This window comes from Haliotis cracherodii, unplaced genomic scaffold, assembly GCF_022045235.1.
Source record: "Haliotis cracherodii isolate W230 unplaced genomic scaffold, xgHalCrac1.p SCAF_4, whole genome shotgun sequence".
Taxonomy (NCBI): domain Eukaryota; kingdom Metazoa; phylum Mollusca; class Gastropoda; order Lepetellida; family Haliotidae; genus Haliotis; species Haliotis cracherodii.
Window position 1 is genome coordinate 65,560,555 of NW_027266297.1, and position 133,261 is coordinate 65,693,815.

Genomic DNA, 133,261 nt, shown 5'->3' on the forward strand with positions numbered 1-133,261 from the left:
CAAAAAGTAAAGGCTAGATATAAATAAATTATTAGTATCGTGAGTGAATAGGCTTTGATTTCAGTGGATACATTGGTCAAAGGTTCAAATCCAAGATTTGATATGATCATTGGTTTGTCAGCACCAATATACATACTGTTCTAAGTGGTGTCAGCTCACAAGATACATAAGGGGTTGTTACACAAGATACATAAGGGGTTGTTACACAAGATACATAAGGGGTTGTTACACAAGATACATAAGGGGTTGTTACGGAGGATACGTAAGGGGTTGTTACACAAGATACATAATGGGTTGTTTCACAAGATACATAAGGAGTTGTTACACAAGATACATAAGGGGTTGTTACACAAGATACATAAGGGTGTTGTTACACAAGATATGTAAGGGGTTGTTACACAAGATACGTAAGGGGTTGTTACACAAGATATGTAAGGGGATGTTACACAACATACATAAGGGGTTGTTACACAGGATGCATAAGGGGTTGTTACACAAGATACATAAGGGGTTGTTACACAAGATATGTAAGGGGTTGTTACACATGATACGTAAGGGGTTGTTACACAAGATACGTAAGGGGTTGTTACACAAGATACGTAAGGGGTTGTTACACAAGATACGTAAGGGGATGTTACACAAGATACATAAGGGGTTGTTACACAGGATGCATAAGGAGTTGTTACACAAGATACGTAAGGGGTTGTTACACTAGATATGTAAGGGGTTGTTACACAAGATACGTAAGGGGTTGTTACACAAGATATGTAAGGGGTTGTTACACAAGATACGTAAGGGGTTACACAAGATACGTAAGGGGTTGTTACACAAGATACATAAGGGGTTGTTACACAAGATACGTAAGGGGATGTTACACAAGATACATAAGGGGTTGTTACACAGGATGCATAAGGAGTTGTTACACAAGATACGTAAGGGGTTGTTACACAAGATATGTAAGGGGTTGTTACACAAGATACATACATTGTTACACAAGATACGCAAGGAGTTGTCAACAAGATACATAAGGAGTTGTTTCACAAGATACATAAGGAGTTGTTTCACAAGATACATAAGTTGTTACACAAGATACGTAAGGAGTTGTTACACAAGATACGTAAGGGTTTGTTACACAAGATACGTAAGGGGATGTTACACAAGATACATAAGGTGTTGTTACACAAGATACGTAAGGTGTTGTTACACAAGATATGTAAGGGGTTGTTACACAAGATATGTAAGGGGTTGTTACACAAGATATGTAAGGGGTTGTTACACAAGATACGCCAGGTGTTGTTACACAAGATACGTAAGGTGTTGTTACACAAGATACGTAAGGTGTTGTTACACAAAATACGTAAGGCGTTTTACACAGGATATGTAAGGGGTTGTTACAGATAATACATAAAAGAATGAGTGAGTGAGTTTGATTTAACGCTGCTTTTAACAGTATTCCAGTTAGATAACGGCGTGTCAGCTTAATGTGGGAGGAAAGCTCGAAGTGATGCTGGTTTTAGCAATACCACTCCGCAATATTCCAGCTCTGTGATGGCTTTGTAAATAATCGAGTCTGCACCAGACAATCCAGTGATTGATATTATGAGCATTGATCTACACAATTGGGGTACTATGACATGCACCAACCAAATCAGTGAGCCAGACCACCTTGTCCTGTTAGTTGCCTCTTGTGGCAAACGTGGGTTGCCGAAGATCTATTCTAACCCGGATCTTCACAGGTCTCATGCACATCGTACCAAAAGATGTTAAGATATGTACTACAGTAAACTACGGTTATAACGAACACGGTTATAACGAACTAACGGATATAACGAACTAACTTTTTAGCCCCGACTATATGCTGTAGTTCTGCTGTATATATGCTTATAACGAATTACGGTTATAACGAACTAAAATTAGTAGTCCCTTTGAGTTCGTTATAACCGTAGTTTACTGTACTTGTTGTTACCCTACCAGGTGCTCGGCATTAAGGGGATAAAACAGGAGTTAGTCGGCCTGGAGTATACTGTGTCTGAGTTGGGTATTCATGTTAAACAGTGGCATGGTGATGTATCTCAGCAGGCAAGCACTGTAAAACCAGCAGAAGTTCAGACTACACATACACACGCATGCATGCATGTTGCAATATACCGTATTCAACGTAATAAGCGCCCCGCTCTTATAAGCGCCCACTAGTGAAGAATCCCAATTGCACCCCTTCCGATTGATCATTGTACACAAGATGTATTTATTTGTGTATAATACGCACTCGTGTGTTATATGCACCCTTAATTATTGGCAATTATTTCTGGAAAATTATATCTGTCATATATAAACATTTCAGGCTGTCAGCAGAAACCACAAAATTTACGATATTTCAACTTTTTTTCACCAAAATAATATTTTAATAAGAGCCGCATATTTCTAATTTTGAGAGCGCCCTGGGCGCTTATTACGTCGAATACGGTAAGTGCAATAATCTTGAATGTGATGTTAAACCCCAACTCACCAGCAAGCTATATTGTGTAATAGTGTGAGTGAGTAATTATCTCTTTGAGCTTGTAATAGTAGCTGACCCGTGAAGATCCGGGGTGGAATAGGTCTTCAGCAACCCATTCTTGCCGTAAAAAGCGACTATGCTTGTCGTAAGAGGCGACTAACGGAATCGGGTGGTCAGGCTCGCTAACTTAGTTGATGCATATCATCAATCCCAATTGCGTGGATCGATGCTCATTACATCAATCACTGGATTGTCTGGTCCAGACTCGATTACTTACAGACCGCCGCCATATAGCTGGAATATTGCTGAGTGCGGCATTAAACAACAAACAAACAAAAAACAAAAGCAAACATGTAATGGTAGCTGAGTTATGTTGAAGCATGTGTAACTCAGATGTTGTCTTGGTAAGGACTGCTTCTCAAACTAGTTGCTCTTAGAGATGTGCAAGTCTTGTTATATACCGGCTAATGGTCCAAACCATATGTTACTGTTTAAGTTACCGTATTTTCTTGATTATGGTGCACACGCAAGTATAATGCGCACCCCACTCTAGCGAATTCAGTATTTTGGAAAAAAAAATTTTTTTAATATTTTGTGCAGAAAAAAATTACAACACACCCCTTCAGCGAACTCCGGTAAACAGGTGATAAGAAACTTGGTCAATACAAATTTGAAATTTGAGATACAAAATCACCAGACATTGTGATTTTCGATTTAAATTATATATTTTTGTTCTGCTTGGCATTGTTTTACATCCAGGGATTAAGATTTTTCTCCTAAACTAAGCCGGAAACAGCAATCAGCTGTACACAAGTTTTCTTGGAATCTACCGGTGATTCGGTTAAAACTTACCCAATGATCTAACTTTAAAGGATTTTAATTCAAGGATCGGGAAAAATGGTATCTGGAACTATTTTTTTATCAGAAATATTATATTCCAATATCATGTTATTTTTTCTGCAGCTTTAATTAAATATATTTAGAATAACAAGCATAGCACTTCGGTGCAGCTGATTGCGACTGTTGATTATATTTATCGCATGGAACAATTTAACCAGTAGCCGTTGAGGCTCCCGCGCACGTGATCGCGAGAACTATATGTTGATTTAGTACAATCCCAAATCTGGCATCACGCCAAATCACAGCCTCAATCAGTGCCCAGCAATGTCTAAGGTGAGGTGAGGTGAAATTGGGTTTAACGTCGCATCCAAGATTATTGCACTTATATAGCGATGTGCATGCAGGTGTGTGTGTGTGTGGCTGCTTGTACTAGTCCAGACTGATGACAATTTATGGTGCTAGCCCACTGAGATACCATGCCACAGTTTAACATGAATACCCCACTCGCACACAGTATACTGCAACGAGCCGACCAGTCCTTGTTTTAGCCCCTTAAGGCCGAGTGCCAGACAGGGTAACAACAAGTACCATCTTTTAACGTCTTTTGGTATGACACAGCCGGGGATCGAACCCCGGACCTTCTGCTCTCCGGTCGGACGCTCTACCACTAGACCACGGAGGCGGTCCAATGTCTAAAGTATAAGGCCAAAACTAAATAAGCAATACACACAAGCACCTGACCTACTCTATATATGCTGTACTATACCATTTCAATCAATCATGACTGACTCACATAACAGTACCGAGGAGTGAGTTCAGTTAAAAGCTACTTTGAACAGTATTCCATTTATATCACGGCATGTCAATGTATTGTGGGAGGAAAGCCCAAAGTGATGCAGTTCTCACTCATTTTGTGGTGAAACTCACAAGCACGATCATAGGTTTCTGGCGTGGCCAAGGGACACAACTCTGTACAGCGAATTGTGGCACCTTAGTCACCTGTGCCCCCTCCATTGTTTATAGTATTGCTACAGTGAAGGACAATCCTGGTTCATTTTCACACCAGCTTCAAAAGAAGTCCTCTCTAAGTTTGCAAGTGAATGTCTTTTATCAAGTCGTATATGAAATTGTATGTAAAAATGTGTGAATACTGTAGGATTTAATGTTGTGACTAATTGTTGTTTGTAATACTGTATGTAATGATGTGTTACAAAGTGTTGTTGTTGTTGTTCATGGTAATATAACGTAGTAAGATTGTTGTTTGTTGCAGGGAATGGCGTTCACCAACACCTCAACGCTGTCAGTACCTACGAGAGCCAGGAAGGTAGAGTTTGGGACTGGAGAAATAAAGCCAGGCTTGCAGTGATTGTCAATACTTTGTGAGGTTTATGTACCCATTGCTCCTCCTTCACCACATCTTCCTGACTTACGGGATCGGGTGGTCAGGCTCGCTGACTTGGTTGCTGCATGTCATCGATCCCAATTGCGTGGATTGATGCTCATGATATGAATCACTGGATTGTCTGGTCCAGACTCGATTATTTATAGACCGCCATCATATAGCTGGAAAGGCAAGGGAGTTTACTGACACAGCCTATGCTCTACACATTGCTTCAATATCAGGAAACCTGAGGGTTCAGACATCTGGTCTACACATTGCTTCAATATCAGGAAACCTGAGGGTTCAGACATCTGGTCTACACATTGCTTCAATATCAGGAAACCTGAGGGTTCAGACATCTGGTCTACACATTGCTTCAATATCAGGAAACCTGAGGGTTCAGACATCTGATCTACACATTGCTTCAATATCAGGAAACCTGAGGGTTCAGACATCTGGTCTACACATTGCTTCAATATCAGGAAACCTGAGGGTTCAGACATCTGGTCTACACATTGCTTCAATATCAGGAAACCTGAGGGTTCAGACATCTGGTCTACACATTGCTTCAATATCAGGAAACCTGAGGGTTCAGACATCTGGTCTACACATTGCTTCAATATCAGGAAACCTGAGGGTTCAGACATCTGATCTACACATTGCTTCAATATCAGGAAACCTGAGGGTTCAGACATCTGATCTACACATTGCTTCAATATCAGACAAAGTTCATGCAAGTTTCATTTGACACCCATGAGTCGCACCTGGCTTAATTTAATTGTTTGACCTCGCTGACAAATGAGCTACTTCACCGCGTTTCGGACACATGTTGTCATGGGTGATGGAAGAAGTTTGTTTGTATAAATCAATGAAGTGCTGAAGCCAGTTACATATGAAATATGGACAATATATTACGTCTGAAATACTTACGTGATGTTTAGTATGAAGTACTGATATGTTAAGTACAAAGAACTGATGATATCTTTAGTATGAAGTACAGACGAAACAAGTTCTAGTTTTTGTCATCCCAGAGAACCAGCTATCATTCCCTCAGGGGAAGAGCAGGGATCACGGGAAGGGCAAGGATCTGGGGAAGGGCAGGGTTCTGGGGAAGGGCAGGGATCACGGGAAGGGCAAGGATCTGGGGAAGGGCAGGGTTCTGGGGAAGAGCAGGGATCTGGGGAAGGGCAGGGTTCTGGGGAAGGGCAGGGTTCTGGGGAAGGGCAGGGATCACGGGAAGGACAAGGATCTGGGGAAGGGCAGGGTTCAGGGGAAGGATAGGCTTCGGGGGAAGGACAGGGATCTGGGGAAGGGCAAGGATCTGGGGAAGGGCAGGGTTCTGGGGAAGGGCAGGGATCTGGGGAAGGGCAGGGTTCTGGGGAAGGACAAGGATCTGGGGAAGGGCAGGGTTCTGGGGAAGGACAAGGATCTGGGGAAGGGCAGGGTTCTGGGGAAGGACAAGGATCTGGGGAAGGGCAGGGTTCTGCGGAAGGGAAAGGATCTGGGGAAGGGCAGGGTTCTGGGGAAGGGCAGGGATCTGGGGAAGGGCAGGGTTCTGGGGAAGGGCAGGGATCTGGGGAAGGGCAGGGTTCTGGGGAAGGACAAGGATCTGGGGAAGGGCAGGGTTCTGCGGAAGGGAAAGGATCTGGGGAAGGGCAGGGTTCTGGGGAAGGGCAGGGATCACGGGAATGGCAAGGATCTGGGGAAGGGCAGGGTTCTGGGGAAGGGCAGGGATCTGGGGAAGGGCGGGGTTCTGGGGAAGGACAAGGATCTGGGGAAGGGCAGGGTTCTGCGGAAGGGAAAGGATCTGGGGAAGGGCAGGGTTCTGGGGAAGGGCAGGGATCTGGGGAAGGGCAGGGTTCTGGGGAAGGGCAGGGATCACGGGAAGGGCAAGGATCTGGGGAAGGGCAGGGTTCTGGGGAAGGACAAGGATCTGGGGAAGGGCAGGGTTCTGGGGAAGGACAGGTTTCAGGGGAAGGACAGGCTTCGGGGGAAGAGCAGGGATCACGGGAAGGGCAAGGATCTGGGGAAGGGCAGGCTTCGGGGGAAGAGCAGGGATCACGGGAAGGGCAAGGATCTGGGGAAGGGCAGGCTTTGGGGGAAGAGCAGGGATCACGGGAAGGGCAAGGATCTGGGGAAGGGCAGGGTTCTGGGGAAGGGCAGGCTTCGGGGGAAGGACAGGGATCACGGGAAGGGCAAGGATCTGAGGAAGGGCAGGGTTCTGGGGAAGGGCACGCTTCAGGGGAAGGACAGGGTTCGGGGGAAGAGCAGGGTTTTGGGGAAGGACAGGGATCACGGAAAGGGCAAGGATCTGGGGAAGGGCAGGGTTCTGGGGAAGGGCAGGGATCTGGGGAAGGACATGGATCACAGGAAGAGCAGGTTTCAGGGGAAGGGCAGGGATCTGGGAGAGGGCAGGGATCTGGGTAAGGGCAGGGATCTGGGAAAGGAAAAGCAGGATTTAGGGAAACAGCTGACTTGGATACATAGTCAATTTCTGGATACAAATAAGTGTCCTCTCAGCCAGATTTTTATTGTCTTGCTGCAAATATTGGAAAACTTCAAGAATACCTAACAAACATGAACAAGGAATATTAGATGTCACACAGACACACGTGCAAACCCCATTTCAACCCACCTCCGTCTTTAACAAACATTTGCAGGCCGAGGGAGAGGAGGAGGTCCTGGTGGCTGGGGACCCCGAGAGGAAGCACATTCAGCTGTGTACTCACAGGGGAGGATTACCGTACCACCCTAATCAGATCCAGTTCGGGGTATGTGGACAATTTTTAATCCTTGAAATGTCTACCTAAAAGCCCTTGTTTTGAATATGTTCACCACACATACTGGCGATGTATCAAATCCAAGCTGCACTACCACTGGAATCTTCACCAAATACCAGATGTGCAAACAGGCTGTTTTCTTCCCCTAGCCTTTTGTTCTTTAAACATTAGCTGTAGTGAACAGTTAGTGAGTGAATATTGTTTTATGCCACAGTGAACACTATTCCAGCTGTTATGTCAGCCTCCTCACCATCACACCACATCTCGAGGAGACGTTCTCCCTCACCATCACGTCACATCTCTAGGAGACGTTCTCCCTCACCATCACGCCACATCTCGAGGAGACGTTCTCCCTCACCATCACGCCACATCACGCCACATCTCGAGGAGACTGTCCATCTCTCACGTTTCATTTCCGGAGCAGAACTCAAAAACCATGTGAGATATCTTAACCAAACTTGGCACATAGATAGGTCAAGTGGTGAACTGGTGCCTTTTGATAGTTTGGGATTTTCAAAAAAACATTTTTTTTACTTTCCATAGCAACAACTTTGACAGACTGAAAATGGCGGTAGTGGTCAGATGGGTACTCAGTAGGATCCATGTACCCACAGGACTACCCGAACCCGTGGTTAGTCATGTGATTATATTGTTTAATGGCAAACATTATCTAGAACTCAATGGTTGCACTATTTCTTTGTGACTATGCACCAATTCCTTCTGACTGCATAAAGATAAAACTTCAGTCAACTTTAGTGTATGCATGACCAGATCGGATTATACGTGTATCTAAATACATTTGGACAGGAATGCTGTCAAACGTTTCCCCATCGGACATTTTGTACCTATCTCTTGAGACCTACAGCGGGTATCCGGGAAGGGGCGGGTAATAGGGGGGTGGGTACCCGGGTAGGAAATTTGGACTCGTCCCAGCCCTAATAACTACGTTTATGGATACGGTTGAGATTACCCAGAGCAGATTAACGTGTGGATGTGGACGTGAAGAGGAAACATAAGACATCCATAAGATTTATACTCAAATGTTCTTACCTCAAATGTGCTCAGCTGGTTTAAAATAACAATTCCCATATTTTTTCATTGATGAGGTTAATGTAAAGAATAGTGTGGAAACAGCGAGAAATGAATAGTGGCAACATGTGTTGTGTGGTAACTTCACTACAGTCCACTACAGTCCCGATGTGTACATCTGGATTCCTGCCATTGTGAGTTGCTACTGCCAGCCCAGCAGGCATTACAACGTTGAAACAACGTTGAAACAACGTCACTCTTCAACGTTGAAACAACGTTGCAAATTGGTTTCATATGAAAATTGAACTGACGTTGACACTTCAACGTTGTTTCAACGTCAGATGTCAACGTTGTTTTAACGTCAGATGTCAACGTTATTTCAACGTTGTTTCAACGTTGATGTATCAGAGGACCCCTTGTGAACCTTGAAAAAGTGGGTTTTTTTCAGTACAGCATCAGCTCAAGAAGTGGTGGCCTCCCTGATATTTGAGATCAGTGAAATATTCTAGACGGTCATAATACACACCAAAAAACGAACCATTATGTTACTTAATTAGGGTGTTAACCAATTTCACTAACCTCAAAGTAGTGTGGAAAAAAACTAATACTGTAAATCTGGAAATTGATGTGTCTCCAAATTAATACGACTGCTGACCCCTAACCAGAAATGCCACTCAATATCAATGCCAAGGTCACTGATTGGTATGAGATGGCCTCAGCGGTGATAACTCACCAGCTGCCCATTGTGTAATTCCCTTCCTTTGAATGGTTTGGGGTTCCAGCTTTATGATGTCCGTTTGTAAATAATCGAATCTGGAAAAGACAATCCAGTGATTGACAACATAAGCATCGATCCACGCAGTTCGGACCGATGACATGCATCAACTTAGTCAGCGAGCTGACCACCCGATCCCGTAAGTCGCCTTTTACAAGCGCAGTCGCCTTTTATGACAAGCATGGGTTGCTGAAGACCTATTCTACCCCCGATCTTCACGTGCCTATTCTTTGAATGACATTGTTAAATACTTATATCTGATGCAGATGATGAATGAACAACAAAGATACATTGTTTTCAAAAATTGTATTCAAAGATAATTAAAAAAACAACTTAATTTCAAATATATACAACATAAGCTCTTCTTTTTTCTGGGTGGCAACGAGGTCCTAGTGCTTAGGCCTTCCATCTCCCCACTGTTCTACCAGGGGCATATTTAAGAAATCGACTGATCATATCCTGAAGTTCCATTTCCATTGTCTTTGGAAAGGTCAGGAGGACTGAATCTGAAATAATATTAACATGCAATTAAATACTATTATAAAGTTATTCAAAACTTGTGTGTATAACATTAAAACTAAAACGACAGATATTGTGTTATTATATATAAAAGAATCTTAATTATGAATATCCCCTAAGCTTACTCACTGAATGAAATAGTATCACAGATACATTTCCTTTTAGATTTCATTTCATGTGTACACAGTATCCTCAGATCTTTTATATACATATATATATATATATATATATATATATATATATATATGTGTGTGTAGTGGTAGCAAACACAAAGATATGATTTTAGTTTGAACAAAAGGTGTTATGTATACAGATCGCTTTATATGAGTGCTGGTCTAATTTCTCTCATATCTCTATATAAAAAATATTACTTTAATTACTTTTAACCTTTAATCAACACACACAAAGTAGTACATGAAACGCAGTCTTGGTTTTCTTCCCCTTCATGTTCATTTTGGACATGGGCGAGTTTGTCATCATTCTGAAAAATAACCAGTAACATATCTGAGGATGCAAATTCAAAGTATGGATCGATGTTCTTGATGTACATATATAATCATTGACCAACTGATTAATGATTTGTGTATGGATTAACACCACTTCCTTATTATAAACATTCCACTTATCTTACAATGAGGCAATAAAAGTATATACCTTACCACATTTTCAAAACTCAAAAAACTTGATCCCTACCACTACTTGTACCAGTCTATACGGATCCATGGACCTGAGTTCTACCTACTGAGCTACTGTAACCTTTCACCAATTTCATTCTATTTTACCTTAGCATAGCCTTTTCCACGTGGTCATCGGCATTCGCCCCACCAATCCTTCTTAAGTAATTTTCTGTAAAAAGAACATTTGAACTTTATATGTGGTATGAAAATCATTATATAAGTATATTAATTCAACCAAAACTTATGGCATGTTACTGTTTACTTTTGTTTCCAAGCAATTCATAACAAACAACATTCTAATCTTATAATGTAGTAACAGTACCGTAACTTCAACTTGACTTACCAAGCTGGCCTGATATTCATCCTCTCTCAGTCTCCCCTCGAGAGTATCCAACTCATCCAGTGTATTGAGTTGCTCAATAGAGCTTACTGATACTGTGTATGCCACTGAGTCTTGATTCTGTTTCATTAGGTTCCTAATTTCCATCAAAAGATAGAGAACCCTTCTCTGGAATCCTGTGAAAAAGAAATAAATACATAACAATAAAAGATAGTTTGTTGTAGACATAGAATGTAACAGGTATAGATTCCTTTAGTGTAACTCAGAAAGTAGCACAATATTTAAAGCAAATTGCACAGCCATAAATACCCTAATTATTATAAGTTAATCTGAGCAAGTATGTCTGTAGGCGCATGGTTTTAACATCAAAGTTGCTTCGACAACATTTCTGAAAAGGTATAATTAAACAATCAAGCAACTTAATTAAAACAAAAACAAATCACATTTAAGGTGCTAACAGAACAAACTGGAAATGATAATACCTATTGGGAAATTATATCTTTACTTCTGTTGGAATGTAAACAATTTATCTTTTTTGCCAACAAACTGAAACACCATTTACAACAGTCGCTATTTCATGTCTTAAGACCTGCATGCCAATGAAATGAACAGCTGATGGTGGTAGACATGCATCCTAAACGATCTACAATTGACCCTGCAATTAATTGTCCTAAAGTCAACAATGAACATATATATAAATAGAAATCTACTAATGCATTAATTTTGGACACTATTGCTAATATTTTAAAATATTCATCGGAATAATAATGTTCAAAACTATCGGAAGATATATCTGTATAATCTAGTAACATTAATTGCAACATAATTTGAGTCAAATACCGAATATCAAATAGTTTCCACATTGACAGCCAATCAACCAAATCTGACAACCCACCCAATTTATTAAGACGGTAGACCTAAGTATTGGCACTGTTATAATTCATAACGTCTAATGGAACAGTTTCATAATTTCTTCTTGTAGAGATGGCAAGTTAAGTTGACGTTACATGATGTGCATTACACCCCGGACACCTATCCGCCATGTTTGTTCGATGCTACTAACGAAGCGGCACGTGACAGCATCAATACTTGAAAAAAATAGGGCGATAAAGGTCAAAATAAGCAGAAATATTACCCCGCTTGCATTTCTATGGTTTAATATGATTTAACTTTGAAATTGAACATCAAAGCGATTCATGAAGTCGAAATTTGGACAACACAGAAAAAGTACTCAAAAATAGAAGGTAAATGATGGCGTGCACCGACCTCATTAGTGACATCCGTCGGAGTGACATTTCAACAGACACGTTGTATTTTGTATGTACATTGGTAATACTATTTAAACATTTACTTTAAATATTTACTTACGAAAGAAGTTAATTCAAGCCATTGTGTGTTGGGGCCCCCTGTTAATTTAGCAAGGCGAAATAAATGGCGTCTAACGAACTTAGGAACCGTCACTGAGGAATGAGCTCGTGCACAAGTGGCGCGAAACCCATGTCATTTTAGCGAGGCCACAAAAAATGGCGGCTGAAAAATTGGAAACCATTAGTAAGGAATGAGCTCGTGCACATACCTTACCGAAAAATGGTAGGTGTCCGGTATATTGCATTCAAAGCAAGGCATTTAACATTGAAAATCTACTTCATGCAACATACTGATTGAAGATTTACACTGAAATACCGTAACACAGAAATTCGATAATGGCGCGCGGCAACCTCGATCAACATGGCTACACCCGCTCCGTGCATCAGGTCAACATTTCAACAACTAGGCCCATGTAGATCTGGTATTTTTCAGTAACTTAACTCAAACATATACGGATAAAAAAAAAATTAACTATACATCAGTAAAAGTCAATTCATATATTCGCGCGTGCCGACTGAGCCATGTTGTAGCCCACTTACACAGCCTGCCCAGCCTATCAATGGACCGATTGGATGGGCTATTTATAATCTGTTCGTCAAAGGTGTGTGCGAAAATGCAACTTTACAGATCTACGTGTCATAACTAAATGACCATTGAACTACAACTCATTTTCAACATAAGATTGGAAACAAACATGCAAAGAATGTCAAATGTTACTTGAACTTACCTTCTCAATCGTGTATCCGCCAAGTTTTGAATTTTTTGCGCAGTCGCAAATCCACTTCCTGTCCTCGCTGATTCTAAATATCCAAATATCATCAGCTGCAAGTACCGAGTTCAAGTCCACGCGTCAAGATATTTATTTTTCAGGTTAAACCCTTTTCAACTTTATTTTTTCAACTTCTCCCTGAAGATAACACTGAAACACGTCGGGGAATCATCCGTGTTGTGTAATTATTTTGTGAATTTCTTTACATATGTGCACGTATATATATATACAAATATACATATATAATATGATATACCTGGCTTATTCAAATTTGAATAGGCAGCCTAACTGCAGTGTTTAAACTGGTGAAACGGAGTGGAAAAGTATGGTGATTTGTCGATTTTCGAATAGGCGTACGTCAAATTGAAATGATGTACGTACGTCTTAAATTCAACGTTGTTGTGACGTCAGTATCACAACCATGGCTCAACGTTTAAGATTTAACGTTGATACAACGTTGCGTTTTGGTTGATCAACGTCACAACCTAAACGCAACCAATTTTAAACGTTGATCCAACGTTGCGTGCCTGCTGGGAGAGTTTTCAGCATCCTGGTGCAAGAAAGTAACCTTGTTGTGTACACCACTGCAGTAGCAGGACCATGTGAAATATCGTCCTCCCGAGGCAAGAGCGTCCACTTGCCTTTTTATCAAATATCAAAGCTTGGTTTCGACCCTTGCCACATCAAGCCCACTTTCCTGGGCTAAATATGATTGAACTATCGCACATATCGATAGTCCAATCAGAGAAGTTTCACAAAATCAACATCCACGACTGGGACACCTTCGCATGAAAGAGGGGCGGTCGGGTAGCCTAATGGTTAAAGCGTTCGCTCGTCACGCCGAAGACCCGGGTTCGATTCCCGACATGGGTACAATGTGTGAAGCCCATTTCTGGTGTCCCCCGCCGTGATATTGCTGGAATATTGCTAAAAGTGGCGTGAAACCAAACTCACTCATACACTCGCATGAAAGTGATTTTAATTACAACTGCCTGTCTTTGTTGACACGTCTAGATAGACAGGGAGGGCTGGCTTAGCTCCTAAATTATATACTCCACAAGTGTTTTGAATATTTTGAATACCAATTCTACAAGTGTTTTCTGACTTGTTTTTATGTAGATATAGTAAACTGTTGATTCACCATCTTATGACATAAAATGGCTGATATCCTGAAGCAAAGCTCCTTCAGGAACCCACTGCAGTTAACTGTGTGTTCAGAGATGTTCCTTCGCCATGGCTGGAAATATTGTGGACATCTCTTGTGATGTTTGATGTCTGTCACACATGTGCTTTCAACTAATTAAGTTTAAGTGCCATGCAGGCTGGTTAGAATTGATCTTCAGCAACCCATGCTTGCAGTAAAAGGTGACTATGCTTGTCGTAAGAGGCCACTAACAAGATCAGGTGGTCAGGCTTGTTGACTTGGTTGATGCATGTCATCGTATCCCAATTACGTAGATAGATGTTCATGATGTCAATCACTGGATTGTGTGATCGAGACTCGATTATTTACAGACCGTTGGCATATAGCTGGAATTTTGCTGAGTATGTACAGTGTTAAACATCAAACAAACAAACAAAAAAGGGAAAGTGTTACACCCTATCAGCCCAAAGGTTAAGTTCGAAATGGTGATTTCCTACTTGTCCAGCAGCATTAGTCAACACTCGCCCCTTTCCATGACCTACAAGAAGACTCGTCCCCCTGTCGATGATTGTTATGTGAGAAAATACGACAAACCAATCAGAATGCGCGGATGATTTCAAGTTCTTCGTCAAAGAATCCCTCAGAAATAATTTTTGATTTTACATATGTCTTGCATCTAAAAATATACCAAAGACACAGTTAAATGTGTTCAATCATACTGTACAATTCCCCACGTCCTGATGTGCTTTAAATTGTATCTGAAATATATATAATATATTGGGAAAATGTGTGAACCATTACGCAACGAGTTGACAATTGTTATAGGTATGCCCGTTTACGCTAAGACGGAACCCGGTCGCAAACATGGCCACGAGAGGGGCATGAGTCGCTATGCGGCTTGTCAAGGCATAACACAAGTTGGTCACGAATGGTCCAGCAGCTGGCCAAGGGATAATCCCCATCATGTTTATTTAAGCTGAGGGGTGTGTGCGCCATCCGTAGGTTGAATTTGTATCTATAACAATAGGTGGTGGACAGATTTTGTTTGTTTATTTGTTGTGTAACGCTGCACTCAGTAATATTCCGGTTATCTCAGTATCTGATGTCGGTCTGTAAATAATCGAGTCTGGACCAGACAATCCACTTATTGACATCATGAGCATCGATCCACGTAATTGGGATACGATGACATGCTTCAACCAAGTCAGCAAGCCTGACCACCCATTCCCGTTAGTCGCCTCTTACGACAAGCATAGTTGCTGAAGACCTATTCTACCCTGGATCTTCACAGATCTGGTGGACACATAGAAATGTCATATTATGTTTGATGGTTTGCCAGGTTGTTATCATTATTTGTTGGGTTTTTTTGCAAGATATTAGTCATATTTTCTGTCACCATTCCAAAATAGTGGAGCTAAAGCTTAAGATAGTATTTTATTACAAAGGTAAATCCATGTGACCTATTCAAAAAATATGATATGATCAACAAAAAATACACAAACATATCAATAAAACATGTCAGATCATTAAAGTCCAGAATAAATTTCAAATATGACCTGCTAAAAAACAGTTCCTGGAAAACAACATGTCATATCTGTGTTGGTTCTCTTCACCAAGTTCTTGATGATTATCGCTCGTGTATTTTTCTGCTTTTGGCTCTACTGCTGTGACTGAGCGCTAGGACTGCATGGAGAATGGCAAATGTTGACAAGACCACGGTGGTCACACCTTCATACAACAACTTGGGGGAGAAGACAGTCCACACAAACAGGTGGTACCTCTCCACGGTCACCAGCACGCAATACACAGACAGGGGAAGAGCTCGGGACATCAACACCGTCACTGCCGCCTCCTGGTGGCCAACTCTCAGTCTGAAAACAGACAACAGAGAACACTCAAACACGTCTCCTTGTGAATATACTGTATGTGCCTTGGAAACATTCCATTTGCTAATGTTGGGGACCCCCTCCGTGGTCTAGGGGTATCGTTTGCCCAGAGAGTGGAAGGCATGGGGTTCCATCCCCGGCCTCGTCATACCAAAAGACGTTAGAAGATGGTACTTGTTGTTACCCTATCTGGCGCTTGGCATTAAGGGGCAAACACAAGGACTGGTCGGCTCAGTCAGTATACTGTGTCTGAGTGGGGCATTCATGTTAAACCCTCAGTGGGCTACCACTACAAAATCAGTGACAGTCCGGACTAGTACAAGCAGACACACACTCACACACACACACACACACACACACACACACACACACACACACACACACACAAAAATTACAATAATCTTGAACGCGATGTAAAACCCCATTTCACCCAATGTTGAGAAGGTTTGGAGATATAAGGCCCATGGAAAGAAACAAAAAATACTTTGGTATATAAATTTCAAGTTAATGAAGGTTCCTCTTATATTGTTTTAAATTCTACACTTAAAACTTTATTTGCAGTTTTCTAATGGGGTGTTGGGGTAGCATAGATGTTTGATTTCCCACATGGGTATAATGTTAAGCCCATTTTTGGTGTCCCTCCCCCCATGACATTGCTGGAATATTCCTAAAAGCAGGGGAAAAAACTATACTTGCTCTTTGTTCCAATTCAACTCATAGTACACCATGTATACAAATATCTGACCTGCAGGATCCGGTAGGTATCAAAACTACATTTCTCCAAGAGGACAATTCTTTCAATACATAGATACGCAGAGTGAAAGGACATGTTCAGTATTGCAGTGACATTATTTTCACTTACACTCCTGCATGTTCACAAGATGATAAAGGATAGTTACTTATTAGTCCTGGAAACGTCATCTAAGTTGACGTCCATCGTGCTGATGTATTTGAGGAGTGAGACCATCCAGAAGATTGGTCCAGCGTAGGTAGAGAGGCACATCAACAGACCAATGAGGAGAGGGTGGTAGTCATGGAGACCCACGTAGCCGGCCGCCACGTCCACTGTGGTCAGGCTGTTGGAGTTGCCCTGCGGAAACAGACAGATTTTACTGATGTGAGGGTTTCATTCCACAAAGCGATCTTAGCACTACGACAATCATAACACCCTTACTTTAACATACCGGTAAACTTAGGACAGTCGCAGTGCTAAGATCGCTTTGTGGAATGGGACACTGGTCAGGTATGCATGTCAGTAGTGTAGCATTGGTTTTAATTTCAAGGTTGATCATTGCTATGAAAAATGAATGAGAATAGCACAAGGGTATGATTAAAGCATCCTTTCACAGTATCCATGATGTGAACATAGGCAAGCTTTCGAGGTTCATTTCCTTTATCATAATGGGAAGATGTTTCGAGGGGAAAAAGCAGACAGATAAAACTGTTTCTGTTGGTGTTATTTACAAATATTTGAATATAAAAGGTCAGACAGGTACTGCTTTCAGTTATGTGGTAATATAAACAAATATGGCATCAGCGATCACGTCCGAATTGATGAAAATCGGTCTTGAAAAGGGGTGTAGCTAGGCCTTTCACAAGTGGAAGTGTAAGCTACTTTAGCTATATAAATTGCGAAGAAATTCAGCGAGATGGTGAGTGAGTGAGTTGGGTTTAACGCCGCTTTTAACATTATTCCTGTTATATCACGGCGTGTCAGCTTACGCGCGAGGAAAGCCCGAAGTGATACAGGTCTCAGACATTTAGCGAGATGGTAAGGATATCAGTTCCCACACCTGTGCAGACCTCTGCACCTAAGGGTTTTTTCCTGAAAAATATGTCTGAAATTTTATCTTCTTTCATTTTGTCGCTGTGGGGAAAAATTGTTTGTAGGCAATTGTCTTCTTGTCTTCATGGTACTTGCATCACTGTCTAAAAGACAAGTTTCATTTGGAACTAACGTGACTGTCGTGACTGTCTCACTGACTTAGCACTGACATTGTGATGTTACATATATTGATGTACATATTCCAGGAAAACTTGAGATACCTATTATGAGAGATGAAAATACTTATAATTCATGTTAAATGTTATGAATGACGATAAAGAGGTTATCACACGAATGTTTTTTGGAGGGTAAATATCCCAAAACACAGCCGCTGGATAACCTCTATATGCTAACACACAGCTGGTAGGAAATATTGCCATGAGCCTCAAAACTCCACAGTATGACAATTCTGATGCTTTCTATTCAGCTTTGTTTTATTACTATACCAAAAACATAAATATGGAGTGTTTTTTCATGATAAAGGAATACAAGTGATCACATATATTTAATGATTAGTACCTTGTTTGAAACCTAGAACCAAACAATTACTGATGCATCAATGTTTTCGGATATCATATGTTTTTGGACGGCCATCACAAGTATCGCGAGTACTCCTACTATATCGATGGTTGTGGCGTCACACAGACATTGTAAATATGCAGACGGTGGCTTGTTTTTAAAATAAAGTTGTCTTTTAAAAGTAAGTGCGATGTTTTATGGTTCTTCTTGTGATTAGACAGAAACTACGAATGCGTCAGAAAACCCATAACAAGCAGATAATTAAATGCAAGACATTTGACGAACCTGGAAGAAGAACGTCGCCTGCCCCATCCACAGACAGTACAGTGTCAGGAAGGCAGGACGCAGTTTGGTGATGGAGATCATGTGACCGGACACCAGGCTCTCTATTGCAGCTACCATGGCAACCAGTGCTGAATTGTGTGGCCGTAGCAACAGCATCATAACCAGCAGCCATATTGTCTGTAGGCTTGACCACAGGTCAGTTGCCTGGTACCCTGGCTCCCCCTGCTGGCTCCTCCATTGCCATAGCAACATGATGAGGGACAGGAAGAGGATCAAGTAGGTCAGCTGGGCTTCTAGGACTCCTCTGGGAACAGCCAATGTGTGAAGGTGTATTCTTTTGTTAAATGTTGGTACATTCCTATATTAAATGTTGGTACATCCCTTTCTTAAATGTTCTTACATGTTTTATGCTCCTAAAAATGTTGGTACTTTCCTATATTAAAAGTTGGTACTTCCCTATATCAAATGTTGGTAAGTTCCCGTGTTAAATGTTGGTACTTCCTATATCAAATGTTGGTACATTCCTGTGTTAAATGTTGGTACATTCCTATTTTAAATATTGGTATATTCCTGTGTTAAATTTTGGTACATTCCTAAAACAATTGGTATGTCCCTATATTAAATGTTACATTCCTAAAAAATGTTGGCACATTCTTATGTTAAATATTGGTACATTCCTGTGAAAAATTCGGGTTCGATTCCCGACATGGGTACAATATGGAAGCCCATTTCTGGTGTCCCCCGCCGTGGTATTGCTGGAATATTGCTAAATGTGGCGTAAAATCAAACTCACTCACTCACTCCAGCTATATGACAGTGGTCTGTAAATAATCAAGTCTGGACCAGACAATCTAGTGATTGATATCATGAACATCGATCCACCCAATTGGGATACGATGATATGCATCAACCAAGTCAGCAACCCTGACCACCCGATCCCATTGGTCGCCTCTTCCGACAAGCATAGTCACCTGTTATGACAAGCAACAAAAGATCTGAAGTAACATGTGACTAAAAAGGTCAAAGCACGGTCATGTAAGACTTGTTTGGGGATTGAAATGAGCTCACGGTGCATCACTGACCTTCAAGTGGTAGTTTACTGAAAATTCTAAAAAATGATCCAGTGGTATAATATGTCCAAGAAATACACAAAATTCTCAGAAACAATTTAAACATTCTGGTGTCTGATTTCATAATGATTTATGTAAACAAACAGATCGTGGATGAATGCTCGTGACATCAATCACTAGATTAACTGGTCCAGACTCAATTATTTATAGACCGCCGTCATAAAGCTGGAATATTGCGGCATTGAAAACAACAAACAAAAAAAACACTCTTACTTTGTCATCCCTGAGTACACACCCGGGAACACAATGACACCTGTGGCAGCTTTAGAGCAGTAGGTCGATATCGCAGCCAAAATACTGCAAGATGATTGGATGAGAGATGATGATCGCCATCTGGTGGTGACAAGGCACAACATGGAGATGGCCACGACAGCTGATAAAGCCGACTTGTTCTCTGGTCTGAAACAACAGACAGACATTAATAGTGGGAGTGATGAAAGAAAATACTTGCTTTCTCAATAGGTTCATTTCACTATTGAGTTGATATGCTGATAAATATTCTTCATTTTGATTACGTACACTACCTCAAGCAAATCACATTCACAAACAGGGATTACTGGGGTAGTTTTGTGGTAAGGTACTTCAAGCAAAGTGACAGGTCAGATACAAATTTTAAATATTTATTTGAGTTTATTTAAAATGTCAGAATATAGAAGTGTCTGTCCCCTATTTTCTGATGTCATCAGGATACATACAAGTACATACTTGTAAGCCAGGATAAGTTGAGTTGTGACCTGACAATGTTTGACTATGTATAAGGTCCGCCCACTGGCATGTACCATTGTGAAGAGAGGGGTAGCGGGGTAGCGGGTAGGGGTGAAACGATACTACAGGGTCACAATACGATATAGATCACAATACGATACATAGGTCACGATATGATACGTAACACGATATGATACATAAACCGATATGCATATTTACATAAAATCACATGAAAACCCTGTGACTAAATATTACAGAACATGTTCCAAAGGAAAAGCTAGCTGTAAATTCATGTTCATAGCGTCTATTTTAGTAGTGAACTTGAAAAGTTAATTACAACACATTTTGTAACATTTGACTCACAAAAAACACTGTGGTGGGGTTCAGTAAATGAGGAGTAAGTAATTTATTTTAGCAAATGTTTCATCTTGTATTGATACAGAGACAAAACCTATCATGTATCATAAAACTCACAATGCACTGGTTCACCGATGTATCGTTTCACCCCTAGTAGTGTGTCCTGTCTCGGCTAACAACGACTACTCGTGGCAAGTTCAATACCACATAAAAGTACTCTGTATTCTCAATTTATACCTTTGGGTTTTCATGTGCTTTTGATTAAAACCAACCAGTTTGTATTAATATTGTATTGGAAAAAATAATTGCAACTGACATATTGTTTCATCCCTATTGACAGTTGCATTGATTGTCATATACCTACTGATGTGTGATTGTGTGAGTGAGTGTGCGTGTTTAGGTATTGGTGCGAGATCCGAGTTGCAATAGCTATTTTGCATTCTATTTTATTCAAATCCAATTAACGTAATCACAAAGCAACCTCAAAATCTGAAATGTTGAAATTCTTGCATTTATATCATCACAGTCCAGGGGCCACTTGCACAAAGCAATCTTAGCACTATGACTATTTTAAGCCTATGTGAAAGTGTGGGAGTTATGATCATCTTAGCGCTAAGATAACTTTGTGCAAGTGGGTCCTGGTCTGATGTGTCAGGTTGATATCTCACCTGACAAGCCAATCACCCATGTCAGGAACAGTCAGCCATTTGTCTCCTGTCTGATTCCACCTCCTCAACACGCTGCATAGCATCAGCACAACAAACATGGCTGCCACTGACGTGACAGACGTCCACACCGTAATGCTTGATGAACCACAGTCTAACTTCTCCCTCTGTTTGATTATCTCATGATAAGATGTGTCCCTGCGAGTCTTATGGCTGTTCTGATTATCTGTCGTCTGTTCATGCCTATCAAAATCACCAATGCTCCCTGCTCTTTGACTTGCTGCTTGAGAGCAGACGGCACCAATGAGATTGCAGATGATGACAGCATGCAGGGTGGTGATATAGAAGTACCACGTCTGATGTTCTTCCTCCACAAAACTGCTGGACAACAGACTGAGAGTGTGCAGCAGTGACCCTCCAATAAACACCCACTCCACACACGACATCCTTACATACTGAAATGAGTGAGAAAACCACAGGGGGCATTGAACTACAGTAAACTATGGTTATAATGAACTCAATGGTACCACTAAAGTTTCGTTATAACCGTAGTCGTTATAAGCATATATACAGCAGACGGACAGGACCAAAACATAAGTTTGTTATAAGCATGTTCATAAACATAGTGTACTGTACTGCAGTAGTATCAGTAAAATCATAAATTATCGTTCCACAAAGTAAATTTTCTGGTTTATTTTACATCACAGAGAGATAGGAAGAGAGAGTGAGTCTGTCTTGACACTGCAATCAGCAATATGTCAGCCAATGTACACGTCTGCTCAGACAAACCAGTGGTCGATGGCATGAACATTGAGTCACACAGCCTGGGTACGATGGAACACAATCAGCCAGTCCTACAAGTGTTACGGCATCTCGTGGGCTCTTAGGATGAGTGTGAGGAACTGAGGACCTGCTCTCCTCTCGTACTCCCGACAGAGTTCAACATCTCCAATCCAAACACAACCTCCTTATCCTAGATTCGGGTGGTCGGGTAGCCTGGTGGTTAAAGCGTTCGCTCGTCACACCGAAGACCTGGGTTCGATTCCCGACATGGGTTCAATGTGTGAAGCCCATTTCTGGTGTCCCCCGCCATGATATTGCTGGAATATTGCTAAAGGCGGCGTAAAACCGTACTCACTCACTCGCTTTTCCTAGATTCAGTATGTTACTTGAGAAGTGCCTGGAGATCTGAGGTAAGATAAGTAATCTCATGATTTTTATAGTATGATAAAACGCTGTGATATAACTGGATCACAGTTCAAAGCGGCATTAAACCAAACTCGCTCAGTCACTTTTATGATGAACAGTATTGGTATAAAAGTAACATGAATGTATACGGCAGTCCATGGTAAAAACACTCATAGATGTTCTGCTTACCATAATTCTGCCTCTGTATTTGACCAAGGACATAACCAGGAACAGTGTCGCCATGACAACAGCTATCATCACCATCAGCTGAATTGGAAGGATGAGGATGTGGGTCATACACAGGAAGTCGCTGCGGAGCTGACTCGTACACATGGTCATGTGACCCAGCACAACGGGGATGCAGCAGATAAGACAAACAGCGATTCTATTGGTTGAAAGTCTGAATGTTGACATGTCCGACACTGACAACAAGAGCAGCAACAATAGTATCTGGAAGGAGAAATCATTCACCAGCAATCAGAGCTCTTAGTTCTGAATGAGCTTGTATTTTACATTTAAGTCTTTAATACCACTGCTTTGCCAATTACTACATAATAACTCCTGACTTAGCAACGTATACATGTTACCCGCGAAGATCGAGGTTAGAAAAGGTCACTGTGAAAGGCAACTATGCTTGTTGTAAGAGGCAACTAACGGAATCGAGTGGTCAGACTCGCTGACTTGGTTGATTCATGTCATTGTATCCCAATTGCATGGATCGATGTTCATGATGTCAATCACTGGATTGTCGGGTCCAGACTCAATTATTTACAGACCTCCGTCATATAGCTGACATATTGCTGAGTGCTGCGTTAAACAACAAACACATACATGTTATATATTATGTCAAATATGTCATCTTTCAATTTGCAATTACTTCCAAGTCACATTCCTCAAGACTTATTTGGTCACCAGAATGAATGTGTTCCAAGATCCATTTATAGACTGATCTGCCCATTGACAATAATCTGCAGATTTAAACAAATTTAGTTGCAATTACCACCAAATTTCTTCATAAGTTTAACACAGAAGTTTATCAGATTTACATGCTAGAACTATAGATGAAACTACACGGAAACCATTCTCCCACTTACCAGACAGATCAATACAATGCCAACCCCCATCCCGTGCAGGTCATAGTTGGTGGATGTTTCACTGACCCTTGACCTCATCTCCTGCACAGCCTTCCCATAATCCTTCACCAGACGATTACCAATCATCTCCCAAGATTCTCTTGACATGTTTGTGCTTTTCGTCTTCAGCCAATCAGAATGTCTGTTCATCACTTGCTCATAACGACGATATCCATTTTCTAGATTATATCATAAAGAAAAATCAGAAGTTCAGGAGGATTATTTCTAAATGTTCGTTGTGCAGCATCTATAAACTAAATTACATCTTGAATTATTTATTAGACCGCTGTATTTTGTGTAGGATTTAGCTTTGTTTTGAAATAAATTTTTCTTTTGTTGTTTCTTTGATTTCATTCTGCTAGCTGCAGTAGCTTAACTGTTAACTTGAACTGTTTTAATATCAGTTTTTTGTACCTTGTGTGGTATGCAATGTTGGTGAATTCCCCAAAGTCAATTGTTAAATATATATAAATCACTACTACCACACCATGATTTTATCAATAGATTATTCATACAGCAGCAAATGGAAGTCAGATCCATTCTTATTATCATGAGGTGGAAGGGGGATATACGAATGGGTGCTGTCCATCCGTCCATCCTTCCAACCACCTTCCATCTGACCGTCCGTCATGTTTCGTTTCTAGAGCAGAACTCAAAAAGCATAAGAGATATCCTAATCAAACTTGGCACATAGAGAGGTCAATTGGTGAACTAGTGCCTTTTGATAGTTTGGAATTTTTAAAAAAAAATTTTTTTTTAATTTCCATAGCAACGACTTTGACTTAGACAGAAAATGGCGGTAGTGCTCGTTTCCGGAGCAGATCTTGAAAACCGTACAATACTGCCTTGCAGACAAATGTACATGTCACATTGGTAGGGTATGTGAGTGAGTGAGTTGGGTTTAAAGCCGCTTTTAACAGTATTCCAGTCATATCACGGCGTGTCAGCTTAATGTGGGAGGGTGCGCACCCCCCCTTTTTATTTTGAAAAAAATCTTTATTTCTGTATAAATTACCACCAAAGAAAATAATTAGATCTTAATTGTGCACCCCCCCCCCCCCCCCCCCTTTTTCAAAAAAGCTGTATCCGCCCATGTTGAGTGTTACCTTTCTCAACGTTGGCTACGTTCTGCTCCAGTAACAGTGACACCTGGTGGCCATTGACCTGCATTAGCCGCACCTTGTCCTCAAGGCTGTAACCAACCAGAGTTGAAGCAACAATCTCCCCCAGGTTATTTTTAGGTATGGGTATTCCCATGAGGGCAGCCAGAGTGGGTGCAACATCAATCTGCATAATGCTTCCAGGACTAGCCATGTTCAGGGCTGGTACTGTAACAGTGAGTATTTGGAGTAAGAGTTTTACTTCACTTTTAGCAGTATTCCAGCAATATCATTGTGGAGGGGGAAGGCAACAGAAATGAGCTTCACACATTGTACCCATGTAGGAAATTGGCCTTGGGCGTCACCAGCGAATGCCTAAACCACTAGACTACCCCACTGCCCACAAAATATTAAGAACGCAAAACATGTGTTTCTGATAAGATGTATTAAATGTTCCAGCAGTCCAAAATCATGATGCTTTTGTGATAACTTTTTAATGTAACTTGCAATCATGAAAAAAACATAAATATCCCCGAAACTACAAACTCTGGGTCAAAACTATTTTCATTTAAATTAAATTTTCTGAAATTCATCTTTCATAAACAGCGTGTTTAATTCTTTGTTTATCACAATAATATGTATATTGTAGTAACATCACTATCGTTATAAAATGATGCCATAGTGCTAGTTACCAGTTATCCGCAGTTCAAATGACAAAATATAACTACCCCTACCTGGTACAGTGTCATGGAGGCTGGGACTGAAGAAGATGACGGGAACAGTTGTCTCCCCTGGTGATGCCCCACCATGGCCGCCCTGATCACTCATGCCATGATCTCCACACACCATCATCAGACTTGTCAAGTCCCTCTCGTCCAACTGGAATCAATCTGGTTATTACAGCTACTTGCAAACTGATGCAAATTCTTAAGTCTCGGCAGTGTACAATTTAGGCTTAAAAAAATAAAAGAATTGGTTCTAAGGCAATGTTTTTTTAAATATAGTGAGGGCGGGCGGTGTCTTTTTTTTGGTGGGGGGGGGTGTTCAAACTAGTATGTAATCAACAATCAACCCGAGAAAGGGCCTCCCTACATAAATGTATTCCTTGATGAGTAAAATACTGGAATACAGTATTTGACTACAGTTAGACCTGGAATATTTAAGGATTTTGGGGTTGTTTTTTATAAAATGGAAATAAAAACGAAACATGCAGCAAACTTTATGATGATGCGGACGGTGCCTGAGAACCAAGACTATTATTTTTTTTAGCCTTACAAATGAAATTCTTTTCTCATTCACTAGAATGCCAGACAGGGTAACAAGTACCATCATTTAACGTCTTTTGGTATGACGCACCCAGGGATCGAACCCCCAGAAGGTCTCCGGGCAGAGGTTCTACCGCTAGACGAGGGAGGCGGTCAACCCAGGTTACTGTCCTCATGCCCGTTTCACAAAGAACTCACAGCGCTAAGACGGTTGTAAGTCTATGTTAAAGTATAGGCATTACGGTAGTCGTAGTGCTACAATCGCTTTGTGAAACGGGCCCCTGGTACATAACAGTGATTTTAGGGAGAAGGCGGTAATAAGTGCTGCACTTGTGCCCAATCCCTTTGTCTTTTTGGACAATAAAATATGTGTAATGATAATAACAGTGAGTTAGAAAGTTGGGTTCAACAGCACTTTGAAAAGTTATATCACAGCTTATCGACTTCATGTTTGTAAGAAAGCCAGAAGTGATGCTGACGTTTACCATTTGGTGAAACCCATGAGCACGGGAAAGGTGCTATCACCATAGAAACATAATCAGGGTGAACCGGTATTCAAACCAACAATCCTACGTTTCTGACACAGCTATGGGATGCAACTCTGCACATCAAATTGCAGCGCTTTAGCCAACTCGAGGTACATACTAATTACTGCAATATCATGATGGGTCAAATATAGACAGCCTGACCTACCCACTGCCTCATTGCTTGATACAACTTCTGCAGGACGTTGTCCATCTCAAACAGTTTGGGACTGATGAGGGGACTCCTTGGGCCATCGAGGTGACCGATGTGGTCAAGTCCGAGGTAATGGAGGACCATGACATCCCAGTCATCCAGCGTCATCTCCTCAGGGAGGTGGCGGGTCACATTCATGTCCACCTGAACACAATACACGCCACGTGAAACAACAATTTCTAAATGATGGAGATTGTTTGTCCAAAACATAAATACTCACCGACAAAAGAGTGAGTGAGAGAGTGAGTGAGTGAGTGAGTGAGTGAGTGAGTGAGTGAGTGAGTGAGTGAGTTGGGTTTAACGCCGCTTTTAACAGTATTCCAGTTATATCACGGCGTGTCAGCTTGATGTGGGAGGAAAGCCTGAAATGATGCAGGTCTCAGACGTTTACCACTTCGGTGAAACTCACAAGCACGGGTATGGTGCTGACAAACCTAGAAACATAATCGGGGCGAACCGGGATTCAAACCCACAATCATAGGTTTCTGGCGTCCCCAAGGGCGCAACTCTGCACAGTGAATCGCGACGCCTTAGACGACTAGGCCACCCGTGCACCCTACCCCTTGTGACAAGCCAGTGAGTCTGGGACGAGGCTGCTAGGTGATGTTGAACGCTGCACTCAGTATTATTCCAGCTACCAGTATATAACAGCAGCCTATAAATAACTTAGTCAGGACCACACATTAGGTATGATGACACGCCATCAACAAAGTCACCAAGGCTGACCACCTGATCCATTTGATTAACTCTTACAACCAGCAAAGGTAACAGAGAAGTGACACCACACGCTCAGGCACATGGATGACTCAGCATTACAAGTCACCAAGGCTGACCACCTGATCCATTTGATTAACTCTTACAACCAGCAAAGGTTGATGAGGACCACTTCTAACCTAAAGTTACCATGGGGAAGTCTGTGAGATAACGATGAGATCGATAATAACTTACATTAACTGTTGTGATATAATAAAGTTTAGACTTACCGATACAAACTTGTTATTGTCAATAATGTCAATTGTCAAAGATGGAAAGCAACTGTTTTTGTTATATCTCAAACATCCACCAAGTAATCTTTGCATAATTGTGTAACTGCTCACCATTGGTGTCAAATATATCGATTTCTGTCAGGATTTTCTTGCATACTTGCAAAAAGTTACTTCTCCAATATTTATCAATAATTGATTGACAGTTAGTTAGTGATTATAGACCGCTAAAATCTATATCGATAGCCAGCCCTAATGTATAGGGTTCTGCCACACCATGATCAATAACTAATACAGATGATGAATAGTCTACCTCAGTATAGTCAGTAACAAAGAAGGAAGTCGTGCCATCAGTCCTGGAGAAGTGATCTGGGAACAGCTTCATCCATGTATCATCACCAAAAAACACAAGCTCCTTCCCTGCTCGCTTCAGTTGTGAGATGATGTTGTCCTCCTCCAGGGAACTGGAACCGAAGTTTAGAACAACATCTACAAATCCCGGGATGCCACCAGTTGTTAGCGCCTACAAAGAAATTGATTATTAGCGATTTGAAACTTGGTTCCCAGTTCATGATAAAAAAGAGTAATCTCCACTGAATCCTTATGACATTCATTACATTATTCACAGTTCCTATTGGTAGTTTACTCACATAAGACTCCCTATCTCAAAAGATGACTGTTAGATCGCCTTGGTAGGGATAATGTCTCAATTTCACACAAAAATTTCATCTTCAATGAAATGGAGAGGACTGTCCTTTTTCTCTTTTTGTTTCTAAAGTTTTTATTTATGCTCATTTATTGAAGCTGAAAGATACAGTGTTAACTATTCTTTTGTCACACACATGTAGACAGTGATGAAGGGAAAACATCAGATTTCTTTGGGACAGGATGGTTAACTTAATACATAATTATTTGAATTAAATTTTTATTTGGTATGCTTCTTACTGTTCTTGAAAGGATCCTAATGTGTAGCCAGCCATAACCTGATTAAAGGGACACTAGGCTCGGCTTTTTTTGCATTTTTAGCAAGTTTGATTCAAGTAGCACAAACTGACTACTGATTGTGGAGTAAAAGCGGCACCTCAAAGCTTTATGATAAAGACAAGAATAATTTATGTCATAGTATACATGGTATATGTGCTTTATTCATTTATATTAATTTTGTGGATGTTTTATTTATTCATATTGCTTTGTGTAGTGGTATATATACTTTATTCATGGTTTATTAATCACCATCATTGTCACCACATGTCTCTATTTACAACAATTCATTGGAAGCTGACAACAAAGTTCATATCGCCACGTCAGGAAAAACAGGACTTGTGCATTTCACACAGTGGAAGGGGAAGACTCTTCTCTATATCTTGCTACAGATAGTCCAGAGCCACAAGCTTTGACCGAGGTTAAATATTCGCCAATCAGTGCTGTTTTCGCTCAATGACGTTTTGCTGAAGTGCCGTTTTAGCGGTAACTCATTTTAAAGTTATAGATAATGTTGCCTTTTGGTAATCTCTGACTAAATCTCTGAGCTAGTCTTTGAGCTAACCAACAGATGGCATATCTCACAATGAAGTCCATTAAGTGTTGACTGATCCACATGACCATGAATGACTGGCATATTTCTGTACCTATTTGGGATCTCCACATTTCGGTAAAGACCTTAGCAAAAGTTGTTGTCATTTTTGGTAAAAATGGGCTGCCATTTTTCATTGTTGCCATTCCAAAGTGTTGGCTAATTAACAAATCGGCCGAGCTTCAATTTGTCAATTTAACTCATTAACCAACAACACTGCAGTTTACAGGGCACAACTATTTTGCTCTAATTGACTCCAGTGATCTTGTATGTCTTTTCAATCAAAAATAAGGATTAATTGTTTTGGGGTTAGGATAAGTTACATCACCTCTATCCTTAGCAAATGGATCCCTTGTCCCAGCTCGAAAACAGGCAACGACATGATCATTTTAAATTTACAGTAGGTACCACGGATTTGAAAAAGGTAAACAGAGTATACTGCATTGTTGCTGATTGGAATTTGAAAAGTGCATGCTGTGAAGTACAGTATTTTCTCATTTTGAGTTGTGAACGTTGAGTACCTTTATTCGGGGTAGTGTAACTGTTGGAGGGTGGGCCTTTGCAGTGAATGGCAGCACATGACCATCTCTTATCATTTCCTTCAAGAATGGCATATACGTTTGAGAAGCAAGAACAAAGTCAGCCCTCAGTGCATCAATGACAACTATGATAAGTCTGTCGTAGTGTCCCCTCGGTACTGAATTATCAGTATGTCCGGGCACGGCTGGGGAGTCCTCCAGTCTGGCAAAACCTTTTAGACCTTGCTTCAGAGGGAAAAATCCCTTCAGAAATACCGAGAAAGACAAAATCTGTATTAATGCCAAACCAATAACAATGTACTCTTTCTTCATCATTGCGAATAAGTCTGACAAAAAATTGTGATAACGTCATTAAAAGGGAAATGGGATCACTGTATAAGTTGGCTCATTATAAGTTGTGGGGGCGGCCATTTTTATTGTAAACATCCGGTTGATTACAAAAGTGTCATTGATATTTAAGGCGGTAACAATAGTAAATGTAAATATGGTTGTATTTGAACAATATTTGCATATTTTGTATAATGTTATATCGAAAACAATAGAAAGAAAACCAATCATATGTGCACATAATCAATTAAAGGAATTTGATGTGTATTGCAGTGGAAATTCGCATTTCGTATAAGTTTCATTCCAAATGTTTCTTCACTGGTCGTCAACTTCCGGATTTGTAAAACAAGCATGTTCGACGGATCGAGTAGTGACGATGACGGCGAATTTCGCATCAATAAAGATTATGCAGATCGATACAATAAGTGGAGACAAGCAGAGGAGCTACAAAGATGTAACTAAACCATATTGTCTTTTATCCTTATGAGATGTCATCATTTTCGATGAATCCGAGAGGCTCAGATCAAATGATTTCGTCCAAAAATAGTTGTCGTTGTGGCTGTGGCTGTGGCAGTGCCTACGCTACAATCTACATTGTCATATGAAACAAGAAATCGGGAGTATAATCGCGATAACGTCCCGACCTTTAGAATCCAATACCACAACCTCTCGTGAAGATCTCTGCCATAGATCACGTCACAAAACAAGCAAACAGTTTTTGTGAGAATCCGAATCAAATATGTAAATACTTGGCACTTTTCACTGTCAGAATTCATTATGACCATCAGCATGTTGAGTCTAACTCAGAAATATCAACATTCATAACAGCATATGAATGATGCCTATGGTCATATATTGTAATAATCTCTCTGACATGTTCTGTTTGTCTTTCAGTGAAGGACAAATATGGTGATGTGGAAGGATCAGGCTCCGACTCCGACTCAGAAAGTGAAGATGAAGAAGGGGAGGTAATCACAAGTAACAGAATTGTCCTCAGCTTCTCGGATGTCTGCATGACTTTGGGCTTTCCTCCCACATTAGACTGACATATAGCTTGTTCAGCAGGTGATTGTAATGTAAATGATAGGATATTTAGTAATCCTGCTGATCCCACTAGTCATTAAACCTCAGCAATTCATTTTTGTTTTCAGGCACTCACTTCACATCTGGAGAAGGGTTGGCTGAAGACCCTTTCAGCACTGAAAAACAAGGATCCAAAGATCTACCAGAAAGATGTCAAGTTTTATTCAAGTAGGTGGAAGCATATTGTTTTAGCACATATCAGTACATATTGAACTTTCATGTTGTGTTATCATTACTTGTTTGAAAAACCACCATACTCAACAATATTCCAACTATAGATAAACTCGAGTCTGTACCAGGCCATCCAGAGATTGTCATATTATGGGTAATGATCCACCCCTTTTGGGTACGATAACATGCTATCAACTTGGTCACTGAGCTTGACCATCTGATCCATTATATGCCCCATCACAACCAGACCGCCTCCGTGGTCTAGTGGTAGAGCGTCCGCCCAGGGAGCGGAAGGTCCGGGGTTCGATCCCCGACCGCGTCATGTTTAAAGATGGTTCTTGTTGTTACCCTGTCTGGCGCTCGGCATTAAGGGGATAAAACAAGGACTGGTCGGCTCGAAGTCAGTATACTGTGTCTGAGTGGGAAATGCATGTTAAACTGCGGCATGGTATTGGTATCTCAGTGAGTGAGCACTATAAATCGGAATTAGTTCGGACTAGTACAAGCAGCCACACACACATGCATGCACGTCGCTATTTAAGTACAATAATCTTGGACGCGCCATTAAACCCAATTTCACCTCACCTGAGGTTAATGCTGAAAATCAATATTTAGAAAAGCTGAGGGTGGCACTGAGGATGAAGACAAAAGGTAGTTTATACATCGTAAATATCCAAAGTTGCTTATGTCCAGGTGATGAAGAAGAGAGCAGCAGCAGCAGCGGAGAGGAAAAGAAAAAGAAGGACAAACCACTGTATCTGAAGGACTATGAGAGAAAGCTGATCCTGGAGAAACAAGGGTAGGCAGCTCATAAATGGAATAATCAAAATCATTTATTTAAGAACTAAATAGTTGTATTTATTAGGGTATTCTTAGTCAAAGAGACCCATGATATTAGTATTAAGAAATTTATGAATGTGGGTTGGCTTCATGTTTTAATGTGAACAAAATATGCTGTTCGCATGGTTCATATGTGTGAATAATCATTCAATTATTTTATTGTGTGTGTGTCTTGTGATTCATATGAACAGTATATAAAGCAACATCTTGTTATCATGTAAGAATTGTTTGATAGGCATTACTTAGAAGTTAATGGTTGTCAAGCAAGACCTGCTGGACAATAGTATAAGGATCTATATGGAAACGTAACCTTCACAGTAATTAAAGAAGTTGTTATCCATATATTGTGTCTACTTTATCATGTAAGAGTTGTTAATCTTTTAATTGGCCTGATCTGGTGAGTGACACTTGCTGTGTTCAGGGACTCCAGCAGTGAGGACAGTGACTCAGGGGAGCGGGAGCCAGACCAGACTCCTGGCTACTACAAGCAGCAGGAGCAACTCCGGAAAAGGTCAGTTACACATCTGCTTTTTGACTCAGTTACACGTCTGCACATTGACTCAGTTACACATCTGTTTATTGACGCAGTTACACGTCTGTTTATTGACGCAGTTACACGTCTGTTTATTGACGCAGTTACACGTCTGTTTATTGACTCAGTTACACGTCTGTTTATTGACTCAGTTACACGTCTGTTTATTGACTCAGTTACACGTCTGTTTATTGACTCAGTTACACGTCTGTTTATTGACTCAGTTACACATCTGATTATTGACTCAGTTACACGTCTGTTTATTGACGCAGTTACACGTCTGTTTATTGACTCAGTTACACGTCTGTTTATTGACTCAGTTACACGTCTGTTTATTGACTCAGTTACACGTCTGTTTATTGACTCAGTTACATGTCTGTTTATTGACTCAGTTACACATCTGATTATTGACTCAGTTACACGTCTGTTTATTGACTCAGTTACACGTCTATTTATTGACTCAGTTACATGTCTGTTTATTGACTCAGTTACACGTCTGTTTATTGACTCAGTTACACGTCTGCTTATTGACTCAGTTACACGTCTGTTTGACTCCGTTACACGTCTGCTTATTGACTCAGTTACACGTCTGCTTATTGACTCAGTTACACGTCTGCTTATTGACTCAGTTACACGTCTGTTTATTGACTCAGTTACACGTCTGCTTATTGACTCAGTTACACGTCTGTTTGACTCAGTTACACGTCTGCTTATTGACTCAGTTACACGTCTGCTTATTGACTCAGTTACAAGTCTGTTTGACTCAGTTACACGTCTGCTTATTGACTCAGTTACATGTCTGTTTATTGACTCAGTTACACGTCTGTTGATTGACTCAGTTGCACGTCTGTTTGACTCAGTTACATGTCTGCTTATTGACTCAGTTACACGTCTGCTTATTGACTCAGTTACATGTCTGTTTATTGGCTCAGTTACACGTCTGCTTATTGACTCAGTTGCCCCGTCTGTTGGACTCAGTTACATGTCTGCTTATTGACTCAGTTACACGTCTGTTTGACTCAGTTACACGTCTGTTTATTGACTCAGTTACATGTCTGTTTATTGACTCAGTTACACGTCTGCTTATTGACTCAGTTACACGTCTGTTTGACTCAGTTACATGTCTGCTTATTGACTCAGTTACACGTCTGTTTATTGACTCAGTTACACGTCTGCTTATTGACTCAGTTACATGTCTGTTTATTGACTCAGTTACATGTCTGTTTATTGACTCAGTTACACGTCTGTTTGACTCAGTTACATGTCTGCTTATTGACTCAGTTACACGTCTGCTTATTGACTCAGTTACACGTCTGTTTATTGACTCAGTTACATGTCTGCTTATTGACTCAGTTACATGTCTGCTTATTGACTCAGTTACATGTCTGCTTATTGACTCAGTTACATGTCTGCTTATTGACTCAGTTACATGTCTGCCTATTGACTCAGTTACACGTCTGCTTATTGACTCAGTTACATGTCTGCTTATTGACTCAGTTGCACGTCAGCTTATTGACTCAGTTACATGTCTGCTTATTGACTCAGTTGCACGTCTGCTTATTGACTCAGTTACATGTCTGCTTATTGACTCAGTTACACGTCTGTTTACTGACTCAGTTACACGTCTGCTTATTGACTCAGTTACACGTCTGCTTATTGACTCAGTTACACGTCTGTTTTTTGACTCAGTTACATGTCTGTTTATTGATTCAGTTACACGTCTGTTTATTGACTCAGTTACACGTCTGCTTATTGACTCAGTTACATGTCTGTTTGACTCCGTTACACGTCTGCTTATTGACTCAGTTACACGTCTGCTTATTGACTCAGTTACACGTCTGCTTATTGACTCAGTTACACGTCTGTTTATTGACTCAGTTACACGTCTGCTTATTGACTCAGTTACACGTCTGTTTGACTCAGTTACACGTCTGCTTATTGACTCAGTTACACGTCTGCTTATTGACTCAGTTACATGTCTGCTTATTGACTCAGTTACACGTCTGCTTATTGACTCAGTTACATGTCTGTTTATTGACTCAGTTACACGTCTGTTTATTGACTCAGTTACACGTCTGCTTATTGACTCAGTTACATGTCTGTTTATTGACTCAGTTACATGTCTGCTTATTGACTCAGTTACACGTCTGCTTATTGACTCAGTTACATGTCTGTTTATTGGCTCAGTTACACGTCTGCTTATTGACTCAGTTGCCCCGTCTGTTGGACTCAGTTACATGTCTGCTTATTGACTCAGTTACACGTCTGTTTGACTCAGTTACACGTCTGTTTATTGACTCAGTTACATGTCTGTTTATTGACTCAGTTACACGTCTGCTTATTGACTCAGTTACACGTCTGTTTGACTCAGTTACATGTCTGCTTATTGACTCAGTTACACGTCTGTTTATTGACTCAGTTACACGTCTGCTTATTGACTCAGTTACATGTCTGTTTATTGGCTCAGTTACACGTCTGCTTATTGACTCAGTTGCCCCGTCTGTTGGACTCAGTTACATGTCTGCTTATTGACTCAGTTACACGTCTGTTTGACTCAGTTACACGTCTGTTTATTGACTCAGTTACATGTCTGTTTATTGACTCAGTTACACGTCTGCTTATTGACTCAGTTACACGTCTGTTTGACTCAGTTACATGTCTGCTTATTGACTCAGTTACACGTCTGTTTATTGACTCAGTTACACGTCTGCTTATTGACTCAGTTACATGTCTGTTTATTGACTCAGTTACATGTCTGTTTATTGACTCAGTTACACGTCTGTTTGACTCAGTTACATGTCTGCTTATTGACTCAGTTGCACGTCTGCTTATTGACTCAGTTACATGTCTGCTTATTGACTCAGTTACACGTCTGTTTATTGACTCAGTTACACGTCTGTTTATTGACTCAGTTACACGTCTGCTTATTGACTCAGTTACACGTCTGCTTATTGACTCAGTTACACGTCTGTTTTTTGACTCAGTTACACGTCTGTTTATTGACTCAGTTACATGTCTGCTCATTGACTCAGTTACACGTCTGTTTATTGACTCAGTTACACGTCTGCTTATTGACTCAGTTGCACGTCTGTTTATTGACTCAGTTACACGTCTGTTTATTGACTCAGTTACACATCTGCTTATTGACTCAGTTACATGTCTGCTTATTGACTCAGTTACACGTCTGCTTATTGACTCAGTTACATGTCTGCTTATTGACTCAGTTGCACGTCTGCTTATTGACTCAGTTACATGTCTGCTTATTGACTCAGTTACACGTCTGTTTATTGACTCAGTTACACGTCTGTTTATTGACTCAGTTACACGTCTGCTTATTGACTCAGTTACACGTCTGCTTATTGACTCAGTTACACGTCTGTTTATTGCCTTCTTGTGTTCCCCATTATTTTTCCCTTGAGTTGATGACTTGGTCAAGTTTGGTCTGATATGTTAACAGTGTTATTGTAGTTATTCTAAACACTGCCGTCATTCAGTTGCAGAATTTCATTGCACCACTGTTGCAGTGCTTTTATTTGTGATAGAATGACCTCTACCTCCCCCCATAAATTCCTGACATTGTGTGTCATGGTGCCAGAACCGATCATGTCCTCCATTTCATTGGTTATTTGAGTAGCTCTGATTGTAGTTCCATGGATGAACTTGTTCTCAATAGACACCCACACGTCTCTTGGAATCAGGTGGATAATGAATTCAGAGTCTGTATACAGTAGTACTGTCAAGGCAACGTCCATGCAGTACAGCGGGGAATCAATGTGCCAGATTTTTTATTGAATATAAAAAAGTAATCTACTTGCTATTGTGATGACTATCAGTGGTTTTCTTTTGTCATGTATATTTCATCGCATCTATCGAAAGTCACATCTCTCGAGTGTGTTTCAGCATTGCTGAAGCAGTGGATGGGTCAAGTGACAGTGATGAGGATCTACTGACACACAGGGTCAAGACACAGGAAGAGGAGGTGTGTACAGGAATGACATCACAATTCTTTGTGCATAGTTATGTCCCTTAGTCATACCAGGATGCGCTGTTATGGTTATGGAAATGTATATTGTCACTTTTATTGTCACAAGAGTTGAATGAAATAAGGACCAGGGTGCCAGGGTACCAAACGATCTTAGCGCTAAGATGATCGTAACTCCCATACTTTAACATAGGCTTACAATAGTCTACAATAGGCACAATGGAGGAAAATATTTACATTGTCACTACTCTGTTTCACTGGTAATTAGTGTTTGGTGTAACATTTATTAAAGAATACATTTAAGATAAGAATCGATACTTGTATCGAGAAGTACAAAATCGCGATCAACCGATGCATCGGTGTATCGTTCCACTACTAGTACAGTGTGGGACCTGGCTGATTGTGTGTCATTGTTTACAATAACAATCACTTGCTCACTAATGTTCATCCACTGTGTCCAGGAAGATGAGGATACGGAATACCTTGCATGGCTCAAAGGTCAGAAGAAGACATTGAAGACACACCAAGCCGTGAAGGAGGACCTGGTGAGAAATTGATCTGACCACTAGTTTCAAGAACACAAAGTCCCAGACGAATTCTGCAATTCCATGAGTGCAGAAAGATTTGCAGAAAATGTAACCTACAGCAGAATTCCTGAAAAATTGCAGAATTTGCCTTTTGTTATCAGTACACTAACTTTCATTATTTTCAAGCTTTTCTGTTGAATTTTTTGCACTCGAATGATGACCAAACATTTAACTTGTGAATGAAACATACGTACGAATCCTACAATAACACAAAGTTTCAAGTGAATAATTCTCACTTTTAAACGTTCTTGTGGTATTATGACTACATTAACTATGTATATATCTAATATACAAAACGTAAGTAAATATCAGTGACACTATGCGTATTGACTTGCATAATTGTGTGTCTTATCTAATGATAGTTGTTTGTGATGAACTATTATTTTGTTTCGGATTTGGATTCTAGTTTTCACAGAATCAGTGTGAGTTTATTTTTGGAGGGGGAAATGGGTATGTTAAGACTGCAGAATTTTGTAATTTTAGCATCAGAATTCGTCGAGGACTGAACATGTGTGTGCTTCAGATGAAATACTTGCCTCATCGATAAGTTTAATGAGGGATGCATGTGTTCTAAAAATAATGAAAATAGGATTCTTGCCAATGTCAACCATCTTATTCAGTTTTGTGATGGGGCCAACTGACACAGGCAGGTGTGTGATCACTATGGTTGTGATGGCACATTTGGGTGTTATCTTGTGGAGTATTCCAACCTGGTTCAGAATTGTGTGAGTTTTATTATCTGCTGTTATATAACCAATGTGATTCACACGCTGGCTGGTTGTTCAGGAGCCTCTGAGGAAGTACTGGAATGATCCGGAACTGGACGAGGGCGAGAAGTTCCTGAAGGACTTCATTCTGAACAAGAGATACGTCGACAAGGATGCAGAAAGGTAGGACAGAGTAGAGTTGAGGGATGTAGATGCAGAAAGGTAGGGCAGAGTAGAGTTGAGGGATGTAGATGCAGAAAGGTAGAGTAGAGTAGAGTTGGTGGATGTAGATGCAGTAAGGTAGAACAGAGTAGAGTTGGTGGATGTAGATGCAGTAAGGTAGAACAGAGTAGAGTTGAGGGATGTAGATGCAGAAAGGTAGGGTAGAGTTGAGGGATGTAGATGCAGAAAGGTAGGGTAGAGTAGAGTTGAGGGATGTAGATGCAGAAAGGTAGAACAGAGTAGAGTTGAGGGATGTAGATGCAGAAAGGTAGAGTAGAGTAGAGTTGAAGGATGTAGATGCAGAAAGGTAGAACAGAGTAGAGTTGAGGGATGTAGATGCAGAAAGGTAGGGTAGAGTAGAGTTGAGGGATGTAGATGCAGAAAGGTAGGACAGAGTAGAGTTGGTGGATGTAGATGCAGAAAGGTAGGACAGAGTAGAGTTGAGGGATGTAGATGCAGAAAGGTAGGACAGAGTAGAGTTGAGGGATGTAGATGCAGAAAGGTAGGACAGAGTAGAGTTGGTGGATGTAGATGCAGAAAGGTAGGACAGAGTAGAGTTGAGGGATGTAGATGCAGAAAGGTAGGACAGAGTAGTGTTGAGGGATGTAGATGCAGAAAGGTAGGGTCGAGTTGAGGGATGTAGATGCAGAAAGGTAGGGCATGCTAGAATAGTCCTATGAATCTGTTGACAAATATTGAGGAATTGAAAAGTACATAGTTACCGTATTCGACGTAATAAGCACCCGCTCTAATAAGCGCCCACGGCGATATTAGCTAATATATTGGCCAGTGAACAATCCCAATTAACATTCAGATTGATCAATGTACACAAGACTTATTTATTCGTGTATAATACGTGTGTTATATGCATCCTTAATTATGGGAAATTAAATGCTGGAATAATATATCTGTGGTATATAAACATTTCAGGTTGTCAGCATAAACCACAAAATTTACATTCTTTCAACTCTGATGTTTTTCACCGAAATAATATTCAAATACGAGGCCCCTATTTCTAATTTTGTGAGCGCCCTGGTCGCTTATTATGTCGAATACGGTAAATGATTTCCTTTCTTTCTACTTGCCAAGGATTCCTACCTATGATGAGATAGTGGATGACAGTGATGATGTCTCAGACGAGGAACAAATAGAAATGCAGGAGAAGTTTGAGAGGAAGTACAACTTCCGTTTTGAGGAACCGGGAGCTGAGGATGTGAGTGTTTAGGGGGATCATGCTTTGTCACGGCTTCAACACTGAGAATCAAGCAATAATCCCAGTAGGCAACATGTATTGTCCGGCCGCTTTACAACCCTAAGCAGCCATGTTACAATTTTGGAGGGGCACGGGTGGCCCAGTAGTCTAAGGCGCCACCAATCTCTGTGCAGAGTTGCATCCCTTAGGCACGCCAGAAACCCATGATTGTGGGTTCGAATCCCGGTTCGCCCGATTATGTTTCTAGGTTTGTCAGCACCATACCCGTGCTCGTGGGTTTCACCGAAGTGGTAAATGTCTGAGACCTGCATCACTTCGGGCTTTCCTCCCACATTAAGCTGACTCGCCGAGATATAACTGGAATACTGTTAAAAGCGGCGTTAAACCCAACTCACTCACTCACTACAATTTTGGTTAAATAAAAGGAAGAAAATGTAGGAATGTCAATGTTTTAGTTTTGGGAAAATGGCTTTTTTGGATAACAAATATAGAGATGCTGTGTTGGGTTGAACAGGGCCAGGTCCAAGTACTGCAGGGCTTAGGTGCCAGAGATTATGTTTGTTGACAGTTTTACATTAGAGGCCCTTTTTTATTTTTTGTTGTTTTATCATTGTATCAGTTTTGTATAATATGACACAACTTTTCTAACCATCTCAGATCAAAAGTTTTCCGCGGAGAATTGATGACTCTGTGAGAAGAAAAGACAACAAGAGAGCTGATCAGAGAGTAGCTAAGCAAAGCAGGAAAAAGCAGGTATGAGAACAACTTCCTGTGTGCAAGGTTAACTAAAAAACTGACATCTTCAAACACTCATGGACTGTTCTCGGAATTATAGTTGGTATACTTGGTTGAGGCATGTCATCCTATCCCAATTGTGTGGATTGATGCTCATGTTGTCAATCACTGGATTGTCTGGTCCAGACTTGATTATTTACAGACCGCTGTCATATAGCAAGAATATTTCTGAGTGCTGCGTTAAACAACAAACAGAACAGACTTTTTTGTATTTGTATGAATACACTTAGAAATGTGATATAAGTTGACATATAGCATCAATTCCTAGGTATGAAGCAATAATCTGAGGTCGAAACAAGCAAAAAGTACAGTTTAATGATTATTTATGGAGTCTGTAGATGGTTCCTCTTGTATAGGAATTAATTAATTAAGGTTTCAACAAGCAATCAGACACTCCTTGGTTGAATGAAAACTGACAGTAAGATTGCTAAAGGACCAGAGGAATGTTGTTGATTGCAAGAGTTACCACCCTTGCAGGAAAAGGATCATCGACTTGAGGAGCTGAAACAGCTGAAGAAGATGAAGCGTCAGGAGATTGAACAGAAGATTGAACATCTGCGTGACATCACCGGGAACAAGGACATTGGCTTCAGCTCTGCTGACCTGGAGGGAGACTTCGACCCCCAGGAACACGATCGCATGATGCAGGTCAGTGAGATGAGGTGTGTTCATGGTAATAGGGATGGATACTTCTATGTGGACGTTTAGACACTCATGCTAAATCAGTATGAAATGCAAGGGTTGGTGACAGGTATAAGACAGTAGCAGGCATCAATCAGTTAGTTAGCGTCAGACTACTGTAGGGGGACATACCCATACTCTCAGCCAGTTAGAATTACCATTAGCATAAGATATTTAGTTTCTTTCATTGAAGTTTATTTGTATTTTCTTCATTAATTAAGAGAATCACGTTTAGGTCCTTGTAGATACTTCATAGTTTAACAGCAGGTTATCACGTTTAGTTTCTTGGTCATTTACAGGTAAGTCATTCAAATTTAGGCTTAAAAAAATTGGTTTTTCAGGCAATGTTTTTTTTTTAATATAGTGCGGGCGGGTGGTGTGATTTTTTCTTCTTTTTTGGGGTGTGGGGTGTGTTCAAACAAGTATGTAAGCAAACAAACAGTTGTGTAACCAGATAAACATTCAACCTAGCAAAGGGCCTCCCTACATAAATGTATTCCTTGATGAGTAAAATACTGGAATACAGTATTTGACTACCGTTGGACTCGGAATATTTAAGGATTTTTTTATATTATTTTCCTAACTACTACTTATGAAACTTTACAAGTTTGTTTAAATTTGTGTAAATAATGTTCGAAATACAGATGCCTGAATATTGTGTTCATACAGATGCCTGAATATTGCGTTCCATACAGATGCCTGAATTTTGTGTTCCATACAGACGCCTGAATATTGTGTTCCATACAGATGCCTGAATATTGTGTTCCATACAGATGCCTGAATATTGTGTTCATACAGATGCCTGAATATTGCGTTCCATACAGATGCCTGAATTTTGTGTTCCATACAGACGCCTGAATATTGTGTTCCATACAGATGCCTGAATATTGTGTTCAATACACATTGAACAAAAGGGAAATGCCAACATGGTTGTTTGCAGAAAATATTTACTTTTTGTTGACTGAAAAGTACTGAGGTTGTGCATGTGTTGCAGCAATACTTCGCTGATGAGTACTATGGGGAGGAGGAAGGGGACGCCAAGCCGATGTGCCCCCCGGAGGACGAGGACCTGAAGACAGGTGATGCACGCACTGTTAGCCCCAGTGGGGGAGTCTGGATCATGTTAAGTTCCTAGAGCCTTTATGGCTCTGCAAACTAGTTGATCCAATGTTATTGTAGCCTGATGATGGGGATAATTGCACCATGTTTTTGGTTGTTTAACGCCGCACTCAGCAATATTCCAGCTTTATGACGTCGGTCGGTAAATAATTGAGTCTGGACCAGACAATCCAGTGATTGACATCATGAGCATCAATCTATGCAATTGGGATACAATGACATGCATCAACCAAGTCAGCGAGCCTGACCACCTGATCCCTTAGTTGCCTCTTACGACAAGCATAGTAGCCTTGTAAGACACGCATGGGTTGCTGAAGACCTATTCTACCCCGCACCATGCTTTCAGAAAGGAAGAGGTGGGATGAGAACCCTTTCCGGCCCACAGTCTCCCAAGTTGATCTGTTATGATACAAAAAAGGAGGCTATTGCAGTAATTGATATTGGAAGAGATAAGGTGATGAGAGTAGCAGCAGCAGCATTGTTGGAAAGGTGATGAAGAATGTGGAAATGACAAATCTTGCAGAGATAACTGATGCTCTTGTCCATCAGGGGGCACGGGTGGCCCAGTCATCTAAGGCGCTGCGCTTCGCTGGGCAGAGTTGCGTCCCTTGGGCACACCAGAAACCTATGATCGTGGGTTTGAATCCTGGTTTGCCCCGATTATGTGTCTAGGTTTGTCAGCACCATACCCGTGCTCGTGGGTTTCACCGAAGTGGTAAACGTCTGAGACCTGCATCACTTCGGGCTTTCCTCCCACATTAACCTGCACTCCGTGATATAACTGGAATAATGTTAAAAGCGGTGTTAAACCCAACTCACTCACTCACTCTTGTCCATCATGAGAGATCAAAGTATATACCTAGATTTCTGACACAATTTCAGATTGGAATAGATTCTGGTCAACTGTAAGACTGTTCATGGAACATATCTGTCACCTCACTGGTAGAGCATTAACAATTATTTTTGTCATTCAACTTTAAACAGGATCTTGTCCTTCATATATGATCAGACAGCAACCATACTGAGGGGAGCCTCTTCCTACATGTACATAACATGTTTTGTGTTGTAGACAACTGGGATTACTGGGCAGGGGACGATGAGGTCAAGGACGAGGAGGTCAAGGATGAGGAGCTGTACGCCGACGACCCAGACTTTGTGGTACGATTGTTGGAGCGGGGTGTAGTTGTCTGTGTCGCAACCAACATGTCTGGTCACGTGTGGCCAAGTCGTCTTAGGCTTAGCAAATCCTTATGCAGAGTTGTCTCCCTTGGGTATGATTGTGGCTACTACTTCCCAGCGCGTGACACCTTCGTTACACTCTCGGTAACATCGCTGTCACCAGTGTGGGCACGGCCATTACAAGAATCTTGAAATTTGCCCTCTAACCCCATATGTAGTAACGTTTATACTTTTGTTTATGTCTTTGACTATTGTGTCATATCTTGTCATCGTCTGTTGTGTCATCATCTGTTGTCATATCTTGTCATCGTCTATTGTGTCATATCGTGTCATTGTCTATTGTGTCATATCTTGTCATCATCTGTTGTCAGATGGATGCAGATTATGATCCAAGTCAAGGGAAAGAAAAGAAGAAGAAAAAGAAAAAAAGCAAATTAGCACAAGCTCTTTCTAAGGAGAAGCCCGTCTTCAACCCAGGTAGATATGCAACATGATTCAGCATCCACCTCTGGAAACAAGACAAATAAAAATCTCCACATATCAGAGAAAATGTTAATACCGCTTGAGATTATTGTCACTTGCAAATGTTTGATGTTGCCTGCCGCCGTTGTCAGGACTTTCAGTGGTTCCCATTGGTGTAGGTTAATAGAGGATGAACAAGTCTTACTGTCATGTGTTTTTTTTTCTTTTGCAGATGACAAGTCATTTGAGCAATACGTTGATGAATACTACAAGCTGGACTATGAGGATATGATCGGAGACATACCATGTAGATTCAAGTATCGGAAAGTCATGGCCAATGACTTTGGTCTCACTGTCAATGAGGTAGATTCTTGATGTCTGGGTGTTGCGTCTTTGGAAATTTAGGGACCTTTCATTTATGATAGGGGTGGTGGGTCAGGGGGAATCAGGAGGGTCACCCCAAAAATATCACAAAAATAATACACATTATTATTTAGGGAGGGTCATGGAAAAAAATTGTCAGAAAATATGACATGCTTTTGCATTTTGTCTTCATAAAGAAATGTACAAGGACATTGGGAGGGTCATCCAAAAATATGACAAGCCTAAGGGAGGGTCATTATTTTCAGTACATAAGAGCATTAAAAACTTCTGCTGCCCGCTGCAATAAATGGCCGGTCCTTTGAATACAACACAGATATAGGATTGGCGGGTTGTAGATAAGGAAGGATTTGAGGTTATCAAAACTTTATTGGACAGCTTGACATGGTTTGACTTTGTGATGCTATCTGTATTCTGTTTCAAATCCAGGTTCTGACGTGTCGAGACAAGGAGCTCAACTCATGGGTGTCGGTGAAGAAGATGAGTCAGTACAGGTGCGTAAACATTAACAGGCAGACAGGTACAGGTAGGGCAGACATGTACAGGTAGGGTAGACATGTACAGGTAGGGCAGACATGTACAGGTAGGGGAGACATGTACAGGTAGGGGAGACACGTACAGGTAAGGTAGACATGTACAGGTAGGGTAGACATGTACAGGTAGGGCAGACATGTACAGGTAGGGCAGACATGTACAGGTAGGGGAGACACGTACAGGTAAGGTAGACATGTACAGGTAGGGTAGACATGTACAGGTAGGGCAGACATGTACAGGTAGGGCAGACACGACAGGGAGGGCAGACATGTACAGGTAGGGCAGACATGTACAGGTAGGGCAGATACGTACAGGTAAGGCAGACATGTACAGGTAAGGCAGACATGTACAGGTAAGGTAGACATGTACAGGTAGGGCAGACACGTACAGGGAGGGCAGACATGTACAGGTAGGGCAGGCATGTACAGGGAGGGCAGACACGCACAGGTAGGGCAGACACGTACAGGTAAGGTAGACACGTACAGGTAAGGTAGACACGTACAGGGAGGGCAGACATGTACAGGTAAGGTAGCCATGTACAGGTAGGGTAGCCATGTACAGGGAGGGCAGACATGTACAGGTAAGGTAGCCATGTACAGGTAGGGTAGCCATGTACAGGTAGGGCAGACATGTACAGGTAAGGTAGCCATGTGCAGGTAGGGTAGCCATGTACAGGTAAGGTAGACATGTACAGGTAGGGGAGACATGTACAGGGAGGGCAGACATGTACAGGTAAAGTAGACATGTACAGGTAAGGCAGACATGTACAGGTAGGGCAGACATGTACAGGTAGGGCAGACATGTACAGGGAGGGCAGACATGTACAGGTAGGGCAGACATGTACAGGTAGGGCAGACATGTACAGGTAGGGCAGACACGTAAAGGTAGGGCAGACACGTACAGGTAGGGCAGACATGTACAGGGAGGGCAGACATGTACAGGTAAAGTAGACATGTACAGGTAAGGCAGACATGTACAGGTAGGGCAGACATGTACAGGTAGGGCAGACATGTACAGGGAGGGCAGACATGTACAGGTAGGGCAGACATGTACAGGTAGGGCAGACATGTACAGGTAGGGCAGACACGTAAAGGTAGGGCAGACACGTACAGGTAGGGCAGACATGTACAGGTAGGGCAGACATGTACAGGGAGGGCAGACATGTACAGGTAAAGTAGACATGTACAGGTAGGGGAGACATGTACAGGTAGGGCAGACATGTACAGGTAAAGTAGACATGTACAGGTAAGGCAGACATGTACAGGTAGGGCAGACATGTACAGGTAGGGCAGACATGTACAGGGAGGGCAGACATGTACAGGTAAAGTAGACATGTACAGGTAAGGCAGACATGTACAGGTAGGGCAGACATGTACAGGTAGGGCAGACATGTACAGGGAGGGCAGACATGTACAGGTAGGGTAGACACGTACAGGTAGGGCAGACGTACAGGTAGGGCAGACATGTACAGGTAAGGTAGACATGTACAGGTAGGGCAGACATGTACAGGGAGGGCAGACACGTACAGGTAGAGCAGACACGTACAGGTAAGGTAGACACGTACAGGTAAGGTAGACACGTACAGGGAGGGCAGACATGTACAGGTAAGGTAGCCATGTACAGGTAGGGTAGCCATGTACAGGCAGGGTAGACATGTACAGGTAGGGTAGACATGTACAGGTAGGGCAGACATGTACAGGTAGGGGAGACATGTACAGGTAGGTTAGACATGTACAGGTAGGGTAGACATGTACAGGTAGGGTAGACATGTACAGGTAGGGCAGACATGTACAGGTAGGGCAGACATGTACAGGTAGGGCAGACATGTACAGATAGGGTAGACACATACAGGTAGGGCAGACATGTACAGGGAGGGCAGACATGTACAGGTAGGGTAGACACGTACAGGGAGGGCAGACACATACAGGTAGGGCAGACACGTACAGGTAGGGCAGACAGTTTACAGACTGTTTGATGATGTGATTTGATTTTCCAGGAGTGAAGAGGAAGAAAGGAAAGACCTGTCATCCTACAGACATCGGGCGACCACCAAGAAGAAATACAACTTACTGACTTCATTACAAGACAGGTAACTCAGTGCAGTGGATCTGCATAATTCTTTCCCACATTTTCAGCTAAAAATATATTTTGAACAGTTATGATCAAATGATTAAGATAAGCAGCATGCTGTAGAAATACACCATACGTAACACATCTGTTTAATACAGTGCAATACTATGGTTTCTGTGGGGAAGGCCATAACTCCATACCCATGATTCATTTATAAATCTGTTAATCCACACGATCTGATGTGGAATGCAGCTTCCCTGATGACAGAGTTGCACAGTGAAGATTCCAGGTTGGAATTGGTCTTTATCAACCCATGCTTGACGTAAGAGACGACAAACGGGATTAGGTGGTCAGTATCGCTGACCTGGTTGATACATGTTACCGTACCCCAATTCAATAGATGATAATAATGTCAATCAATAACAAGCAGCTGTATAAGGTTGTATGTTTGTTCTGCTTTGTGCTTCATTGAAACAACTGTTCAATCTATATTACAGTGAGAAGAAGGACATTAACAGTCCCAAACCAAGCACTAGTTCTACATCAGAAAGCCTCCTAGCAACCAGTCAGTCAAAGAAGAATAAGAAGAGGAAGAAGAAAGGTAGTGGCAGCCAGGTGGTTGTCAAAAGTGAAGCAGACTCTATGAGTGACACTGCCACAGTCAAAATGGAAGACTGTGCAGATGTTCCTTCTGAAGGGAAGACAAAGAAGAAAGATGGTGACAGCCAGGTGGTTGTCAAGAGTGAAGCAGATGCTATCGATAGCATTACCACAGTCAAAGTGGAGGATGGTGCAGATGTTCCTTCTGATAGGAAGAAGAAAAAGAAGAAGAAAAAGAGGAAGAGAACTGAGGAAGTGACCGACTCACACCATGGACAAGACGGAGCAGAGACACTGAGTCCGAAGAAGGCCAAGTTGGACAGTGTGGGACATACAAATGGCGTGTCCAATGAAGGTGGTAAGGAGGAACAGTCACCGAAGAAACCCAAGAATAAGAAAGGAAAGAAAAAGAACTTTGGAATGTCAGATGACAGGTTAAAGGCTTATGGCATCAATCCAAAAAAGATGCGATTTATGAAGACAGACAACTTTAAGAAGGAAAAAAAGAAATGAGATATTCACAATTTGTACATATGAATAAACTATAAATACATTACCATTTATTGTCTGTCATATTGATACTTGGTACATACTCAGTTGCTGATCTTACGATATGGAAAATCATCTTTATAATTAATGCAAGTCACCTTAATTTACACTACAAGTTCACTGTGACCTACTTCAACATTGGACCTGTGTAGATCTGGGTTAGAATTAGTTTTCAGGACCCATCCCTGTGAGTGAGTGAGTTTGGTTTTACGCCGCTTTTAGCAATATTCCAGCAATATCACAGCAGGGGACACCAGAAATGGGCTTCTCACATTGTACCCATGTCGGGATTCGAACCCGGGTCTTCGGCGTGACGCCATCCCTGTAAACGGTGACTTACGGGATCAGGTGGTAAGGCTCGCAGTGAGTTCAAGGATGTCATGGCTGTGTGTGTGGCACATACAGGTAGGGGAGATTACATGTGGGACGTACTGTAGCTCAGGCCCGTCACTTTCTTGTGATGTATAATGCCAATAATTACACAAGAAGAGGATGAGTTTCATGAAGTTTATTATCAGATTATCACATAGGAAAAACATTCTTTAACTAACATTAAAATCTGGAAATTTCCTAAGTCAATCCAAACACAGTCTGGTTCAGTCAGTCCAACACTGGCACATGGATGCAGACAGGGTGCATCATGTATAGTGTCTGCAATCACGTTCTGTCTACACAACCATGAGTCATCCTCCCCGGAACAGGGGGCCAGCATAATACACAGACAAGAAATATAACGAATGTAAGTGTCGATGATAGGCCTGTGTTTCCTGCAATATACCATTGGTTTTATTCTGATGCTACATATTTATTGTTTTAAAGGGTAAGTAATTCTGTAAGTCAAGAACTAAATATAAGTAATGTGGACACATTTATAACATATTAGAAGGAAAAGGTTTGCCAAAAAGCTATCATCCAAACATACCGATTCTGTAGAGGGACCTGGAAACTATTTAAGTCAGTTGCTTCATTGTCAACATTTCCCTCTGGTGCAAATTTGTTTAATAATTGTACATTACAACAATTCTGGAATGAATTGAATTAATTCACTTCTGCACATTAATAGTTTTCACACTTTGCAATACTGTTGGGATTTAACTTGGAGCATGACTTTATTAACCATGTGGTTCTAGCAGTAGTGAGGTATATTTATGTCTTGAGCATCCAAGGATAAACTTGCCTTCGAAAATATTTCTGAAAATTATCAAGGATATAATGAGTTGAAAGGTTTATTGCAAATAAAAAGGCTAGTATTGCAATGAAAATGGTCCACAGTCACAACCAATGGAAAGACACAGAGCTTCTTCTTGTTACTTTGAATGCCTGTGGACACATTGTTCATATGCCTATAGCCATGACTGAAAAACAAGCATGTAAATAACTTGTGTATCTAACAAGAACATAATCATTACATCTTCACGAGAATATCAGGGGATATCTGAAATTTAACATGCCATTTTTTTAATATACCCAACATCAACAATACACAGTACAGCTTCAGTTGAAGGGAAAGATTCACTATCAACAGAGATAACAGCTCTTACAAAACCCCTACAAACATTTCAAATTGATCAACATCTAAAATTAATTGTAACAATATTTTCATCATTTAAAAAGATAAAACTTTAACAAGAATGTGAAAAACATGATTCAATTGATTACAAATATAAACATCAACAGCTTCAGTTAACACATATTGAGTTGTGTATAAGTTACTCCATAAAAATCAGTCATCAAAGAGTGAGTGAGAGAGTGAATATTGCTTTCTGCTTATCAGCAACATTGGAGAAGAAACTTGGTGAAATAATTATGACAATATTTTCATACTAATTATGCTTGTCATGATCAACATTTGACACATAAAACTGAAAAAGAAGACCTCCCTCCCCTACAAAACACATTAGTCTTTGACCAAATTAAATTGACTTGAAATTGTTTCTATGTTAGTTTGGGTGAGGTGTCTCCTGCTGGATCTGGCATGGTGCCAAGTTCACGTAGAATGGTGGGTGGATAAGATATACATCATAAAAGCAATATAACTGGATGAATTGATCATGGTGCATAAATACTTAATAAATACTGCGTTGGATAAAACGCCGCTTTTAACAGTATTCCAGTTACATCACGGCGTGTCAGCTTAATGTGGGAGGAAAGCCCGAAGTGATGCAGGTCTCAGATGTTTACCATTTCGGTGAAACCCACGAGCACAGGTATGGTGCTGACAAACCTAGAAACATAATTGGGGCGAACCGGGATTCGAACCCACAATCATAGGTTTCTGGCGTGCCCAAGGGACGCAACTCTGCACAGCAAATCGCGGCGCCTTAGACGACTGGGCCACCCGTGCCCCCGAAAAAATACTGATCATTGCATGTTGCATTAGCTCCATATGGAGAGCTAGAATACTCTGATAACTCCTCACACTCATACATATAAGGGTGTAAGCTTTGTCCTGATATACATGCTAAAGTTATTATAAACAGTCTACATGATGATTATACTAATACTAACTGCATCTAGTGAGCGAGTTGGGTTTACCCCCAATTGTAACAGTATTCCAGTTACATCACAGTGTGTCAGCTCGATGTGGGAGGAAAGCCCGAAGTGATGCAGGTCTTAGACGTTTACCACTTCGGTGAAAACCATGATCACAGGGATGGTGCTGACAAACCTAGGAATATAATCAGGAAAAACTGGGAATCAAACCCACGATCATACGTTTATGGCATACCCAAGGAACGCAACTCTGCACAGCAAATTGAGGTGCCTTAAACTGCATCTAGTTGGATTCAAGCTGTACGATTCTAGATGCCAACAGCTATACAACAGAGGTTAAAATCATTGAAGTTATACATCGGGGTTTGAAATATATACCCAGACCAGCAAACTACTGAATGTATTTTATGGGTACATATCATAACCAGGACAAGAACATACAAATTCAAACTGCAATCAGTTTACTGGACATAACTACTGTATGAAGAAAATATATGATTTCCCCATATCCTGGTCCCTGCATATATAGACAATATCCTCAAGTCCTTTCAATGTTGTGATGAGTGAGTGAGTGAGATTGGTTTTACGCCGCTTTTAGCAATATTCCAGCAATATCAGGGCGGGGGACACCAGAAATGGGCTTCACACATTGTACCCATGTCAGGCGAACCCGGGTCTTCGGCGTGACGAGCAAACGCTTTAACCACTAGGCTACCCGACCCCCCCAATGTTGTGATGATCAGAATGGGCTTTATATTTAATATTTGTTATTATCAATAGAACTTGTAAATTTGAGCAATGTTGACAACATGCCTAAAATACTGTGACCGACAATGACCATGTGAAGACAATGGCTAATAGGCTGTGTTAGCTATACAGAGGTGAGATCATCTGGGTTATTGAATCCAACTCTACTGAATAACCCAGGCACAGCAGAAATATGGTTGTATATACATTTTTGATTAAAAAGAAATGCCATATCTAAAGATATTAATGGAAAGAGGCTTTGTAAAAAGTAATTAAAAGTAGGAATTATTCATTTGCTGCCAAATTACCAAAGTATCAAACATAACTGTTTGGGAGCCTGGATATTAAAAGCAAGAGTGAGTGAGTGAGTGAGTATGGTTTTACGCCGCTTTTAGCAATATTCCAGCAATATCATGGCGGGGGACACCAGAAATTGTACCCATGTCGGGAATCGAACCCAGGTCTTCTGCCGGGTTTTTTTCAGTCGCACATTCACCCTATTTATAATTCAGATTCCAGTGATGACATGTATGTGTGCCAAAATACTGCGACCTTATCCCTGAGTATGTATGTTTTGGCTCAGTGATGTCAATAGATTCTGCTGTAGTTCCTCCTTCAAAGCAATTTAAATCATGAATATCAACATGGTATTTCTAGACAGCTATGACTACTATCTACATTCTTCAGTTTGTTTCGAGATACCGTCTGTAACATGCCATGTATCCCTCAAACAGTAACATTCCATCATTAAGGTGAGACGTACAGGGCACAGAACTCGATCAAGAGGAAAAATATACCTGAGATACTAAACACAACAGCTGATACGAGATGTAGTCGCTGTACCATACTATCAGCTACCTTGCCACTAGTGTATTCACTTCTCGTAACTATGTAAATTAACAATAACATTATTAAGAGAAATGACTCCTGTTTAACAATGAATCACCACACAACATGGAGATATGCTCCACCGTATAGAAGTAATCACAGATGATATAAAATCTTGTCGAGGACCAAAGTACAATACACATTCAGATGCTTGCATATATGCTCTCTGCTACCAGTCAATGTCCTAAATAACTGCCTGCCCATAGCTGGTCACGTTTCTGCCCATCTTCCCGAGGCAAGAGAGTTAACTGGCTATAAAAGTCCAGTTTCCACCCTTGCCGAACTAGGCTGGAATTACTGGGCTCGATCGTAGTGACACCAGTGGCTATTGCCAGATATGTCCCTTCCAAGCCTCTCCTATGGACCAATCAGATTCCACCTCTCGTATCATTTGCGTTTGTTTCACACAAAATGGTGGCGCCCTGTCAGGACGATCAGATCGATAATCAAGATCTATATTGTGATAAAACGGGTCTTACATCAAATCACGTGAGCACCTTGATCAAAAACATGAAAAGATTTTGAAAATATCTTCTAACAACAAGTTGGCGGTGGACATGCTTTGCAAATCCTGCAATCGATCCAAATCTGCACGACAGTTTACGAACCGGATTTCGATGCGCGATTTTGATTGGACTATGCATAGACTCGTTAGCCCAGCCAAAAACTCCATAATACCAGCCTAGTTCGGCAAGGGTGGAAACTGGACTTTTATAGCCAGTTAACGCTCTTGCCTCGGGAAGATGGTTTCTGCCGGGCTGCATGAAATTTGCCTCCACCTGCCGGAGTTTCCCACAGATAATCTTAAGAATACAGTAGAACACGGATATAAAGAACTACAAGGGACCCGAGAAATCAGTTCGTAATATCCGTTGTTCGTTTTACACGTTTTCACTCGGAAACATCCGCCATCTTGGATAATATGCAAGTGAACTGACACTTGGACACAATCTCGTAAAATTTATGTTTCATGTTTGTTTTACAGACAGGTAAGATTAACACAATGCAAAATTAACAAGGTTGATCCATCACACTGAGTGAGATTTCTCAGTTCGCTATACATGTCACTAGTTAGCGATAGATAGGCTTGTTGGTGATCAGATATCAGTTCGCTGTATCTGTTAGTTCGCTGTAGAGAGTTTGTTATATACATAAATTTTATATGATATTATATAGGAGATAAATCGGGAGATTTTTTTTACAGTTTGTTGTATCCGTTTGTTCGCTATATCCGTGTTCGTTATATCCGTGTTCTACAGTACTTATGTCATCAGTTTTATTGTTAATCCTTGTAGATTCTCAAGGAATTGGTTGCATTATTTCAACAAATCAAGATGTGATTTGTCTCTTAGTTTTTGCAATTTTTCAATATGCATAAAGCTTGAATGTGGGCAGGTAACTATGAAGATGGGCAGGCAACACTTATGGGTCACCTGCCATCTGTCTTGATGGGTTTTAAAATTATTTCAAACACTGTTACCAGTAACCTCTAGTGACAGTATGACTGATGACAATCAGTTCAAATAAAAAACACATAGATTTTGATGCATCTTTCTGAGATTTATCCATACATGTGCTTCATATGTATGGAAGGAGGATGGACAAATGTGTCCAGAAACATCTTAAACCACTAGTTGACAGTTCAAGGTACAAAATTTTAGCCAGGCGAAAGATTCTACCAATAATAATCTGTTTCCTCTATTGGATGAAATGTTGAGAGATACAGGTGCAAGAAAGTGAAATGTATTGTTTGGTCCTAGATATATAAAAAGGCTGCCTAGTGTGGATCTTCATCAGACTTTGTTGTCGCGGACCCGGATGCCCCAGATGCTGGTGCGCCTGATGCCGGTGGTGGGCCTGGCGATGCTGGAAAAGGGGAACTTGTTGATCTCTATGTGGCGCATGCTGCGACGCACAACCTGCAGCGCATCCTCTCGGAACATCCCGAACAGATCCAGTGCCAGCAAGTTGCTGATCTTGTCAAGAACACTGGTGGAAGAAATGTCATAATGAAATAGTCATTCGAAACTGTACTTTAGAAAAGGCAAATACGCACTAGCATGTTCTCTATGCTGCTAAACAGGCTTATGGTTCAAAATCAAAACAACTCCAACAGATTGTTTACTATTTACAGCATAGTGGTTCCAGTGAAGCATCAAAGCCTGGGGGTCCTTGTCATTATCCCAATGTCCCAAAGTCCCTAGTGAGTGAGTACATTTTTACGCTGCTTTTAGCAATATTCCAGCAATATCACGGTGGGGAACACCAGAAATGGGCTTCACACATTGTGCCCATGTCGGGAATCGAACCCAGGTCTTCGGTGTGATGAGCGAACGCTTTAACCAGTAGGCTACCCGACTGCCCCTGGGAAAGTCCCTAGAATCAAACACAAAACCAGTAAACCTCAAGGATCCAAGGACCCCAGTAGTTTCTAATACGTCCCCTTTCTTGTGACTGGGAAAGAGTGAGTGAATGTTGTTTTATGCAGAAGCCAGCAATATTCCAGCTGTAACATGGCAGTCTGTAAATATTCTTGGCAGGCAATACAGTTGACAGTACAAGGAATTAGCCTATCGCCAGATCCCAGTTAACCTCACCCCCAATCAATAGGGACAAATTAGACATCAACATGTATGGGTATTGTTTTTTTCAATCTGTGCACATTCAAGTTACATTTCCGAAAATACTGTTGTTTCTGACTCACGTTGTCTATAAACATCTATCAGACAAAATGGTGGATCACAACACACCACCAGCTAGGTCATACATTGTAACCAACAGGGCATGACAACACACCACAAGTTGGTCATACACTGTAACCATCAGGGCATCACCACACACCACAAGTTGGTCATACACTGTAACCATCAGGGCATCACAACACACCACCAGTTGGTCATACACTGTAACCATCAGGGCATGACAACAAACCACCAACTAGGTCATACACTGTAACCATCAGGGCATCACAACACACCACCAGTTGGTCATACATTGTAACCATCAGGGCATGACAACACACTACCAGTTGGTCATACATTGTAACCATCAGGGCATGACAACACACTACCAGTTGGTCATACATTCACATTGTAACCATCAGGGCTTCACAACACACCACCAACTAGGTCATACATTCACATTGTAACCATCAGGGCATGACAACACACCACCAGTTGGTCATACATTGTAACCATCAGGGCATGACAACACACCACCAACTAGGTCATACATTCACATTGTAACCATCAGGGCATCACAACACACCACCAGTTGGTCATACATTGTAACCATCAGGGCATGACAACACACCACCAACTAGGTCATACATTCACATTGTAACCATCAGGGCATGACAACACACCACCAGTTGGTCATACATTGTAACCATCAGGGCATGACAACACACCACCAACTAGGTCATACATTCACATTGTAACCATCAGGGCATCACAACACACCACCAGTTGGTCATACATTGTAACCATCAGGGCATGACAACAAACCACCAACTAGGTCATACATTGTAACCATCAGGGCATCACAACAAACCACCAACTAGGTCATACATTGTAACCATCAGGGCATCACAACACACTACCAGTTGGTCATACATTGTAACCATCAGGGCATCACAACACACCACCAGTTGGTCATACATTGTAACCATCAGGGCATCACAACACACCACCAGTTGGTCATACATTGTAACCATCAGGGCATCACAACACACTACCAGTTGGTCATACATTGTAACCATCAGGGCATCACAACACACCACCAGTTGGTCATACATTGTAACCATCAGGGCATGACAACACACCACCAGTTGGTCATACATTGTAACCAGTCTTCATTAGTCAGCTCTTAAACAAGCATGGGGTACTGGGGAGTCCACGGTATGGGACTTGGGTTGGAAGTAGAGGAGGTGTACTGACGGGAATGTGGTGGAAGCGATGTGGTAGCATCTGCTGAGGGCCAGGTGTTCCAACTCTGTCAGGTGGTCGGCGATGTGGTGCACGGAGGAGCAGGTGATGCTGGTGGAGTCACTCAAGTCCAGCTCGTTCAGATAGGGACATGCACGACACAGCTGCAACACATCTGCAGAGGGAATACAGCATTAGGTACATTCACATGTATGGTTTACGTGGATGTCTGATAAGAACCTTCTCAGTGTTTAACGTAGTATTAGTGGCCCATTTGACAGTTTTAATCAAAACCAGACGTGGTGTCCGCTGGTTTGTGTATGCATTTCTTTGTTCTTTTGACAACTAAAACTGCATGCTCTCAAAGTCTAACATGTCCAACAATATACTCAAATACTGAAGACTATTGATGTTGACAATGGATGAATTGAATTTGATGTTGACAGTCATAATGAAAATTTCCAAGTCATATCATCCAATATTTCAGTCTTAGCCTCGATGTGATGATTTTTCCACTGAATTCTGTAGTAAATCACATTTCAGTATGTTAACAGATGGATCATTTGCTATTTCAGTAAAATGAACAAGTGGGCTCAGGTTTTGGGGATTGTTTGTTTGTTGTTTGTTTGACGCACTCAGCAATATTCCAGGTATATATAATTGTGTCTGGACCAGACAATCCAGAGACTGATATCATTTACATCGATCATCACAACTCGACAGTGATAGAAATTGGCACTAGTCCTTTAGTCCTTGCCAAACTGCTCAATAGTTAAGGTATCATAAGGACTAGCAGAAAATTGCCATTATTAAGGGTTTTGCTCTATGTTACCATTATAATGACATGTGGACTAAAACAGTTAGTTCTTATCGCTTCTGGGTATGATGACATTTATCAACCAAGTCAGCCAACCTGACCACCCGATCATGTGTCGCCTCTTACAAGCAAAGTTGCTGAAGACCTATTCTAGTCTGGATCTTCATGAGTGAGTGAGTGAGTGAGTGAGTGAGTGAGTGAGTGAGTGAGTGAGTGAGTGTGGATAGGGTAAGTAGGTGGGTGGGTGAGTGCGTTAGGTTTTATGCCACTTTTAGCAATATTCCAGCAATATCAGGGAAAGGGAACCAGAATGGGCTTCACTTCTTAGAGGAAATGAACCCGGGTCTTTGGAGCGACGAGCGAACACTAGGTACTAGATGAAGACAAGTACCATCTCAAGTTAACATCTCCGAGCCACAACACCAGAGAGACTGTATTACATGTACATGAGACCCGTGAAGATTCCAGGGTAGAATAGGTCTTCAGCAACCCATGCTTGCCGTAAAAGGCGACTATGCTTGTCGTAAAAGGCGACTAACGTGATCGGGTGGTCAAGCTCAATGACTGGGTTGATGCATGTCATCGATCCCAATTGCGTGGATCGATGCACATGATGTCAATAACTGGATTGTCTGGTCCAGACTCGATTATTTACAGACCGCCGTCATATAGCTGGAATATTGCTGAGTGCGACGTTAAACGACAAACCAACCAACATGTACCTGATCACAACTAAAAGAATCCCTTACCTTCATCAGTGATGTTGTCCCTGCAGCCACTGATGTTGAGTTTGCGTACACTGTCCGGCAGGCAGAGCGTCACGTACATAACATTGTTACGATCTAGGGATGTCCAGGCCAGATTGATGGAGTCAAGTCTCCGACAGTTTGACATGATGGGTACCAGACCATTAGCGGTGATTCCTCGACACATACACAAGTTCAGGGCCTCCAGATCCTTGTTCTCTCCTATGTAGCTGAAAGCACATGTCTCCATCAAAACTTGTGCACAGTTGTCAAGGGTACACATCACAGGCCATAATCAATAAATGTGATAAACAAATTGACATTTCTTCAACATGTAATTTGTCAGAAAAGCTTGCAGGTTGCAAAAGAGGAGTGTTACTCAGTTAGCACTACTAGCTTAATCCAATAAAGGTAAGTATCAAGTCTGTTTTGAAGTTCTTAACATAGATAGCTGACAGTGTCAACAATGGTCAAAGTCTGACTTCTTTGAGAGGCATTTAGAAGTTGGAGTACTAAGTAAGTATAAGATATATGGATGAACAACTTCTGGGTGTTAGAACCTACACCGAAATGTCGCTCCTAATTGTAATAAATGGGTTTTTCAGATTAAAAACGATTAAAGCGATAAGTACTAGTAGAATACAAACTAGCAGTCTACCGCGAAAGACTTTCTTGAGCGACCAACTCAGAGGCGTGCTGAGAGATTTGTGACATGTCATAGGGAGGTCCGTGCACAACCGGACTGAAATAAGTTTAATGTTTACATTCCAGCTTCTGGCTTCCTTTTAAACGTGCGACTAGACGTGAGGGTATGAGAGATACCCATTCGTACGACTGAAAACAGACTAAAACAAAGGTTGTTCATCCATATATCTTATCCTAACTTGGTCAAAGACTGGTTATTTCTACTTAAACAATCTGCGTTGTCAAGAGCCTAATCAGATTTTTTTCAAAAGATGAGATGTCTGAGTTTCTGAAAGTTTTTGACAGATTATTGTTCAAAGATAACAATCAACTGTATTTTGTTTTTCTCCGAAAATGAGCATTTCTGATTAAATGCAATGTTTTTATACTTACCTGACGCAACTAAGTCAGATAGGTAAGGTAAAACATGAGCATTCCTGATTAAAGGCAATGTTTTTATACTGACCTGACACTACACCTATGACTGTTTAGCGCCAGGGAAGGTAAAACTTAATTTTCAAACAATCCACAGTACAAACCTGCATATATTATCACTGAGCTCAGCATTCTCCAAGCTGATTTTCTTGAGATCTGAACACACGGAAAACAACTGTTCCAGGGTGTCGACACAGATGGCTGCCATGCTCAGGTCTAAATACTGGACTCGGTACATACTGGAACACATACATCACACACACTGCAGACAAAGAAACACAATAGGTGAGGTGAGATGAAATGGGGTTTAGCGCCGCGTCCAAGATTATTGCACTTATATAGCGACGTGCATGCACGTGTATGTGGCTGCTTGTACTAGTCTGGACTGATGCCGATTTATAGTGCTAACCCACTGAGATACCATGCCGCAGTTTTACATGAATATCCCACTCAGACACAGTATACTGACTCCAAGCCGACCAGTCCTTGTTTTAGCCCCTTAATGCCGAGCGCCAGACGGGGAACAACAAGTACCATCTTTTAACGTCTTTTGGTATGACGCGGCTGGGGAATGAACCCTGGACCTTCCGCTTTTCAGGCGAAACACAATACCTCAAACATGTGGCTTCATATGTATGTGTGAGTGTTTTTATTGAATTTTAAACAGTTTACAGGGAAAGGCTTCTTGGCAAAGTCACACATGACTGTTATACTTCATGTCACAAAAGGATAAAGGCTGCTGGTACACAATTGTATACAGGAAAGTGGTGTTACCAATGTAGCTTGCATTCAATACATTCCTTACATGTGCAGCGTAATATCAACTGTGTATTGTTTATTGTGGGGTCAGTCTATGTGTATGGCATATTAATTATGTACCAGGATTTATCTCGGACAGCTCAGGGGCTGATATTTAGCCCCAAGTGTGCAGCAAATGACAGTAAAAATTTCCAATTTGAATTTTAAATTTCCAAATTCCTCAAAATTTAAAAAAATACAATCTCATTAAAGTCAGATCTCAGTTCTCACTACAGCTAAACAAAGATCTGAGGACATCCCATTAGGGGTCACGTCAGAACGACCTTTCATCCGACCAATCAGAGCATCGCTCACCAGATTATGAAAGTGACAGTCGGAAAGTGATTTCTAATCATGCAACCTCGAAAACTTTTAACTCCGAACGATAGTTACGGGTTTAATGACTGAATCCATACAATCTAGACCATATATTAGCCATTTCAGAATGTTCTTTTGTTCAGGTTTCAAATTTGTAAACGAGAAATTGTTAAAATATGTTTCGAGGCGTAGTCGGCAATTTGAAATTAGTGCCGTAAAGCTCGAGAAAACTGCCTTCTGATTGGTCATTCCATTCGTCGGTCAAAGTTTGCACAAGGTCAGTCTGACGTGACCCATAATTGGATGTCCTCGGATTTTTGTTTAGCTGTAGCGAGAACTAAGATCTTACTTTAATGAGATTGACAAAAATATGAACGTCATAAAAATTCAAATTTTGAACCAGATCACAATTTGTTCCCAATTTGACAGCCAAGGGCACTTAGTTTGGAATCCTAGATAGGGACTTAAATGGTCAATTTTATTGTTGGCTTATACCCTACATGCCCAAGACAATAATAAAACCATAACATATATACACGCTAACAGATTGGTAATTAATAAAACATGTTGAGAAGAAAAAGAAGACCTGGTATTGATTTCCCACATGGACAGTGTGTGAGGCCCATTTCTAATATCACCCGCCATGTTATTGATGGAAGATTGCTGAAGCAGTGTAAAATCCAACTCACTATTTATCATCTGCTTGTGTCATCATTGTACAAGCAATGGTGAGAAACTTGAGATGTTTTAACTGCAAACCTTACCTTGAAGCTTTGATTTCTTTGGTAGGACCTGTAAATAATGGATTCTCAATCTGAAAAAAAAAAAAAAATCACTTAAGGTGAAGACTAATCAAGTTAGTTCATAATATTCTATGTAGTTCAATGTAACAGGTCAAGAAAATTTTGCAAGTTTGGTATAATATGAACGTCCAGATCTAGACCTGTATAAATAAAATTTTTCTTGCACATAAAGGTTAAATATATAAGAGGTTAGGGGTGAAACGATACAATACGCATATTTACATCAAATCGCATGCAAACTTCTTGACAATAAATACTTCAGAGCAAGTTCAAAAGGAAAAGCTACCTGTAGACATGTTCGTAGCGACTAATTTAACAAATGAACTTGAAACGCTAATTACAACACATTTTGAGATTTCTGACTGACAAATACGTTAACTGAGTAGTAAGTAATTTATTTTAGCAAGTGTATCGTCTTGTATCGGTACAGAAAATAATTACCATGTGTCTTATCGTCACATGAACACTCACAATGCACCAGTGCACCAACGTATCATTTCATCCCTAATAGATGTATAGTTGTAATTTGATTGATTCAAGTATAGACAAGACTCCAGGGTGTTTTAGTCTTATGTGAGAATACATAAGCTGAGAGGTGAGGTGAAATGGGGTTTAACGTCACGTCCAAGATTATTGCACATTCATAGCGACGTGCATGCACGTGTATGTGTGGCTGCTTGTACTAGTCCGGACTAATGCCGATTTATAGTGCTAGCCCACTAAGATACCATGCCGCAGTTTTACATGAATAACCCACTCACACACAGTATACTGACTCCGAGCCGACCAGTCCTTGTTTTAGCCCCTTAATGCCGAGTGCCAGACAGGGTAACAACAAGTACCATCTTTTAACGTCTTTTGGTATGACGCGGCTGGGGATCGAACCCCGGACCTTCCGCTCTCCGGGCGGACGCTCTTCCATTAGACCACGGAGGCGGTTACATAAGCTGAGACATGTTTACGTGAACAAAAGCTACTCACCTCTGCTTTAGCCAAGCGAAGGATGCGTACTCCTCTATTGATGACATTGCCCAGCGTTCCGGGCCCCAGTGCTTTGTTGGACAGATCTATACGTTTCCACAGAGACTCGTCCATACTGAGAAAACAACAGGAAACATGCATATTCATAGTAATTAAAAAAGACAACTACTTTGTTTGATTTTGATACTGAAGCATTGTACAAAACTGAAAGTAAACAGCTTGTGAAAACTGACACAGACTAGTTTAGTGACAAAGGGATGGTCTGGCAGCAGCCTTTGCATGTCGAGAGGTGTAAGAAGAGGCATTGTCATGAAATGGTAGAACTCCAGCAGTCAGAATTTTCCATTTCGGGGTCCATTTGGACCACTATCATGTTCAAATGGCTGTCACTAATATACAAACGGCCTCAACAGACCAAATACACTTGCATTGAACTACTCAAACAATGTACTACATTGAATAGTTCACTTTTTTTATGGCCCATAGTTGAAAGTTAGTCAGGCTTAGAACATTTTGACCAGCCCTCATAACACGAGTATCAATGTTAGATCTGAAGCTTGCCGGAGACTGTTGAACCTTGTTTTCTGGCTACTTTGTGATGACTCAGCAGTGACAGTGTCTATCCCCCATGGAGCATGACAAAGGACTCTCAAAGTTCAGGTAAGACTAACAGAATAGGTATTCCACTCCAGTCTGCTTGAATGTAATACTACAGAGAGTAATTCTGGCAAAACACAGCATAACTGGTTATCAATCTGATAAAAACTACCAACCAGACTCCTACTTGAAACCAAAGAAAGAAATCAATGAAATTGGGTGATACTCACACAAGCCTGTTCCAGCGTGAGCACACTCGAGCACATGATGCCAACACAAACTTGGGCAACCACTGGAATACCTTCAAGATGGCTTCATCATACATGCTGTTGAAATGATCTGCAAACACAACATGTTCTTACATTGACTATTTCCAAACAGACCAAAATAGGTTAGAATCAAACCTTTTGGATATAACTCAACCAGGACTTAAGTGTGCCAACATGAAGAAATACATTTGATTTATCTAGATTAGCATTTATAATTTAGAAACACTGTCTCATTTCTTTTCACCATGACTGATTCCTTTTCAACTTCTGATCCCCATGTTGATTTTGTGAATCATACTGTGCATTAAGCATGTTCTTATGGCCTCTTATTCCCATATGCTTTTCCAAGTTTGTTTCAAAACTTCACTCAGAGCTCGAGATAAGCTGCGTATCTGCGTAAAATATGCATCAGAAATACGCAGTAAAATAAAATACAAGCATATCAAATACGCAACGAACAATACAGATATGCTATAAAAATAAAACTTGTGCATATCATCAAAATATTGTGAATTAACCCTGCGTATTAGATTATCAAATCAGCAACTTATTTTGAAATTATAAACAGGCATTCTGTCAACCTTGCCAAACTCCACGATGACAGTTACATCATGATCATCATGATCATTTGCCATCACACTTTCTTGTGGAAGTATCGTGGTATTTTTGAGTCCTATAAACCTCTCGAACCCACACGACATCAGTTTGCAGGGACTAGATGAATAGTGTTTTTAAATATTTAACTTAAAATACCCACATGTGTAAAAACTAGTGGGTAACAGAAATTTGAATACCCAGATAGAATTATTGATACCCAAGGATTTTAAAAAGCATGGTTAAAATACCCACAACACCAAAAGCTTATCTGGAGCTCTGTTCACTTATCAAAGTTTTCATAAAATAAACAGAAATTAATCATGTTTTCCTTTGTGGAGTCAGTCAATATCCATGGCATATCATCGAGAAAGTGATTTAACGGTTGATTTTTGTTGTTAGCTTATAACCATGATAACCGCGCTATTGCGATTTCAAGCATGCAATGAGCACATGAATACAATCAATTCCAAACCTTGAATAAGGTGTTTAGTACTTACCTAGTCCATCTATGTCATTGTGGTATTTAGGCCCCAGGAATCTTCGGACACTTCGTTTAGGTGTCAACATACTATCACAGTCATCACTACTTGGGGAGAAATTGCCCCTCTGACTAGGCAGCAGTACTCGTGGAGCCTGGGAGAACATACCAACATACTATAAGTCATATATATATATACAGAAAGGCAAACAAAGTTGCCATGTGGAATATTTTGCTAAAACTTCAATTAGGTTTGAAATATATTATAATGAACGAAGAAGGGTGAAAATGGCAGTATGACCTTTGACATACATGCATTGTGAAGTTCCAGCAAAACATGAGTGAGTGAGTGAGTATGGTTTTACGCCGCTTTTAGCAATATTCCAGCAATATCACGGCGGGGGACACCAGAAATGGGCTTCACACACTGTACCCATGTCGGGAATCGAACCCGGGTCTTCGGCGTGACGAGCAAACGCTTTAACCACTAGGCTACCCAACCGCCCCCCAGCAAAATATGAAAACTGGACCTGCAAAATATTCCTTAGATGACAAGTGGATGCTACATCCAATTACGGGTCATGTCAGTCCATCCTTTGGCAAACCTTGACCGTCCAATGGAATCACTGACAAGACGTCAGCATTGGCCAATCAGAAGGCAGCTTTCTCGTGCTTTTCAGCACTTGTTTTAAACTGTTGACATATTTTGACAAATTCTTGATAAAAAATTTGAAAATGATCAAAAGAACATTCTGGAATGGCTTATCATACTAATAAATGGCCTAGATGGCCATGGTATGGATTCAGTCATAAAGCCTGTGCCTGTGCCTGTCGTTGGGACTACCAATGTAAAGATTTTCAATGTTGCATGATCAGAGAGCACATTCCGGCTGTCACTTCCCTGATCTGGTAAGCAACGCTCTGATTGGTTGGGTGAAAGGTCACCCTGACGTGCCCACAATGGGATTTCCTCAGATCTTTGCTTAGCAGTAGCGAGAACTAAACTGATCTGAATGAGATTGTAACAGTACTCTTCATTGCCCCAGATCTGGATGGCCACGAGTTACTACCCCTGCTCAGGACCATAACATCGCCGAAAACTACAATCAGTGGGTATCACAGATGGCAAGGTCTCTCCAAGAATAATAGGGTCCAGTTACAGTCAGTGCAATAATCTTGGATGCAGATAGGTGAGGTTAAATGGCATGTAATGTCACATCCAAGATTATGGCACTAAAATAGCGAAGTACATGCAAATGTGTGTGTGGCTGCTTGTACTAGTCCGAACTCATGCTGATTTTGTAGTACTGCCCACTGAGGTACCATGCAACAGTCTGACATGAATACCCCACTCAGACACAGTATACTCTGAGCCAACTTGTTTGAGCCCCTTTATGTCGAGCATCAGGCAGGGTACCATATTTTGTACATATTTTGGTATGCCACGGTCAGGGCCAAACCCTGGACCTCCTGATCACCGGACGGACGCTCTTCCACTAGACCACTGAGACAGTCAGTTACAGATCGGAGTGCATGGCATCACCATCATCACTTACAGACTGCTCAATGCTGGATATATCAGCACTCTGAGCAGACTTTTGTGTGGTACCTTTCCTAGGAAGACCACTTTAAAAAATTTCAATGACTTGTCTCTTTGTGCTGTTCCTTACCATATTCAACATATGAAATGTAACAAAGCTTTCATTTCTGATGTTAATAAATGGATTTACTGCCCATTACACAGTGTCAATCAAGGTAACAACTTTCTTTTGCCTTTCAGTGTACAGCCACACCATCAGTCTTCACAACATGCTTTTTAGCTTTTGAAAAATGACCAGTACTTCACTGATAACAAGACCAACACAGAGAAAAGGTTTGATTACTTAGTTCACATTACCATGATTACTGTATTCATTAAGATGTTAAAATATGTTTGTATTTATGGAAATAGTGACTCAAATATGTTTGATTCCCTGCAACTACATATATGTTAAAATCAAATAAAAATAACTGGTGTAACCATGGAAACAAGAACCAAAGCTCCATATAAGCTGCGTATCTGCGTAAAATACGCATCAGAAATGCAGAAATACGCAGTAAAATAAAATACAAGCGTATTAAATACGCAACAAACATTACAGATACGCTACAAAAATAAAACTTGTGCATATCATCAAAATATTGTGAATTAACCCTGCGTATTCGATTAGCAAATCAGCAACTTATTTTGAAATTATAAACGGGCATTTCGTCAACCTTGCCAAACTCCACGATGAGGGTTACATCATGATCATTTGCCATCACACTTACTTGTGGAAGTATCGTGGTATTGTTTAGTCCTATAAAGCTCTAGAACCCACACGACATCAGTTTGCAGGGACTAGATGAATAGTGTTTTTTAATATTTAACTTAAATACCCACATGTGTAAAAACTAGTGGGTAACAGAAATTTGAATACCCAGATAGAATTACTGATACCCAATGATTTTAAAACGCATGGGTAAAATACCCACAACACCAAAAGCTTATCTGGAGCTCTGAAGAACTAAACTGATTATTTTCTGACATAATACCACATGTATAGCTTAAGTCTTTGAATGGCATTTAGAAGTGATACACATACGGAAGAGAATTTATGGATGTCAGCTTCTTTATTATGAGGAACACATAATAAAGAAGTTGACATCCATAAATTCTCTTCCCAATGTATAGTTTATGTGTACATACTTGTGGTACTTGGAGTGGTGTGTTTCCAGGAGAACAGCCACACACTGTTGGTGTATTTTCAGTGATACTTGAAGTACTTTCATGGCTGCTGTCAGACAGCAGCTCCACCCCCATCTCCTGATAGATCTGCTCTGTGTTGCAGCTGTCCACTGCCCAGGTAGTACGCTTCCGACAGTGGATTCCACATTCCACTCGACGCTTTTTGCTGGAAAAGAATACATGGCATCAATAAGGAAAATATTCACCTTTGAATTGAAAATAACTGGTTTCTAAAAAGAAGTGAAATTATTGTAATTACCAGCATACATGGTATGATCTTCACTATCACAGAGCCCCAAATTATTTCAAATCTTACAAGGCTCATGGGCTAAAAGTAACGTATCAGTGATACCTGACCATGAAATCATTGGTATGAAAAAACAACTGACCACTAAAATTCAGGAAGGACTTTGACATGGACTTACAATACTCAAAACTTCAGTTTGAATACTGATAAACATTTTCCCAGGGTTTCACATTATTTTTTCTGGGACAGGGATTGATTGTCATCTAAACTGTCTTAAAGGCGTTTTTCAAATTTAGTAAAGATATAAAAGAATGTCATTTCAAACAATGATAAAATCAGGAACATGTCATAATGTCATTCCCCTGCAAAATCACTGAAACTCTCTTACGATCCACTAGAAATATAAGTTTACATATTTGTAACCTGTAAACATGATAGCCGACTGTGCTGTTGTGAGATTGTTGACAAAGAGACTTGTTTGTCTTAAATCGAGATTATAATTGTTAAAGTTAAATGAGAGTGCTGATATCATACCTGACTTCCCCATCTAAGACTATATGTAGTCAGAAAAGTATTAACATAATAATTGAATGTTATAGGTTTTATCGATGGCCCTGTGCAAAGACTCGCTGAACGCGTCCATGTCCAGCCAATGCAACAAAACGAACTTTTAATTTCCAATACCACAAAACCAAACGATTTTATATGCTGTGTTTGCACTTAAACGTTTGTTCTGCTATGAAATATTGTATGTACCTTGGATTTGTAAATAGATTTTCCTTAGATGACTCCAGTGTAGATTTTTTTCCAGCCTTGTTTTTACCCATCTTTGATTTTAGCGCCAAGGATCTCCAGCATATTTTCGCGTAAATTTTTCCTTGCCACGCATGCGTAATTTAACAGGAAGTAAACTATTTTTGCATATATAGTATATTCCTAACAATACAACACATCTCAAATCATTTTCTACAAACTTCTGATGGCATCTACAACGTTAATGTCGCAGGGCAAAGCAAACCACTAAATGTCAAACCTGGAAAAAGAGTTAAGTCCGAAATTACGTCTCGACTCAGGTGTAAGCAGTTCTACTAGGTATGATAACTTATTTACTCATCCATTTTGTGTCGTAATAACGCCACATTGACACATTTAGAAATGCTATTAAATGTTATTCGTGTTTTGTATGGATCGATCAATTAAAAGTATATAAATCACAACCATAGTTACAATACTACATCAATGGTTTGCATATTATTCACATTTCCATTTGAAATTCACTGTAAAAGTCATAGCAGTGTAAACCGTTCTTCCGAAAGTATTTCCCAAATACGCATGCGCAGTTTTTAAAGGAAGTTGAAGGTAGACCAAGAAGCAGACGGAACATGTGCGTGTGCTTCACTTGACATTGACAAGACTTTAACCGTTAAGGTAAAGATTAACTGTTAAGTTAGTTAGCAAGCGCTACATAAATTGAATGGCATTTACATTATTTCCTTTGTCGTGTAAATTTTGAGGCATTGTGGCTGTTAGATTTGAAAGCATGGTTGTATGACTTTGTTGACATCGAATTAGAACACAACCTCTCTAGACAAATGGCAACATTGACAGGAATAATATTTCAAGTAGACCTTTTAGCAATAACGACATGGTCTACAAATACAACAAAGTCCAAAACGCATTTTAGTTGACGTGTTTATCTTGGACATATATGTCTCTGATGCAATGAAAATGTTTGTCACTTGGAGATCCCGATGTAAACAAATATGATGCTCGATCCATAATTTCATGCCGTTGCATCATTACATCAAAATGTACCGATCCAGTGTAACATGGATCCAAAAGCATTCACCCAAATGTTCGGGAATACTACACGTTATGGTACTCACTCTTTCTAGTTTCAATTAGCGTTGCATAAGAACAGGAGGTTCAAAGTCGTGTCGAGAGCTTGAAGCAATGCCAGGCTAATGAGTTAATGAGGTAACACTTTACAGGGCAAGTTTAGAATTCAGCACCACAAGTTCTTGTTAGGACAACCTCTGCTGCAGGTTGCATGTCACAAAGACAAGAGGCCAGTTTTTGTGAGAATCCCTACACTCGAACCCATGACCTTCGGACTGTTAGCCCAGAGCTCCAGATAAGCTTTTGGTGTTGTGGGTATTTTACCCATGCATTTTAAATTCATTGGGTATCAGTAATTCTACCTGCGTATTCAAATTTCTGTTACCCACTAGTTTTTACACATGTGGGTATTTAAGTTAAATATTTAAAAACACTATTCATTTAGTTCCTGCAAACTTGTGTCGTGCGGGTTCAAGAGCATTATAGGACTAAAAAATACCACGATACTTCCACAAGAAAGAATGATGGCAAATGATTATGATGTAACTGTCATCGTGGAGTTTGGCAAGGTTGACGGAATGTCCGTTTATAATTTCAAAATAAGTTGCTGATTTGCTAATCGAATACGCAGGGTTACTTCATAATATTCTGATGATACGCACAAGTTTTATTTTTGTAGCGTTTCTGTAATGTTCGTTGCGTATTTGATAGGTTTGGAATATATTTTACTGCGTATTTCTGCATTTCTGATGCGTATTTCACGCAGATACGCAGCTTATCTGGAACTCTGTAGCCTGACAAGCTAACCAACTGAGCTACATTCACACTGTTACAATTTATGTAATGTGCAGTTTACATTGACATGCCCCGAAACACCTGAAGAAACGAATGATTGGTGATGGATACTTAAAAGGGTAAAGCGTAGCATCTCGAGACTTCTGACCTTCTGTCTACGGACTCTTGTGAGTGGTCACAATGCCATTTGGCACACTCATTCCGTTCTATAATCAGCAGGATTCTGAGTGGTAAAGAATGAGGTGATTTGGCATGAACTCAAAACAGCTCAGGCTTCGGATGTTGAGCTCATAAGTATGCATGAAAATCACAGAGTATTTCGTGGAATGATTTTCTGAGAAAAATGTGTGAGAGGGAAGACTGGAAGGATAGTCCTTCATAGTATAGCATGCTATGAGCATGAGTCAGCTTATTAATCTTATCTTAGCGAGTGAAAGTGGCTTGGATGGAAGTTCAATGACAGTTTCCTTCAGCCAGTAGCATATCCAGCATCAAACCACTTCATCCTGTTTTTTCAATGGTTTTTCTGAAGAATAAACACAACTGAAAATGTTGAAATCAAAAAAAGAAAAAGAATACCCTGACACATCATTTATTTGTACACTTCAAAGCTTCAATGTTTGAAAACCACTGTTCCTGTTTACCGGTGGTTACCAGTTTTTTACTGGAAAAATTAAGCTTGGACCGATAATTCCTGTGTCTGCCTGTCCCATTGGACCAGCAAATATGGTGACTTGTAAATCTTCGTTGTTGAACAAAACATGATCGGTAGGCATAAAAAGTATATTGAACGAAGTCAGCTTGTCTGTTGTCATCAGGGTTTCCCATTGTGTATTTTTAGGACAGGGAAATAATATTTTGCTTTGTTTCGAGGTTAAGTATCTATTTGTTGTGACTTAACTTAGTCTTTAATCAAAGTGAAATATTCAGAAATAAAAGAGAAAATTGTTATTGAACTTTGTATGAATAAGTTACTTCGGAAATGACATCACTGAATTTGTCAGCAGCATGAAAGTACACTGAATTGAAAATGATGTTGAAAGAATTAATACCATCTATCGTTTCATTACAACAGCATTTATGTGCATAATAACTACCAAATAAAAAAAATAAAATGTATGTTAGTTTCCAAATATTTAATATTTTATTTGTCATTATTAAAACAAGAAAGACAATGACAGGAGGACTTGTTTAAATATTATATTTTCTGTAAGTGTCGCACTGACAGTGTATGAACACAAATCAGTAATTCAGGGATAAGAATGCATTATATATCATCATGATAAACACTGACACAGTAAAACTGTTTGAGGCATTCATGGATCAATGATTGTTCTTTTGGTCATTGCTTGGTCATTTGGACCCTCAAATCAATCTTTGATTACTTCAATTTATCGGAACACCACTAGTGTTCAGGACTTTCTTTTAACACCCTCATGCTGGAATAAACTTGATGCAATAGCCAGGAGTATTATGATTTACCTCCAGGAATTGCTTTCAATGCGTTTTTTAAATACTTGATGGAATCTTTTTCAATTATAAAAAGGGTTACAAATTCCACCGACCTTAAAAAAAATAATGAAAAGTGGGGTAAAAAACTGAAAAGACATATCTTATTATTCAACCAATTGCAAACCAACGTGTTATTACACATGAAATTGTGGAAGACAATATTTACAACACAGTTCAACCAGCACTTCACGCATAATGAGATAGTGTTTTGAAGGACGAAATCAGACAATATAGGCTACAATGTCTTTTTTATTTTATTTTATTTTATTTCCCACCTGCCAACCAGATTTTTTCTAAATATCTGTAAATTTAAAAACAATCAATACTCTGACCTTGGTGTAAGTAAGATATATTTTTATTTTGAATGCAGATTGTCCCAAAACCTGATGGACAAAAGCTTCATACTAGCCGTCATGGTTAACTGGACAGATTGATATTGTACTGTGAGCCATGTCATTGGTAACATCTGTAAACAGTCTAGTCCTTGATGAAAATCATAGTGAACTCACCAAATTAACTATTACTTCTGTGTAGCAGTGTGTTTTTCAATGTGCAAAATGAACCGAACAGATCATTCCAAAACATCTCTTCTCATGAGCAGATGATGAGATTCATTAGCTTCACAATACCCCCAATAATAATATTTTATCTGTTTATTCCAGATACAGGAAATTGTTAGTTGAACATGTGATTAAAATATTTCCCCAAGTACAACTGGCGCCAGTGTCCTGTCATCGATCAGCATAAAAGGTCCTTTCCCTGTCAGGCAGCCTGCTGCTCTGAAGCCATGGGTGCCTCCAACTCTACACCTGCCACACCCACTGCTGCCAGTACCCAGACTGGCCCACCCAGTGAATGCCCCATGCATCAGAAGCAGTCAGCTAAGGATGTGAATGCTATGATGTCGGCAGCTCCCTCAGCCTACCCCAGTGAATGTCCCATGCACCAGCAAGCACAACAAGGGAAAATCAACCCTGAAAACATGGTAATTAAAACTGGATGTAAAGAATTGTTCAATTTTGTGATAGCATTAAATGTCTAAATGTGCAGGAATGGAAATTAGCATGAGCTCGATAGCCCCGACCAGTTTTGTTAATGTTAAACAGTGGTAGAAATTAACATGTTGATAATGACAACATATAGCAAAACCCTTAAAAATGGCCAATTTCTACTAGTCCTTATGACTATTGGGCAGTTTGGTAGGGACTACAGGAATAGTGTCAATTTCTATCACTGTTAAATGTGTCCAGTGGGCTGGTAGAATTTCAAACATTTTGGGGGGATTATTGCTATATGTTATCAGTATTCAGGCTTTTAGACGTGAATGGTTAATTTCCATTTCTGATATGTGATCTGTATGTCTATTTTGGAAAAATATTTTTGGAGTAACAAGATCGACAAATAATTAATAATTAATTTTATTTAGTAAATTGTCTTTTGAAATGTTATTTCCCCCTATGAAAGCAAAGGGCATAGTGTGGTCACCCTGTTATAAGCAGTTCAGCAATGCAATGATTTTCTCTGTTTCTTCAAGTATGTGATTAATTTTCCTTGTTTATATAAGATATCCTATCAATCAATCAATCAATCAATCTTTATTTCAAGTACTGAAAAGGCCATAGGCCTATAGTACATATATACATACAGTAGCAATGGGTGCAATAGGAATTACATATATCGTAACAAAATATCACATCTATAATGCAGAGGATCTGATGTTCATTGCATGATATATATACATTGAAAGATATTTTGTGACTGTTTCATTTTGGGATGACATGAGGATATAAAATTTGTCTATTCTAGGATTCAGATAAAAATAGTTATGTATGTATTCTTTTCTGATATTTGCATACAATGGACAGACTAGCAAAAAATGGTATTCATCTTCTATCTCTTTGCAAGTACAATATTTACACAATCTGTTTTCCCTTGGTATCGCTAAATGTCTACCTTTTTCTATTAGAAGGTCATGAGAACCACATCTGAAACGGGATAGTGCTGTTCGGAATTTCTTAACATTTATATCCAAAAGATATTTTTCGGTCAGAATGAATGATTTAAAACAGGTGTAATGCTTTAACTTATTATGTAAGTTTAGTGAAGAGTACCACTTTTGAAAATACATATCTTTTAGCCTTTGTCTTAAATTATATATGAAACGATCTGGTACTGTTACATGTTGCTCTCTCCAAATGTACTCATACCCGCAAGATCCTATCATTGATTGGAAATTTTAGTATTGATATATTGGTTCAAAAGTATCACGATGCATCAATATATTGATTCATAATACAATTAATTACCTATATAGACCTGCAATTGATGAATTAAGTTCTAAATGTATACTTGGATGAGCCATTAAGTGTTTAAAGTTGAAGTTCACCAGTATTAACCATGGTAAATGTAAATGTTTCTGTGGCAAATGATTATTTTACCAACTGATACATCGATATCACAATATATTATAACATCACTCGATTCTAATGCAAAATAATCGAGAGGTGTAACAGTATGGTGGGGTCACGTTATAATATGTATACTGATACTATGGGTGTGATAGGATTCGTATCCCCTTTCTGTACCTTTATTTCATCAGTTGACATTCCTTAATTTTGCAGGTGAATCACAACCCTGAATCATTTGTTTTTAAGTTCCAGAGATCAAAGATGGGAAGTTGTAGGGTAGAAACATATACTGATATAGGCTGGAGGACACTGTTAATGTTATGCTGTTTATACCCACTGGGGGAAATGCTCTTCATTGTTTTACCTTGACCGACAAAACTCAGGGCCCTGGGGACCCCCAGTAGTAAATGTCAAGGGTCCTTACAGGAAATATGAGGGTCCTGTAAAGCAATAGAATTGTGTAGTGTACTGTACAATTTGATAATTACTTTAATTATTTGACATATATATGTTTCTTGTCACAAAAAATTACCTTTCATCTGACCAATCAGAGCATTGCTTATCAGATCATGAAAGTGACAGTTGTAATGTGATGTTTGACGTGCAACCTCGAAAAAAACACACACAGGGTATTCCAGTTATGGGATTTAAGACTGGAGACCCTGTATTAGCCATTCCAGGATATTCTTTTGTTCAGTTTTTAATTTTTTAATCAAGTATATGTGAAAATATTTTTCGAAGCGTAGTCGCCAGTTTGAAACTTGTGCCGTAAAAGTCGATTAAGCTGCCTTCTGATTGGCTATTGTTGACTTCTTGTTAGTCATTTTATTGGTCGGTCAAAGTTCGCGAAAGGTCGGTTTGACCACAGCGAGAACTAAGATCTGATTTTAATGAGATTGAGTGAATATTACTGTACGCATTATGTAATTTTTCTGTGTCCATTCTATGCATTTGTGTGTACTGGACGCACATTTCTGCGCCTTGTGAAACCCTGGCTGTTGTTGAACAGTTTCTGTTTTTATTCAGGTGTTTTAAGACCAGTATAACTTGGAATAGTGTGTCGTATGTATTATGATACAGGGGTTGTAAAGCGATATATTGTGTCATGGGCCTTGCATCCATTGCTGTACTTTATCAACTTATCGTTACACCACTACAATACACACGGAATAGGTCTACCAGTACACGTGTACCATGACTGCATCAGAAGCATCAGATGTCATCAGGAGTTGATTGTTCTTAGCTCGCTGACCGCCAAGAAAGACCAACTCTCTGATTAATGACAGCATTAACAACAGATTAGACTTCTTGTTTCAGATGCCTCCCCCAAACCAGAGACCAGCCCCAGACCAGCCCTTTTCCCTGCCCACAGATCGAGTTACGTCCAAAATACCGAAGGCTGGCGCAGAAAATGAAAACTGGGTTTACCCTTCTCAACAGATGTTTTGGAACGCTATGCTCAGAAAGGGTGAGCAGCTTTGTGATCAGATGACTGCCTTTGTGGGAATGTTATGGCTGTATAGATGTCTCGATACCTATCTCAGGTATCCAAACGTAATGCGATACTAAATATGCGCTGTTTTTGCCTGAAATTCTCCATGTTCCATGTGGCGCGGATGAAAAGGGGTTGTTCTTATCAACCACTTTGTTTAAATCTCATATCATCTTCCCGAGGCAAGGGAGTTAACTGAATATGAAAGTCCAGTTTCCACCCTTGCCGAGCTAGGCTTGAATTTCGTGGATTGATTGTAGCACCTCCAGTGGCTATAACTAGTTAGGTCCCTTATATGTCCGACTGACCAATCACATCACTTGCATTTGCTTCAAACAAAATGCAGCACCCAGTCAACACGTTCTGATTGATAATCTTCTTTATTGTAATAAAACAGCTCTTACCTTGCAAAGTGCATCAAACCACTCGAACACCTTTATTAAAAACATGAAAAGATTCGAAAAATCTATGTCAACGCCCAGTTAATGTTACCCACATTCTCCAAATCCTGCAATCAACCAAAATCTGCATTGAATTTTATGAACCAAATGTTGGTTTTGTCACTCTGTTTTGATGATTGGACTATATATAGACTTGTTTGTCCAGCAAAATGTAACTCAATAATTCCAGCCTAGTTCAGCAAGGGTGAAAACTAGATGTTTATGGTGAGTTAACTCCCTTGCCTTGGGAAGATGATCACTTGTCTGGATATAATCATCACCTTATAGAAGTATACAATAAGATTTTATTGCATGATTGAAAGGTAACAACATTGTCAGGCTGAGTGATTGTAAAACTCTAGCAGAAACTGACTCATTCATTGCATTTGGATCAGGTCATGTGGGCAGTGATTGAAAATTGAAACATTGCTTTATCCTAATTTTTTACCGCAGTGATAGAACTTAACAGTTTTAGCCTACTAGTCCTTATAATTATAACGTATAGCAAAACCCTTAAAAATAACCAATTTCTACAAGTCCTTACGTTACCTTTACTATTGGGCAGTTTGACAAGGACTATAGAACTAGTGCCAATTTCTAACCTCTACAGTGTGTGCAGGATAGCCAAGTTTGATTATGTGTCGGTGTGTGCAGGAAGGAGATGTTTGATTAGGTATCTGTGTGTGCAGGATGGCGATGTTTCATTATTTGTCTGTGTGCAAGATGGCGATGCTTGATTATCTGTCTGTGTGCAGGATGGCGATGCTTGATTATCTGTCTGTGTGTGCAGGATGGCGATGCTTGATTATCTGTCTGTGTGCAGGATGGCGATGTTTGATTATCTGTCTGTGTGCAGGATGGCCATGTTTCATTATCTGTCTGTGTGTGCAGAATGGCGATGCTTGATTATCTGTCTGTGTATGCAGGATGGCGATGCTTGATTATCTGTCTGTGTGCAGGATGGCAATGCTTGATTATCTGTCTGTGTGCAGGATGGCCATGTTTGATTATCTGTCTGTGTGCAGGATGGCCATGTTTGATTATCTGTCTGTGTGCAGGATGGCGATGGAAGGATGACAACATGAAGCCTGAAGACATGAATCACATCATCAACATCCACAATGCCAACAATGAGCAAGCCTGGGAAGAAGTGCTCAAGTGGGAAGCCATGCATGCCAGGTCGGTCCTTCCACACAACAAAGTCACACATCACTTTATGCATCAAGGCTTGAGTAAAAATTTGTTTTGTTTTGATATTTTCTGAAATCGTTTCCAGGGATTTGTATAATGCGAGCAGGCTTCTCCAGAGGCATCGGAACAAATCAATATTCTTCTTGCCACTGTTTGTACAGATAGGATTTGTTACTGTATAACTGCTGAGTGTGTGTGAATATGTGTGATGTGAGTAGAACTGATCACGTAGTAGAAGGTGACACAGGACTTCTCCAGGCAATAGCTTGTTTGTTTCTTTAAGTCCGCACTCAGTACTATTCCAACTATATGATGGGGGCCTGTAAATAAACAAGTCTTGACCAGACAATCCTGTGATCAATACTGTGAACATCAATCCATGTTGTCGGGATATATGTTGACCTTCCATGAGCCAAGTCACCAGGCTTGACCACCCAATCCATTTGGTTGCCTCTCATGACCAGCATATGTTGTTGGGACCTATTCTAACCCGGAATCCCCACTGTGAGACTGAGACTGGCATAGGTTTCTGGGGACTGTTGGGACCTGGAATCCCCACTGGGAGACTGAGACTGGCATAGGTTGCCGGGGACTGTTGGGACCTGGAATCCCCACTGGGAGACTGAGACTGGCAAAGGTTGCTGGGGACTGTTGGGACCTGGAATTCCCACTGGGAGACTGAGACTGGCATAGGTTGCTGGGGACTGTTGGGACCTGGAATTCCCACTGGGAGACTGAGACTGGCAAAGGTTGCTGGGGACTGTTGGGACCTGGAATTCCCACTGGGAGACTGAGACTGGCAAAGGTTGCTGGGGACTGTTGGGACCTGGAATTCCCACTGGGAGACTGAGACTGGCATAGGTTGCTGGGGACTGTTGGGACCTGGAATCCCCACTGGGAGACTGAGACTGGCATAGGTTGCTGGGGACTGTTGGGACCTGGAATCCCCACTGGGAGACTGAGACTGGCATAGGTTGCTGGGGACTGTTGGGCCCTGGAATCCCCACTGGGAGACTGAGACTGGCATAGGTTGCTGGGGACTGTTGGGACCTGGAATCCCTACTGGGAGACTGAGACTGGCATAGGTTGCTGGGGACTGTTGGGACCTGGAATCCCCACTGGGAGACTGAGACTGGCATAGGTTGCTGGGGACTGTTGGGACCTGGAATCCCTGCAGGGTTCAGGCAGTAGGAATAAACATAAGAGGAAGATGATACATGAGGAACTTTTACTGTTAGGGTCATAACCAAGAGTTGTCTCCCTTGCACTGCAAACTTGCTGCTACTGTCCAGGCCTTCATGTTCAATAGCTTCAGAAATGTCATGTTGTGATCAAGTGAGTTTATGTCTTTTCAGGCAGTGTGACTGTCCAAAGTTGAAGAGGTTTGGTGGCAAAGCGAAAGAGTTTTCCCCTAGAGCAAGGATTCGGAGCTGGTTTGGGTAAGTGGTAAAAAGGACAGGGTTATCTATACTCATGCAGTGTGAGTGCAATCCCATTTCATCTCTGAATGCCATAGGCCATATTTTTGGGGGATATTCTTATCTCAGGAGGTAATAACTCATCTCCATGCAGCCTTCTCTTTGGGGACAATTTGTGTTCAAAATGCTGAGCCTAATTTCTGTTCTATTATTTTCTTTAAACCTTTGATGATGCTCCGTAAAATGTTGTGCTATAAAAAGGTTTGACAGGTAATAATATGAATTCACTCCTCTGTGAACAAACTGAAACATGAATTTGGCTCCTTGTGAAATGGGCTCGGATCCTAACATGTCTCGGGATCACCAGCAAAGTACAGTAAACTACGTTTATAATGAACACGTTTATAATGAACTGACTGATACAGCAAAATGGGTTTTTTTTGGTTCCGGCCATTTGCTGTACATATTAGCTGTATTTGTTGCATATATGCTTATAACAAACAACGGTTATAACAAACTAAAATAAGTGGTCCCTTTGAGTTCGTTATAACCATAGTTTACTGTACTGTATACTAATTGCTATTATTATCAAAAGAACAGTCTAATATACTGACAATCAGTGTCTAATTGTGACATGGCTAAGGCATTTTATAAGTTTTGGCAACTTTGGAGATATAAATTTCGAAACAATTTTGCGAGGGCCCTAGCCAAGCGGGATCAGTAGCTATATCTGTGCTTATAGACCTCTGTGGCTTGAAACCTTCTCCACAAATTAAAATAGTGAGATTTGGCCGAAATATGTTTGAATTGTTACCTTGTTTCGTTTTGTTGCTGTGTGTACATCTGACTACACTGCTAAACGTTATGACAGGACAGACCGACTCAACAACGTCTGAATGTGGCCGTGACATCTCATAGACTACGGTTAGTGTTGCTTCCCTGTGACAAAGGGCAGTTACTCTAGCGGACAGATCCACGGATTGCCGCAAAAGGCAATTAAAAACAATTGTTGTTTGCTTACTTGTTGCTTCGCCACTGTATAAGAAACAGATTTCAGTTGGAACTATATTGGCTACTGTCACTGTCCGACTGACACATCACTTACCCTGTGACGTAATAAATATTTTCCAGGAAAACTTGCAATGTTTAGGTAATGTTTGTGAGAGAGGGAAAGCGATTTTCAAGCACAGAATTAAAGAATGACATTATATGATAAAGAGGTTATCACGCTTGTGTGTTTGGGGATGGTAAATATTCTGTATTAGGAATAAACACTATGTATTTAGCTCGCCAAGGCTCACAAAATACAATGTGTATTCCTAATGCAGGATATTTACCATCCCCAAACACACAAGCGTGATAACCTCTATTTACATGAACATGTTGCACACAGTTCTGTACAAAATGAGGATATCAAATGACACTTTGTAACACTGACAACTCATCAACCGTTATTTTTTGGATTATTTAAGAAATAAACGACAAGTGGGAGTTGTTTATCATGCAATAAAACACTGCAAGGAGATTAAACCATGAGGGGCTTTTATTTCTTGTATCAGATAACAACATTATGTACAGCCTCTTTAAGGATGTTGAGAAAACGTACAAGCTTTAAAAATATTTACCCCAATTTAAGAAATGATGACTCCCTGAATAGAATACGACTTCGGAAATGTCGGACAGGTCCATTTTACGAGCAGATGGGTTAAGTTTGCTATTTCCTGCATATTCTCACAATCCTCACGTATACCGATTGTCACATCTCTCCCTCTTTTAGATGCGATTGTTTGGTCACTACGTTTATCTGCATAGCCCAACTGCATCTATGGGAAACAACTTAATAGACACTTCCTTCTAAAAAATAAGGTCTTCCAATATATGATGTCATCAAGTTGCGAGCGCATATCAGAGCTCCAGATAAGGTTTGATGTTGTGGGTATTTTACCCATGCATTTTAAAATCATTGGGTATCAGTAATTCTATCTGGGTATTCAAATTTCTGTTACCCACAAGTTTTTAGACATGTGGGTATTTAAGTTAAATATTTAAAAAAACTATTCATCTGGTCCCTGCAAACTGGATTCGTATGGGTTCAAGAGCTTTATAGGACTTAAAAATACCTCGATACTTCCACAAGAAAGTGTGATGGCAAATGATCATGATGTAACTGTAATCGTGGAGATAAGCATGATTGACGGAATGCCCATTATAATTTCAAAATAAGTTGCTGATTTGCTTATTGAATACGCAGGGTTACTTCACAATATTTAGATGATACTCACAAGTTGTATTTTTGAAGCGTATCTGTAATGTTTGTTGCGTATTTGATACGCTTGGATTTTATTTTACTGCATATTTCTGCATTTCTTATGAGTATTTTACGCAGATACGCAGCTTATCTGGAGCTCTGGCATATTCAAATCTCCAGAAATTGCATCATGATAGAACAATGTTTTATTGTGAAATAAACTATGCTTTTCTTCATTGTTCTTTGCGATTTATCACGTAGCTATCTTATATTTGTTGTTAAAGTAATAAACAATGCTATAAGGGTAATTATTATCATTTGCAGAGGTATGCTATTAACTGTGGAGTTGATAACAGATGATAGCATAACAATGAATACGTTCAGTATGTTATGCGAATCAACATACCTTGTTTGTAAAGTTCCTTTTGGTTGGATCAGTGTGTTCATGCTATCATAATCACCATGATCTTTTCTTATCAAGGGTAGTTCATTATGTAGAGAGTACACAATGCCTTTTGCAAAGCAGTCAAATGTAACAAATGTTATATTTTGGATCACAATTTCTCAGTAAGGTAAACATTCTGGTACTTTCTGTCCGGGATTCGAACCCACACTGGCAGAGTGAGGCACCTCATCACACTTAAGGTCAGCGATCTAACCCACTCAGCCACCAAGGCTTCCACAAAATGAAAGTCCAACAACTGGGAATCCAAATATATATTAGTATTAAATAGTCTTTAATGCTTAGTTAAAAGAGGCTTTAATGCAATGTTAAGATAACTCTGAATTTAGGAAAAGGATTTTAAAAAACTTCTTTGATGGGCATTTAGTAAGGATAAGAATTTATGGATGAACAACTTTATTACAATGAATAACGCATTTCGGTGTAGGTTCTAACACTGTTATCAAGCAAGTGATATACAGAGTATGGTTGACAAGTATCTATACAGGTAGGAGGCAGTGTTTATACAGTGGAGTGGATTTCAGATGTAGTAATACAGGAGTGGAGAAGCCTGTTATGTACACACAAGGGTAGTAACGACCGTCATCGGTGAAGTCCGTGACAAACAAGGATGAAGCCAGTAGGACTGGGACGGGTAACTCAGGTATTGGGTCGGATGGGTACTGAGTAGGACCCGGGTACCCACAGGACTACCCGGACCCGTGGTTATTCACGTGATATAGTGTTTAATGACAAAAAGTATCTATTACTCTGTTTAAACTACAAGTGACTTATGTTCGCACTTCTTCCGGACCACTACGCCCATTCCTTCCAACTTTTATATGTTTGAATAAAAATAAAACTTCCATCAACTTCAGTGTATATACCAGATCGTTTCATACATGTATCTAAACACATTTTACCAGAGCTACAGTCAAACTTTTCCCAATCGGACAGTTTGTACCTACCTCTTGATACCTACAGCGGGTACCTGGATTGGGTCGGGTAATATGGGGGTGGGTACCCGGGTAGTTAATTTGGACCCGTCCCAGCCCTAGAAGCCAGTTATATAAACAACAGGATTATGGCTGATTGGGGTCTTTGATGAACTGATGGTACGCCAGGGGTATGTAATAGCCTTGGTCACAGTTGATTGACGGTTGGAGTCTTTTGATGTTGATGGCTTCTTGTAGTTTTCTGATTTTGAAGTCTTTGTGGTTGGTGGTGAGGGCTGGACTTTGTCCCACTGAATACTGTGGCTTGGGTTGTCACAGATGTGGTCCAAAAAAACTTAAAATAGTCTTAAAGTTTTGAACAAAATATGGATTCTTCTCAATTTCTTTGCCAACGGCACTTAGTTTGGAATTTTAGGTAAATCCAAGGTTTGTCAACCTTATTTGATGAACAGTTGATTCAAAACAACTTCATAATGTTACCAGCTACTGGTAGGGTCAATAATTGTTGTAAGAGGCAACGAACAGAATTGGATGGTCAGGCTCGCTGATTTGGTTGATTCTTGTCATCATATCCAAATTGTGGATGCTCATGATGTCAATCACTGGATTGTCTGGTCCAGACTCGATTATGTACGGACAAATGTTATATAGCTTGAATATTGCTTGTCAGTAACTGTTGGCACTTTGAGTTGAAACAAAACTGAAAGTCTGATTATCTCAGAATATACTTCAGTGAAAATAAGTCTGTCACATGTGAAGTCGTGATAAATCTGTTACATGTGCCATTTTTCCGGGGTGTCCAGTCCTTGACCTTTGGTCTAGGGCTGCAACGATACAGAAAGGTCACGATACAATACGTTTCTCGATATTCTGGTCATGATACGATATGTAAAACAAAACAAAACAGATAAATGACCCCAGTACTCCAGCATTTATTAAGTTTCAAGACTTCAAGCATGTCAGGATTGGATCTTTCATGATTTTGGGACAGTCAAGATTTTTTTATATTAATGTCTACTGAAGTTGTTAAGCTTCAAAGTGGAACTTTCTCTAACTTTCCTTCAAAACACTTCGAATTTCAAAACAACAAAAAACTTTAAAGTTCAAACACCAGAAAAAATTCATGTTCTTCACAGTCTGAATAGTTCAACTTCAGGTTCTTTTTCAGAAAAATTAAAATGTCAACATTGTAAAGTGACAGTGATGCACACAGGGTACTAACAATGTCTCGCACCTTGGAGTCTAAACAGGTGGGGTCGTAGGGGGTAGATAGATGATCAACACAACAGTACAAGCTCTGTCTACCTAACACGATCTACAATGTACGTTTCAGAGTTTTAAAAAAAGATTAGAATTGTTTATAATTCAAAGTGTAGAAGAATATTATTGGGTGTTATGAGCTTTAAAAAAACAACATAGTGTCCCTTCTGTGAATTCAGGTGAATGAACATGTATTACAAATTTGGCCAGTAAAAATATGAAATTTGAATAAGACATCACTCAACACGATGATTTACCATTAAAATGTTATTTCCTGCTCTCATTGGCATTGTTTTATATGCAGCAATTAAGATTACCTTGTGTTGTCTCTCGTAAACTAAGCCTGAAATAGCGATCAGCTGTACACATGTTTCTCTCAATCTACCAGTGATTCAGTTAAAAAGTACATAATGATACAACTCTAAGAATTTTTATGCGAAGGTTGGAATCAATTATATCTAGCATTATTGTTTTATCAGGAATAATCTATTCCAGTATCGTGTTACTTTAGTTTCACCTTTTACTATATATGTTAAAAAATTATAAGAACCATTAATGTGGAACTTTCATTGCTATTGCAGGATGTTTTTACGTTTGGAACAATTTGACCAGTCACCGTAGGGACTTCCAGTGCTACACGTATTTCAATTGCAAAAATATTATGTTGGCAATTAATAGTCAAGTTGACACAAATATGACTTCTAACGAGTCAAAGTATGGCATTTAACATTTAATATTTTTATCCATTTTTTGGCAACTAAAGTTTGTTTCATGGCGTCAATAGGGGTAATCTGCCCATGGTTGCTGTAAATAACGGGGAATTGTGGGATCTACCGATCACTTCACACACAATTTCGCCAAAATTAATGTAAACAATACAAGTCCAGATATACACCGAAAACATTTTTATAACCAGATAGTACAATAATCAGATTGAATTGTGTACTTCAGTTTGGATTTGTTGACTGATATTTCCGGCTCGCTGTGATCAGCTGATAATGATTTGGGAGAAACGAGAAATGATGGAGTAAAAACATTGTGTCAGTGTCAAACTTGAACTTATTAAAAATGTAAGTATGTTTTGGGAGCTATACATACTGCACGCTATTACCAAGTTAGCGCTTTATTGAAGGGTGCAATACACTGTACTTAAGATTTGCATTCCGTATCGTGGCGTATCGATAAATAGGCCCACGTGTATCGTTTCGTGGGTCAAGTATCGCAATGCATCGGAATATCGGTGTATAGTTTCACCCTTACTTTGGTCTCAGGGTGCATATAAGCCTATTAGCTGGTCAAGTCCTGTACCCCTGCTGGTGAGAACGTATGACTCATATCATTATGGATGTTAACCTGTCCTGCACCTCAATCAAGCATCAGCAGATTCGGCATGTTTTCATGAAAATATTTCATGGTCTGTTGTGACTTACACCTAACTTCATTTTGACATCTCAGTGATGCCTAGTAAATATATTAGTAAATGTCAGTGATTATAACCCCTGTACGGCCTTTATAATTGGATATGTGGAGACGTAATGAGTTTTGCATTTTGGGGGGCGTTGAGGCTGGATCGATATTAAAATATGGTCCAGAGATTACAGAAGGTTAATTGCACAGAACTGTTCCCTGTACAGTCGATAACCTCAGGCAAGGATATCAGAATGACACTGGGGACTGGTGTATGCTCGTTTATGTTTCCTCTAACCCCGGGAAATTAAACAAATAATAAAGGTTTACAGTTTTGCAAGTCAGTTTTCAAACAACTATTTCTTTTCAAACATTATTGACATTATTAGAGAATATTCTTCCATCGACTTTCAAATGGCCCTGAGGAATTCCTTTAGCACATGTCTTGAAAAGGTCAAAGTTCAAGGTCTCCACATTGAAATGACTTGATAAGGTTTGTGGTTCACTTTCACAAAAAGAATTAATGCATTTTTCATTGAACTTGATATATACCTTCTAATGGATGGGGGTCAGTTTTGAAAATATGTTTTAGTCAAAGGGTCAAGATCGTGGTTTTTTCGTTGTCATTATCTGGGGCTTGCTTTCCATGACAAGTATGGCTCTTTGTACATGTTTCTTGGTAAAACTTACAGCAGCAAATGTGTCCTTTGAGGTAATTATTATCAGTAATTATATCATACTTTCTCTTTAACGTGCCACAAAAATGATTGACATTAGAGGATATCGTACAATGGACTCATTCCACATGGGCCTTGGGAATTATTTGGGCACAAGGCACACAAAACATGCATGCATTTACCGTTAAACTTAGTATATACCTTTTGTTAGAATGTTTCCCGGCATTGGAAAGAATTTCATGAAAATATGTCAAAGGTCAAGGTCAGCATTCATTTTTTTTGGTAAAACATTGTCTATTATGTCATTTTCTATGGCATGTAGTGGCATAGTACTTTATGTTTGCATGTATCTCCACAAATTGACCTGTGAAGATCCGAATTAGAGTAGGTCTACATCAACCCATGCTTGTCAAGTTGTCTAAGGCACCGCCATTCACTGAGAAAATTTGCATCCCCCGGGCACACCAGAAATCTCGTGGGTTGGAATCCCGGTTCACGCTGATAATGTTTCTAGGTTTGTCAGCACCATACCCGTTCTCATGGGTTTTACCAAGGTGGTAAACGTTCTGAAACCTGCATCACTTCAGACTTTGCTCTCGCATCAAGCTGACATGTCTTGATATACCATATTCGACGTAATAAGCGCCCAGGGCGCTTTAAAAATTAGAAATAGGGGGCTCTTATTAGAATATTATTTTGGTGAAAAATTTTAAAAACGTAATTTCCGTGGTTTATGCTGACAGCTTAAAATGTATATGTACTACAGATATGTTTTTCCAGAATTTAATTGCCCATAATTAAGGGTGCATATAACACTAGAGTATGTGTTATACTCGAATAAATAAGTCTTGTGTACATTGATCAATCGGAACGAGTGCAAATTGGGATTGATCACAAGCCAATATATTACCAAATATCGCCGTGGATGCTTATTAGAGCTGGGCGCTTATTACGTCGAATGCGGTAACTGAAATATGGTTGAAAGAAGTGTTAAACCCAACTCACTAACTCACTACAATAGAGGAATCCTATCAAACAATGGAGGACAACAAACAAGGGAGGACATCAAACAGTGGAGGCCATCCTGCAATGAAGGACATCAAACAATGTAGGACAGCAAACATTGGAAGACATCAAACATAGGAGGACATCCTACAATGGAGGACATCAAACATTGGAGGACATCAAACAATGGAGGACAGCAAACATTGGAGGACATCAAACATTGGAGGACATCAAACATTGGAGGACAGCAAACATAGGAGGACAGCAAACAATGGAGGACAGCAAACATTTGAGGACATCAAACATAGGAGGACATCAAACAATGGAGGACATCCTACAATGGAGGACATCAAACAATGGAGGACAGCAAACATTGGAGGACATCCTACAATGGAGGACATCAAACAATGGAGGACAGCAAACAATGGAGGACATCAAACATAGGAGGACATCAAACAATGGAGGACATCCTACAATGGAGGACAGCAAACATTGGAGGACATCAAACAGTGGAGGACATCAAACATTGGAGGACATCAAACAATGGAGGACAGCAAACATTGGAGGACATCAAACAATGGAGGACAGCAAACATTGGAGGACATCAAACAATGGAGGACAGCAAACATTGGAGGACAGCAAACAATGGAGGACAGCAAACATTGGAGGACATCCTACAATGGAGGACATCAAACAATGGAGGACAGCAAACAATGGAGGACATCCTACAATGGAGGACAGCAAACAATGGAGGACATCAAACAATGGAAGACATCCTACAATGGAGGACAGCAAACATTGGAGGACATCAAACAGTGGAGGACTTCAAACAATGGGGGACATCAAACTATAGCATTTCTAACAACAAGCAGTCAGTTTGGGGATAAATTAGGACAAAACAATAATTTTCCATCAGATATTGCTGAAATGTGATAAATAGAATATTCATACTGTCTTGCCAAATACCATGTTGATCTCATCTCGTGAATGAGCAAATTTGAATATTTTCTCTTTCACTGAATGAGAGAAGCATGGCAAGAGAGTATGAATATGCTCTTTAACAGGATGGCATCAGGACATTTGTGTGAAGCCAGAAAGCTTTATGGCCTTATCGTGCTTACGTTATCTGTTACATATTTCATATGGACTGCGTTCTCCGAAATCAATGTTGGGAATACATGGACTTTATGGGACCCGATTCAGTGCTTTGGATGTTCTTTGAAAAACCGTAATATATTTCTTATTGTAAGTTTCTATATTCATCAGTCTAGTGGTGAACTGGCGCCTTTTGATGTTTTGGGATTTTTAGATACTGAACAGCATTATCGTTTTCTTCACTGAACTGAAGGTATCCAATGGCAGTGAACCAAAAGTGGGGTATGAGTAGCCAAACTCCATTTCTGAATTGCACTAGATCGGGGGGATATGTAATCTCGTGATGTTTTCTTGAAATTTGATTGAAATGTCAACGTAAGTTTTGGATGCATAGGATGAGATGAGGTGTATTGTGTATTCTCTGGGTCCCCCAAACTCCCCTCTCCAAGCAGTGCCCCCTCAACCAGTTGATTATCACACTGTCTCCACGTCTTCGTCAACTTCCCACTCCATCACGTCTCTCAGGCTCCATCTCACAGACCACAACTTCAGTTCCCACAAACTCATCACTGTGCTTTATTTAACATATACAGCGGTATTCAAACATTTTCATTGATCATACTAACGTGTGTCGCTGCTGCAGTATGCAGGGCTCCAGATAATGTATTGAGGCAGTCAGCATCTACTTACATGTTATCATTCACTTTGGGTATTGATGGTTTTCTTTGGGTAGTCAATAATTTTACTCCCTTTGGTCCAGTCCATAAGTACTTTTGAAAATGGGTGGAAGTGAAGTTCTTTCTTTTTATCCTTGTAACACATCTCATAGGGAGCACGGGTGGCCCAGTTGTCTAAGGCGCCGCAATTCGCTGTGCAGAGTTGCGTCCCTTGGGCACGCCAGAAACCTATGATTGTGGGTTCCAATCCCGGTTCGCCCTGATTATGTTTCTAGGTTTGTCAGCACCATACCCGTGCTCGTGGGTTTCCCCGAAGTGGTAAACATCTGAGACCTGCATCACTTCGGGCTTTCCTCCTACGTTAAGCTGACACGCCGTGATGTGACTGGAATACTGTTAAAAGTGACGTTAAACCCAACTTACTCACTCACTCACACACTCACTCACACATCTCATACGCTTTTAACAGCAAGACATGCCTGAGTTACAATAAGCGAGGCAAAGTACGTTTTTGCATTTTTAACTGAAGTAGGGTTATGTATATGTGACACTGTATTTGATCAGTAAACAAAGGTCTGTGAAGACAGACAGGACCACAGTCTGAAAAAGCTACATTGGGTAATACACACTCTGTCGTTACACCATTGGGTTTGTGACAAGGTAGACACAATCTTATGGAAAACAACTTCTATAATACTGTAAAAAGCGACATTTCGTTATAAGGATCTGGGTTTGTGTATTGTTTGTGTTATGGTGATTTATTGTGCACATTACAATGATAGTCCACTAGTCCTTATAATGATTGGGCGGTCGGGTAGCCTAGTGGTTAAAGCGTTCGCTCGTCATGCAGAAGACCCGGGTTTGATTCCCGACATGGGTACAATGTGTGAAGCCCATTTCTGGTGTCCCCCGCCGTGATATTGCTGGAATATTGCTAAAAGCGGCGTAGAACCATACTCACTCACTCACTCACTCCTTATAATGATAACATATAGCAAAACTCTTTATAATGGCAAATTTCTACTAGTCCTTATGATACCTTAACTATTGGCCAGTTTGGCAAGGACTACAGGACTAGTGCCAATTTCTAACGCTGCATTATACACAAAAAGGCTGTTTATCTGGATCCCTGAGTATATCAACTTGCCGAGCTGATTCACTCACATCTTTGTGGCCTCTCTTGTCATGTTTTTCTTTGTGAGAAAGTTGATGGTTGAATTCATTATAAGAGTCAAGATTGCCTGTGATTGTATAATTAAATATGTCTACAAGTCGTCCAGCACTGATCTCATTCTTCAGGGCTAACGATCCTGAGGTATTGAGTTCCTCAAGGACATTCTTGACAGGCTGAGCTGCCTGTCTGCCTGGAACAAGATCTTTGGAGAAGGAATTGATGCCAGGCATCCAGTAATCTGACATTGTCTGTATCCAAGACCATGACAAGTGTATGTTGATCTCCATTAGCTTTGTGTACAGCACCACCTGAGAAGTTAATGTACCAAGTAGGAAAAATGGCATTGAAAACTGATTATATATGAGATAACAATATATGTGCAGTTGACTCAAGCGTGTTAGTGACAAAGGCGTGGCTGCTTCAGCAGATGCAATTACCTTTAGGGAAATTGACTCTTCTCCTTACTGGAAATAATGAACATTAGATAATAAACATGATAAACGAATGTGTGTATTTGGGTTGAGATAGCGAGAGTTAAACACAAGGCTATGGTTCTGGTGAAACTTGTGGTTCAAGTCTCATGACAGGGTTTTAAAAATGCAAATAGTCTCTCCTGATTTGCATCTAACACTAATGTGTGATCTACTACCATGGAAATGTAAAGGCTGTGTGAAAGAAAATCCATTGGTAGCAACTAATTGTGCCAGATACCGTATTCGACCCATTAAGCGCCCCTCCCCCAATAAGCGCCCCCCCCCCTCCCGGTTCCGAAAATTTATATAGTAATTATTTCGTTTTAAATGAAAATCGTCCGGGAACCGTAGTTTCCGGATATTTGAAGTCCGTATAAGCGGGGCATGATTGTATTCTGTTTATTTTAGATATTTGTGACTTTTAATATTATGCGCAGAAAAATATTACACCGTACCCCTTCAGCGAAGTCCAGCAAACGAACAGGTGATGAGAAACTTCGTCAGTATACAAATTCAAAATTTGAGATAAAAAAGTCACCAGACATGTTGATTTACCGTTTAAATTGTATTTTTTGTTCAGCTAGGCATCGTTTTATATCCAGGGATTAAGATTACCTTGTGCATTTTCTCGTAAACTAAGCCGGACACAGCAATCAGCTGTACACACGTTTTCTTGGAATCTACCAGTGAGTCGGCCAAGACACACCCAATGATATAACTTTACAGGATTTTAATGCAAGGATCGGCAAAAGTTGTATCTGAAACTATTTTTTTATCAGGAATAATATATTCCAATATCTTGTTTATTTAGATGCAGCTTTTACTAAACATATTTAAAATAATAATAACCCTAAACGAAGCAGCTGATCACTATTGCCGGGTATTATTTCTTACATGGAACCAGTCTGACCAGTCACCGTCAAGTCTCCCGTGCATGTGATTGCGTGATCGCAGAAATTACGTGTTGACATAGAATCGTCCAACAAAAACAAATATGACTTTTAACGATATTCAAAGTATGGCATTTATGATATATGTATCCATTCTCTGTCAACTTAAGTTCGTTTCAAGGCGTCAATAGCGGTAATCTGACCGTGGTTGTTGTTAATAACGGTGAGTTGTGGGATCTTCCGATCGCTTCACACACGATTTTGCCGAAATTAATTAAAACAATATTAAAAGGAATGTTGAATAAAATTAATGAAATAAGTTACAAACAAAAGTCCAGATATACAAAGAACACTTTTTATAGCCAGACAGTGTAATTACATGAATAATTTGCGAACTTCAGTATGGATTTGTTGAGATGGTATTTCCGGTGTTAAGTGCTCATGGGGGAAAAAATATCAAAACTCATTAATTCGTGTATAATGCGCACCCCCTCCTACACAGCTGTGTTTTTTGGGGAAAAAGTGTGCACTATTCTCAAGAAAATACAGTAAGGCTTACTGATGAATTTACGCCAATTTGACCTGAATTGTCCCCAATAAGTACCCCCTGGGCGCTTAATGGGTCGAATACGGTAACTGCAATTGTGCATGTTTCCCTGCCTTGCAGTGTATAGGAAGAAAATGGTTGCGAGTATTTGTTGGTAAAGTTGTTTTGGTTATAAAACGACGTTAAGACAAATGCTTGGTTAGAAGGCTGTTTTTTTTAATTGATTGAGAACGAAGCAATTCCCCAGCTTCAGATGAATGAGCTATAGTCATCAAAATAATCATTTTAGCCTTGTGTAAATAAGAGAATTTCGTTCAAGCCATATCAAATCCCTGTGGAGGAAATTAAAAATTAATGCAAGTGTTTGGTGGCCACACGTCTCCCCTTCACTTGTCATCAGGGCAAGTTGTATCATTCACGTCCCATGTCGGCTAATCCTGTGAGCTAGCAGAGGAAGAGCTTGTAATTGATTCAAATAGCTGTGACAGTTTAGTGTCGCAGTTCCAGTGGAACTCCCGTGGCTGCCGAAGCCGATAAGAACCTACATTCACACCTTCTGTGCAACTTAAACTAACAATGCTACAGATTTTTTTCTTGTGATTACCCCTGGGGGCCAGTAAGTGACCTTCTGGGCCCAGCTAATATGGTTTCGGGGAAGAGTTTAGTGTTGGTTTAAAGCCATTATGCAACAGGAGCTCTCTGTCAAGCAGATGGTGCCCTTGGCACTGCGCCACCATTGCCTGTCCGACACGACTGTAGGAGATCTGTCACTTCTCATTTTATGGCCAAATCTTATTGTGTTAGAAAGATAGTGTTTAAATGTCAAGCAGTGATTGTAATAATATCACTGCATGATCTCATGTTGCACTTCATGTATGTTTCACCAGGCGATAAATAAAATGGAAGCAGGTTGTTCTGCTCCTCCTGGAAAATTTTCTTATCTAATCACAACTGATATTAACAGTATGATTTGCCTTCTCATTTTGCACCACAAAAGCAAGGAGTGGTTCTAAGATATGCTCACTGGACCTTTCTCATATATGTCTGCATGGATCATGAAAATTGGATTGCAGTTGATATTTGGTATGTGCATAATATATTGCAAATGTATGACCTTGACTGCAGTTTGACCTTTGACCTTCATACTGCCACATGACTCCTACTGATAATATATTATGTGGTGTATTTCTCAAGAAACCCACCGGGACTGATGTGTTGATATTTTTTTATATATCTTGTCAATAGGTCATGGTTCAGCTGGCTTTGAACTGAGGAACGTCGCTATATAAGTGCAATAATCTTGGACACGACGTTAAACCCCATTTCACCTCACCTTGAACTGAGGAAGTCCTAATGTCTGTGTGTTTAAGTCATGATGCTTGGAATATTGACATAATAGTGATGTCATAATGAGAACACCTTCTTTTATTTTCCTCTGGGGAAAAGTTCGACATGTATGGTGTTGGCATTCCCTTATAAATCAACATGCCATATGCACTGCCTACCTCACACATTAACCCACAGAACCGTCATCTTCAGGTTCATTTCTTTGTGATGCAGCCATTTTGCAAAAGTTAGTCTCAAATGTTTATGGGTCATTTGCGGAACCCTTTAGAACCATGTAGATCATGCTTCCACATCACTATGCAGGTGCAATAATCTTGATTGAACGCTTCATTAACCTCACCTTTTCACCTCACCTCACCTCTCCTCAAGGGGCACGGGTGGCCCAGTCGTCTAAGATGCCACAATTCGCTGTGCAGAGTTGCGTCCCTTGGGCAAGCCAGAAATCTATGATTGTGGGTTCGAATTCCGGTTCGCCCCGATTATGTTTCTAGGTTTGTCAGCACCATACCCGTGCTCGTGGGTTTCACCGAAGTGGTAAACGTCTGAGACCTGCATCACTTCGGGCTTTCCTCCCACATTTAGCTGACACGCCGTGATATAACTGGAATATTGTTAAAAGCGGCGTTAAACCCAACTCACTCACTCACCTCTCCTCAGTTGCACGATATGGCTGAAATACTGCCTATGTGACGTTAAATATTAACTCACTTAACTCACCTCAGTTGATTGTCATTGAAGAATCTGGCATGAGATTGGCCAGTTGCCATCTTGTAAAACGACCATACAAGTTCGTTGGCTGGCCTGTACAGCGCTGTGACATGTTTGATGTGACGTCACATGCTTGTCTACCATGAAGATCCAGGTAAGGATTGGTTTTCAACAACCAATGATTGTCGTAAGAGGTGACTATCAGGACAGTGGACAGGCTTGCTGACTTGGTTGATGCTTGTCATCACATCCAAATTGCGTAAATGGAAGCTCATGATGTTAATCACTGGATTGTCTGGTCCAGACTCCAGAATGCGGCATAAAACAACAGACAAACAAACAAACAAACAAACAAGATACCATGCCACAGTGAACATAGATACCCCACTGAAACACAGCTTATTGACTCCCAAATGACCAATCCTTCTTTTATACCCTTAATGCCAAGCGCCAAGAAGGATTACAACAACAACTACCAACTTTTCACGTCTTTTGGTATGCCATGTCCGTGGGTTTGAACCACCGAACCCCCGCTCTCTGAGCAAACACTGTGTCCACTAGACCATGGAGGCAGTCTACGGTGCACATCTATGATATGCTAACATATATGGAACATATTGTTTCAAATCAATACATCACGTTCTGATACGATAGTCGATTATTAAGTTGATGTCCCATGATGCATTACTGTATTGGTTTATTGCCTCACCCACAGCAGTTTGTTCGACAAGAATACTCAAACCTGAAATATAAATTGATGATCAACAATCCCCAAATATAGCCAGCATAGCCATATTGAAATATGATTGCGTTGCTGGCCCACCATCATCAACTTGTGAGGAATATAAGCACCATGACATCTCTATTGTCAGTGACCTGTATATTCAGAGTATCAATAAGCCAATATCATTTCATGATTTCAGAGCAAATGTCTGGATTATTCCTGAAGAACAATTTGTGCTTTGATTAGTATTTTCAGCTGCGATCAATTACTGTTTGTTCTCTACAATAGTGGACAATTAGTGTCAACTTCAAAGAAATGTTAGCAGCGCTACACCTGTATATCATCAGGTGCAGACGCTACCTGCAGCACAACTATTCATCATCACAAAGCTTATCAAGGTAGCAACGAGGAACACTGCCAAGTTTCGTGTCGCAATTATAGCTAATTGTGAACCTTCATCTATATCTTTTTCTGTCCAGTAACAATGGTTAATTTGGTCTAGTCTTGCACTGCTTTATGAACATAAATTCAGTCTGAACAGAAGAGTAATCTGTTAATGAGAATGAAGGTTATAATCTAGCAGAAAATCCGATTTCTCAGTCATTTGGAAGGATACAAACTTCACCTTTAGAGACAAATACATATGGTTTGAGAAACACTTTCAACTGATAACTGGCCACACATTCTCTGTAATATTCATGATTTCAGAGATAGGATTCTGGAGAGTCTTGACTGTCAGGCAGCTAAGTGACCATTGATGATTCTTGGTGAGAATTGGAGTCTGGAAGTTTTCACCAGGGGAGGGCTGTAGAGAAACTGGTTTGAAAAACTGCCTTGGTTTGACCTTCGTATCACTTATCTTGAATCAAGGGAATCTCCAATATATCTGTAACCAGTTGGGACGGTGGCGTAGTCTAGTGGTTTAAGCGTTTGCTCGTCATACTGAAGACCCGGGTTCAATTCACGCACATGGGCACCCCCAGCACGATAAAGCAGTGCAAAACCATACTCACTCACTCATTGTAACCAGTTGGTTTATGAAGCAGGTATATTTGGATGATCCTAATTCCTATACTTATGGGCCTGTGAAGATCCGGGTTAGAATAGGTCTTCAGCAGCCTATGCTTGCCGTAAGAGGCGACTATGCTTGTCGTAAAAGGTGACTATACTTGTCCTAAGAGGCGACTAACGGGATCGGGTGGTGAGGCTCACTGAGGCTGACTTGGTTGTTGCATGTCATCGTATCTCAATTTCGTGGATCGATGCTCATGATGTCAATCACTGGATTGTCTGGTGCAGACTCAATTATTTTCAGACCGCCGTCATATAGCTGGAATACTGCCAAGTGGGGCGTTAAACAACAAACAAAAAACAAAAACTATAGACATTAGAAAATTAAGACAGAAGTCCAGTGATTTGAATAATAAACATTACAGCCTTCGTTATACTATGTGTCCAAATTTCGTGTGGGCGTGTGTTCGTACTAAGGTGTGTTTACATGATTATTTGTATACATAGAGATTCTCACTAAGACTCATTTAATATCAAATCTGTCAACAATTTAAAAAATAGTAGTCCAATTTTCAGAGGTGTTTGTGCATTACTTCAAATATAACTTTGTGTGTGTTGATATGTTTGATGTCAAATTATTATGGCTGCAATTATGAGTATGGAGTCAAACAAACTGTTTTCAGTTTGTGCAAAGCCTAAAGTAAACCTGAGTTCCCTCTGTTAAGCATTCTGTCCAGTGGGAAGTTTCACAAGCTTTGTTTTGTAACATCACAGTGGAAATCAAACAGCACTTTGTAACATTGCTATGTATGCTATGACATCGCAGAGTCATGAACTCATTACCAGACATTAATTCCAATTCTCCATAGCCAAACATTTTGTAATTTTGAAGGTTATTGAACCAAAATATTAAAGTCAAAGAAAATGTGACTTTAAGCACAAGAAGTGTAAACTCAATCACTTGGGACAAATTTGACGATCTCAGCCTCATGCATCGCTTTTGTCTGTCCCCCATTGGGTAATCAGGAAAGCCTTACCCCTAGCTGAGATATGCCTTGACCTCGCACAAGCTGTGGGAGCAAGGATTGAGTGATACGGTTATTTATGGAACATGGCAGAAGTTGCCAGACAGTGTTGTCATTATTACTCTTATGATTTGCACCTCTCGAAACATGTTCCACAATTACGTTATTTTGGAATTATATTATTTTGGAACCAGCAGAAAATCATCATTATGTCTGAAGGGATGTCACACACTTTCCTCACTGGATCATGAAACCCCTCAGACTATTACAGTGACAGAAGCTTTCCGCTCGTCAGGTTACAACTCAGCGGAGAGTCGTGGAAGATACCGTAGATAAACCTCTCTAAAACACTGACTTGTCGTAAGAGGCAACTAACGGTATCGGGTTGTCAGGCTCGCTTACTTGGGTGATACATGTCATCGTATTGCGTAGATCGATGCTCATGATAGACAGATGGGCACATTTCCCGGAGTGAGGGAAATATGTGACATACATGTATAAAGATGTGATGTGTTCACCCGACGTGTGTGCGTAAAAGGATTCGGACATTATTTTAACAAAAAGATTAATATGTGTCTGTTTAAAGAATGTACTGTATTGTTTCTGTTGCCAACTCGACAACCATGCCATCAGTTAGTTAAAGGGAGACTTTAGAGAGATAGAGAGTGTGGTACAAGTGCAGGAAATATTATCTCATGTAGTACAGTAGGGTCTCTTCTTCCACAGTCAATGGTTTGATTTAATTGCCTGATTCAGAGATCACAGAAATGAACATGCTGTGGATATTATCATCTCTCTTTACATCCTCCATTCTTGCGCTCAGCAGTGGGAATACGTATATCCAGCTGAGTTATGTTGTGTGATCTCCTGCGATATGCCGTGGCAGTTTGAGATATGTATCAATACATATATATATGAGCTGTTTGCGTCTCTCTCTTTTTTTAACCACCCTTTCTCCCAACCACTCCTAATAATGATATTGTTGATTGCATTTGCACTGCGCTATATTCCACAAACTGTGTGTCTGATCAAAGTGCCACAATAGACATGGAGATATACTTACACAGCCCTCAAAGTAGCCAACTTTTCACTTGCCAATGCGACTTAAACTATGATTGGTGGCCTAAATTTACCTTCTGTCAACCACTTGGCTATCAAAGAATATACATTACTCATGACAATATTTATTTCCGATACCTTGTATCACAGTATATTGCATGTGTACTTGTTCTGGGATATTCTGTACCCTGTTGAAATTTGTATTTTCACCAACTAAGCCTTACAAAAATAATCTTGTGGTTTTGATTACCCAACCGACCCTATAAAATGCTTCCTAATGTTTTTTCACTATTTATTAACTTGATTGACATTCTCTCAACCGTTTTCTCAATCGCCAGATTGCAATGAAACTCGTATAACTGCACTTATCGTCTGTGTCAATGAACATTTCAATGGCTCCATGCAGCGGTGTGAGGATTCAGTTACACTAAATGATAATACTGTGAACAGGGCATCGAGTTTATGAATTTCCGACATGCGTAGACCACTCTGCTTTACTTGACAACATGTCAGTACTTTTCCATCTTCGCACAGGAAAACCATGATCATTCCACCGAAAGTTGTGAGTGAAAACATTATGAGTCTTACAAACATATTTACATACATTCCTGTAAACACAAAGAAATCATTTATGGAAAATATCACCATTACAAATATGATGATATAATGCATGATGTGAGAGTGACACAGAGCAAAGCATTCAATTTGAGACTCCTACGTACCTACCCTATTTTAAATATTGCTGTAATCGGAACTACAACATATTTTTTGTGTGGCCTGTAATGATGTTGTACAACAAAGAAGGAAATACTTGCATTTTTATTAAATTTACAATTCAGTGCCCATCTTTATACTTCACACAATGAAACCCCTGCGGACATATGTCCTGTCTCAAACTCTCACTGAGTCAGTGTGGCTCCTTGGGAAAAATAGTTTGGCTCCTAAGACTTACATTTGGCTCCTTAAATATTTGTATTAGGAGCCACATGGCTCCCTGGTCAAAAGACAACCTTAGATGGCTGATATATACAGACTAAGCCTCTGCAATTAGATTAAGGACAGGAGTATTTTCTGAACAGATAGGTCTTTAGCTGGCTCATGAACGAGTCCAGGGAAGAAGATAGTCGCAGGTTGAGCTGCAAATGGTTCCGAAGAGCTGCTTCAAATCCCGGTTCGCTCCGATTATGTTTCTAGGTTTGTCAGCACCATACCCGTGCTCGTGGGTTTCACCGAAGTGGTAAACGTCTGAGACCTGCATCACTTGGGGCTTTCCTCCCACATTAAGCTGACACGCCGCGATATGACTGGAATACTGTTAAAAGCGGCGTTAAACCCAACTCACTCACTCCGAAGAGCTGCAGTTCCACAGCTGAAGGATCAGGTTTCATGTTGCACAAACAAAAGATTAACCAGAAGATTTCAGGTTTCGCATAACAACACCTAAATGTTATTTAAATAATACATTCATTTATTCATTCACTCACAGTGACATGCTGAGGTGTGAATGTTGGGTGGCTATCTGCATCTGTCTCAGGCAAGGTATAGAAGACATTTGATTACCACAAAGTGTATACACTGTGGCTGATAGCACAACAGGAACAGACAGTTTAATGTCATGTATGACAGTCCTGTCACTGATAGGAGGCAGTAAATCCTGAATGGCGGGCAATATGACATGTTTATTCCATAGTCATCAGTGCAGTAAAACACAAGCGTTGTCTTCATAACTGGATTGTCATCTGCTTCCCAGACAGTTTTCATGATTCTTTCTTTACCAGGTTTATTTATCCAAAATGTTCCAAGCTGTATCCATCAATGGAAAGACACCATGAATCAGTCATGAAGCATTCTGCATGTCATTCATTCACCATTGGATTAACAGCCAACAGAAAAATAGAATAAGCATGTCGGACTCAATTACAAAATATTTTTCAAGGTTAAATCTATTCATTTATGTCTAATACTGCAGTTTTATGTCATAGCGATGGCGTTAATGTCTTCAAGTTCTATTTAGTTTGAAGCAATTTTTCACAGTGGTAAAAAAAGTGCATGAAAATCTCATTATTTGGATGGAGTTGCTATTGATCTGAAACATGGCCTGCTGTGAGAGCGTAGTGGGAGAGGCAAGGCTGTAGGACACTCCAGGCACACAACTGTCACACATAATCGAGGCCTACTGTTTTACACTACAATTATGTTTGAGATCTGTGTTTTCATACAATCAGCTGCCTACAATATCCAGCAGTCATTATCTTCCTCCCTCCTGTTGGAAGCTGGCATCCAAACCAGTATCTCTGACAGCCAGACTCTCTGAGTGGGATGTATAAGACTAGTGCTCCAGCCAGTAACTGATGGAATACACAGCTTGGTTACAGATAGTGCAATCCTTATATGAATGGATTTAGTAAACATTAAGTGAATATATTTGTATTTTTACCTTAATTTCTTTCTTGTACGCGTACCAAACTAGAAGTATTGATCAGGGACAGAATCTAACAATAGAATCATGGTTTGTAAACTAAGCTGTTCTTTAAACATGTGCTGTCATTGGTCATCTTCACCACCATAATTCACTGTGCAGAGTTGTGCCCCTTAGGTGTTCCAGGTTCTTTTGATTGTGGGTTCAAAGCTCAGATTTTCCCTGATTGTTAATCTTGGTTTGTCTGACCATACCCGTACTCGTTGGATTCAGCAGAGCGGTAAATGTCAAAGATCTGCATAACTTAGGATGTTCCTCCCACCGACCAGTGAAGATCCGGGTTAGAATTGGTCTTCACCATCCCATGCTTGTCATAAGAGGCGACTAACAGGTTCATGTGATCACGCTTGACTCGGTAGATGCATGTCATATCCCAGTTGCATGGATCAATGCAACAAACAAACATTCCACCCACCTCTATTTGACATGCCCGGAGCTGAAACACCTTGAATTAAACAATCGCACAATTCTCCCAAGGGAAAACATCTGACGCCCCCACACAAACAAGCCTTCATTAATTGCTTCCATTGCCTTAAGAGCCAAAGTATTTTTTTGTGCTCAACCCCATTGTTCTTCTTGGAGATTTAAGATTAATATTGATTTTTAGACAATGGATAAAAATAGTAACACTGTTTAACATGTTTAAAGCCAAAAGAAACATGTTCTTACTGTAAAACTGTGAAGATGTTTCTTTCATCATGATGAATTACAATCAAGCCATGTTTGGGGCAGCTGTATTTATAGGACTGGTGAACAGATATACCACTGACAGAATGTTATTTGCTGCTTACCTACCTACCAGCTTTCATTTCTTAGGGTGTTGATGTGTTTAGCAGTGGGAATTGTTTGTTTATTCCAGGTGAGGAAATAATTACCTGAGGTTTGCTTTTTGCATCTTCACTTTGGTGGTATACACTTCAAAGATCATTTTCAAAATTGTGAAATGGAATTTGAAATTCATCAGCTGCATAAGAAAGAGGAGTAATAACTTTGATTACTTGTATGAGAATTTAAAATATATCACAGTCCCATCATAGACCATATTCAAATAGCTTTCTGTTTTTCCATTAACTGACATGTTTTTTACCATACAAAACCAACTATATATTAGAATTGACCAAAAGGGTGAGGGAACAAAAAGAGGAGCAAGGGTAAGGGAACCTACACATATTAGTTGGTACCAGGACACTGGTGATAAGGTCCCAAGAAGCCCTTTGACGAGGTGATGTGTTCCTATCTTTACAGAGTGTTGTGAATGGCAGTCTCAGGGCTCATTAAATTCTTATTTGACAAATCGGTTGAGAAGGAAAGTAGGTTTTTTTATGTCTATGTCAATAGAGTTTTAGGAGCCTGTCATATATTGTTGGTTGAAGACAAAATACAAAAATATGACCGGTTCAGTGAGTTGGACAAGCAGATATTTCTCCCTTTTGGGAAGTGGGATATGAAAATAAAGGACACATTTTTTTTTTTCAGTAAATTTATTTTTAAAATAACAGCTTTGACGGATTTGTTTTCTTTGTGAGGGTCATGAAAAAAGCTTAAGAAAGGGGGGAAAAAAAGGTCAAAGGGATGTTCAAGCCCCCACACACTATCATAAATGACAGGTCCTTGAGAAAAACACTAGCAAAGGAGGACAGTAGATGTGTCTTCTCAGGTAAAAACTGGAGAGGAGTCAGAGTAGGGGCTTGTTTGATCTTGTCTGTCCCAGGGATATGTATACATGTACACAGCATCTGTCGTGGCAGTACCCCCTCCATAGGATCTACATACGCATATACAGTAGAACCAGATACGCTTTTTATCTTGGAGTTTGAATCAAAGCGATGAAACATGTTTTTTAAACTCGTGTTAGATTCAATAGAAGATGAGGATGCTTATTTTAAGGACATGTTCCCTTAGAATTGCTGATCACAAATACCTTCATGTTACCATAAACAAGGAACCAGTGATGCATTGGTTAAATCCAATACTTGAGAATAACCAGTGAGCTTCGAAGAATTCTACTTTTTCTGTACTCAGTGATTGATTAGTGTACGTTGTGGAGCTTTCAGCCACATACAGCGTTTATTCACAAGGGGGCGGTCGGGTAGCCTAGTGGTTAAAGCGTTCGCTCGTCACGCCGAAGACCCGGGTTCAATTCCCGACAATAGGTACAATGTGTGAAGCCCATTTCTGGTGTCCCCGCCCTGATATTGCTGGAATATTGCTAAAAGCGTCGTAAAACCATACTCACTCACTCACTATTCACAAGGATTCATGAGATTTAATTTCAAGGATTCTATATCTCAGCGGTTGTCAGTTTTGTTAAAGGAATAAATAAATGTCAGTCAGAAATTTGACAAGTCAATCTGTTGTTTCTGATAAAACATTAATCTGTGATGTTGTGAAGCTGTATAGCATCATATATCTTAACAAAGGTGATACATCATATTGCTTCATTGGACCAACTAGCTTGACCATTGCCAGAATACACAGGCCAATTATTGGGAAACTATTACAATCAATCCTTCAATCCTGATGGGTAATTTTTTCCTATTCCTATACTTGTTATGTCTGGAGATGACTGTGTAATGTTGATACAAGGTTTCAGAATCCCTAATAAAGGCACTGAGGCAAATAATGGATGATCAATACATTACCGGTATGTGAAATAATTTGAGAAACAACAATGTAGAGCACTGTGGTCAAAAGGTCTTTGCAAATCCTGATCCTGAATGTCTTCTTTGAAGTCTCTATATTGATCATATCAATTAATATGAACACCACTGAGTAACACCTTCATAGATGAAAGGATCACTGGTCGATGTTGATGGTTTATCTGTATTGACTGTGTATATCGCCATGGCGTATTACTGCTGTGCAATTTACCAGATCCTGTTTTTTATTCTTCAGATATGAGCTCCCTTTTGACCGGCATGACTGGATTGTTGACCGCTGTGGCAAGGAAGTTCGCTACATTATTGACTATTATGATGGTGGAGCAGTGAATAAAAGCACTTACGAGTTCACGCTTTTAGACGTGCGACCAGCGTTCGATTCTCCAGGTGCAGCATGGGACAGGATGAAAGTGGCCTTTATGAGATGGAAGATGAGTTCCCGTGATAAAGAGTCGCAGGCAAACTCTAAGGCTGTGTTTCACGACAAGGAAGCGGTAAAGAGCAGCTCAGACTAGCCGTAACATAAATCTTGACCAGTTTCACTGGCATCGGTTTTAAGGGTGAGGATTTATTGAGGAAACTAGTGTTACTCCGGATGCAAGTGAGGATTGTGTAGGGAACTCCTGTGACGAGAGCAGGGAGTGGCGGTGATGAGGCTGTCAGATGACTGTGTGACGGAAGCATCAGCGGGAAGCATGGTGGCCACACCTGGACTAGGCCAACACTACACATTAATGAATGTATAGTACTACCAGAGAACCATTGCAGAAGAAGGTCATATCATGTCATGACTTTGTATTTGTACATGGTTTGCTATCAACATCTTCAAATTTCACAAGTATTTATAGATTATTTTATAACTTTTTCTTTTTGTTAAATGGCATTATTCATTGTGTAACTTGTAATTGTTTGAAAATAAAGTTACATTTTCATTTAACACTCAAGTTTGAAAGGTGTGATGAATTGATAATTGTTATTGAACTGTCCTATGAACCATTATTGATATCCTATAAGTGTAGGGACCTGGATCAGAAAAGACCTCAGCACTCCATCCCTTTCACCCTCATGAGGGTCTCGGTTGGAATTGATCCCCAGCAACATATGCTGGTCATAGGGGTCAGCCTCAATGATTGGTTGATTGCTTGTCATCGTACCCCAGTGACCTGGCTCCTTGTTCACAATATCAATCACAATTATTTACAAGCCATCATCTTAAAGCTGGAAGCATGTTGATCAGTCTGGCTTTAAACAACAAACAAAGAAATGTCAAAAGGTGAAATGACCTTGCCAGGATGTGACTTGGCTTCTTGTGTGTCATTGTACCAGAATGACTGGAGGGGCAGTCGGGTAGCCTTGTGGTTAAAGCATTCACTCATCATGCAGAAGACCCGGGTTCGATTCTTGATATGGGTACAATGTGTGAAGCTCATTTCTGGTGTCCCCCACCATGATATTGCTTGAATATTGCTAAAAGTGGCATAAAACCATACACACTCACTCACTCATGATGACTGATTTTGTCCATGGAAATGGCAAAATTTTTATGATTTTATCAGCTCTTGGTAGGACATTCATTGTACTATATCATTACCAAATTTGGGGAAAGTCTCTGGGCATTAGGATGATAATCAGTCAAGGCCCCAGGAAATGAAGGGATCTGTAACCCTGGATGACATAGGTCGTTCCTTGTGTTTCAGTCAAGAGGATGCCACATTACTTACAAACCACCATGATTTGGCTTCAATATTGCTGACTGGGTGTTACATAATATTACTTTATTTACCTGAAAGGGAACTTGTTGTGATGGCATAAACTATAAGATAAAATATGTACATGACAAAATGCCAAGAGAATTCAGAACATAAGATTTACACAGGAAAGATATGACATAGAAAGAAACGCTGACATTGTAGACTCGGCATACTAATAAAAATAGTAGATAATAATGAAGAAAGGGATTAAATGCTGGTAGCAATTATTTGTTTAAGTGCATGAAATCAATGTTTTTCATGCTCTGTTTGTTCTGAAACGGGAGATTTGAAAGTGGTGCCCTGAGGGTGAAATTTGTATTCATTATGTAGGAAATGTTGAGAGTCTGTGACAACTTTGACAGCTAGGCTTTTGATTTGCTACGGGCCTAAAAGAGGAAGATGTTCTGAAGGGACTCTGATATTTTGCTCGCAGTGTTAATGATTTTAGATAATTTGTTTTTGTTTAATGGAGAAAGAGAACATAATCCAACCAGGCATACTGAAACACAGGATGCTTTTAATATAAGATTTGTAAACAGAACAAGAGTAAAATTGCTGACATTAAAGGACCTTGGTTTATGTGAACAGAAAAATTGACATTTTTTGTAAATTCTTTTGGTATTTTCTGTAAAGGTCAACCGTGATTCGCTGTGCAGAGTTGTGTCCCTTTGGCACGCCAGAAACCTATGATTGTGGTTTCGAATGCCAGTTCGCCCCAACTATGCTTCTAGGTTTGTCAGCACCATACCCATGCTCGTGGGTTCACCGAAGTGGTAAACGTCTGAGACCTGCAACACTTCGGGCTTTCCTCCCACATTAAGCTCACATGTAGCAATATAACTAATACTGTTAATACGCGTTAAACCCAACTCACTCACTCACTGTCACTCATAAGAGCAACAAGTGCTGCCTCATCTGCATTTGTTTCAGTTAACGTTCCATCTATATCACTCCTGCAGTCATTAGTATATAATGTGAAACGCACTGGAGATGGCATGCAACCATGCGAGGCACCGGTGTTCTTTGTCTTCTTTGTTAGTTTGTTTTATAACTCGCACAACTGCCGCCAGTTAGTAAGAAAGTCTGCAATCGATAGCGTGATGGCAGGGTTGACATTCATGTTACATAGTTTCTGTAGCATCAGGGAATAGGTTGAATTGTGTTAAAAGCCCAGCTATAATCCACGAATATAACACGTACACGGGTCTTTGCGAAATCTAGGCATTTACTCGTATCACTGTAGAGTTTTCTACTCCACGCTTTGCCTTGTATGCGAATTGCAGGACCCCCGAAGATACGGGGTAGAATAGTTCTTCAGCAACCCATGCTCGCCGTAAAAGGCGACTATGCTTGTAAGAGGCGACCAACGGGATCGGGTGGTCAGCCTCGCTGACATGGTTTTATGCATGTCATCGTATCCCAATTGCGTGGACCGATGCTCATGATGTCATTCACAGGATTGTTCGGTCCAGACTCGATTATTTTCAGACCGCCGTCATACAGCTGGGATATTGATGAGTACGGGATTAAACAGCAAACAATACAATACAATGCGAATTGAAGTTGGTGGAGAGAGTCTTGTACATGATAATGCACTACACGCTCCTTGTCCTACTGTTGGGTTCTTCATTGCTCACAGGGCAACATGTAATTTATGAAGACCTTGGAGCACCCGCTCTGACACTGCAGCAAGATGCTCAACACAGGGGTTGTAGCCCGCTTTGGATCAAAAAGAACCTTCCACGTAAACCCACTCTATTAAGCAAGGAAATAAATTGTGTTTCCGGTAATCCAACATGCCCAACCGTGAAACACTGTAATTTTAATCACATCTGTGATGGGTTATCAAGAAACCTTCACAAGCTTACAAAAAAGAGTTTTGCGCAAATGATTAATTTATTAAACAAAACATGAATTACTTGTCAAGAAAACTCCTAAGGCTAGGCTCAATTTAGCTATATAAAACCTGCACCAGTGTAAGCAATTATTGACAAATGCAACCTAATGTTCATGTCTACATGCAACAAGTGCATGTCAAGAATTTCACAACTTGTGTCCGACTAACTCTTACTTGTCCACACACAAAATCTTTCTTTGAACACACAACACCTCTGATGTTTACTTTCCTTACTACATGACTAATTCCTGTGTAACTTGTAACTTTGACCACCCAAGCATATTTTTTTTCAGATTTAAAAACATGAGGGGCCAGATTTGATGGGTGGTGTAGAAGCTTGTATCCACATTCCCGAACAGCAGCCATTGCTAAGTGACCGGTGTCAACTGGAGCATTGTCTTGAAGGAGAACACCACGTCAAAGTTTCTCTTGGACAGACTCATGCAATCTGTTCATTAGGTTGACATAATATTCACCATTCACAGTTGTTCCACATGGTAAATAATCAATGTGTACTCTGCCTTTGCTGTCTGTCCCAAAGGAAAGTGGTTGGTGATATCGTTCAATAACGGTGAAATAGCCAAGTTTCTTCCACTGGTTTACGAACCTGAACTAGAAATACAAGAGATCCGTGGAACCGCCTCAGTCTTTTCATGTTTAGATCTATGCCTTCGGATTCAGAGTGACAAAAACTCTCCACAAGACTGTATGACAAGAGGGACGACTTCAACTTTCCCTTTATATCGAGCAATATTCCAGCGGGTCCAGTCTTTGGTGTCTTCATTTCAAAACGTTATAGGTACATTCGAGCATGCTCTTTCTGTGAAGACTTCAAAGAGCATCGTACCACTCTTGCTCAAATATTGTTTGACCATGGTTACAACATTCCAGGTTTTTGCAAAGCTTTTAAAACGTTTTATGGTAGATCCGTGGAAGACATTTCCAAGTGCGACGCATTATTGACGAAAAGTATGACCGATATAATTCCCTATTTTGACTTGTATCATGTTCCCATGTTGTTGCTGTTGTTTTTCAGGTGAACAATTGACGTGCCTTTGCATGTGTTTGTGATTGATGCCAGTGGTACGGCAGGATATGCTTACCTTGGCTCGAACACCTGGTGTCATTACCTATTTGATGGTGATTCATAAACACATGCTGATGATATCGTCAAGTTGTGGATGGCATCATTGTTTTCTTTTGTGGTACTAGTGGTGATTCGACCAGTCTCTCTTCCAAACTCTCTCTCCCTCTCCATCCTGAAATTCCTTCACTCCATGTCTAATTTTAGCATGTGATGACAGCTCCCAAAAACAGCATGCGACCATTCATCAATTATTCTTTGATGATGACCCTCAATGTATGACTGCTCTATGCTCAGTTTTGTCCATTTCAATGTGTAGGAGTTGTGGTACCCCAGAGTTGAAGTTCGTTATCAGCAAGACATTGGACGAAAGCATGCCGAGTTGTGAAAGATGACTCAAACACAGGTCAATACCAATATATGTCACGCGTAAGCATAACACCAAGCTAGATTTGCCAGGCTCAAAACTCTCTGATATCCCCTCATAACATGTACAGAATAGAACTGTATTTCTCACAGGCCAGGTACACTCGGCATGTGAGGTACAAACACGTAACAAATTCAAACTGTATATAAACTCTGCAAAAAACAACAACTGCAAAAGTGATTTTGAGATGTACATTTTATATATATAAATAATCAACAGAAGGTAATCGATTGTTCAGAATTGGCACACATCATTGTCATTGACCCAGGTTCCATATGGAACACATTGAACAGTATGTTTTCTAAGATAAAGATCATCTGTTATCAATATCTTGTATGGCCCTCATTAGAGTCCAAAAACTGACTGGCATCGTCGTCCCATGGAAGCAGTCAGATTCTGAATTGAGGCCTGGGGAACATCTACTCTGCCTGCAGTGCCTGTGCCAACTGTCGGAGGTTCTGTGGTTGTTGCTGACGGGCTCGCAGCCGTTGATCCAGTGGATCCCATAAATGTTCGATTGAGTTTAAATCTGGAGACTCGGAAGGTCATGGCCGGACCTGGATGTTGTTAATCCTGACAATGGCAGTTGTCGTCTTGTCGTGTGAGGTCGGGCGTTGTGTTGTTGGAAAATGACGTTCGCTTGATGCATAATGAGAAGGACGTGTGGCCGAAGAAGCTCATCCGTGTAATGTTGTGCCGTTAATTTTCCGAGAACTTGCACCAAGTCTGTTCTACCAGTAGGGAGATGGCTGCCCACATCATCACACTGCCACCACCAAATCTGTACACGCGTCCATCGCGACGCATGTAACATGACGTCGTCCATCCGCACGGCGAAGCATAAAACGTGGTTCGTCACAAGACCAAACTTGTCTCTATCGCAGTTTCGGCTAAACTGTGTCACCTTGACACCTCGAACTGGTCGTCTAGCGCGAATACCTTCAGCGCGTAAATAGTTCCTCAATGTCTGAGCTGATATCCTACGCAATCCTGGTATTGCCATAGTTGTAGAGGTGGCCGTGGTGGTTCTTTCACGTAGGTGACGAAGCCGTATGAAGCTGTCCTTTGCTCTCGTAATGATACGTGGTCGACCGGATCTGGTAAGATTGCATGCTGTCCCGTGTCTCTGATAAGGGTCCCACAGTCTTGTTGTGGTGCTCGGTGCTACGTGGAAAAACATGGCTACAGCTGAAGATGATTCTCCTGTTTGCAGTCGGCCGATGTTCATGGCATGTCTTTGCTGTTCACCTGCTGTAAGATTTTGATGGCATGCACATGACAACCCAACGTGTTTATGACACAACAAATGAAACTGCACGTTCATGTCGCGAGTTGGTGCGCCAGGCTCTCAGGTGGTTGTTTTTGCGATTTTTTCCACCTCTATATCAGATTTCTCATTCTTTCCACACAAATCAATCCCAATCCATGCAAAAATGACCAATCCATTTTTTTGTATTAATGTTGTATGGACGTCGGCAACACTGTGATATTTACGATTTTACAACTCATGCGTTTCATTTTTCGCAGAGTAAATTATGACGGAAGAGGTTTTTCTGGAGGACCTAACACAATTTATGATAATATAACAGAATTTGCTAAGTTTTTTCATGATTTCGACTTTTGTACATTGAACAAGTCACTTTTCAGTTGAAATGAAGAAAATTTGGGCTGATATATCTTACATTCAGAGTTAAGATACTGACACGCAAAAATGTAATAAGATTCATCTCCAATATCGAATAGATTACAAAGAGTTCATTTCTGCTCTAGCAGGCGTACTATATTCCGTCTCCCAGTTTCTTGAATATACAGTAGGAAGCACCTTTCTAGGACCTTAAAATGTCTCCCAATGTTGCCGTTTAGATTGGTAAATAGGATATTGTTTAACCAGGGTGAAAATGTAAAAATCTGCATTAGCAGATAATCCAGAATTATACATAGAATTGGCTGTATACACGACAACTCATTTAAATGAGGTAGAATTAACAATGGTATCTTTGTTGAGAACAAATTAAAGAATAGAGGACAATCTTGTAGTTTTGCCAGAAATTAACTTGACCTAAAAGTTAATCATTCTTGCTTAATTGAAATATGTCAGGTAAAATAGCACATTAAAACAAGGCTTTTTTTTTCTTTTATGGCAATTGCATCCCTTGGGCACCCCAGAAACCTATGATTGTGGGTTCGAATCCCGGTTCGCCCAGATTATGTTTCTTGGTTTGTCAGCACCATACCCGTAGTCCTGGGTTTCACCGAAGTGGTAAACATCTGAGACCTGCATCACTTCGGGCTTTCCTCCCACATTAAGCGGACACGCCGCGATATAACTGGAAACTGGGAGACGTTAAACCCAACTCACTCACTCATTTACTCTTTTATGGCAAATGTTTTCTACAACGTGAAAACTTTTAAAATCCCATATTTCACACCCATATAGTAAAATGTGTTCTACCAATGCATCATTACACATACTTGCCAGCTCTGGCTGTAGGAAGATACTTAATGTCGAACTGCAATTGCCATTTTCTCCAGTGAAGTGACCGACTCCTTTTATGTCTGTCTGCTTGTACTAGTCCGGACAGATGCCGATTTATAGTGCTAGCTCACTGAGATACCATGCCGCAGTTTAATATGAATGCCCCACTCAGACACAGTATACTGACTCCGAGCCGACCAGTCCTTGTTTTAGCCCCGGTATTGCCGAGCGCCAGACAGGGTAACAACAAGTACCATCTTATAACGTCTTTTGGTATGACGCGGCCGGGGACCTTCCGCTCTCCGGGCGGACACTCTACCACTAGTCCACGGAGGCGGTCTGCATGTGAGTGAGTAAAATTCAGCGTAAAGGTGTTTACACTTTGGAGAGCATCCTATTGGTGAAATAACAACCTAAGATTGTAACGAATGTTATATTTGGGATAACACTGTCTGAGTAAAGTACAGATTCTCGTACTTGTTTGGGGAGTCCCGTCCGGGATTTGAACCCACACTGCCAGAGTGAGGCGCCTAATCGCCAGCACACAAAGTCAGCGATCTAACCCACTCAGCCACCCATCCTTCCACAAACTGAAAATTCGAGAACTGGTAGTCTAGATTACGTACTGTATGAACCCTTGTGACAAGTATAAATTGGTACGGCTCCCATGGCCGAAAGCTATGAACACACAATTTTTCAAATCCCGGACGGGACTCGACCTAAAAAAGTACGAGAATCTGCACTTTACTCAGAAAGTGTTATCCCAAATATAACATTTGTTACATTTGACCATTTTCTAAAAGGCATTGTGTGTTCATAACCTGAGATTGATCTGAGAACGCCATCCAGCGACTTCCTGTTATTATTATATACCCAAATGGGTAACTGCCCAAATACACTTCCTGAATATCACTAAAGGGAGCACATTTGGCATTATTCTACATTCTACCATGACATTGATGCATGCTTGATTCTGATTGGTTAAAAAGAGGTTCCTTTTTGCTACGGAAACCTCTTTCAAATATATTAAGCCTTTTCACAAAAAACGCGCGTATGAATACATAGATAGCCTAAATATCGATTCATAGAAAATGGCTGCCGATCGATCACCCCATAAGAACTGTAAAACGTATCTATATTTCCCCTAATACACGCTGGGTCAGGTCTCTAATACACGCCGAGGCAAGGGCTCTCGCAATTAACAGACGGCATAGCGTCAATTAGAAGAAAAATGGTAGTTTAGTGCTGTTTATAAGTCTAAAACATGAAGTGTTGAAAAGAAAAGTATAACACTCATTCATATCTGATGACTTTCATAGCAATACATTTGGTCTTTTCTTTATTCAAACAGACCCTGTGGTACAAAAGATCTCTATACCTTGCCCGTGATAACGTTGTCAATCAAACTTATTTTAAGTAAACGAAATAAAATGGAAACATGTTTTCTTGCACAGATATTATTTGACCACACGTGCCCAAGGCGCTGTATTGTATTGTATTTATATGATCATTAAGAAACGTCAGTCATCTCCATCAGTCAGTCATTACAGCACATGTAAATTTGAAATAACCATGTTGGCCGTGGGTCACAACAATGATGAGAATTTAATTCACAGCAGCTCGCATTTTCTTTGATCGAAAATGTAAAATGCCATTTTGAGTTGTCAGTGCCCGTCATGAATCTTGTCCTTGTTTTGTGGAGACAGAAATCTGACAACCTCGGTTCCAGTAAGTCTTAAAACGCAAATACATCCGTCAGCGTTTGTGTTAACATGTTGTTTTATGCCTTGAAATGCGATGAGTAATCCTGTTACACAGTATTTCACAAAGAACACATCTGTAATTTTCATATGACATCTCTATGATCACATCTCGGGCAGAAGAGTTAAAGTTTTATTATAGGAAAGAGGTTTAATGTGGCTCCAATTTTCTCCAGTAAATATTCAAATTTGACACGAACTTTTTCCCTGTTCACAAATCAATGGGAATTATCATCTGCATGCATTAATAGGTGACGAGAGGCCAGCTTGTTTATTCCAAGTTTACTCGTATTAAAATGTATTTCTGGTCTTCGACTGACTGATAATTATTAAAATATTTTAGGTCTGTTTCGTGTAGATTATTGCAATCTTGGGTAGAGTGTTTTGTACCCTCTGCATGACTGTGTTCAACTATGTGACAAGGTTTCATATGCTGTGGTTTTCAGGCTTTATATCCGTTCAGAGGTGCTGTGGAAGCCAATTGGTTATAGTGGTTCATCACATCGAAGACCTGGGTTTGATACCACACAATGTGAAAAACCATTTTCCTATTGCTAAAAGTAGAGTTAGGATCAACAGATTTCTTTGTGTTTGTCAGCCTATCAAATCAATCTGAATGAACACAATAGTCGACACAAGAAATATTTCTGGACATCAAAGTTGTCTTTAATGATCGGTCGAGTAGGTGCGTAATGATCTATAATTTTTTATTTGCATTGAAAACAAACTCTCTCTGTCTCAAATGATTGCATTGGGGGTTATATATATACATGTTAATTTATTGGAGCAATTCATTTTTTTGCTTTTGAAAATTGAGACCTGCCCCCCAGAGGTGCCTGCAATGATGAGATATCCCTGTGATAGTGTTGTCATCATCAGAGGTGCCTGCAATGATGAGATATCCCTGTGATAGTGTGGTCATGATCAGAGGTGCCTGCAATGATGAGATATCCCTGTGATAGTGTGGTCATGATCAGAGGTGCCTGCAATGATGAGATATCCCTGTGATAGTGTTGTCATGATCAGAGGTGCCTGCAATGATGAGATATCCCTGTGATAGTGTTGTCATCATCAGAGGTGCCTGCAATGATGAGATATCCCTGTGATAGCGTGGTCATGATCAGAGGTGCCTGCAATGATGAGATATCCCTGTGATAGTGTGGTCATGATCAGAGGTGCCTGCAATGATGAGATATCCCTGTGATAGCGTGGTCATCATCAGAGGTGCCTGCAATAACGAGATATCCCTGTGATAGTGTGGTCATGATCAGAGGTGCCTGCAATGATGAGATATCCCTGTGATAGTGTTGTCATCATCAGAGGTGCCTGCAATGATGAGATATCCCTGTGATAGCGTGGTCATGATCAGAGGTGCCTGCAATAACGAGATATCCCTGTGATAGTGTTGTCATGATCAGAGGTGCCTGCAATGATGAGATATCCCTGTGATAGTGTTGTCATGATCAGAGGTGCCTGCAATGATGAGATATCCCTGTGATAGTGTTGTCATCATCAGAGGTGCCTGCAATGATGAGATATCCCTGTGATAGTGTGGTCATCATCAGAGGTGCCTGCAATGATGAGATATCCCTGTGATAGTGTGGTCATGATCAGAGGTGCCTGCAATGATGAGATATCCCTGTGATAGTGTTGTCATCATCTGAGGTGCCTGCAATGATGAGATATCCCTGTGATAGTGTGGTCATCATCTGAGGTGCCCGCAATGATGAGATATCCCTGTGATAGTGTGGTCATGATCAGAGGTGCCTGCAATGATGAGATATCCCTGTGATAGTGTTGTCATCATCAGAGGTGCCTGCAATGATGAGATATCCCAGTGATAGTGTTGTCATCATCAGAGGTGCCTGCAATGATGAGATATCCCTGTGATAGTGTTGTCATCATCAGAGGTGCCTGCAATGATGAGATATCCCAGTGATAGTGTTGTCATCATCTGAGGTGCCTGCAATGATGAGATATACCTGTGATAGTGTGGTCATGATCTGAGGTGCCTGCAATGATGAGATATCCCTGTGATAGTGTGGTCATGATCAGAGGTGCCTGCAATGATGAGATATCCCTGTACAAACTTTGGGCAAATGATGATGGTAAAGATGAGGGGGTGTTGCGGTCTTACAAAGATGTGAAAGGACAAGCTTGACAACCCAGGCCTGACATCACCTACCCATGTTGTACCGAAACGAGTAAACTCGTTATCCAAAACTACCTCACTCCCCATACCAAGAGTTGATGCCTAATGATAGAATTGGTCAGGTTTGTGAGTCAGTTTGACCTAATGAAGGGGTATCACTTCAGACCTACAAGGTATAGAGACACCGACAGCATTAGCAGCCATTCAATGGAGTGGCACGATCATGTTAAAAGAGGACCCATGCCGTCTTTGAAAGAATATTACATTCAAAATTGACAATAAATCTTGCTAAATGATAATGTACTCAGGCACATTTTGTGTTGTTTGTTTGTTTGTTTTAATATTTTTATTAGTTTGTTTGTTGTTTAACGTTATATGATGGCGGTCTGTAAATAACCGAGTCTGAACCAGATAAACCAGTGATTGATATCGTGAGCATCGATCCACGCAATTGGGATAAGATGACATGCATCAACCAAGGCAGCGAGCCTGACCACCCAATCCCGTTAGTCGCCTCTTACGACAAGCATGGGTGGCTGAAGACCTGTTCTAACCCGGGTTTTAACGGGTATGTGTTCTCAGGCCATGGATACAGTCAATGTCAGGTACAAGAGTCCCAGTTGCAACAAACGAAAAGGAACTTTTGAGATGTCTCCGGGGCGTCATGCAATTAATTCTTACTTTTTATGCAAATTGTATGAATGGCGGGTGCTACCGGTAGGGCAGGACATGCTTACCCTTTTTGCGAACACCTGGTGTCATCACTGAAATTCAGTGGTCCATTCATATAGTTTGCCCTTTACGCTAATGGAATCTAGTCTGTTTTTTTCTTGCACTGACCGTATATATTTATACTAAAGAAAACTTTGTTAAATTTCTGATGTAGTGGCACCTCTCACTAATTTGTTGGCCAAAGTGACAAGCTTTGTTTCAGATAACCACTGCCAGGCAGCTTTTGTAAGAGTAAAAGCCAGACTTGTGAATTCACCAGCTTTGTTAGCATCAGATTTTAAGAAAACGTGTTATCTGGCAATTGCTGCGAGTGACATTGGTGCTGGTGGTGTCTTATTGCAAAAACATGCAAAACCCATCAATCATCCTCTTTGTTAACTGTCAAAGAAATTTGACAAGCATCAGAAAATTGCTGTACAAATGAGAAGGACACCCTGGCTAAAGGGAACCACAACGCATCCCACTGAAGTCTTCACTGATCACAATCCGCTGACTTTTGTTCATGATATAATGAACAAAAATCAGAGATTGATGAGGTGGAGTTTAATCTTGAGATCAAGAATGTCAAGGGAAAGAAAACAATGTGATTGTGGATGTTCTTTCTAGACTGGATCAGGACACAAAGGCAATTTTGTTAATTATGCAGGGAGAATGTTCTGTTAATGAAGTGTGACATGGAAACTTACTCCTTGATTTTACTGTGTTCAAAATGTCTTTTCTTGAAGGGGGGGGGGGGGGGGGGGGGGGGGGTGTTTGCTGTGGCAGTAGAGGCTGTTGTGGAGGCTGTTGTAGCGGAGGCTGTTGTTGACGCTGTTGTAAAAATAGTTATAGTTATTGTCAGTGGCAGCAAATGATTGAAGTGCCAGTAAAATGTTGAGTTATCTGCCTTGTATACATGAAGATGACAGGCTTGATTGATCAAAATGATTCAAGATGGGACAGTTTCTTGAAGGGTGGGTATACATTTACGAGGGTTGTAGTGTAATAGTGAAATCATTTGTTGTGGATATTACGTGATGTCATAAATGTATCTCCACAAAAACTTGAGTCAGCTGATAATTCTTTTTGCAAAAATAGGGCTTACAGAAAAGCCATCCATGGAGATATGAGTAGCAGAGTTTACGTTTTGCAGGGAGAGCTTTGGAGACAACCCCTGTCCCGGAAAGCCTGTCACGTCAGCAACACCAGAAATGATCCACAGAACCCACACAATGGTGATGACCAACCGACGAATGACTGTGCGTCGTATTGTAAGTTCAGTAGGCATTTTTCAAGGAGAAGGTACATTAAATTATAAAAGAAATGTTGGCAATGACCAAAGTATCAAAAACACGTCTTGTGATAATCTAGCTCTGTTTGAAACTAAACCAGAAAGGTTCTTACAACAATTTGTGCTTATGGTTGAAACCTTGGTTCAAACAACAATCAAAACTAGTGGAATCATTTGACATCACAACCATCAAAGAAGGCAAATACTGTTCCATGATCTAGTAAGGTTATGGCCTCCGTGTTGGGTTGTGCAAGGTGACATCATTGTGGACTGAGCATGTTACGCTGAACGTTTGAGGCAAGTACTGGTTGAAATTAAGATGAAGAAACAATGTGTGCTCTGATCTGGCTCTGTCAGACACCCTTCTGACACCAAAACATGAAGAATGTTCCCATCGTAAACCATTTCGACTTGAACGATGACGTCATAGCAATTGTGGAGACCCTTTTGGACAGCCATGAGAAGGACTTCTAGAATAAAATCTTTCCAACAGCGTTGATAAAAGTGTATCAGTGTGGAAGGGGATTATGGTGACAAATAAATCATGTATCTTGGTCGTCTTTCTATATGAGGCTCAGAACATCAATCACCAAGGTTTAGAACTTAACACTCGCCCGCTAGCCCGGGGCTGGTACAAATTCCTGCGGGCTTGTAAAACTTTCTCAATTTCCCCATTGTTTTAACATTACAAGGGTATTTTAACTTTACTCGGGCTAGTAAATATTTTGAGTTAAGTTCTAACCCTGGCACCGTATTACCCCTGGTATTAGAGTGACAAAAGGGCAACATGACTTGTGTCTACTTATTAAGAGCGGACTGGATACCTAGTTGTAAACACTGAATTATTTCCAGCTTCCAACACTATTCCAGATTCAAGAAAAGAGCCAGGTCTGTTTGAAGACATTACTTTTACTCACTGCTGTCACTTATTTGACCCTTTGTATTGCCTTGTTGGATTGTCAGTCTCAAACTGTGTGTTTCAGTATAATTTATTTCTTATTCGTTGATCTTGTATGGCCATTTCCTGATGTCACAATATAGTTCTATGCGAACCGATTGGTTAACCTAACCTTGTTACAGTCTGTAAAATCCTTTTGGGGTTATCTTGTGAATAGGGGGCACGGAATTCGTCTAAGGCTGCTGCAATTCGCTGTGGTAAACACAGTTGCATCCCTTGGGTACGCCAGAAACCTATGATTATTGGTTCGAATCCCGGTTCACCCTGATTATGTTTCTAGGTTTTTCAGGACCATACCTGGGTTTTAGATCAGCAATTTTTCAATCAGCGTCTGTGTCAATGTAAATATGATATTGTTTGTGTGTCCTATCAGAAATGCTCCCAAGTCATATCAGTCGCTAAAAAGACATTATCTATCCGCCAAGGCTGAGCAAAATGAACCCATGAAATCATTTGTAAGTATAATGTTTCTTTAGTAAAGGCAGTTCGGGATTGGATTACGCCGATTGATTGAATGTCACGTACAGCAGGTATAACGTCATGATTTGTCTTGGAGACTGGACAGTAATTGATGCATTCTTGCAGTTCCACTTGCAACCCAGCCTCCAGACTGAAATATAATTGAAAATTATAGGCTTTAGAATTCCAGAAACAGACACTTGGTGTTTTCTTTGATGTGGGGAAAATCTTTGAACATGTTATTGGTGTAGACAGCCTGATGGTGGTGTCACAGAGTCTGGGGTTCTGTGATTAAAGCTGTGGGATAATATTGATGTGTGATACTGTGCATCCTTGGCTGGAGTTTACCATGTCCACCCGGACTCTTACAGCACTTGTGTCACAAGTGTTTACCATGTTTACCCGGACTCTTACAGCACTTGTGTCACAAGTGTTTACCATGTTTACCCGGGCTCTAACAGCACTTGTGTCACACATTTTTACCATGTTTACCCGGACTCTAACAGCACTTGTGTCACAAGTGTTTACCTTGTTTACCCGGGCTCTAACAGCACTTGTGTTACAAGTGTTTACCTTGTTTACCCGGACTCTAGCAGCACTTGTGTCACACATGTTTACCATGTTTACCCAGGCTCTAACAGCACTTGTGTCACAAGTGTTTACCTTGTTTACCCGGACTATTACAGTACTAGTGTCACACGTGTTTACCATGTTTACCCGGGCTCTAACAGCACTTGTGTCACAAGTGTTTACCTTGTTTACCCGGGCTCTAACAGCACTTGTGTTACAAGTGTTTACCTTGTTTACCCGGACTCTAACAGCACTTGTGTCACACGTGTTTACCATGTTTACCCGGATTCTAACAGCACATGTGTCACACATGTTTACCATGTTGACCCGGGCTCTAACAGCACGTGTGTCACAAGTGTTTACCATGTTTACCCGGACTCTAACAGCACTTGTGTCACAACTGTTTACCATGTTTACCCGGACTCTAACAGCACTTGTGTCACAAGTGTTTACCATGTTTACCCAGGCTCCAACAGCACTTGTCACAAGGGTATGTCCATGAAGGAGACACTGACATATTGCCAATACTGACAAGTGAATGGGTGTAGGAAAAAGGAGGAAAGAGTGGACGGTTCCACAATAGAGGTGTAACGATACGGTGGAGTCGCGATACTTATGGGTAGATGTGATTCATATCCCGATAGTGTACTTTTATTTCCTAAGTTGACATTCTTTCTATTCGATAGTGAAGCACAACCCTGAATCCAGACATGCACGTGTGTGTGTGAGCTTGTACTAGTCCAGACTCATGCCGATTGTATACCATGCCGTGCAGTTTAACATGTACAACCGACTCGGACACACACAGTATACTGACTCCGAGCCGACCAGTCCTGGTGTTTGCCCCTTAATGCTCTCAAACTAACATACTCACTCACATACTCAAATACATAATCACATACTCACTCTCAAACTAACATACTCATGTACATACTCACTCACATACTCACATAGATACTCATTCACATAGTCACATACCCACTTACATACCAACATACTCATTCACTTACTCACATACCCTCTCACATATTTACTCTCAAATACTCACATAACCACTCACATATTTACTCACACACTCACATAACCACTCACATATTTACTCACACACTCACATAACCACTCACATATTTACTCACTCGTTTACTCACATAGCCACTCACATATTTACTCACTTGTTTACTCACATAACCACTCACATATTTACTCACACACTCACATACCCACTCAGATATTTATTCACCCACTCACATACTCACATAACCACTCACATATTTACTCTCTCACATACTCACTTATTTACTCACTCACATACTCAAATAGCCCCTCACATATTTACTCACACACTCACATATTTACTCACATACACATTCATACTCGCTCGCATACTCACATAAACACATGCATTGAGAGATGCCTTGGGTTTAAAATACTGTTTGATGAATATGTCAACAGCGAAATACTTGTGTACTGTGAAACACCTTTAGATACTCTACAACTGTGAAGTATGTACGATCAGGTAAACACAAAGCACAACCAAGCTATCATGATGTCACAGTTTTTGTGTCCACATCCAATTCCCAAAATTCAATTTGTTCTCAGCGGAGAGAACATAGAGATTTCCAATGTACACTGGTTACTCCGCTCTGAGCTGCATCGCATGTGGAGATGGATTCTTTTCGTCGTCTATCAAAGGGTATTCAGATCATTATCTTGCTGATTTACAGCTGGGACTGCCCCGTAGTTAAACATCCAATATATTGCACAGTGCAGGTTAACAAAGGATACATAATGGAATATGTTTTGCCACATCAAACATCAGGTTTGGGAACACATGAAGGGATTTTAGAATGGATAACTTTGGAATTAGTTGTCTGATGAAAGGATCCTGAGAATTCAATATTCGGTTTTACATATTTATGGCGTAGGCAATGTGGTGCTATGTGTTGATGATGTGGGCAATGTGGTGCTGTGTGTTGATGATTTAGGCAATGTGGTGCTGTGTGTTGATGGCGTAGGCAATGTTGTGCTATGTGTTGATGATGTGGGCAATGTGGTGCTGTGTGTTGATGATGTGGGCAATGTGGCGTTATGTGTTGATGGTGTGGGCAATGTGGTGCTGTGTGTTGATGATGTGGGCAATGTGGTGCTGTGTGTTGATGATGTGGGCAATGTGGTGCTATGTGTTGATGATGTGGGCAATGTGGTGCTGTGTGTTGATGATGTGGGCAATGTGGCGTTATGTGTTGATGATGTGGGCAATGTGGTGCTGTGTGTTGATGATGTGGGCAATGTGGTGCTGTGTGTTGATGATTTAGGCAATGTGGTGCTGTGTGTTGATGGCGTAGGCAATGTTGTGCTATGTGTTGATGATGTGGGCAATGTGGTGCTGTGTGTTGATGATGTGGGCAATGTGGCGTTATGTGTTGATGGTGTGGGCAATGTGGTGCTGTGTGTTGATGATGTGGGCAATGTGGTGCTGTGTGTTGATGATGTGGGCAATGTGGTGCTATGTGTTGATGATGTGGGCAATGTGGTGCTGTGTGTTGATGATGTGGGCAATGTGGCGTTATGTGTTGATGATGTGGGCAATGTGGTGCTGTGTGTTGATGATGTGGGCAATGTGGTGCTGTGTGTTGATGATTTAGGCAATGTGGTGCTGTGTGTTGATGGCGTAGGCAATGTTGTGCTATGTGTTGATGATGTGGGCAATGTGGTGCTGTGTGTTGATGATGTGGGCAATGTGGCGTTATGTGTTGATGGTGTGGGCAATGTGGTGCTGTGTGTTGATGATGTGGGCAATGTGGTGCTATGTGTTGATGATGTGGGCAATGTGGTGCTATGTGTTGATGATGTGGGCAATGTGGTGTTATGTGTTGATGATGTGGGCAATGTGGTGCTGTGTGTTGATGATGTGGGCAATGTGGTGCTGTGTGTTGATGATGTGGGCAATGTGGTGCTGTGTGTTGATGATGTAGGCAATGTGGTGCTATGTGTTGATGGTGTAAGCAATGTGGTGCTGTGTGTTGATGATGTGGGCAATGTGGCACTACGTGTTGATGATGTGGGCAAGGTGGTGCTATGTGTTGATGACGTGGGCAATGTGGTGCTGTGTGTTGATGATGTGGGCAATGTGGCGCTGTGTGTTGATGATGTAGGCAATGTGGTGCTATGTGTTGATGATGTGGGCAATGTGGTGCTATGTGTTGATGATGTGGGCAATGTGGTGCTATGTGTTGATGATGTGGGCAATGTGGTGCTATGTGTTGATGATGTGGGCAATGTGGTGCTGTGTGTTGATGATGTGGGCAATGTGGTGCTATGTGTTGATGATGTAGGCAATGTGGTGCTATGTGTTGATGATGTGGGCAATGTGGTGCTGTGTGTTGATGATGTGGGCAATGTGGTGCTATGTGTTGATGATGTGGGCAATGTGGTGCTGTGTGTTGATGGCGTAGGCAATGTGGTGCTATGTGTTGATGATGTAGGCAATGTGGTGCTATGTGTTGATGACGTGGGCAATGCGGTGCTGTGTGTTGATGATGTGGGCAATTTGGTGCTGTGTGTTGATGGCGTAGGCAATGTGGTGCTATGTGTTGATGATGTGGGCAATGTGGTGCTATGTGTTGATGATGTGGGCAATGTGGTGCTATGCCTTGACGGTGTCGGCAATGTGGTGCTATGCGTTGACGGTGTGGGCAATGTGGTGCTGTGTGTTGATGATGTGGGCAATGTGGTGCTATGTGTTCATGGCATAGGCAATGTGGTGCTGTGTGTTGATGATGTGGGCAATGTGGTGCTATGTGTTGATGGCGTAGGCAATGTGGTGCTGTGTGTTGATTATGTGGGCAATGTGGTGCTATGTGTTGATGATTTGGGAAATGTGGTGCTGTGTGTTGATGACGTGGGCAATGTGGTGCTATGTGTTGATGGTGTAGGCAATGTGGTGCTGTGTGTTGATGATGTGGGCAATGTGGCACTACGTGTTGATGATGTGGGCAAGGTGGTGCTATGTGTTGATGATGTGGGCAATGTGGTGCTGTGTGTTGATGATGTTGGCAATGTGGTGCTGTGTGTTGATGGCGTAGGCAATGTGGTGCTATGTGTTGATGATGTGGGCAAGGTGGTGCTATGTGTTGATGATGTGGGCAATGTGGTGCTATGTGTTGATGATGTTGGCAATGTGGTGCTGTGTGTTGATGGCGTAGGCAATGTGGTGCTATGTGTTGATGATGTGGGCAATGTGGTGCTATGTGTTGATGATGTAGGCAATGTGGTGCTGTGTTGATGATGTAGGCAATGTGGTGCTATGCGTTGATGATGTGGGCAATGTGGGGCTGTGTGTTGATGATGTGGGCAATGTGGCACAATGTGTTGATGATGTGGGCAATGTGGTGCTATGTGTTGATGATGTGGGCAATGTGGCACAATGTGTTGATGATGTGGGCAATGTGGGGCTGTGTGTTGATGTGGGCAATGTGGTGCTATGTGTTGATGGTGTGGGCAATGTGGTGCTATGTGTTGATGATGTGGGCAATGTGGTGCTGTGTGTTGATGATGTGGGCAATGTGGTGCTGTGTGTTGATGATGTGGGCAATGTGGTGCTGTGTGTTGATGATGTGGGCAATGTGGTGCTGTGTGTTGATGATGTAGGCAATGTGGTGCTGTGTGTTGATGATGTGGGCAATGTGGTGCTATGTGTTGATGATTTGGGCAATGTGGTGCTGTGTGTTGATGATGTGGGCAATGTGGTGCTATGTGTTGATGGTGTAGGCAATGTGGTGCTGTGTGTTGATGATGTGGGCAATGTGGCACTACGTGTTGATGATGTGGGCAAGGTGGTGCTATGTGTTGATGATGTGGGCAATGTGGTGCTGTGTGTTGATGGCGTAGGCAATGTGGTGCTATGTGTTGATGATGTGGTCAATGTGGCACAATGTGTTGATGATGTGGGCAATGTGGGGCTGTGTGTTGATGTGGGCAATGTGGTGCTATGTGTTGATGGTGTGGGCAATGTGGTGCTATGTGTTGATGATGTGGGCAATGTGGTGCTATGCGTTGATGATGTGGGCAATGTGGTGCTGTGTGTTGATGATGTGGGCAATGTGGTGCTGTGTGTTGATGATGTGGGCAATGTGGTGCTGTGTGTTGATGATGTAGGCAATGTGGTGCTGTGTGTTGATGTGGGCAATGTGGTGCTGTGTTGATGATGTGGGCAATGTGGTGCTGTGTGTTGATGATGTGGGCAATGTGGTGCTGTGTGTTGATGATGTGGGCAATGTGGTGCTATGTGTTGATGATGTGGGCAATGTGGTGCTGTGTTGATGACGTGGGCAATGTGGTGCTGTGTGTTGATGATGTGGGCAATGTGGCGCTGTGTGTTGATGATGTAGGCAATGTGGTGCTATGTGTTGATGATGTAGGCAATGTGGTGCTATGTGTTGATGATGTGGGCAATGTGGTGCTATGTGTTGATGATGTGGGCAATGTGGTGCTATGTGTTGATGATGTGGGCAATGTGGTGCTATGTGTTGATGATGTGGGCAATGTGGTGCTGTGTGTTGATGATGTGGGCAATGTGGTGCTATGTGTTGATGATGTAGGCAATGTGGTGCTATGTGTTGATGATGTGGGCAATGTGGTGCTGTGTGTTGATGATGTAGGCAATGTGGTGCTATGTGTTGATGATGTGGGCAATGTTGTGCTATGTGTTGATGATATGGGCAATGTGGTGCTATGTGTTGATGATGTGGGCAATGTGGTGCTGTGTTGATGATGTGGGCAATGTGGTGCTGTGTGTTGATGACGTGGGCAATGTGGTGCTATGTGTTGATGTGGGCAATGTGGTGCTGTGTTGATGATGTGGGCAATGTGGCCCTTGCAATACCTTTTGATGTTTTTGGAAGAGAGCTGTACTTCACAGTAAGGTATTCTAAACAAAATACTTGTCAGAAACGCCAGAGCATTACAAACATTTGGGTATGACGTGGATTGATTATCTGTTGTTTTGTGCAGCCTGACAATGTGGTGAACAGAACTGATTCAGGATCAAGATGCAATAATATTTACATCATGTCAACAAGAACATAAACAACTCAACATTTGCAGTCCAGCTATTTGTCAGACATGATGTAGTCGCTAAGATACGAGGGTACTTCTGTTCTTGTTATGTCTGGTCCTGGCTCATAGCAGTGTTTTTACCATCGTTAATCATATTTCCTGAATGTGTCTACACACCATGATCGGTTCACATGATGTATATTCTTCCTGGTCGTACTTGTTGGTTTCACCGAAGTGGTAAAACCTTGACTCACGTCAAGCTGAAATGCTGTGATATAACTGAAATATTACATCACTTCAGGCTTTCCTTCCACATTAGTGAGTGAGTGAGTGAGTGAGTTTGGTTTAACGCCGCTTTTAACAGTATTCCAGCTATATCGTGGCGTGTCAGCTTAATATGTTGAAAGAAAGCCTGAAGTGATGCAGGTCTCAGATGTTTACCACTTCGGTGAAACTCACGAGCACGGGTATGATGCTGATAAACCTAGAAACATAATCAGGGCGAACCGGGATTTGAACCCCAAATCATAAGTTTCTGACGTGCCCGAGGGACGTGCCCGATGGACGCAACAGCGAATCGTGGTGCCTTAGACGACTGGGACACCTGTGACCCCCTACCACATTAAATGGGGCGTTGGGTTAGCCTGGTGGTGAAAGCGTTCGCTCGTCACACCAAAGACCCAGGTTCAATTCCCGACACGGGTACAAAGTGTGAAGCCCATATCAGGCGTCCCTTCCCATGATATTGCTTGAATATTGCTAAAGGCGGGTAAAGCCATACTCACTCACTCACTCACCCAGCTGAAATGCTGTGATATAACTGACGTAACTGTACAACACAATGGAGTAAAACAACATTCACTTGTTGTTTCCAAAGAGTTAACTCAAACACACAAATTTTTTTCATGACATTTTATTCAACAACTAACAATTCCATATAATCATATCAAATGTAAATTCAAACAAAATCTATAAAAGTTAAAAAAGAGATATTCCCATCTTTCCAGTCTACAAATTCAAAATATCCACCAAAGCCACGCATCCACATACATGTCATTACACGTTTCATCGGTGTACAGATTATACAGAAATGCTATACATGCAGTGTGTGAAATAAACACTTAACAGTACTGTCATAGCGACTGATTTACGACACCCATTGTCTGAAGAACATTTAATTGCAAAGGCTCATTACCCTGGAGCCATGACATCTATATGCCTTGAAACACTCAATTGCTGTTATTTATTAGATGCTAATCCTATTTGTTAATCCCCATTTTTGTGTACATCGACCGTCTGCCATCCTGAACAGGATGTGCAAGTATGTCACTGATGATTTACTGTTTACACTTATATTTATTACTTACTAAATGTCAGGTGACCTTGGCTATATAAGCCTTGGTCCAGAGAGATTGAGAGAGGAGAGAAGGGGTTTGACTCTCTTACCAAGCAGACCTCTCTCCAACAGCCCAGAGTGTTGTACCGTCTCTCTGTGGCACCCTCAGTTATTTTCTAAGATATTATAACTTGCTCATTGTTAATTGTTCTTGTAAATAAAATTGTAATTAGTCTCCTGTGACTCCAGCTCTTTGCTGACTAATTCCCCAAGAAAACCAGCACGCCATTTGGAAGGTATTGTTCACCAAGAACAGTCCATGACAGTATCATCCAGCTGAACTAGCTAGATACCTTTTTACCAGCCAGTGCTGCTGATCACTACCAAATACAAGTAAGAGAGAGAGATGAAATTATTTCAAGATTGGAACCTCTATCTGGGTCTGGTACAGGTTTTTGTCGAACTAGTGACAAAAGACCATTACAAATGTCGAGGGTGGTTCCAGCATGTTTTGAAAGGGAGGGGTCCAAAATATCAAAATCCTCTCTCAGATGATTTTACTGCCTACACTATATTTCATTTGGTTTTCAAAAGGGAAGAGCTGGATCTGGATTGGCCTTTGAATGTAACAGAACATCCTTGAAATCAGCCGTTTAAAACCTATTGACCATGTCAGCAGGAACTTCCTTTCCCGTTTTGAAATTTCATATTTGACAGCCGAATAACAATATTATAGCTCATTAGATAGAAAATTAAGTTAGTCATTCTGGCTGCCTAGGTCCTATCACTTATCAGAAAGAGAAGACAGTAGCCACAGGCTACCGTGCAGGCACATGGTTCCCAAACTGCACACACGCACATGCACACGCACACGCCACATATCTCTACACAGATGATACAAACACAATAAAAATAGATAGGAATATTTTCGTTTAGACTAAGATCTTAATCACATTAAACTATTTCTTGCATTCAATGAATAATCCCACTGATTGCTTTCAGCAATATTTCTGGGGACACCAGAAACGGGCTTCACACATTGTACCCATGTGGGGATTCGAACCCGGGTCTTCGGTGTGACGAGTGAACACTTTAACCACTAGGCTACCCCACAACCACTTCAGTTTTTATGAATACAGACAAGTTGATTCTGTAATTGTCTGGGATTGCTGACACCAAAATGGGGATATTGGATGGAGAATTTTAATCAATTGTATCAGTTTTAAGGTAAATTTTTCCAGAAAGTCAAACATAAAAAAATACAAAAAAATCAAACTCTCAAATTATCTCACTCTTTATCAAATCTAAACACTTCGATATATATATTTGTTGTGTATAAAAAATATAATGCAAATATGTCTAACATTGGTTAATAATGTCCCTAATTTTCTAACTATTGTCCGTTTAAGTGTTGTAAAAAAGTGTAAACTGTGATCCTTTGCTCATAAGCTGCTGTCAAAAAGATGCCCCAATTATTTCCCTTGAATGAGTGAGTGAGTGAATGAGTTGGGTTTAACGCCTCTTTTAACAGTATTCCAGTTATATAGCGGCGTGTCAGCTTAATGTGGGATGAAAGCCTGAAGTGATGCAGGTCTCAGACGTTTATCACTTCGGTGAAACCCACGAGCACAGGTATGGTGCTGACAAACCTAGAAACATAATCGGGGCGAACCGGGAATTGAACCCACAATCATAGGATTCTGGCGTGCCCAAGGGATGCAACTCACAGCGAATGTGGCGCCTTAGACGACTGGGCCACCCGTGCCCCCTCCCTTGAAAGAAGGGTTACTATCACATTCAAAAGCACAAAACCACCTCTAGGAATCTTACACTCCAATTAAAAGAAGACAGTAATAGTTCTATTTGATATGGTAAATGAGAAGAAAAATAAAAAAACTACCACCTTTATACCCTGTGATATGCAAACATGTCAGGCATAAAACAAAATCCCTGTCCATCACATTAAAAAAAAGAGATTCATAAGAATAGCAACAAGAATCAACAATGGCTACACATAAACATGATGCAACACAAGAACTGCCATGAACCAGTCTCTACAGTATCTACCACATTCATTATGTCCTGTACTTGGGTAACTAGTGATATTAGTGGAGCACTGCAATCAATGAGGCTGGATGTCTTCATCTTTACATTATTTGTTTGTTGTTTTACGCCGCACTCAGCAATATTCCAGCTATATGATGGCGGTCTGTAAATAATAGAGTCTGGACGAGACAGTGATTGACATCATGAGCATCGACCCATGCTATTGGGATCGATGACACGCATCAACCAAGTCAGCGAGCCTGACCACCCGACTCTGTTAGTAGCCTCTTACGAAAAGCATGGTCGCTATCTTTACACTGAACATTCACGTAGATATGAAAATAGTTTTAAATATGCAAAAAGAGGAATCCCAGTCTGTTGGAGCAGTTTTAAGATCTACTGTGGAGCATAAATAGTCGTATATGGTCACTATTGAAAAAGTGAGCGAGTGAATGAGTATGGTTTTATGCCGCTTTTAGCAATATTCCTTTAATATCGGGGTGGGGGGACACCAGAAATGGGCTTCACTCATTGCACCCATGTGGGAATTGAACTCAGGTCTTCAGCGTGATGAGCAAACGCTTTAACCACTAGGCTACCCCATGTCCCCAGTCAGAAAGAATATGGAGTCATTTTTATATTGTCAGACAGCAACATATCTCTGTACTGTCATTTAGATGTATCTCTGTATTGTCACATATATCTCTGTATTGTCACATATCTCTATATTGTCACATATCTCTATATTGTCACATATCTCTGTATTGTCACATATCTCTGTATTGTCACATATCTCTGTATTGTCACATATCTCTGTATTGTCACATATCTCTATGTTGTCACATATCTCTGTATTGTCACATATCTCCGTATTGTCACATATCTCTGTCTTGTCACATATCTCTATATTGTGACATATCTCTATATTGTCACATATCTCTGTATTATCACATATCTCTATATTGTCACATATCTCTGTATTGTCACATATCTCTATATTGTCACATATCTCTGTATTGTCACATATCTCCATCTTGTCACATATCCCTGTATTGTCACATATCTCTATGTTGTCACATATCTCTGTACTGTTATATCTATGTAAATCTGTATTGTCACATATCTCCATCTTGTCTCATATCTCTGTGTTGTCATCTGTCTCTATATCACCACATGTCAATATGACATACCACATCATTTTTCTTGGTAAATCTACATAAATGGTTTGATTGATACCAGAACTGTGTTGGCATGACAACAGGTCCTGGTGGTTCATGCCAGACAATCCTGGCATCCGGGAATGCAATCAGAGAACAAGTTGGTACATACAGAATAATATTCCCCTCTATCACTGCAGGTGCCCCCACAGATACAGCCACCGATGCAGTATGAGATATGATGCCACATTTGTCAAACATATCATGCTTCAACACAACACAGAAATGTCTAGGAACACATTCAAAATAAACAGAATAATTCTACAGCATGCAACCTTGTACCCCTGACAGAAAGAAAACTGTTTAAGCTGGGTTCATATTCTGCTGGTGTATTTGCACTGGAACATTTGTCAAGGTGTGTTTTCTGGAAGTCTGTAGGTTAAATGATGCAAGTAGCTTCAGTAGACAGAAACATGATCACAACGATAGCATGATAATGAAGATGAGCTGTGAAAAACATCTATTTCAATCGGTAAATTAACCAGCAGCTGAAAATATATCCCATATCAAAAGATAAACACTACTCTGTACCAGGGAACAGTTCAACGCCATCTGAAATATTCCTGACTGATGCTGCTTTTGTAGTGCTTGGGTTCTGAGAGACCATAAAATGGACACCTCACTCAGACACTGTATACTGACTCTGAGCCAACCAGTCCTTGTTTTATCTCCTTAAAGCTGAGCGCCAAGGCAGGGTAACAACAAGTACCATCTTGTTGGTATGACAACCAGGGGATTTAACCACCAACCTTCTGCTCTCTGGCAGACACTCTATCCATGAGACCATGAAGGTGCACCAAAGGAGCCAGCTAGAGTAAGTATGTGGAGCCTTCTATATGACCCACAGGAGCCACTTGAAGTAAGAATGTGAAGCCTTCTATATGACCCACAGGAGCCACTTGAAGTAAGTATGTGGAGCCTTCTATATGACCCACAGGAGCCACTTGAAGTAAGAATGTGAAGCCTTCTATATGACCCACTTGAAGTAAGTATGTGGAGCCTTCTATATGACCCATAGGAGCCACTTGAAGTAAGAATGTGGAGCCTTCTATATGACCCACTTGAAGTAAGAATGTGGAGCCTTCTATATGACCCACAGGAGACACTTGAAGTAAGAATGTGGAGCCTTCTATATGACCCACAGGAGCCACTTGAAGTAAGAATGTGAAGCCTTCTATATGACCCACAGGAACCACTTGAAGTAAGAATGTGGAGCTTTCTATATGACCCATAGGAGCCACTTGAAGTAAGTATGTGCAGCCTTCTATATGACCAATAGGAGCCACTTGAAGTAAGTATATGCAGCCTTCTATATGACCAACAGGAGCCACTTGAAGTAAGTATGTGCAGCCTTCTATATGACCAACAGGAGCCACTTGAATTAATAATGTGGAGCCTTCTATATGACCTACAGGAGCCACTTGAAGTAAGAATGTGGAGCCTTCTATATGACCCACAGGAGCCACTTGAAGTAAGAATGTTGAGCTTTCTATATGATTAACAATTAAGCCATGAAGACGTGTAACAACCAAGCACCCACCAGTATGCCATGTAAAAGTCAACTAAAATGAGGATGAGGAGGTGACCACACAGGATAGCACTGATCATACTCTAACAGCATTGACTTTAGCTTGTGATATCAGTCACTGGTTTGCCTGATGTAAGTAGAATATTGACATAGACTAGTCATAAAACAGTATTCACTCACTTGCTCAAGATGATTTCATGTTTGTGTCATAAGTGGCGATTAAATGGATAAGGTGGTCAAGCTGGACGACTTGGCTCATTGTGTGTCATCGTAGCCCAATGGCATGGAAAATCAATCACTGGTTTGTCTGGTCCAGATTTGATTATTTACAGGCTGTCATCATATAGCTGGAATATTGCCGAGTGTGGCATTAACCAACAAATACAAACATAATGATGACTGGCACAAAACTGCGTTAAAGCCAAGGAAATTTGAGATGTGTCGTTTAAGATCAATCCTACATGGAGGTTCACACCATGAGTCCATAACACCATAGTGAGTGAGTGAGTGAGTTGGGTTTAACGCCGCTTTTAACAGTATTCCAGTTATATCACGGCATGTCAGCTTAATGTGGGAGGAAGTGATACAGGTCTCAGACATTTACCACCTCGGTGAAACCAACGAGCACAGGTTTGGTGCTGACAAACCTAGAAACATAATCGGGGCGAACCGGGATTCGAACCCACAATCATAGGTTTCTGGCGTGCCCAAGGGACGCAACTCTGCACAGCGAATCACGGCGCCTTAGACAACTGGGCCACCCGTGACCCCCCATAACACCATAACACCATGAGTCCATAACACCATGAAGATTACTTGGTGGAGAAGACTGAAGCAGGATAATGTTACATGAGGTGTGGTGGATGACATCAGTTAAACATCGGGCTTACACAAATGAAAGTGAAAACACTCCAGCATTTATTGAAAGCAATGATGAACTAATTAACGGATTTTCATATAAATTTGATCAAGAAGCATGTGAGGAAGTGAGCAGTGGCTTTGATATCACATACTTATATATACATTAGGTCTGCAAACAGATAACACAACATGTAGTTGTAGATGGTGACTCAGAGCATATTGTTGTTTTGAGTGTATGCTTGAAATAGCCCAGACTAAAGCCGCTTTTGTAGTGCAAGGTCAGTGAGATGGCATGTTGCAGTCAGAAATGGACACCTCACTCAGACACTGTATACTGACTCTGAGCAAGTCCTCAGGTATCACTTCAACTAGGATCAGTCTGGTATTACTTCAACTAGGATCAGCCTGGTATTACGTCAACTAGGATCAGCCTGGCATTACTTCAACTAGGATCAGCCTGGTATTACTTCAACTAGGATCAGCCTGGTATTACTTCAACTGTCACCTGTCTGGTATTACTTCAACTGTCATCTGTCTGGTATTACTTCAACTGTCACCTATCTGGTATTACTTCAACTATCACCTATCTGGTATTACTTCAACTATCACCTGTCTGGTATTACTTCAACTGTCACCTATCTGGTATTACTTCAACTATCACCTGTCTGGTATTACTTCAACTGTCACCTGTCTGGTATTACTTCAACTGTCATCTGTCTGGTATTACTTCAACTGTCACCTGTCTGGTATTACTTCAACTGTCACCTGTCTGGTATTACTTCAACTGTCACCTGTCTGGTATTACTTCAACTAGGATCAGCCTGATATTACTTCAACTATCACCTGTCTGGTATTACTTCAACTGTCACCTGTCTGGTATTACTTCAACTATCACCTGTCTGGCATTACTTCGACTAGCATCAGCCTGGTATTCCTTCAACTATCACCTGTCTGGTATTACTTCAACTATCACCTGTCTGGTATTACTTCAACTGTCATCTGTCTGGTATTACTTCAACTGTCACCTGTCTGGTATTACTTCAACTGTCACCTGTCTGGTATTACTTCAACTGTCACCTGTCTGGTATTACTTCAACTGTCACCTGTCTGGTATTACTTCAACTGTCACCTGTCTGGTATTACTTCAACTAGGATCAGCCTGATATTACTTCAACTATCACCTGTCTGGTATTACTTCAACTGTCACCTGTCTGGTATTACTTCAACTATCACCTGTCTGGCATTACTTCGACTAGCATCAGCCTGGTATTCCTTCAACTATCACCTGTCTGGTATTACTTCAACTATCACCTGTCTGGTATTACTTCATCTATCATCAGTCTGGTATTACTTCAACTATCACCTGTCTGGTATTACTTCATCTATCATCAGCCTGGTATTACTTCAACTATCACCTGTCTGGTATTACTTCATCTATCATCAGCCTGGTATTACTTCATCTATCATCAGTCTGGTATTACTTCATCTATCATCAGTCTGGTATTACTTCATCTATCATCAGTCTGGTATTACTTCAACTATCACCTATCTGGTATTACTTCATCTATCATCAGTCTGGTATTACTTAAACTATCACCTGTCTGGTATTACTTCAACTGTCACCTGTCTGGTATTACTTCAACTGTCACCTGTCTGGTATTACTTCAACTGTCACCTGTCTGGTATTACTTCAACTGTCACCTGTCTGGTATTACTTCAACTTCATTAGCCTTGTATGGAAATCACCTGGCCTTGGCCAAAACCTTTCAGCATCATGATGCAAAATTCTAACAATAGAATAAAAGTGCACAAGAACTCAGCTCAGCTCAATTGAAAAAGCAAATGGTTCTTAGCCTTAAGACACCAGAAAATATGCCTACTTGTACAAATGTAGATGAAACTGAAGTGTATTCCTGTGTATAACATGACGGTAGCCATTAGTTCTGTGGGGCTGGCGGCATGAAGATGATTAACACTGAATATACCTCCGACAGGATGATTGAGCAGATCTAATGGAAAACTAAAAGAAATTGATTTTGTGGCAATATCTGGTGAGTCATTTTATAAAGACACTAGATAGAAAATCATAATATGTTTTTGTGCCTTTGATACGCTGAAAGATAGCTGTGATCTTCCCCAGAAGAATACCTTAAATCCTGTCACAGGTTCACAAGATATTCAGCATATAGAACTTGTGAATTATGCACAAATATTTGTAGTAATTGGTCTCCTGTGTATTTCTTCTTTTCACATCAATGTCTTTATGGCACATTAAAGTTTGATTTGCAATGCTCAACTTTGTATGCTCCATGTTTAATTCTATAAATATTAATGAATTGCTAGAACAAAGAGATTCAGTTTCACGATAATGTTTTCGTATGCATTTGGCTGCGACTTCATTTTTTATCAAGTTTTAAATGGACACTTTTTACTGCCTTTAAAATTTCACATTTTCCGAGGTCAAATTCATGAGATTGAAATATCAAGTCAATAACTCTTGGAATGGGAGCCCAACAACTTATTTCTTTCATCTGTAGGGCAATATGTCATTTATCTTCATCATAACTACATATGATGGCAGTTAACATCATACATAATGGCCGTTAACATCATACCTACATAAAATGGCTGTTTACATCATTTATCATCCCAAACTGGCTCCCACAGGAGATATCGCTTGGATTAGATCAAGCTAATTACTGTCTACAAATTGAAAAAGTTGGAAAAATGATATTGGATGATAAATAAAATCTCACCCTCGTGTCTTTTGGTTTCAAATATATCAACACTCATTGATAACATCATTGATAACATCATACATATAATGGCCATTAACATCATACATATAATGGCCGTTAACATCATACCTACATATAATGGCTGTTAACATCATACATATAATGGACGTTAACATCATACCTACATATAATGGCTGTTAACATCATACATATAATGGCCGTTAACATCATACATATAATGGCCGTTAACATCATACCTACATATAATGGCAGTTTACATCATACCTACATATAATGGCTGTTAACATCATACCTACATACAATGGCTGTTAACATCATACATAATTA

The 133,261-nt window shown here is 40.6% G+C and overlaps 4 protein-coding genes and 1 long non-coding RNA gene across 5 annotated transcripts; 2 read left to right on the forward strand and 3 right to left on the reverse strand.

Moving 5' to 3' along the window:
• Nucleotides 1–9,710: 9,710 nt before the first annotated feature.
• LOC139478269 (uncharacterized) lies at nucleotides 9,711–10,956 on the reverse strand. The gene is made up of 4 exons (XR_011654299.1): nucleotides 10,842–10,956; nucleotides 10,604–10,667; nucleotides 10,209–10,302; nucleotides 9,711–9,808 (listed from the first exon to the last, which is right to left on the reverse strand). It is a non-coding gene; the product is annotated as an uncharacterized lncRNA (long non-coding RNA).
• A 4,619-nt stretch (nucleotides 10,957–15,575) lies between these two features.
• LOC139478863 (GPI ethanolamine phosphate transferase 2-like) lies at nucleotides 15,576–30,384 on the reverse strand. The gene is made up of 12 exons (XM_071261524.1): nucleotides 29,993–30,384; nucleotides 28,212–28,421; nucleotides 26,871–27,059; nucleotides 25,647–25,791; nucleotides 24,919–25,140; nucleotides 23,774–23,991; nucleotides 22,869–23,129; nucleotides 21,495–21,946; nucleotides 19,978–20,163; nucleotides 18,635–18,938; nucleotides 16,905–17,095; nucleotides 15,576–15,990 (listed from the first exon to the last, which is right to left on the reverse strand). Exons 1-12 carry the CDS (start codon nucleotides 30,323–30,325, stop codon nucleotides 15,747–15,749), a joined length of 2,955 nt encoding a protein of 984 aa, XP_071117625.1. The 5' UTR covers nucleotides 30,326–30,384; the 3' UTR covers nucleotides 15,576–15,746.
• Nucleotides 30,385–30,669: 285 nt separating this feature from the next.
• LOC139478647 (protein KRI1 homolog) lies at nucleotides 30,670–48,019 on the forward strand. The gene is made up of 18 exons (XM_071261207.1): nucleotides 30,670–30,791; nucleotides 31,232–31,305; nucleotides 31,489–31,588; nucleotides 32,285–32,390; nucleotides 32,853–32,942; nucleotides 36,864–36,942; nucleotides 37,407–37,490; nucleotides 38,319–38,422; nucleotides 39,551–39,674; nucleotides 40,332–40,427; nucleotides 40,947–41,117; nucleotides 42,145–42,229; nucleotides 43,339–43,427; nucleotides 43,820–43,925; nucleotides 44,143–44,273; nucleotides 44,721–44,785; nucleotides 46,822–46,914; nucleotides 47,393–48,019. Exons 1-18 carry the CDS (start codon nucleotides 30,689–30,691, stop codon nucleotides 48,006–48,008), a joined length of 2,316 nt encoding a protein of 771 aa, XP_071117308.1. The 5' UTR covers nucleotides 30,670–30,688; the 3' UTR covers nucleotides 48,009–48,019.
• A 600-nt stretch (nucleotides 48,020–48,619) lies between these two features.
• LOC139480135 (S-phase kinase-associated protein 2-like) lies at nucleotides 48,620–67,485 on the reverse strand. The gene is made up of 10 exons (XM_071263163.1): nucleotides 67,392–67,485; nucleotides 66,350–66,554; nucleotides 63,641–63,776; nucleotides 62,508–62,616; nucleotides 61,681–61,795; nucleotides 60,661–60,710; nucleotides 58,885–59,019; nucleotides 57,665–57,891; nucleotides 56,111–56,273; nucleotides 48,620–54,161 (listed from the first exon to the last, which is right to left on the reverse strand). Exons 1-10 carry the CDS (start codon nucleotides 67,460–67,462, stop codon nucleotides 53,966–53,968), a joined length of 1,407 nt encoding a protein of 468 aa, XP_071119264.1. The 5' UTR covers nucleotides 67,463–67,485; the 3' UTR covers nucleotides 48,620–53,965.
• A 502-nt stretch (nucleotides 67,486–67,987) lies between these two features.
• On the forward strand, nucleotides 67,988–102,456 carry LOC139478939 (holocytochrome c-type synthase-like). Its single transcript, XM_071261638.1, has 6 exons — nucleotides 67,988–68,063; nucleotides 71,444–71,766; nucleotides 74,507–74,657; nucleotides 76,180–76,300; nucleotides 77,668–77,751; nucleotides 101,830–102,456. The coding sequence occupies exons 2-6, from the start codon at nucleotides 71,569–71,571 to the stop codon at nucleotides 102,107–102,109; spliced, it is 834 nt and encodes a 277-aa protein (XP_071117739.1). The 5' UTR covers nucleotides 67,988–68,063; nucleotides 71,444–71,568; the 3' UTR covers nucleotides 102,110–102,456.
• The last annotated feature ends 30,805 nt before the right edge of the window (nucleotides 102,457–133,261 follow it).

Excerpts from the sequence above, each read along its gene's own strand:
- LOC139478863 (XM_071261524.1), bottom strand. The coding sequence starts at position 30,325 with ATGATGAAGAAAGAGTACATTGTTATTGGTTTGGCATTAATACAGATT. Across the intron at positions 27,060-28,211 it reads TTGTTACTGACTATACTGAG|GTGGACATGAATGTGACCCG; the intron begins GTAGACTATTCA and ends TATTGTGTTCAG. Across the intron at positions 23,992-24,918 it reads CGTAGCCAACGTTGAGAAAG|AAAATGGATATCGTCGTTAT; the intron begins GTAACACTCAAC and ends GATATAATCTAG.
- LOC139478647 (XM_071261207.1), top strand. The coding sequence starts at position 30,689 with ATGTTCGACGGATCGAGTAGTGACGATGACGGCGAATTTCGCATCAAT. Across the intron at positions 36,943-37,406 it reads TCAAGACACAGGAAGAGGAG|GAAGATGAGGATACGGAATA; the intron begins GTGTGTACAGGA and ends CACTGTGTCCAG. Across the intron at positions 43,428-43,819 it reads CCGACGACCCAGACTTTGTG|ATGGATGCAGATTATGATCC; the intron begins GTACGATTGTTG and ends ATCTGTTGTCAG.
- LOC139480135 (XM_071263163.1), bottom strand. The coding sequence starts at position 67,462 with ATGGGTAAAAACAAGGCTGGAAAAAAATCTACACTGGAGTCATCTAAG. Across the intron at positions 62,617-63,640 it reads CAATGACATAGATGGACTAG|ATCATTTCAACAGCATGTAT; the intron begins GTAAGTACTAAA and ends TTGTGTTTGCAG. Across the intron at positions 61,796-62,507 it reads TCACGCTGGAACAGGCTTGT|TATGGACGAGTCTCTGTGGA; the intron begins GTGAGTATCACC and ends TTGTTTTCTCAG.
- LOC139478939 (XM_071261638.1), top strand. The coding sequence starts at position 71,569 with ATGGGTGCCTCCAACTCTACACCTGCCACACCCACTGCTGCCAGTACC. Across the intron at positions 71,767-74,506 it reads AAATCAACCCTGAAAACATG|ATGCCTCCCCCAAACCAGAG; the intron begins GTAATTAAAACT and ends TTCTTGTTTCAG. Across the intron at positions 76,301-77,667 it reads TGGGAAGCCATGCATGCCAG|GCAGTGTGACTGTCCAAAGT; the intron begins GTCGGTCCTTCC and ends ATGTCTTTTCAG.